The sequence below is a fragment of the Vulpes vulpes genome, chromosome 6 (assembly GCF_048418805.1).
Source record: "Vulpes vulpes isolate BD-2025 chromosome 6, VulVul3, whole genome shotgun sequence".
Taxonomy (NCBI): domain Eukaryota; kingdom Metazoa; phylum Chordata; class Mammalia; order Carnivora; family Canidae; genus Vulpes; species Vulpes vulpes.
In genome coordinates this window covers 98258952-98398388 of record NC_132785.1, presented here as the reverse complement: position 1 = coordinate 98398388, position 139437 = coordinate 98258952, and the positions used below count along the sequence as shown (strand labels likewise).

Sequence of the window (139437 nt, the reverse complement as noted above, 5' to 3'; positions counted from 1 at the left end):
GTCCTTTGTAGTCAATGATATCTAGCCTTTTAAGAGACATTGCATTTAAAATGAGGATGAAAGTCTTAGACAAAGTTAGAACCGTCTTTGGGCTGAGATGAGATGTTTGTAAGGTTAGAAGATAAAAGGCTCATTTAGCAAAGAGTGTCCCATTACATTGTAGAATGTCTGTTGACCCTTTCTCCTGAGGTCAGAGTTGGTTACTAATGAAGCTCCAGCTCTGATTTTGTCACCCCACCCCAGCTCAAAAACCTTTAATGACCCCCCCACCATGGCAAATTCCAAAGCTAACTTCCAAGGTCCTCAGCCGTATGAAGTTTGCCTGGTTTCCCAATGTCTACCCATGTCCTGAGCTCTGGTCTCACCAGACTGATTTTGAAAAGTTTTATTAAACATCCCTCATGAAATCTCACTTTTGGCCTTTTCCTCATATCCCTTCTCATTTCCATCTGTCATTATTAAATATATTCTTTGATATATGTGTCCAGGACCAACTCCTTCCCTAGAGCTTTTGTGACTCCCTGGTCAGCCCTGACTCTAGTTTACCTTTTGTCTTACTTTTCACCACCACACAACACTAGATTCTAAGTTCTTTAGGAGAGGAGTTTCATTCCTGTGCTTTTGTTAGCTCTTGTTGAAGTGTCATGTACAAGCAAGATGTTCAGTAGATATTTGTTAATTATATGGGCCTGTCCTCTATCTGGAGTCATACGTCTTTTAGCTGAATTGATGCCAACTTAAAAGTCCATGAGCACCATGAGAGGTGCTCAGAAAAATGGCCATCTATTCAGGGACTCAGAGAGCAACTTACTATCACTTAGATAAAATTATGGCCCCATGAATGGATTGAGTTATGGTGATGAAATCTCCAAATTAAATAAAACTACTTTACCTAATTTGCTGGGTTTTCCCTCACCCAGGGGCATAAGACCTAATAGCCAAATAATTCAACTGTTAAGGATACCATAGCTGTGACTTGACATCGAGCCTACTTGGGGTATTTTGGCATCGCCTCATATTCAGGGCGTGACCTGGCCATGCCTACCTCTACTCAAAGTTCATTTCTCAGCTCTTTGGAACTCTTTCTGGGCCCAAATTTCAAACCATGTTTCCTTCAATTCAGCTCACTTTCTCTTCTCTTTAAAGATTGATGAATGTCTTTAATTGGATCCTGGTCATCCCCGGGAGGTCAGGGACTATGTTCTTACCGGAGAAATTGAAGCACCAAGGCCATTAGGGAATAAGATTCTACTTAATATTAACCAGCTTTTATCTATGCCTTTACTGTACTATATATACAGGGAGGTTACTTATAGAAAATAAATAAAAGAATGAAATTTATTTTCCCAGTAATCTGAGAGTTTCTGAAGTATAAAGTCCTTATTTTTGGGAACTTAACTGGAGAGCATGTCTGAAATGAGGATGTCTTTGACAACAAAGTAGCTGGATTTACTTCAAAGGTGGAACCATTGCTGAAAATAGCCTTTACTCATGGCCTGGCTTTAGGGTTGCCAGATTTATTAAAAAAAAAAAAACAAAAAAACCCCAAAAACCTACCCCAATCCAAACCATGAGGTCAGTTGAATATGAATGAGAGATAAACAACAATTGTTTTTTTGGTGTAAGCCTGCCCCATGCAATATTTGGGACATATTTTACTCTAAAAAAATGTTGTTGTTTCTTATGATATTCAAATACTACTAAGTGTCTTCGATTTTATCTGGCAACTCTGCTTGAGATTCCAGATTACTAAGGGTAAGAGGACATGAAGCAAACTAAGGAGGGTCAAATGCTCCCTGAAAAGGAGGAGGAAGCAGTGAAATTAAATTGAGCTCTTCCACACAGTCCTTATCAAAGGCAAAGTCATTACTTTCATGATGTTCATGTGAGAACGTCATCCTGGGCCTCCATTAAACATACTTTATGTACCCAATCCAAGTGAAGGCCTTGTTTTTTGAAAGCTTGTAAGTCGCTACTTTATTTAGTACTTCCGTACTCTTACAACTGCTCTGATAAGAACTATAGATGACATTTACCAAACACTTACTTGGTGCTGGGCATCACACATTACATGTATCATCCTACGTTGTCTCTGCAACGATGCTGTGAGGTAGAGATTTTGTTTTACAGATGAGGAATCTGAGACTTCAAGAAGTTAAGTGGGCAAGTGGTACAACAGGGGCCCAAGGTTGAGGGTCTGACTCAGGATTTGCGATTTTTTTTTTAAGTCTTACGGTTTTTTTTTTTTTTTGTTTACACTTATCATGTCAAGAATTCAGAGGGAATGGGTTGCAGCAGTTCCAGCGCTTTTCCATTGGTTCTCACAAAGTGTGCTTCTCTGGGTGGAGCAGTCTGGCCCTTCAGTTGAAATCATCTTTCATCTTTGGCTTCTTCCTTTTTCTGATCATTTTCCTTCATATGCTTCAGGAAGCTATCTAGGCTCTTCCAGTGCTTAACATGCTCAGTATGTACGTTAATTCTCTTAGCAAGAATCTTGCCCTTAGTCTGCTTGTTTATAACAACATCAACAGCAATAGACTGGGTTAACACTATAGACTCTATCAGATTTGCCATGGTATCATTTGGGGGGGTACCTCCTTGATGAAAAGTGCCCATTCCTTTGATGTCCACAATATCACCCTTTCTTGTAGATTTGCCAGTATGTGACCAAGGGACAACTCTCTAAAACTCTATGTTTTCTAAAAGGCCTAGAGAATATATAGCAGGTGCCTCTCTTTTGTGTTGGTCATTTTGGCAAATTACTGGAAGATGGGGTTTCCATGACAGGGTTTGAGATTTTAACTACTACTTTGTGCTGATTTCCTGATCTCTATACTCTTTATAAAATTATCTTTGAATTCAAGATTTATAAAGGTGAAATCAGGAAGTGAATCCTTTGATTATTAGAAGAGTGCACAGGGCATTCTGGAACCTGCCTTGCTCTGTTTTTGGTCATTGATTCAACAAAAAGTTACTGAGAACCTCCCGGGTGACAGGTACTACTCTAGGTAGTAGAAGCACAGCATGAGTAAAATGGGCAAAAATCCCTGTCCTAATGGCGTTTACTTTCTAGAGTGGGAGAAACACAACACAAAGAAAATATATAATGCGTTGCATGATATTGACAAGTGCTATGGAGTAAAAAAAAGAAAGCAGGAAGAGGGCGGGGAAGTGGCAGGGTATGGAGGTGGTGTGTTGATTTTCAAGAAGATGGTCAGGATGGTCAGGAAAAGTTTCTGTGAGAGGGTGATGTTTGAACAAACTGTTGGACTGGTGAAGGAGTCATTCATAAGGGAGAAGAATGTTCTGAGCACTGGCATTAACAGGGTGAGCATATTTGATTTTACTCTGAGTGAGATGGGAAATCACTGGTGCTTTGAGCAGAGAAGAGAGAGGATCTGACTTAATTTGAAAGTCACTTGGGGCTGCCTTGTCATAAGTAGACCGTAGGGGGTGATGGTAGAAGAGAGGCCAGTTAGAAGACTTCCGCAAAGATCAGTATTATTCATTTGCTAAATAGTTATTGAGGACTTGCTATGTGCCATAGGCTCTTTCGGGAGCTCAGGATATGGCACAGAGAGCAGGTGGCTGCTTTCAGGAATTTGCTTTCTCCTGGGAGGAGAGAGATTCACAAGTAAACAAATGACTAATGAGTTAATTTCTGATAGTGATAAGTGGTACCAAGAACAAGAAACAAGGTATGTTCTAACAGGCTCCATGTTTTCTTCCTGGGGGGATAGAAGCCCATTCTGGAACCCCCCTATATCGAAGCCCATCATCGAGTCTGTACCTACAATGAGACCAGACAAGTGACGGTCAAGCTGCCCAATTGTGCCCCCGGAGTGGACCCCTTCTACACTTACCCTGTGGCTGTCCGCTGTGACTGCGGAGCCTGCTCCACTGCCACCACGGAGTGCGAGACCATCTGAAGCTGGTGTGGCCCACGGAACACAGCTGGCGGCCTTGAGCTTCACAGACCCACCTGCATGGGCAGCAGCTATACCCCTGGATTCGAGGACTGTCTAATTTTGACCACCCCTGTGGAAGAGGTTACCTGTCTCCCTTAGGTCCAATTCAAGCACAAGGCCCAGAGGCGGCATACTGATGCTAACCATCAAAATAATATCTGTGTTTTCACTGAAATAATTTCTCTGGGTCACAGATTTGCAAATTAATTTATCTTTACCTTGAATCTCAGCACATAATTTGAATATATCACAATCCTCCTCCAATTTGGATTTATAATATGCCAATGGTTTAAATGCAATAGGAGTAATTAGGAAATGAGTCTAAAAAGTCTTTAAATTCTCCTGTCTTACTTCACAATTGGTCTTCAACTAGATTTAAGATAGAAGGACCAGAAATTAATAAAACCAATGCTTTGTCCTCATGCCCCCAAAGAAAACTGCAAGCTTCCTAAGAGAAAATGCTTTCTTCTCATTTTAACTGAGCACTTACCTACACAAGAAATAGAGACTGCTCAAATTAAGAAGGGAAGGCAATTGTAGCTGAAATTGAGCAATGCCTGGTTCTGGGTGATTCTTTCCCCACGTAAAATTCTCGAGGTCCTTCTTAATAAAGAGGCTTGTCTGTGATTAAAAAAAAAAAAAGAACAAACTCAGAAAAAATATGTAACTAAAGCCATCATTTAGGTTTAAAGACGTGTGCAACTAAACTCTGGTTTTAGACTCATGTGATGCTCTCCCAAAGCTATGCCCAAAATGATTAATCCCAAATATTCTTTTCCATTTAGTGTATTTTAAATTTAAGTTGTAATTTTTTTAACTTGGAAATTTTACATGTTTGTCGGGGTAAAGCTGCCCTGATGGCTCAGGGGAAAGTCTGTGATGGTCTAGCTCTTGTGCTCTCTAAAATTTTACAGCAGCTGATTCTCTGTGACTTTTTTTTTTTTTTTAACTCTGGCATTATGCAAGTATCTTTAATTCCAACGTTTTGGGGTTGAAATGAACCTTGTTTCTTTTTTCATGATACGCCAAGAAAATCTGTACTAATAAAGCATGTCCTCTGTCTTTTGAATTCATGAGAACTTTCAAAAAAGTCTCTCTAGTCTTTAATGTACTTGGAATAACAATAGCAAGCACACTCAAAATTAACTTCAAAGTTACTTTTACTTACACATTAATTTAGGATGTCATGTTTAGGAAGAGATCCAGACAAATGACTGGAGATCTTGAGTCCCAGAGGTAGCTCAGTGTGGACTCAGATGCTTGGCATCTCCCAGCTCGGAGCCAAGAGCCCTCCTTGAATGAGGAATTGATATATCCTCATGAAAATAGTAGAGTGAATGTTGAGATTGATGGTCAATTACTGGGACGCTGAGGTGGACATCCGGGAACAAAGAACATGAGCAAAATCCATCCCAGTCTTTAGTGCAGATCCATTGGCAGGCAAGAAGCCACTCCAGCATAAAAGTAGTTGAGTGCCTGGGATCTGTCCCGGACAGTGGCTGGTGATAAGGGTTAACACTGAGTGGCACCTCTCAAGTGTTTTCAGCCCATCCCTAAGGACTTCCCTCAGAATTTTCTTCTAGAAAGGGCTGCTTCTTAAGGAAACTTAGGGAAGAAAAACAGAAGCAGTTAAGGTTTTGCTGCAATTTGAGAGAAGGTGACTACAGCATCAGTAAGGGGCCCAGTGGGAAACAAGTGAGACACTGCAGCAGGATATTGAGGACAGTTAAAGGAAGATGCTATTTATAAATGTGTGGGAAGAGTTAAGGAAACCAACCAGGGGTGTTAAAACATTCTGAATACTGGTTTAGAAGCAATGAATATCCCTAGGCTGAAGGAGAAGAAGAGGAATTGATTATCAGACCCCAGAGAGAGTGGAAGGAGGAATGCCTGATGGGAGCTGTGATCTTTCTTAGGATGACCCAGCTGTCCCAAATCAAGGCCTGGTGGTGAGGGAGGTGTGGGAGAAAGTACCCCGATCTCAGTCTGCTCCATGCCCTGACTTCTGCAGAATTAAATGGGAAGGCAGAGAGCAAGGGAGCCCATTGCTTCAGTCCATAAATGTTGGCCTCCTGGGAAGCAGGTTGAGTAAGAGTGGAGAGTGGATCTAAGGGGACAAATGGATGAAATCCAGGACAGCTATATTCTGGGATGTTTAGCTGAAATGCCATAGGCAGTGATGTTGGCGTGAAAGCCATAAGGCATCCGTAGCATCACAATTACTAAGAGTTCCCTGGGATGGGATACATATGGAGAGGTATGTACTGGCTAATCAATATCTCTAACATTGGAGAGATGCGGTAACAATGGTAATTGTCAGAACTGTGGGATTATTTGGTTGTTGAATACATCAGTCGAAGCACTCCGAGCGCAGTATGAAAGCCACAACTGAAGACGGCCTCTGCTCCTGGAGCTGGAGGGCACACTGTGCTGAACGCCAGGCCTCAGACCTAAGTGGAGAGCAGCTGAATTATGAAAAAGGCTGAATCCACTATCCCAGAAATCTCCATCCTTAAGTCAAGGTCCTCCTAGGAGGGAGTGGGACAGAGAGGCCTGGAATGGGGACACTTAGTGGGTGAGCTTGAGGTTCCCTTGTAGAAGGGGTCCTCTCCTTGCTAGAGATCAGCCTCCCCTTCCTGAGACCAGGCCGAGGCTCCATCCAAGGAGGATGCCTCACACGGTAATACTTGCCCTCTTCAAATACTGCCCACAACCTCTCATGGATAATTACGGTCAAGTTGAAGGATGACCCAACTGGGGAAGGACTTTCTGTGTGATGGGAGAGTAAGATTTTCCACTGAAGCTGCCCGAGGCCTTGATGAACGTGACCAGGGATGGGTTAGACCACGTGAGAATGGATCTGGAGGGTGTCAGGCTGTCATCTCAAGGGATGAAGGGGAGAGTGGGAGAATAGAAGACTGGATATGAGTTTTAAAATGGAGACGCTCTCCCCTGAGTCAGGATTTGACATCCTTACTAGGGCACCTGGATCGGGTCCCACTGAGATGTTGGGATGGCTCTTTAAAGCTGTGGGGAGGGATCCCTGGGTGGTGCAGCGGTTTGGCACCTGCCTTTGGCCCAGGGCGCGATCCTGGAGACCCGGGATCGAATCCCACATCAGGCTCCCGGTGCATGGAGCCTGCTTCTTCCTCCGCCTGTGTCTCTGCCTCTCTCTCTCTCTCTGTGACTATCATAAATAAATAAAAATTTAAAAAAATATTATAAAGCTGTGGGGAGAACAGTGGCTTATATTAATGGAGAGAAGATGCCAGAGTTTTCCTGGAAGGATATTTGAGGATAAATGGCTCAGGGAGATGCATCTCTGGAATGGATTTATTTTATACGACCTGAGAATTCACCAGCTGGCTCTGGTCACCTAGAGGGTCACCGGATACTCATTTCACAGAATGCCAAGGAATGCACTAGTGGGGGGACCCTAACTCACAGAGAAGCTCCCTAGTGCTTGTCTTTTGTAGACTGGGGTTGATGGCAAGAGAAACCACCATGGAACTGGGCTTCTTGGTGTCAGCAGAGATGAGAGGGTCTGCAGTAGCAGAGCACAGGTGATGACCTGTAGCTGTAAGCAGCAGGTGAATATGTTGGCCGTAATGGGTGGTAAAGCTGCAACAGCAATCAGAAGACTGATCTGCAAGCTCTACGGGGCTGGCTAATATTCCTTTTTTTTTTTTTAATATTTATTTATTTATGATAGACATAGAGAGAGAGAGAGGCAGAGACACAGGAGGAGGGAGAAGCAGGCTCCATGCTGGGAGCCCGACGCGGGACTCCATCCCGGGACTCCAGGATCGCGCCCTGGGCCAAAGGCAGGCGCCAAACCGCTGAGCCACCCAGGGATCCCCGCTGGCTAATATTCCATGATGCTCCCAGGCTATACTATGAAAGAAACTACAGTATATATATATTCAAAAAAAGTTATTAATTAAAAAGAGTGAAATACCTCTCTCCGTGCTAACCTTGAATCTTTTTCAAAGTTCTTTCTTCCCTCTTCCTTTTTCTCTTTCCCCTCCATCCCTCACTTCCACACATATTTATTAACCCTAATTTTGTGCAAGGTATTGTGTTTGGGAAATAAAGATATAAATATTGCTGCCATTTATGGATGTTTTTACTCTAAGCAGGATCCTTTCTATTATTTCTTCATTATTCTTGTGCCAACCACACTCCTAAGCACTGTAATTGCTATTTTACCATTACCATTATATGGATGATGAAAGTAAAGCTCGGAGAAATCAAGTAACTTGCCCAGCATCTGACAGCTGGTAGGCAGCGTGTGCCAGGTTTCTCTGACCCAGAACGAAACTCTTTCCATTGGAGCATGACGCCTTTTTGGAGTGTTCCTTCCCGGTCATTACTGCTTGGGGGAAGTCTTTGAAGTTCTTGAGGTTAGACCATCCTCACCTGCAGGAGGCTTGGTGCAAACTTGGGTTGTTTTATGGAGATCGCAATTTTTTTTTCTACTTTCCTGTATAACCTTTGGGAAGATAATGCTTTGCTGTACCTTGGATCAAAGCTTGCGGCAGGAGAGACTGAGGGAGAAAAGGAACAGAGCCTCAAAGGGAAATTCAAAGACACCTGCTGTGGAAATGAGGGTTGAGTGTTCTCAACAGATTGCCCAGCAGTGTGAGCACTGGGGCAGGGGAATGGTGGTCCAGTGCTTTGAGGCGAGCTCTAGATAAACTCGGAGCAACTCCTTAGTCCCAGAAATGTGTCTATTTTGCATTAACGAAAGGTATGGAGAAGGGGAGTTTCCTGAATTTTTTTTTCTGTGGGAGCATTTTTGAATGAAACATAAATTCTCACAGCTCATGCTACTTCTAGTTTTATTAGATCCATTGATTGAAATGGTAATTCATGCTTCCTTTCTTTCATTGATTAGGAAATGAAAGAGCCACCAGGAGAGTACCAAATTTTGCTGCAGTGACCCAATTCACTCTTCAAATTATTTGGGGTTTAAATGTAATAACATGCATTTCTGGGATAATAAGTGAGTTGTATATCTAATGGAAAATAATGCAGCATTGATTACAATTTTTATTTCATAAAGTTTCCCAGAGGACTGCTCCTCTTCTTCCTCCAGGAGATGTTTCTATAAAATAGTGTGTACCTTATCTCTTTTAGTTCTCTTCAAAACATTAAAGCAAATTATTAAGAAGTAACTTTGAAACCATTATTTAGCAAATTCTGCAAATTTTATTTTCTGTTGAATATTTCTACTAGTGAAAGTTTACTAGAGTAGAAGAGTTTTGGTCATTATTTGCTAGATAAATCTGGGATTTCTTTAAAATGAGTTCCCTTTGTTTTAATGAATGAGATTGTTTGGAGTTGTGTACAGAGAGATCCAGAAGGCTTAGTGGCTAGTTGTTGTGATCCTGGAGTATCTGAAGGGGTGCTGAAGACCTCTGAAGAGGTGATGTCTTGCAACAGGAAAAAGAAATAGGGAAAGGATGAGAAAAAAAGGAGCAGGTGCAAAGCACTGTCATTTGTGGTGTATGACAGACACTTGTCTCAGATGGTAAGGAATTTAGAGGGATTATTCTATCCTCTGTTCCAGGTCCTCATTATCAGGAGTAAAGTAAACATTTCCTAAGCTCTTTTGCTTTATAATTGACTCTAAGTTCCCCTGACTGTACAATTTCATTAGCATAGTGAATAGTTGAATTTTTTATTTTATTTTTAAAAAGATTTTATTTATTCATAAGAGACACAGAGGGAGGCAGAGGGAGAAGCAGGCTCCCTGTGGAGAGCCTGATGTGGAAGTTGATCCCAGGATTTCGGGATCACAATCTGAGTCAAAGGTAGATGCTCAAACCCTGAACCACCCTGGTGCCCGAATTTTTTTTAAAGGCTTCTTGATATGCAGAATCATATATGCTTTGACCTTGATTGTGGGCCACTGGGGCTTTGGGAAAATCACTCAAACCTCAAATACAACCCCTTTCTGACAAACAAATAAACAAGCAACATTCCCCAAAAGAGAAAGTATTTTGCTTTTACATAGAATATAAATATTACCAGGATGAGAATGGTAATATTCTTTTGGTGATGTTGAAGATACAATTACCAGCAAGAAATATAGATATCCTCAAGTCACAAATAATATACAGCTTAGAGTTATTTAAAAGAGCATTTATTCACTTAAACTATGCATACACAAAAAGGGCTATGATGAATTATTACTTGTCATTATTTCAAGGAAGGATACATGCAGAACTCTGCACTTAAAATAGAAATGTAATCCTCTTTCTTTGCAGGTTCTTTCTACAGGAAATGCATGAACAGATCGCACTTTCTAGGCCTCTCTGTGTTGCTTATGTGAGATTCCTAAGTGTCTACAGCAGGGTGAGGTACACTGTCTAAGGAAGGTGATCTAAGATTCTAGGCTGTTCTGAACCTCCATCTTCTGTCTCCCTCTTGAAATCTGCATACCAGGATGAAAAATTTTTTTGGAGGGGGTGGCCAATTTTACTGAGCAGATTTAAGACATCAGCATTTTAAAATAGGTTGTAAATTTTTTAAGAGGAAGATTTTGTTCAGCTTTTAGCTCTTGCTTGAGCCACCTTGGGAAGCTAATGCTGAAACATTTCCCTATTGAAACATAAACACCAGTTAATGAGAAATAAAGTCCAATTGAAATGGGATGCAAATTTCAACATTAACAAAATCTGAGCCAACTTCAGGACAAAGCCAAAAGGAACTAAAGTGCCATCAGTTCACTCATGCCAAGCTCTACACTATAAGCTGCAGACAAGTGGGCTCTGATCAGGGGGTTTCTCTTCTTCAGCACTTGATTATTCCAATGTGCTTAATTTAGTAGAAATGTTTTTTATTCAAAAAAGGGAGGTTTTCTGATATCTTGGACTGAGATTTTCTTTTACTGTTGCCATAAAGGGACTGGAAATTAAACATTTAAAAATTATGAGTAAATGGATTCTTGAAGAGAGATTGATTGTTGATGCCAATTTTCTCGCTCCATTAGTTACTTCTGGAGAGAGAAAATAGGCTTCATTCTGTGGCCTGGGGAAGGGAGGGAAGACTGGGTGTGCAGGGCTGTGGCAGTCCCTGGCGTAAGGAGCAGTTTTTGGCGGCTAGTACCAGTGGTTAAGAGCAAGAAATCAGGGACACATTTGCAATAATGAAAATAATCTTTGATACGATTCTGTTTTGGGATTTGACTAGACCCTTCCAAGAATGCTAGCTGCTTTGGGTAGCCACACTGCTCCCAGATGTAAAAGCTGTCCCAGTTTAAAAATATTTTCAGTTTAAAGGTATCTTGGGACACAAGTGTCCTGCAGCCTACAGCATGAAGGAGGACACCGGATTTTGAGTATCAAAGTCAAAACTCTGTCAACAGTGTAAAGGGAAGCCTTCTGCAGGAAGCAGAAGGTGGTTCTTCATAGAGGATGTGGTCCTTGAATGACTGTATCTGTGCAATGACATTGGATCCTTATTCTGGGTTGGAATAACTGATCTTTAGCCAGGTAACTAGTAGGCCACTTGGGTACAAAGGAAGTGGTATACCCTTGTGCTCTTTCTTTATTTGTTTGAGGGCAGTTATGATTTGGCTTCAGGACTTCTTCAGCAACAATGGGATTTGAATGAGATGGTACACTTCAGTGTGCATGTGTTTGCATGTGCATGTGAGGGAGAACTCTTGTATGTGAGGCTCGGTGTGGGTGTGTGGGGAAAACCAAGTATGGCTCCTGGTGATGTTTAGTAAAAATACATTGAATAAGTGAATACAACTCTGATCTGTGCTTGGGACAATCCAGGTACAAATCTGTGGAATGCCCCATTTAGAGGACATGTTTGTAGTCAATTCTTATTTTGGCATCTACAGCGCATCTTAAGCAATACAGACAGAAGCTTCATCAAAAGTTTCATGCCTCAGAAATTTGTTTTATCTTCATTTTATAAGTTTATAACTTCCCGTGATATGAATCTTTCTTGTTTCTGCATGGAAAATAGTTTTGGAGGGCATTTTTTCCCTCTTCCTTATATAAACACCAAAAAAACCCTTTAAGAACAGAAGTACTTCAGATTTAGCCGATCTTTCAAACCAGATGATGCTTTTTCTGCTTTAAATTCCAAAATATGCTTATTGCTTTACTGCAGCTGGGCAGCACATGACAGCCTTCTGAAAGCTTTTTCATTCATCCAATAAATGTGAACAAGTCAAATATTAGCCTAAGAAATACCCAAAGGGTAGCATCAGAGGAATAAACAAAGCTGATGGTTTCTTCATCAGGCAGCTACATGTTTGGATATAAAAACTGATGGTAAGCTTGGTCCTCTCGTCGATCAGTACCTCTCAAATTTCAATGTGTGGATCACCTGGGGGTCTTTTATTTATTTATTTATTTATTTATTTATTTATTTATTTATTTATTTATTTATTTATTTTTTACCTGGGGGTCTTATTAAATGCATATTTAAAATGGAGATTTGGATTCAGTGGGTCTGGACTGGCCCTGAGTTTCTGTAGTGCTAACTAGCTCCGCAGTAATGCTGGCTATTTGTCCCCAGAATACACTTGGAGTAGCAAAGGGCTGGACAATTTCCCATTCTAACAGAGGCCTGGGGAAGCCAGGGTTCTCAAGTGGCTGATGAAGACACCCTCAGATAACTCAGAAATGAGAGTAGGAAAAAAGACTATTCAACAACTTTAAAGTCAGAACGTGGCATAAAGCAAACTCCAAGGTTAAAGAGAACCTGAGCTAATATTCCACTAATTACAAAGTGTACATAGAATAGCCATTATGTAAGGAGCAGGTGGTAAGAAAGCCAAAGTACTTCCCTTGTCTATCATTTCCCCTGTAGCGATCACATGGGGGAGAACATGGACTGTTTCAGTTGGGATAAAATTCTGCTGAGATGTACTTATACAGTAATTACTGTTTATTCAGGTCAAAAAACAATTTAAGCCAGGTGATGAGAAGAATGTAGAATTCATTAACCTTCTCACCCATGGCTCCTCTAGGAGAACAAGATTCGATCGCTTTGAGAAAAATGGTTTTAAAAAATGGCAGGTGGGGATCCCTGGGTGGCGCAGCAGTTTGGCGCCTGCCTTTGGCCCAGGGCGCGATCCTGGAGACCCTGGATCGAATCCCACGTCGGGCTCCCGGTGCGTGGAGCCTGCTTCTCCCTCTGCCTGTGTCTCTGCCTCTCTCTCTCTCTCTCTCTCTCTCTCTCTCTCTCTGTGACTATCATAAATAAAAATTAAAAAAAAATTAAAAAAAAATAAAAAAAAATGGCAGGTGGTGGTAATTTTAGGTGTGGATTTACAAAGCTGCCCCAAACATACCTGTCTGCCATGAAAATATTACTATTTTTTCCTGCAAAGAATTAATATAAACTCAAAAAACTGGCATGTGCAGGGTTACGGAGAAGCTCAGTGAGCTAATATTATGGCTTGTAGGTGAGACTCAGTTCTGGACTTTGGGGACCCTCTCCTCATCTTGCCCCCAACATCATATCCCCTAAAACACTGATCAGACCCTGTTCGTCAATGATAACTGCATATACTGATAGGCTTAGAGGGCATGGCTAAAAATGCAACAAAATCACACTGGCTATAGCAGCGTGAAGCTTCTGAGTCGCTGCAGAACTCAGGGCACAGTGGAATCACCAGGGTGGAACATGTTTAAAGCACACATGCACAAAAGGACTCTGGATTTGGACATAATATTCCCTAAGGAGAAAAAAAAGATTGTGACCAAGACTAATCATGCAGCTTTTATTCTAATTTCCTGCCATGGAAGTTAAAAGCCAAGAACTGTTGTTGAACTTGCATCCCTGAATTCACAGAAGAGCCAAACCCTCCTTGACTCATTCCTTCCCTAATCCACAGAGATCTCCAATGAGCGCCGCCCAGCCTCTGATGTCCCAAGCGCCTCTGTGTAGAGCTTGGCGCTTTCATCTCCCTTCTGGGCTTTGTTGACCATGGAAGCACCACGAATTGTTGCTTTAGCTCATGTTTTTGCATTCTGGTATTGTTGTGCATGCTAAAGGCCACTGTTTAGTGATATTCCACTGAAGATGAATAAATATCTCTCATACAAGTAACTGTCTTTCCAGATATCACAAAGTCATCCTTTTCAGGTTTTAAGTCCTGCTAGTGCTTAAAAGACTTTCAAGATAATTGATGCACTCATATTCCTTGGTAAATTTCCCCTGACCATCTGCTCTGTATTAGCAGAGAAGGTGCGAGCATGATGACCCCCCCGCATTGCTACTGAACACCCAAAGAGCATTGTCTGGAATTTCATCATTTTTAAGGAATGGTGAGGTGGAGTTATCTAGAATTAGCATATGATTAACCCTCTTGGCTGACTCTGGAACGCTCCTCACATGAACAGTCCTCCCTTCTTCCCCAGAGCTTGGAGGCCAGGCAGTACTTAGCCACTGCGTGGGAGAATTGTCAGGTGTGTGTGCTTTGCCTTGTGTTTCGTTTTAGTTTTCTCTCCATTCTCTAAATGTTTTCTTTTTAAAGTACCCTAACTTCCTTTGTAAAAAACTTGAATTCCCCAGTCTTCTTTTTCCCTTTCTGTTCCTAATGGTTCCTGAAATGAAAATATTCTGTTGAGTTTCCTTATTTGTACTTGGGCAGCCTACTCAATGACTTGTAAGAGAGTAGCTGGTGACCTGTAGCTCTCACTTTTGAGAGAGAAAGCACATTTTGCATTCTGGCATTTAAACATAGGAACTGAAGACGTAAAGGGTTAGATAATCATCTCCAGCATGGTGCCAAACATTCCTTTAAAGCAAAACGTCAATTTCTAATCTTCCATCACTTTGGTCTCATGCTTGAATTTGCCTTTGTGAATGCAATGCTCCATCTTTAAAGGCTTACCTCAGGTCAAATATTTCTTTTTGAGGACTCTACTTTATGAGGTTATTAACTGGTAACAAGAACCTATACTCTACACAGTGTACATTTTTGTTGGCCTCAGGTTTGGGATTTAACTTTCTTTAATTTCTCCTAAAATTGTGAGTATAGTTGTGATTGCTCCTTTACTACCATTTAAATATTATTTCCTCATTGATGGTTCTATGAAGATTGTGTATGGATGGTTACACCTACTGCATCTGGCACTTCTTTTAAGGACCAGAAATCTTCAAAATAGTATTTTGCATATCATGATCAGACATTTTGTTATTGGAGTTTCAGGACCAAAACTTCCTGTCATATGTGTGTGACTTATTTTTTTCATTTCCCAGTTTACTGCTTCCTGGTTTAGGCTTGTTGTAGTTACTGCATTTAGTAATTATTATTATTATTTTTTTAAAGATTTACTTATTTATTCATGAAAGACAGAGAGAGAGAGAGAGAGAGAGAAAGAGAGAGAGACAGGCAGAGGGAGAGGCAGGCTCCATGCAAGGAGCCCGATGTGGGACTTGATCCCGGGACTCCAGGATCACGCTGTGGGGTGAAGGCAGGCGCCAAACTGCTGAGCCACCCAGGGATCCCCAGTAATTATTTTTTGAGTATAATTTTTCTTGGCAGAAATCAGCCCAGATTACTTACCCTGACATGGTTTTGACTCTTGTGGTAGTCTTTTGTGTTTCCAAAATAGCTAGGGAGTCCATTAATTCTACCATATAACCAACCATTTGATCGAAAAAAAAAATCTGTCAAACTAGCTACTTGATTAAGCCATTAGATTGATTACATTGCTGTATACTGTACAATTAGATTGGGATTAGAGTATATTGTGTATTGTCAGTTCAAAGCATACTACAGATCAAATTCTTGTCTTTAGGTTATTACTAGTGTGATGGATTATCTAATTTATAGTGGCCTAAGTATATATTTGAAATGGGGCTAAGAGCCGTAGGATAAACAAATACAACTCCAGTAATATACCTACAAAACTACAACTTAGTGTCTGTGATAACGAATAGATTACAGTGCAGAGTTAAGGGCAGTGGATGGGAAGCAGAATAGCCGAGGTCTATCCCAGCTCTGCCACAACACATTTCTTTGGACCCATCTGGACTTGAGTTTCCTCATTTGTAGAATGAGGGAGTTGGACTATATTTTCTGGGGCCTCTTCTAGGTCTGAAAAGCTTAGACTCTACCCTCCAATGGAGATTGACTGTCCCCTCTTCACTTTGGAAGATGGTCAAGGATCAAGGATCCTTCTTCAGATCCTTCTTTCAGATCTCTTCTTCTCTTTGACTTCCGAATATAGTTTGTTTAATCTTATGGCAGGAAACACTTTTTGGTGAATTGAACTGCCTCTTGTCATGAAACAGAGGATACATGGTTAACTTGGTGGAATGACACTAAGTAATTTAGGTCGTTTTGTTCTTATTTTATTTAATAATGAGCTCCTAAGACCTTTGGGAACCTCTCCATTTAGACACTAACAGTCTCTCTCCAGGTTCTCGTTCTAGGTGAGAGAGTGATCTTCTCACTGTGAACAAGTTAATCCCTGTGGTCCAGTAGGGAGGTGATGGCCTGGGGAACCATTTGCCTATTGGAGCACACATCTGGAAAATTCTCCTTGGTGGAGCAAACATAGAACACTGAATATTTTATCCACATCAATGAGAAGTGAGGAGTGGGCCTTTAGTAAGATGTAACTATGCAATAACGCAACAAAACTGGCTAACAGCACTTCATTTATTACAGGGCTAAATGCTCATTATTGTTTGTAAAGAATAAATTCATAACCTCTGCGGAGTTATAGTTTATGCACAGTTGATTTCCATTTACAGAGGAAGAAAGTCCTAGTTTTCTCTAAATGTCAAGCTTTGACTTACAAAACTCCCGTTTTCTTTTAGTGTGTGGGGTTTGTGTGTCTGTGTGTGTGTGTGTGCGTGAGCGTGTATGTGCATGTTTAAGAAAATGTTTAGCAACTAGATGGGAAAGCAGGGAAATAGGACTTGCAATGCAGAAGAAGGGAAAACACATTTCAGAAATTCGAAACAAACAAAACCCAAACAACTGAGGGGATGTCACGGAAGGTCTCACCAGAAAAGACCCACATCATATGTTTCTTTTTTATGTGCTTCCTCCAGGAGCAGAAGGGACTAGAAAGACTGGATTTTTCCAACAGAAGGAGTGTGAATCTGGAAATTCGTATGCTGAAATCAGTGTAATTTGATGCTGCAAAGAGGCACTTTGCTTCTGCAATTGAAATAAAAAGTAAAGTGCCTACCTGGGTGTTTCCAGGATAATTGTAAGCAAATAAGACTAATTAGGAGACTTTGTAGTCTCTAATTAAAAGCTGGGAAATAATTCACTCTGTGATACAAGAATCCCTGGATGTTTGGCAGAGGTATACAGAAAGGGCACATAATTCCTTACTGGGAGCTTTTACTTCCCAAGACCGAGGTTCCTGTTCTACAGAGCACATCATTTTGGAAGCAGGGGATGGACAGATTCAAGGCTTGGTACCCACAGATCCATCCCCTAAATACACATCTGGGACAATGAGTGTAGGAGATAGGGAGAGGCAATGTATTAGCACCAGCTGTACTTGGAAAATGTCATCTAAATAGATCTGGGGGTGTACATGGGGCAAGCTGCCAAGTGCTTCAGGTTGAAGTGGATAAATTGAAGCACTTTGCTTAACCTTTGGGGACTTTTAAAACATTTCCCTTTTCATGCCCCAGGTTATTATTGGGCAAGGGAGAAACTGAAATCAAGGGGGGAAAGAGCATGTGTTGGGGAAGGAAGGGAGCGGGAAAGTTCACTTTGCAGAATAAAGAATATTTTAAAAGCTAGGTGGGCCAGATTCTCCCCCAGGGAGTTCGATTAAAAAGCAGAAATGATACTTTCTTAAAAACAGTTCATTTGTAATTTCCCATGACAGTATAAATATGGAAAAAAATAAGGCTCCCCATCAGTGATAACGTTTCCGGGGTGAATCTTTGGCAAAACTGTGGCCCGGCAACGATTCAGGTGGTGTTCTTCTTTCAACCAGGTTCACAAATCCTGGCTGCATAAAATTTCCAAAAAGTTTAGCATTTTCTCGTTTTCTTCTTACAGTCAGGCATTCAGAGGTACGTGTTGGTTCTGTGGCTTTGGCAGAAACACGCTGAAAATGGAAACGAATATAAAATACTTTGTCTTTAGGCTAATTTGGTCGGGACTTGCAAGGCCTGAGTAAGTTGGTACATTAGTACATTTCTTAAAAATAATGCAAATAAATGCAAGACACGTAGGTAGAACCACAGATGCAGAGAAAAAGGTTAGGATAGTAATTCCTGCGTTTTTGTAGGAGACACCGGGTAAGGCCACCACTTCGGGAACCAAGTTCCCCTTCGGGGTGCTGGGTGATGATTTTCGATGAGCTTCACGTTCTTGGAGGGGAGACGAGCGCAGCTGGTCCCGCCGTGGCTGGGGGCTGCGGAGCGGGGGCCGCGGGCTGGAGGGGCGCAGCTGGCGGGCGGCGGGCGGGGCCGGCGGGCTCGCCCCGGGCAAGGGGCTTCCTCCCCGGGCCTGGCCTCCTGCGTGGCTTGAGCTGGGTCTCAGGGCGGCTGCCACCCCGCCCTCGCCGTCGGGTGGGGCGCAGGCCCGGCCCCGCAGCCTCAGATAATCGAACAGCAGCTGTGACACTCAGAACAGCGCTTCTTCTTTTTCTTGGGGTGGAAAATGGTGAGGATCGCTTCATCAAAAACCGCTTTGAGACCTTTCTGAGTTAGGGCCGAGCATTCCAAGTAGCACTGCGCTCCGATCTTCAACACAAAAAAAGGAGAGAGACAGTGGCATAAGTCAATCGGAGAAGGACAAGCATTGTATGTTCTCATTCATTTGGGGAATATAGAAAATAGTGACAGGGAATAAAAAGGGAAGGGAGAAAAAAATAAGTGGGAGATATCAGAAAGGGAGACAGAACATAAAGACTCCTAACTCTGGGAAAAGAACTAGGGGTGGTGGAAGGGGAGGAGGGGGAGGTGGGGGTGACTGGGTGATGGGCACTGAGGGGGGCACTTGACAGGATGAGCACTGGGTGTTATTCTATATGTTGGCAAATTGAACACCAATAAAAAATAAATTTATATATATATAAGGAGAGAGAAAGGCATGAGAGGTAAAGAAAAAAGAAAAGCAGAGCGGGGTTCAGTGTCCTGCCCAGCCAAGTGCTACTGCGGCCTGTGCCACAAACAGCCCGGGGTTGGTTTGGACTGTTGTTGTGGTTTCTTTTGCATTTTCATTTGCATCTGCTATCTTAACTTTTATGTTTTACTTCCTGATATTAGCAATAAATGCTTGTGGATTGCTTTTGCTTAAGCAGTAAATTCTGAAAGTGATCCGCAGCCACTCATTCTTAATGTTAAGAATATAACAAATGTAAAAACTGCGTGAGGATTCAAAAGCGGCGATATTGTTTAAATATAGTTTGCGAACAACAGGGCTACATGATGTTGTTTTTAGCAACCTTTCATATGCATGCGGAATGCGGAATGTATAAATCTGGCACAAGTGAAATGTATCTCCTTCTGTATGCGGGAAGGCAAAGTGTCAACCTGGTGGGAAAGCATATAGAAAGGGAGCGGGTGATAAGGTTTGATAGGTCATTCTTCACTACAGTGCACTTCTGATGAAGTATCTCTCAGCAAGGTAATATCCAGTTGACATTATTATTTGGTTTTAACATACTTTAAAAGGCATGTTTCTAAGGAGTTGAAAAACCCAAAACATGTAAAATAAAAATCATAAAATACATTTACTGAGGGGATACCCTCCTTGTTAAGTATACATTCTATGTGTACTTAAACGATAAAAATATTTTGTTCTTGCTTAGGATTTTCTTTCAAAGCTTTTGACAATTTCATGCTATGGTATATTTGATAATCACAAAAATCTTTTTGAGAAATATAGGAATTTAGTTCAGAACTATAGCTTCTCATTTAACAAATAGCAAGGCAGGCAGAGCAGACCATGTTTGGCAGTAAAAATCCCCATGTTTGGGGATTGTTCGTGTGAGGGAGACTCAGGGTTTTAATTGCTCATAAGCTTGGTATGAGCTAATGACATGATGTAGGCCTTTTAATGTGAAGGACATCTGGAGAAATGCTTTTTTTATATGCTTCACATTATACGAATAACTGAAGAATTAAAGAAGATTCAGAGGAGGGTAGTTGGATGGTGAGCCCTTGGAAGCCACAGCAGATATGTGAGTAAAGCAGGGAAGCAAAATCACATGCCTATTGCAGTAGCTTATGTTCATGAGGAAAGCAGAGTGGGTGCCAGACAGTAGGGACAGGTGGAAAATGTGGTGGCCTGAAACACACACCCCCTCTAGAGTTGGCAGTCTTACTCAGCTTTGGACAATTGTTGCCATGGTTCACTGTTGCCCATCCTTGTAGAGTTGGACTATTGGATTTTTAGGGACACCTTGGTGGCTCAGTGGTTGAGCATCTGCCTTCCACTCAGGTCGTGATCCCAGGGTCCTGGGATCAAGTCCCGCATCAGGCTTCCCGCAGAGAGCCTGCTTCTCTCTCTGCCTATGTCTCTCTCTGCCTACAAACTCTTTTAAAAAAATAATTACCAATTTAAAAAATATTCTGTGAGCCAACCAAGACACTAATGTGTGATTTCTGTGGCAATGACCAGCCAGTTTGCAATGAGTGGACTGTAGGAATTTGTAGTTTCACTTAGGATATAGTGGGAGCTGCACCAGAAGATGAAATGAGTTGTTTAAGGGCCCCCACCCAGAAAGTGGAAGAACTAGACCAGAATCTGGGTCTCACTTGGTGTGTGTTTTCTCTGTTCTATGGTGGTCGCCCTTACCACTCAACTCTGCAAGGAGCTGGTCAAAAATTAAGCATGAAATAAAGTTTTTCTGATTGGGTCCACATACTATGCACTTCCCCCCTAAAAGGAATAGATACTGTATGAGTTAAAGGAAAATACCCACAGAAAAGATGTTGGATATTAAAAGCCTATTTTATGGTTTTATTTTATTTTATTTTTTTAAGATTATTTATTTATTTATTTATTTATTTATTTATTTATTTATTTATTTATTCATGAGAGACACAGAGAAAGAGAGAGAGGCAGAGACACAGGCAGAGGGAGAAGCAGGCTCCATGGAGGGAGCCTGACACGGGACTCGATCCTGGGTCCTGAGCCAGGACACCCTAAACTGCTGAGCCACCTGGGCTGCCCTTATGGTTTCATTTTAATCATGGTTTGGCCTTTGGATTAAAATACAGCTTTTTCATATGCAACTGATGAATCGTTACATTCTACCTCTGAAATACTGCCCCCCCCACAAGAAAAAGGCTTTTTAAAATCATTAAAAACAGTTGGATGCAAAAGAGGGATAAAAAATAGAGAATATTTTCCTAATAATGTCATGAAATGTCATCTATTACATTTTGGGATTGTAGCCAATGCTTGCTATGCACATGTGAAATGCACACCACTCTAGTGAAGATGTCAGCTGAATGATCGCTTATCATGTGCTACCTCTTCTCTGTCATCCTGAAAACATACCCAGAGAGTGCGGTGGGGCCATTCTATCTGGAGTGTCTCCCCACTAAGATGGCAAGCCTCACTTGATTCGGAAATTACAGGAGAGCTGGGCTCAGTTCACATGTGGGGCTCTGGGCCAACTGATCCTGTATGGTGGGCAGAGGCGCTGTGTCGTCCTCACTCCGGAGTGCTGCTAACAGCATGGTAGGGTTTGCCTTTTGAAGGTGGAGAAGGAGCCCAAATGTGTCTGTCTCAATTCAGGTATTTCTGAAGATAATGAAACTGTGGATTGGGGGATTATTGTGTAACTGTATTAATGTAACATTGTTTTGGACTGATGGTTCTAGGAAAAGTAGCACACAGATTTTGGGTGCGATTTGGGAAATTTGTGTGAGAAACAGAATCCAAGTATGAGGCGAGTATTTTGTTAACCATGTATCAGGTGCTCTGGTCAGAGAGAAGGCTTCACCCTGGTTCAGGGAAAAGGCACAGCCATGTGATAGACATGACTGAAAATAAGCCACCTCATTTATGACCTCCACAGGGTGAGATGGAAAACAGTCTCAAGGAAACATGACTTTCCTTACAGCTTCCTCTGCCTCTTGGAGCAAAGTGACCTACATAGTCGAATATTTAGAACAATCTGTAAGAGCTCAGGATTTGTGGATCCTTGTTTAGATATACATGTTAGCAATCTGTGACATATTTTGTCAAGATGATTTCTTTTCCAGAAAAAAAAAAAAACCCAGAGATTGAGGAATACAAACTGAGAGAACATGTTTCTCATAGTTTTGTAAGAGCTGAAATTTATCATCCCAAAGCTGGGAAATTTATCAGGCATGTGCAGAACATACAAGAATCTGACAAGAAGAAATTAAACAAACAAAACCCACAGTGACCAACTGAGTGAAGGAAAACTACCCCTTCTTCCAGGTTGTCCTTGTGGAGGTAGGACAGGTTATAGAATAAAATAGAGTGTAACCGGAAGCAATAAAGGCAAAGAGGTCTCCCCAGCCATAGATGCATCTGAGAGGCACATGAATTTAGCAACAACTATAGTTTGCTGAGCTGGACCTCATGTTTCATTGGTTCACTTAATGGTAGTAAGAACTTTGCAAGGTGAGTCTGTCATTACCCTCATCTGCAGCTCAAAAAACTGATGCCAGAGAGAAGAAGTTACCTCCAGAAGGGCACACAGCTAAAACAATATCGGAGGTCTGAATTTGTCTGTCCCCTAAGCCAGAGTCTTAACCACTCTGTGAGGCTGCCTTCTACCAAATGAAAAAAAAAATGTGGCCGAAGGAAAAGAACTAATGAAATAATCGAGATGTTGTTTTGGATGTAGTGAGGGTGTTGAGAGAGGACGAAAAGAAAGAGTAAGGCATTTCCTATAAGTGGAGAGAAGAGAAAATATTAGTGGAATAAACAGAATAAGCTGGCATCTAAACAATCAGCTAATAACTGAGAAGAACTCTCTTTTAAGAATTAGGAAAGGTATAGGCAACTTGAAAGCCAAGAAAAGGAAAAAGAACCCAACAGCTTGTGAGATAAATTTCATCATAACACATTGCTCAAAGAGGAAAAATCTGTCTAGGCTGGATAGATTTGCAGTTGATTTTTGGTAAGGCTATAAAGCAGAGATTGCCAGCTCAGGGATGGGTAGATAATGTGAGTGCACTGCTTGAGCGTTGGTAGTATGGAGTGGTGGGGATTGTGACAAATTGAAGAGTATGTTCCTTGTTTAAAAGACTGTTTAAAGGGGATCTCTGGGTGGCTCAGCAGTTTAGCAACTGCCTTTGGCCCAGGGCGCAATCCTGGAGTCCCGGGATCGAGTCCCATGTTAGGCTACTGGCATGGAGCCTGCTTCTTCCTCTGCCTGTGTCCCTGCCTCTCTCTCTCTCTCTCTATCATAAATAAATAAAATCTTTAAAAAAATATATTAAAAAAAAAAGACTGTTTAAAGTTTGCAGTTGATGAGGAAGTCCTGGCCTAGTGTTGCCAGACCTTCAGATTTTTTATTTTTAGAAGCCAGAAGTGTGTATCTTCATGGAAAGTTTCCATTGTTCAATGTCGGCCACTAAATCACATTAAAAATACACATGTGGACTGATGAAAGCATTTGTGAGTGAAATCTGGCTCATCGCTTGCCGATGCACTCTCTATGCTTTAAAGGATGCCTTTATGTGCACTTGTCTCTCTATTTGGAATTTTTTCCTTTCCTAGTCTCCTACTTTGTCCACCTGACAAACTCGTCCTTATCCTTCAAACCTGGCTCAGATGTCACTGGCTCTGAGAAATTGTCTCTGAATCCTCCTTCCGTGAATGTGTCCATCACTACCCCTCTCTGCTACATCAGTACTAAGTATTCATGCAGGGGGCATGAGGGAAGGGGCCATGGACCTCTTGAAGGAAGGCGCTTCATTCTTGCAACCCAGACCCCAGCAGTGAAGTGACCAATCAATTTTCAGTGACCATGAGAGAAGGAAGAAATGGCCAGCACAGAAAACAAGGAGATTAACGGTGACTTTTGCAGTCAGTAGGTGGGTATTAAAGATTCCAGTTGATTAAGATGACTGAATATTGAGGAGTGCCTGGGTGGCTCAGTGAGTTAAGTGTCCGACTCTTGGTTTCGGTTCAGGTCATGATCTTGCCATTGTAGAATCAAACCCCGTGTCTGGCTCTGCACTCAGTGTGGAATCAGCTTCAGATTCTCTCTCCCTCTCCCTCCTGCTCTCTCTCTCTCTCTCAAATAAATATATAAAATCTTTAAAAAAAAGGTATCTGAACATAGATTATAGGATTTCTGCAGTAATTTTGCTGCTTTAAACCCACTAGTGCATGCATGTTACAAAGCCAGCCGGAAATAGGTACAAAGAGTTAGAAAACCAGTAAGAAAGACACAGGCTGAAGAAGATAGCAGAGCAAAAAGAGGCCAAAGGCGGCAAAAGGGAAAATGTTTTGTCAAGAAATACCTTAGGAAGTTGGAACTTAGAAAAAATCATGTTTAGGTTGCATCAAATGGTATTGGGAAAGAGAATGCACAAAGAATTATATTCTTAGAGCTAAACTGTAGCAAAGTGTCCTGCACATGCTAGGTGTTCAGTGAGTTACTGACAAGCACACCCAATAGCAGTAGCAATGTGCGCAAATGGGGAAAGCTGGCTGGAGATTAAAAGATGCAATAATGGCAGGAAGAGGGAGAATAAAACAAGTAGAGGGATAACGATGAATATTTATTATCAATTGATACAAAATATTTATGTAAATGTGGTTGACTTTTGACAAGTGTAAGGAATTGTAAATATGCATGATGTTAAAATATCCTTTAAAAATAAAATGCCCTTTGAGGCTAAAAAGAGATGATAGATGAAAAATGCTTTGGAAGTTGAAAAGTCTTGAGCAAAAGGAATTGGATATGAGAAATTTTAACGTGCAAAGCTTTTAAACTATGGGGAGAATGTGCACATTAAAATACGGGGCTTCAGTGTATAAAAAAGAAGTCCCAAACCTAAGGGTTTCTTTTCAGAATAGAGGAGGGAAGAAGAGCATAGTGGGAAAAGCAGTTTCATATCCCAGCTCTGCCACTTTCTAGCAGTGTGACCTTAGCCTCTCTGGGCCTCAGTTTCCTCTAGGAAAGTGGAAATAATAATACACACACCTCAGGGGGTTGCTGTGAGGATTAATTAAGACAAGGCATGTGAAGCGCTTGGCATAAAGCCTAGCGCACTGCAAACACTCCATAGATACTAGCTGTTATTATAAACTACTTGAAAGGAAAGTCAGGGAGCAGAGAAACTTAAAGCATCTCTATAATTACATGTATTGTGATGAAACAAGTTAAACTCTTGCTTGGATTTCTTCTAAATTGGATTTCGTAAGCTAAACATGATTCTCTCTGTATCTGAGAGCAGTTGCTAGGAGAAACTGGCAGGCAAAAGGCAATAAAGTGGTGAACTCAGCCATTGTTCCTAAAATTAGTATGAAACGAGATGGGAGGCTTTGGAGTGACTTCTTTTCAGAGGGAAAAACAACCCCCTAAATGAGAAGTTAGGCCAGGACACTGACAACATGATGGTGGCGCTAGGACAGAAGCGAGGCACACACATACCAAGCTCCTGCAAAATGCTGATTCTCCCGGGGGACCTCCTCGTTGTGAAAAATGCATAGCTGGGAATCACATATACTTGTTGGTGGAGTTATTTGTCTATGCGCCTTAGTGAGGGAAGTTTTTTTTTTTTTTTTTAAAGATTTTGTTTATTTATTCATGAGAGACACACAGAGAGAGGCAGAGACATAGGCAGAGGGAGAAGCAGGCCCCATGCAGGGACCCTGAGGCAGGACTGGATCCCAGGACCCTGGGATCACGACCTGAGCCAAAGGCAGATGCTCAACCACTGAGCCACCCAGGTGTCCCTTAGTGAGGAAAGTTAAGCTGAATGTGTGAGGAAGAGGTTGAGAAACCTATAGACATGTACCCATGTACCAGGAGGCAAAATAAATGGTTGGAGGAGACCATGGTCAGGTACATGAGGATGGCATCTCCAGATCTGGATTAGAGTTGCTTGGGGGATTAACTGCTGCACGAATCCAACATGTTCATCTCCCCAAGACTCTATTTCCTCACCTGCAAGATGAGACACACGCTATGTGCTTCAGAAGATTACCTGGAGGCTGAAATGAGGCTGAGCCTGCAGAGTGCTTAGTATCCTAAGAACTCAATGAATGGCTCATACTGGTAGTTACGACATGATATGCACAGAAGTAGGAAGTGTTGTCTCAAGTATTTGTGACACTTTCTCATGTATCACGACCATAAAAACATAATTCTATTTAATTCACTTTGGTTTGAGTGTATCACTTAGTCATGGTGCCTTATAAGAACATTTTAAGAAGAGAAATGCATACATCTTTGTTCATGAATTTGTAGGTAATATTCTTCTTGACTGGTTTAAAAGGGTGACTCCTTCTCTGCCCAGTGTATGCATTTTGCAGGGTTGGTTACTTTAGAAACTTTAGTTATTTTAAGATTTTATTTATTTATTTATTTGAGAGAGAGAGAGAGAGAGAGCGCAAGTGGCAGGGCTGGGGGGTGGGGCAGAGAGAGACTCTCAAGCAGACTCCGGGCTGAGCTTGGAGTGCAACTTGGGGCTCGATCTCATGACCATGAGATCATGACCTGAGCTGAAACCAAGATTCAGATACTTAATCGGCTGAGCCCCCCAGAAACCCCTAGAAGCTTTAGTTACTTTAGATAAAGAACAATTTCTAAAACCTCTGGCCTGGGTCTGTGGGTTTGTGACTAAATCAGTGAGGAGGTGGACTCAGATTATGGAAATATGATTTAAAAGTCTCTTCGTGTATAAAACAGCTCCTCCACTTGTCCCCATTTTATTGTCTGCTTTGGCACACACATCTTGGTGGTAATCCGGAGACAAAGATTTGGTCTACATAATTTCCCCATCAGAATCACCATTCACGTTAAGCTCTCAAGAATCAAGAAAGGTTGGTGAAAACAGTTCCAGCTGTGAGCTAGTTGATATTATTCTGTCAGCAGCCACTTGGATTCTCCAACTGGTTACCTTCTGCTCTAGATACTGTTCGTGACATAATCCAGTGTCCTAAGTGGCCATTCATTATATGGGGAACAGATATAACCCTGCCAGACGCTAATCCAAGTTTTTCCCAAGGAGATCACAAAATGCCTTTTATGGGGTCATTTCAATGAATTACATTGATAATAAGCAGTGAGATATACAAATATATACCTAATGACTCACTTTATTCATACTAAATACAGCAACTGGATGTTTTAAAGGTTGCTAAATCAAATGATAAGTGCTTCAGCAGTTTAAATTCACCAAGCTTGCTTTCTTTCTTTCTTTCTTTCTTTCTTTCTTTTCTTTTTCCTTCCTTCCTTCCTTCCTTCCTTCCTTCCTTCCTTCCTTCCTTCCTTTCTCCTTTCTCTTCTCCTTTCTCCTTTCTCTTTTCTCCTTTCTCCTTTCTCCTTTCTTCCTTCCTTCCTGCCTGCCTTCCTTTATTCCTTCTTAACAAGAAACTGACAACAGTGGCTGGGAAGAACACTAACCAAATGGTCGGTCCCTTCCAGCCTAACTAAAACAGGGGGGACAGCATGAAGCAGACAGAAGACCCTCAAACACGTACTTTAAAGCAAAAGCCTACGGAGCTCACCCATTCCAAATCATACACCAAATTCTTCTCTTAGCATATATTTAAAATTAAATTCAAATCTGACTCTACCGCTTTTGCAAGCTTCACACCATGCTCGTAGGTGAGGGGTTTCTCTTTCATATACAGCAAACGGGCCAAGGTTTTGGGGTCATCTCGGAGATCAATCTGGCAAAAAAAAAATACACATGTGACCAACTCACATATTTTTTCAGACCTAACCAGGTATTTTAAACTGTGATATGATAGAGATTCCCCTCTCCCTCTTAAGATCTATGAAGTTGCTTACTTTTCTTTAAGGAGGCACATACACATGTCCATGTTACATCTAAAAAAGTAAAGTGATTTCTTTGTAAGTGTAAACAGCAGGCTTTCCATGTGTTTTCTTTTTCAAAAGCAAGTCCCCTGAGAGCTGAGGACTTACTCCTGAGGTTGTCTGAGGTGTTTTTGAAATTTCCTATTTATTTTTAGATCCCGCTTATAGGAAATGCACGATGATCGATCGGTCTTATTACCTTACAGTGATGCCTCATTTGATCCGAAATTATATTACTCATTTCTTAATAGTCTATTTCCTGGCTCTGAATACATCTTTGTCTTCACCCTCACGGGGATAACGATTTGCCTTCTGTTGGAATATTCTAAGGACTGTCACTGCAGGCTCTGAAGGCACTTCCTCAAGAGGAACTCCCAAAGGGTCTGCTCAAGGAATAAGTATTAATCTTTTCAAAGGTAGAACTGCTTTGAAAATGGCATATACATTTGGATTAGTTTTGGTAATTTAATTAAATATTTTAGTTGCTTTAAAATCTCACTGTGTATGTGAACCTATGCATACATGAATGGGTGTAAATGTGAGCTTGAATTTTAAAGAAAAACCAATGTATTCATCTATTAGAGGTCCATTTATGAGCATATTGCTCAGCTTTTCTAATTTGTGGGTTTCTTCTTGTTTAGTCCTGATTGCTCAATGCAGTGCCCGCCGATGATAAAGCAGGCTCAAATGGCACAGAGATGCTTCTGTCCTGTCACATATTTTGGCAGCAGGGATGTAGGCCTTATCTATATGGTCGAACATTATCATCTGGAATTAAGGTAAAAGACTGCATTTAAAGAATTGTCTTTCAGAATCGAAGCATTAACTCTACTCTGAGTTTTGGATATGTTAATTATCTGTCCATATCTTTTCTAGGAAGTACTTTTCTTTTATCATTTTTGAACACTTCTCTTTGTCAATCAGAGTATAAAATGAGATATAGAAAATAGGAGCATATGAAACAGATAACAATAAAACCCATCAGTATTATTACATTTCTGTGTCTTTGGATAGTAATTTAAGTTTTAACATAGCAAAGAATAAAATCCTTTCAAAACTAGAAAAAAGTAGAAACAATCTTGAACACATTTGTGCAATTGGCTTACTGCTGGAAATTCAAATTATAGAACTTTATTAGCTTTCAAAACACTTCACAGCCTTTTACAATCACAGGTTTGTTTATCTGATACATCTGTTTTTAACTTCCCTCCTAAGATCTGTAAGACCAGGAAGTTTAGAGGGAACGGAGGAGTCAATTTCTGTCTTCCTTCTCCAGTGGTGTTAAGGAGCTCCTGTTATCAGGTGCTCATTCTGACTGCTGGAGTCATTTTGACATTCACACCCATTTTGTGACTTTCAAGCAATTGTAGATTTCAGATATGAAAAATATTAGGTAGTAAGTGTGATTGACATCCCCACCTCATTCCTCTGGCTCAGGGCTGGAGAAGGGTGTCTGCTTCAAAAAGTACTTTGTTATTTAAAATAAAAAGCAGAGAGAGAGGGGCACCTGGATGGCCCAGTGGTTTAGCGTCTGCCTTTGGCTCAGGGCGTGATCCCAGGGTCCTGGGATGTGGGATGGCACCCTGCATCAGGCTCACTGCAGGGAGCCTGCTTCTCCCTCTGCCTATGTCTATGCCTCCCTCTCAGTGTCTCTCATGAATAAATAAACAAAATCTTAAAAAAAAAGGAGAGAGATTAATTTTTAAAGACCACATCAAAACCTCCTGTTTCCTATTAAATAGCTCCTTTGTTTTTTTGACCATACGCTTGATAGTAAGGCAGACCTTAGGAATGGCTGTCTATCGAATTGATATATCCGAGACTCTCTTATCTCTTGTTGGTGAAAGAGGATGCTCAAGAGACACCTAAAGGGTCTTTCCTTTTGTGCTGCCCTCCTGCCCCCCCACCCCACCCACCATCTCTGCCATCGCCGCCTCTAACCTGAGTCCCTATGAGGACATAAGGCACATGAGGCATGCAGTCCTTCAACTCCGGGACCCATTCTTCTTGGACGTTGTGGTAAGAGGCAGGATTTACGACGGAGAAGCAGATCAAAAACACATCCGTGTTGGGGTAGGAGAGTGGCCTCAGCTGGTTGTAATCCTCCTGCAGGAAGAGCAAAGAGTTTGTGCAGCCTGGGAAAGGCCATTCCCCTACGATTGAGTGTCCTGGGCCAGGATTCCCCTGCAGGGCCCTAGGACTGGGTTCCCTCCCAGCCCTGGGATTTGGTGGTTGCATCCAGGTATTGCTAGAAATAGAGGAGCCATCAGTCAGGAAAACACCCTTCCTTGTGTAAAGAGATTATAAATTGCCCCCTTTTAAAGAACTTAAAAAGAACTTTATTTTTTTTTTTTTAGCAGCTTCGGTGAGATAATTTACATACTATAAAGTTCACCCATTTTTTTTTATGTTTTTTTTTTTCACCCATTTTTTTTTTAAAGTTCACTCATTTAATGTATGTAATTCAATAAGGATTATTGCAATATCCTGTTGCATTGGGACTATGCTGTGTCAAATATGATTTAAATTAGTGCAGCATTGGCCAAGGCACAGCAATTCTCTTCCTATATGCAATTTTAATTTAGAATAAGCTAGCTATAAATGTAAAGCAAACAGCTGTTGCCAGATCAGACCCCACAATTTTGTAGAAATGTATTTTGTGAGAGTTTAAAGTCCAGATTTTGAGATTTCCTCTTAAGTCTACTTAGAGGCTATTGTGTGGCCTAATAAATAAAATACCAGATTAATTATTTTTTCCCCCAAACACTATTCATACCAGAATATGCTCTAAGTGAAGAGTTCCTGGTTACATAAGTTGTTTGTGTATATACTGTTTTAGTGGAAAATGATAAAGACAAAGTAAAACATTGGATCATCTCAACTTTGGGAAAAAGTCAGCAGGTACCTTTTGTACATGAAGTGTTTCAGGAGGTTCCAGGATAAATTTGCTATTTCGATATAACATTTTATATCTTCATAGAATTTAGTAACACATAAGCCCAAAGTAATTTTATTTATGTTGTATACTTATACCATGTAAGTATATACTATGTATACATACGTGTTTGCACATACCACAATTGGCATGGTCGTCATCCACACCATGCATACTTTATATATGTATGCACGCTATGTACATGCACATACTATACCTATATAGGGCAACCAAACCTGCATATTCATACTTAATCACATACATAGACATGAACAACACAACAATTCATTTATTAGGGTTCTGATTACTCTCCCTAACATTTCAAGCAAACTATAAAACTCATATATGCTCATTACAAAAATTCAAACATTCCCTAGAGTCATCCAGAGAGTAGAAGTGAAAGTTTGTTTTCACCTTCTATGTGATCTCTAATAGTTTTTCATCTCTTCCCAGAGGAAGCCATGATTTAAGAGTATCCTCCTGAATATTATATATTTATAATATATATAACAGATAGAATAGACACGTATTTAGTTTTTTTAAAAAATTGATTGCATAGTTCATATTGCTGTGCCACTTGATCTTTAAAACTTAATATGTCATGGATATTTAAAAATATCAGTCTTGCCAACTTTCTATTGACTCTCATGATGTCTTTATAATAAGAGAATATGTCCATACATGGACACGTGTGACTGGAAGGAAGTCCCTCAGCGTGGTGAGTGTGGCATCTCTGGTCAATGGGCATGCGCTGATCTATTGTTAAGCTACTTCAAGTACCCAGTCCTCAGGGACTCTGGAACACATGACCGCAGCTATTACCACTGTTAATCCCACTAGAATCTCAGCAAAGGTTTTTAATTACCTAACCAAAATCAGTGCAAGATGGCAAGGATGCTGAAAAATCCTAAGTTCTCTTTATACAGGAACCCTGTAACCAAACCTTCTTGTCCACCATCTCTGCCCTGCTTTCCTTTTGCTCTGGGGCTTTTCCTTAGGATGCAGCCATGAGGCTAACAAGCCAAGACTCTTCTTCCAGGCCATAACTTACAGCTGTGCACAATACCACCTGCTCTCTGCCATTTCATCCTCCCATCTGGATTGTGATAAATGGAGCAGGGACCATGCTGTTTTTTTTTTTTTTCTTTTTCTCATGCCCCACTTATACTCTGTCCATAGCAAACAGTCCATAAATGCCGTTGACTGATTGGCTGACACCAGGTCTGCAGTGACCTGCAAACATGTGGCTATTCCGTGGGTCATTTATGGCAGAGTTTTTGTTAGAATCACCCAGGGAGATTTGAGAATATCTTGACACGCTGCTAGCCAATTACCTGCCTCTCTCCCCACACATCCAGGACCAATTAAATAACAATTTTTGGAAAGAGGGCCTGGGCATTCCAGTCTAATCAGTTTGGAATTGGCATGGAGTTGAGAATACCTGATTTGCATTGTTCTTATCTTCACAATCACTGAGGATGCATCAAGGGCTTAGCACGAAGGGCCAGGCATTGTTTCAGTCACTTACTTGCATTACCTTGTTGAATCTTCACAGTAGCACTGGAGAGATAGTAGCATCCACAACCATATTTCATAGAAGAGGAAGCTAAGTTTTAGAGAAGTTCAGTAATGAACTAATGTCTCAGAACTATTAAATACTGGGATGGATTGTTTAGCCCGAATCCAGCAGCAGTTCTTAATTGTGACCACATTATTTGCTTCAGCTCAAAACCTCAAGTGACAGGTTAAGCTTTTTTTTTTTTTTTTTTTTTTTTAAATTAAGTTATCTAGGAATCTTAATACAGACTCATTCTTTACCCAGGAATCTAAGAAATGTGGGACCTTGCATGTTTTAGGGATTCGTGGCCTGCAATTGCTAGAAATTACCAGCAGATGGAAGCAGATACTGTATATTTAAAACCTCAAAGTCCTAAAACCAGAAACTGTACAATTAGAAGTGTCACAACTAGATAAGGTAGGAACAAATAACTGGTGGTCTGAATGGATTGTGTTTATTTGATTCTATACCCAGAAGCAATCAAAGCAATTCTGCTTACATTCTGGAAGAGTTAGGAAGACCATGGATTGAGAATGTGAGAGGAGTCTGGGGTTTTGATCCTTTCTTTACTCCTGGCAGGGTAGCCAAGGCCCTCCAGCTGAGTGACCTTCCACTTTGTCCTTCGCTGGGGTTTATCTTGCTCTGTATTCTGGATATCTCTACTGTAGAAGCCTTAGTTCTGCTGTGTAACTCCAGTCAAAAACCTTGATTAATTTTCTCCTGTGCATGTAGCACTGTTAAAGAAGCTATATGAAGCTGATAAGGTCAATAAGAATTGATTCTTCCCTTGGGGGAAAGAAAAGGAAAATATAGAAGTCACTCAATTTATTTGCAAGTGAGACAGGCCAAGTTTCTCCTGCTCTTGGTTAGCTCTGTGATAATAATGTAGAATATTTATTTACCTGAATTGGAAGAGCACAAATCAGAGCGGGAAGAGGCCTTTGAGATCCTTTAGTGCAGTGGCTCCCCAGGTGTGGTCGCTGCCTAGCAGCCTTGGCCTGGGAGCTTGTAAGGAATGCACATCCTCAGGCCCTGCCCAGCCCTCTTGTGGCTGTGGCCCCGGGCAGGGGCTTTACCAGCTGTTTTGCGACTTTGTCAGGTGACTTTGTTGCAATTCAAATTTCAGAACTACAGGTTACTGTACTTCCCTGTCCCCTCTGCTGATTTCAAAGTCGAAGAAGCCAAACTCTAGACAGCTTGAGTGATTTCATCAGAACTGATCAGAATCAAAAACACCTTTAAAGAAGCCCTCACATCATGGGCTGGCAGGGCTCCTGTTGGCCCCCATTAGCCACAGGCTTCAGCGATGACACGTGGCAGGGGGTTCAGAATTAATAAAGGGAAGTGTCCTCTTGAGATTGAGTGCTGGGCCGGTGGTGGGAGGTTGGGGGATTTGAATTTGTACCAGCTGATAAGTTTTCCACAATAGGGCACATTTTAAGCCTAGGTTGGATGACCACATGTTGAGAGGATGTAAAGGAACTCTGAGAAATGGATAAGTGGCTTAGCTGGTATTTGAGGCCGCTTACAATGTTGAAACTGAGAATGGAAGGCTGGTGCTTGACTGTTTCTGGAGGAGACAGCGTCTCAATCTAAAATTGCCACTCGAGTAGGGCTTTGGAGGGCTAAAATGGACAAGGGGGCTGAGGTGGATGGGGAGGAGCTCAGGGGATAGGGAGGGATTTGGGACTTTAGGCTCTTGAGTACTTTTTACCAACTTCACCCTGAAGGCGGAGCACTGGTTTGCAGACAGATCTGGCGCTTTCGGATGACTATGGGCCACTCTTGGGAAAGAGCAGTTCAGGGGGAGCCTCACTGGATGGCCACATGCCTTCCGTATAGTGTGGAACAGCCAGAGCATGATAGTCCAGGTAGTGAGGAAGAGAAATGATTTGACCAGTCCTTCACAGACTTTAGGGCCCCTTGAGTCTTGTTAACGTGCAGCTTCTCATTCAGCAGCAGGTCTGGGATGAAGCCTGAGAATTTATTTCTAACAAGTTTCCAGGTGATACTGATGCTCTGGTCCAGGGATCACACTCTGAGTGACAAGGAGAGTTGTACTGAGTCTCTCCTCCCCAAGCCCATCCGTCCCTGATGCATATTCAGTTGGAAATAGAATTCTGCTTCCAAGTCCTCTTGGGTTTAGTGACATTTATCTTGGATTTTAGCATAAGTCTCATTTTCATAATTCTCCCATAAGTACACTCATATCTGTCAGTCTTGGTTTGGAAAATGTGAGCAACATCCAGAGGGTGGGAGTGTAGCATAGTGCTTAAGAGGCATGGGCTAGGGAGACATGTTCTCTGGGTTCAAATCCCAGCACTGCCTGTGACTACTGTGTGATAGTAGGTAAGTTCTCTCTGCCTCAGTTTCTTTATCTGTAAAATGAGATTGATAACAGTGCTTGCCCCATAGGGTTGTTTGAGGATGAAATGCGTTAGTATGTGCCGACCACTTAGAGCAATGTCTTGAATGTATTAAGTTCTTTAGTGGTCAAGAGTCCATCCTGTCAACAACAGCTGCAGTGTCCCTGCCCTCAGTGGATACCAGGGCTGAATCTGAAATTAACTTTTTTCTAAACTGAATTGTAACAGGACCCACGTGCTTACATACTCTAATAGCACTTCTGAATCAATGTCCCTACAACCCCATATTCTTTTATAATTTGAGAAGTAAGATTGTGTCCTAAGGTTACTTTTACTGATAACTTGTCATGTGAGCAAACTTCTTTCTAATCTCCAGATTGCACACTTCTAAAACCACATTAAGGCACATATGAGCAAGAAAAGTTGAGTGGCTCATTGAGGAAAAACATTTGTTTTTAGGCATTAGGCAAACTTTCCATGGAGATTTGATGCCAGATTCTGTGCTCCAGATGGCCCCATTGGGTCAGCCAATAGCAAAAGGGAAGGTTCATGTCCTTCCAAGTGGACCCTGGTTTGCCATTAATGAACCCCAATTCTACTTGCCTCGTGTGCCTCTTCAAACTCTTTGGGACAGAGGCACTTCAGAAACCAGAGCAGATGAAGACATGCAGTGTGTAGTCCTGGCTCAGGGAGGAGTGTGGCTGATGGCCTTTCTACTCCCACACTTCCATGGTCACTGGTGACCACCAAGATGCTCGGGGCTGTGGTTTCACAGTGACAGACACCCTTCCATGCTTGCCAACATACAGACAACCCCCTATCCTGAGGGGCTTGTATGCCAAGAATCCGGGGGGTTCACCCTGCTGAGAAACCCAGCTCCTGACTCCAGGAGATTCTCACTCTTCCCTGGTGGTGCTGCCAACTGCCACTTTTGCAAATATGGCCTTTGAGATATGTCTATCCTGGAGTTTGGCCTGAGGGGCCACAGTCTGAGTAGAGTTTTGCCCACATGGCTCTTGTAGTGGAGGGCCCACTGACAGAAGGAGGCAAGATGTCTTAGCTATGGCTGGCTCCATTCTCGGTGCCCAGCAGCAGGGTGAGAGGATGCCTGGCTCTGAGCCATGACCGGGGACTGACTGGTCCCCCAGCTTGGCATTCCTCAGTTGGCAGATGCCCAGGCTTTGCTGCAGCATCCCCACCCCAGCATCCTGTTCTCTACTTGGTCTCTAATGACGCACTTGAAACATACTGGCCTGCAAGTATGTCATGGAAAAGTCGGCTCTGGGAGTCTTTGTAGCTGAGCCAAAGATCTGAGCTCTAGAAATCCCTTTCAGAAAAATTTTCAGTAATGCACTACTAGAGGCATGTGCTGTACAGCATAACCTGGCACGACCTCAATAGATTTGGCTTACAGGCCCAGCCTTATTGCCTCTCTGGTGTGAGCTGAGGGGTAATATGCAGAGTCAGCTTGTGAAAAAATCCCTTCCCTCATTGCCTAACTTAATGTTTGGAATTCTATCTAACAGATGAACCAGAGTGCTGAAGACTTTGTTTTCAAAGGATTCTACTCAAAGTCCAAATATTTGTTTGTTTTAGGGATTTGGGGAGGGAGCACATGTTGCGTAGGACCTGCCATGTGATAGGAGTGTATACATGTGACCTCATTTAGAAAGTGCTTGGCAGGCTTCTGAATGGCCAGGAGCATGCCTCAGGTGGGCCTGGTGGGGACCGCAGTGGTGACCGAGGTAGACTAAGGATGACAATGTGGACGGAGCCAGGTTAAATCGTTTTGTCTAGGGCTAACTTTGAGGGTGGTAATGCCAAGTTCCTATCACTTTGCTTTGCAGAATATGTGCCCCTTGAGGTTGTTTTCACTAACTCTGACCCATGATTAGCTCAAGACAAAGATGAGGGACACTGCTTCCTGGTTTATTCATGTGAGACGATCTAATTATTCAATTACAGCAAGATAGAATTCTAGAGTTGGTTTCAGAGACCTTTTTTTTCTTTTTTCTGTGGTTCAGGGATTAATCAGGTGGATCACCTCTCTTTCTTCTTAGTAACTCTGACCATATGAGTATTTTTGAATTAGGTGAATGTTCCTTAACCATGTGACCTCAGTGACATTTGCTGGCATATAACTGGAGACAGTGGAGGATCTTGCCTGAGGCTGGAAGTGGAAATTTGGGGATCATGCTTCTAAGTTAAATGTGTCCCAAAGCCTTATTGGCAGAGGTATAGAACCAGGGGGATCAACTCAGGTAAGGAGTATTTTCTGCTGCATCCTCCTGTTAGAGCCATGCTTTGACCACCAAAGACTTTACTGCATATGGATCATGTAGGGGATCTTCTTAAAATGAATTTTCGGAGTCAATCGGCTAGAACTGGGGCCTCAGAATCTGCATTTCGAGCAAGCTCCCTGGTGATGTCGATGTTGCTGGTGGACCCCGCACTTTGAGTGGCAAGGTTCCAAAACAGTGATTCCCTTTTTTTTTCAGCCCCAGGCTTGAACTCATGACCCTAAGATCAAGACCTGAGCTGAGACCAAGAGCCAGATGCTTAACAGATTGAGCCACCCAGGCACCCCCAGAACAGTGTTTCCTAAAATATGGTGTATAGACTAGTGGCAGCAGCACTAAGAAGCCTGTTAGAAATGCAAATTCTTGGGCCTCATTCCAGACCTATAGAATCAGAAATTCTGGAAGTGGGCCCAGGGGCTGGGTGTTAGAAGGACCTGTACATGATTCTGATGTCTGCTCAAGTTTGAGAACCACTACTATTATACAAAATGAATTACATGTTACCCTTTAGTGTAACTCACTCCAATATTTAGTGATCCTTTGCTGCTGGAAGATCTTCCTTGGGTCTAGCCTCAAATCATTTTGTTTAATTACTCTAGGTCTTTTAGGCCTTCTTGAAGTAGTCTGTGAAAAGTCCTAATCATAGAATTTTAGGCCTAGAAGGAACTTTAAGATGTGTCCTGATTTCTTTTCCCCAAGCTGCATGCTCCCAGCGAATCCTGTCCACTTTTGAGCTTTCAAAGTAGCTGGTAGAAAGCATTAGAGGAAAGCATTAAGTTGAGGAAATATTTATAACCCACTTGTTGTGATATTTTATCAGTGCCCATTGCTTCTTCTGTGTCAGAGGTTTGGATCATTCTATTTTCTTCAATTTGGAGTTTGAGGATATTTTTATACTGCCTTAGAGCTTCAAGTCCTATACTAGTGTTATTTAAAATTTTTTCTAAAAAGGACAGCAGTGGGAAAGAATAATTAAACTCTACGGGAGCTTTTAAACAGTGTCATTGGATTGGAAATTAAACAGAGGCTTGGGAGGTTGTTCTGGGGACAATGAATGTGAAGAAGCTAACGCTTGTCATGGATTGCTACGGAAGAAGGGAGCACTGGGTGGGTGTGAGGGGGCACAGGATGCTTTTCAGAAGGCGAGAGAAACAGAGAGGACTCAGAGTCAGGCAATAATCTTTGCTGTACTGAACTTTTCGAACTAGGTTATATTCATAAACTCTAACTATGGGGATGAAGGGTATAAACTGTCCCTTTTGGGCTATGAGTTTCTGATGAATGGCAAACCCTAATAACTAGATGACTGAATGAAAGTAGGCAGATTCGGTCCAAAAAGCAGTGTGCTTTTTATCACCGGCAGGCTTTCTGGTGGAGGGACAGTCAAGCAGCAGGTACACTGAGGCCGTTGTACTTTAACCCAGAGGAGTCAAACCAGTTTTCCAATTTAGGCATTGGGAGCATCCTTTCCTGGTTGTGTGTCTTGATATTGATATGAGAAGTCTCCTGAACTCCCCAGTTCCTGAGAGTAGATGGCTAAAACAGCCATCTGCAAATGGTGGGTAACTGACTAACTCTTAGGAGTCTTGAGTCTGGTGTAAGATTTTCCAGTTTCCCCACTGTCCTGGCCTGCCTAACATCAGCCTCTGGTGTCCCACAGACATTTATACATGGTCCTTGCAGATGCACACAGAAATCCCCCAAAGAATGCCATTTATTATTATTTTTCTTAGTACAGAATTTTCAAGTAGAGCAAAAAGACATATATCTCCAGATAATTGTGAAAAAAAAAAAAAAAAAAAAAGGCCCAGACAAATGCATGACTACAAAGAACAATTACCAGGAAGCTCACAGTGGGAAAGAGCATGGTCAGTGTTCACTCCAAAGGACTTAAGATGTATGAGTTTGGACAGACTGAACAACCCGCTGATTTTGACCTAAATAAATGACCCAATGGTAACAAAAGCTCTATCAAAGAAACTGGGCCACAGCCATCAATTGCTTAACCCATGAATTTTGTAACACTAGAAACTTTTCATAGTGGAGTGTGGGGTGCAAAGAAAGAAAGATGAGGTGGCATTTTCATCCAAGTAAGGCATGTGCTAACTGAATAAATATTGAGGGTTCATTCTAATCTACAGCCTTCCATTATTGGTTGGCCACATTCTCCAACTTGAAGACACATCTCTGACAGAATGAGAATATTTCAAGAATCTTAGAGAATTTAGAGTCAACTTCCAGTTATTCAGGGGTCGACCCTCACTTTTGGAAACCATTCCAAAACCAAAAGACCCTGGCTTTTCTTCTTCCCAACACTTCATCCATCTCCCTGCCCTACCCCTGCTCATTCTCCGTCTCTTTTTGGACTTTTCCATGGCTCATTAGCCAATTCAAATAAAGGCTGGGCAAAGAATATAATGTGAAAAAAATGGGTGAAACTAAAATTCATAAAATTGACTCATTAATCCCAATCTGGAATTGGTGTGGTTAGGAAGAACTTGAGACTCTTGGCCAAATTCATTATTTTAGTTATTGGTGGTCATCCATCAATGAATGAATGAGTATTTGCCTACCAACATCTTGAGTAACATAATGATTTAGTTTTTTGTAATTATCCGTGTTATTAAGATATTAAGAATATGCCTTTTGTTCTCATTTAGATAGACAATAAATTTGCCCTGAGTGATCAGAAGAGGTAATAATATCTGTACTCTCAGTCTCCATGTGTCTAGCCAAATGGATCATTCTCCCCACTCCCCAAACCCTCAATGAAGCAAAATAGCAAAAGGGTACCTGTCCTGCAGTGTCATACAGTCCAAGCAGGTGTTGCTTGCCTCCCACTGTCACAGTAACTAGAAGAGAAGACAAGAGGAGAGTTTATAAATGCCAGCTTCAGTCAGGAGGCTTCACATTTCTCCATGCCAACATCTTCCTGGGCAGTGAGGACGAGCATATGCCTCACCCATGTAACATTCTAAACCAAGCTGACAGTGCGATTTCCAAATGCAAGGCAACCTTAGCCTGAAGTGAGAGCAGATGGGCTCAGCCAAGTCCAAATTTCTCAACTGAGATGAATATTATCAGTGCCACGAGGGTACTCTGTAGGCTACTCATTGATCCCGTGTAGGCCCTAGGATATCAAGCTATTGAAAGGAAAAGGATGCTGGAAGCTTTCTTGGTTTGGTTATTTTTTTCTTTTGTTTTGTTGGGGCCATCTTTCAGGATACAGAATGGTATGAGCAACTTCTCTGTTCGAAATCTCTTGGCTTTGGTCTGTCTCTGAAATGTTAATAAAATCATGAAACAAAGAATAGTAACCCACCTACATATTTTATAGTCTATAAGGCAGGACTAAGAATGACACAAGAAGGGCTTAACATTTATTTTATAAAAGTTTTTCTTTTTTAATGAAATAGTCTAGTGTTTTAGCCTAATTGATTTATTACAATACTGAACGTCAGTTGCAGGAGGAGATGTGGGATGGGTTTGCTTGCACAGACCTAAAGGGTGTACGTAGAGGGAAAAGTAGACAGTCTGATTTACCCAGCTGGCTTCCTGCCTTGCAAGTAATTGTGTCCATAAGGGAGAAGTAATAGAGGGATACCAGCCACTCTGTACATGTCTGGGGATGAAATAAAGTCTCAACTTGAAACTAAACTGAGATTGAACACCAGGAATGCAAAAGTAATACAATCTCACGGTGGATGGAGAGAGCGAATTTAAATCCCCTCCCCACCAAGCTCCATTTAATCTCTTTTTAGAAAAAGGAAGTAAAATGTGAGGGAGAATGTGATTTTTTCCCCCCTAGTTGATCAAAAAATGTGCAAGTGCAGCGTAAAGATAATTTTGTTTTTTTTTTTTTGCGTAAAGATAATTTTGGTTCTTCCAACTGTTGGCTGTGCAGGAAAGAAAGATCCACTGCACAGTTACCTTTATCACGGCCTCTCTCACACATGGCCGCTGCCCGCCCCATTCTTCAGCCTGTTGCTGAGCCTCGCTGATTTGGTACTGATTTGACTTTTGTTTCCAGGACCCTGGGCTACATGTATGCTAAGTACATCTCAATGGCTCATTCTCTGAAAAACACTTGTTTAGAAGTGCTGTCTCCCTAGACACCAGGAACGATTTTTCTAATCTACCCAGATCAACATGTGTTCAGCCTGATAACAGGGCTGCGGCCACTCAGAGGAGCTTCCAAATGTGTGTTTTTAAGTGGTGAACCCAGCTCCGTGCAATGCTGGTGACAATGCTGACAGAAGAGGGGCATCCAAACATTTTTGTTTCCTTTCACATGTCAGGCAAGCAATGGAAATGAAGGTGAGACTGTGTGGCCCAGAGCTTTGTCTTGTTTTATTTTCCTCTCCTTACATGCTCAGAACCCAGTCAGATGTTCCTGAAATCTGCCTAAATGGTTTCTTTAATGACCAATTCACTACCTAGTCATGGATCAGGAATGAGGGGAAAAAATACAACCATTACAACATGGAATTTCCGGCCTCTGGTGAGCCCAGTACACACAGGTCAGGGGCAGCTGTTCTGGAGACCCTCCTGGAGCCTCCCACGACCTACAGGCCCAGGGCCATCTGTGGAGCCAGCTGCAGATGCCGAGTCATCCTCACGGCCCTTTGGGCACTGTGGATATTCCTGAGCAACGGCTCTGACCTTTGTCATAGGAGCTCTGGGGCCTTTCCCTCTGGCCTGCTCTCCCTTCAGCTTCACTCTTCTCTCCCTTGGCAGCTTTGACAGCCGGAACTTACACCAGGCCCGAGGGAGTGCAGGCCCAGTGAGGCTGGGCTGTGGGAGGAGGCTCTGGGCAGTCTTCTCTTCAGTCTAACTCAAGGCTTTATTGAGTTCCTGGAGCACACTCAGTGTTAGGAGTAGAAACACCAGATGTGATTCCTCCTGTCATGGAGTGCGGGGACGAGCGGTTCATGGGCAGAGCCTGGGCACCGTGACATGTAGCAAACACTATGCGGGGGCAGCGTGGAGGGGTGTGGGGGCACACAGTAGGGACATCACTGTATTACTGTGCGTGTGTGCGCGTGCGTGTGTGCCGGTGGGGGTGGGAACATGCAGGGGCACTGCTGCTTGTGTGTGCATGTGCCACACACACACACAAATACATTCTCTGTTGGAGCTTCATGGCTGTGAGTCACTCAGGGTTTACTGGGGTATGTGGGCAGGAATAGGTGAGCATGCAGGGTCTGGCTGCCCTGACTCACTAATTTTGATTTTTTTCTGAAGGCTTTGTTAAGCTGTGAAAGTCCCCAATTCTTTTCCTGAAGAAAGTAAAAGAGAAGGGCACCTGGGTGGCTCAGTGGTTGAGCATCTGCCTTCAGCTGATGGCATGACCCCCAGGACCTGGTATGAATCCTTCATGGGGCTCCCTGCTCAGTGGGGAGCCTGCTTCTCCCTCTGCCTGTGTCTCTGCCTCTCTCTCAGTGTCTCTCATGAATAAATAAATAAACTCTTAAAAAAAAAAAAGAAAGTAAAAGAGAAGGAATTGAAATAATTTCCTGTACCAAGGCAAAATGGTGGGAGGAGGGAGGATGGCATTTTTCAGGTGGAAATCTTGCTGGCTTTCAGCTTTGCTGGGTAGTGGCTGTCTGTTCTGTGTATTTGGACAGCCCTGGTGGAAGGATCCTAAAGGAGCTTGTACCTCTGTCCCTGGAAATCACTGTTCTTCTCTCTTCTCTGCCCTGTTAGTCTCCCATTTTACTGGAAGGCAGATAAGCAGATCGCACAGATGACGCTAGGGAATACCAAGGGATAGATCCAAGCATTAATCATACACTGTCGAGAGTGCAGATGGCTTTGTGAATCCATATCTTAAAGTAGCAGGGCATGCCTTATTGCCAACCTGTATCCTACAAAGTTCCTCAATTTGGAAACAAACCAGTCATGACAGCACAGAAGGAAGGTGTGCCCTAAAATGCTAACAGCAAATGTAGTGAGGTTGAAAGAGCAGGATCTTTTAAGTCAGATGGTTCTGTGTTCAATACCTATCTTCGCTATTCACCATCTGAGTGATCTTGGGAAAGTCACCTAACATCGCTGAGCCCCTCTGTTCTTATTTGTTAAAAATGGAGATAACATCACCTATCAAAGAGAGCACTTGTGAAAAGCAAATTAAATGAGAAAATGACTGACACACAGCCTGGTCCACAGTAAGTGCTGAGCAATTATTACCTTCCCTCCTTCACCAAATGCTTCCTGAACCTGTAGTAATGACAGGCTCTCCACCGAATAGCCAGGGCACATAGCTGCTACAAAAATTCATAATGTTTGTGAATTACTGGTCACTCTCTACACTACATGATAGTTACTTAGATCCGAGTCTTATATCTCCCACTGGATAGGAAGACCCTTGAGGACAAATCTGCATATTTCCTATCCTGCGCAGGCCACAGCCGGATCCCTGGTATATGTGGTTGATGCTGAACACATGGTACACAAGTGGAACACCAGGGGCAGTTCAGAGGGAAGAAAGTCCTTCAAAATGTGTCAAGCTGCAGCTTGAAGCTCCCTGCAAGGCACTAACTGCTAGGAAGCACCTGCAGCCAGCAGATCTGTCGGCAGGCCGTGGTCAGGCTAAAATCCCAGATCACCAACTATTCTTGGAGCTATTAGAGTTGTTTACCGAGCTTAGAGGGGTTTTAAAGAGAGCAGGCCAAATGACCTGCTAATGGCTCAGTTGGTTCTCTCAATAAAGTGTGAGGAGTTGTCAGTGACCTGTTAAGATGTAAAACGAGGGCCTTCTTTAGATCCATTAAACTCTTTGCTTCCTTGTGTTCCTTTGGGCAGATGGGAGTGGTTAATTTTGTGAGCTGGATGGGGTGCTAATGAAGTCTAAGTCAGGGGTTTGCTCTCTTAAAGGATCAGTAAGTTTCACCCAGAAAGAAAATGTCCCAGGCGGGCTCTGAGCCTACTCCCCTCGGCATTTCAGTCACCTCGCATCTGCCCCTGTGTGTGTCATTTGCAAACCTGGATGAGGAAGTGTGGATCATTCCTGGGAAGCCAGCTCAGCCCAGCAGCCCAGCCCATCAGAAGCACCAGGAAACTGATCCAGAGTCCCTCGCTTGCTAGCTGATGGGCTGGCCATCTCGTGTGCCAAGAGCAGTCTTTTGAGGTCGACATGATGAATCCAAAAAACTGAAATAGTGGGAATGCCAGGTCAGTTGGGAGGAAGCCACCCTTCCATCCCCAGCACCTAGCCAGCTGTCTGCATGGCTTATGTGGAGTGTACTCTATTTGGGAGGTTGGATGAGGCACATTCGACGAGGTGCATGCATGATGCCGTACAAGTGCTATTTTGGAGGAAGAAACACTAGATTATATACATAGCAAGAAATAGAGTTTTAAGCAAGTTGAAAACGTGTTCTCAGGTGAGCATAGGGTGAAGATAGGTCAAAGATTTATTAACTCATTGGTGAGAGAAGCGGTAAGATGACAGATCTTGTACAAGGAGCATTTTGGAGAATTGACGTGGGTACTTAAAAAGTTAGTACAGGTACTGACTAGATTCGGTGGGAAACTAGTTGTTGTCCTATGGGAAAGATAACCTTCAGTGTTCTCTTTTCTACTAAACAGGAATTCTTTGCGTGTGTATCTGACAAGATTTACAAGTTAACATGCACCTTCAGAAAGTCTAAGCTTCTTTCTAGTTAACAGCAGGATCAAGCAAAGGTACATTCCCCTAGATTATTAATCCCTGGGGGGAGGGCACCCCAACATGGCAGCAAAAGGACAGTTTCATGCTCTTGGCCTTATATCTAAGCTTCAGGTAATTTTTGTTCATGTCTGAATCCAAGTCCCTGCTTTGTGACTCATTTGGTGAGAGGTTGGGCAAGCCGGTAGGTCTCTCTCACCTGGAAAGTAAACAAATCATGTTTACCCTAAGGGGGCATAAAGACTCTTTCTAAGCCGTTCAAAATCTGGGGGTAATCATTGCAACAGTTTGTCCGCGTCTAGGGGGCTGTAAGAAATGGAGAGTTTAAATGAAAATTTTCGATTCTGACTCTCATCATGCTTAGCTGACTGGCCGTCTTCAGGGTCACCCACTGATCTTTTCTTCTCTGAACTGACCTGTTTTTCCTCATTTCTGGAAGAGCCCATCTGGGACAGTGACTTACCTAGCTTCACCGGCCACTCTTAGGAGCTGCTTGTGTGTGTTTGTGACCTGGTTGAAGCCTCACAATGTGCATGTTCATTTTATAAGGAACCAGCTCAGAAGCATCTGAGATTTTCTCCAAATTAAGGTAGGTTAGAAAACTATGAAGCTAGAAATACACAATACATTTGCCTAAATATCAATGGTGATGAATTCCTTCCTGATGGGTTTCAAACTTCCAACAGATATGATCCTCTTCATGCAGCTTGAAATCTTTTGTACCCATCTACACCAGCCCACCCCAGCCAGCTCTTTCCCCTTTTTTGCAAGGAATGCTTCTTACTCACTGAGCAGCAGACTCTCCCTCTCCTTCCACCCTCTCCCCACCCCACCCCTCGCTCCGCCCCCAAATAAAGTTGCCTGGGGAGGTCTTTTATTTGATGTGCGTGGTATGAGGTCTTGTTTCTGCAGAACACAGACAGGAGAAAACCAAACAGGCGACCTGAGAATCTGTTAGGAAGGACTCCAAGGGCAGCCTGGGTGACCCAGCAGTTTAGCGCCGCCTGCGGCCCAGGGCCTGATCCTGGAGACTCGGGATCGAGTCGCCTGTCGAGCTCCCTACATGGAGCCTGCTCCTCCCTCGGCCTGTGTCTCTGCCTCTCTCTCTCTCTCTCTCATGAATAAATAAATAAAATATTCTTTTTTAAAAAAGAAGGACTCCAAATTGAGGACTTTTTTTTTTTTTGTTAGGTCTGTATATGTGTCCTACAATAAGGAGAACCCCATGTGAACAGGGTACCACATATTTGCCCTGCATTTTCCATCCCTGGTCACATTTCTTTCTCTTGACAGGGGATTTGGTTTGTAGTTATTTCAAGTTGTAACTGCCCTGGATTTTAAGGCAGAAGAACTGGATGGAACTGTGGACTCACTGTAAATGAACTCTGGGAGCTTGAGCAAGCCATAGCTTTTCTAAGTCTTGATTTTCTCATTGGAAATTTGAGGAGCAAAAGAGAGCAGGAGTATGACGATTTTGTACAGAGCAGCTTACACAAATATAAGGTGGCATCACTGAACAAACGGCTTCTTAAAGAACAATACTTTGGAGGGACACATGGGTGGCTCAGTGGTTGAGCATCTGCCTTCAGCTCGGGGCGTGATTCTGGAGTCCCTGGATTGACTCTCTCATCTGGTTCCCTGTGGGGAGCCTGCTTCTCCCTCTGCCCGTGTCTTGCCTCCCTCTCTGTGTCTCTCATGAATAAATAAATAAAATCTTAAAAAAAAAAAGAACAATACTTTGAGAACAGAGCTTGTGGGAATGGAGTTGCCTTGGCTCTGGGTGTGGGGTGGGTGTTCTGGAAAAGTCTGCCCTTGTCAGTACTTGTTTGATGATGGAAGAGACGGAGGGGGAGGAGAAGAGGGAAGAGCTTGTTTAATTCTAGGACTCTTGGAGCTGATTGGGGATGAATACACTAATAGTGTGTTCCTGTCAAGAGTTTTCAAGGAATTTAAAAAAAGTCATGATTCCATGACGTCCACACCCTGGAATTCCAGAGTTCTGCTTGGCCTCATTTTTCCTTCCACAACATTCATTTGGTCTGCACATCTTGACAATTCTACCTGCTGGATAGCTCAGGAACCTGGGTCCTCTTTACCATTCTTGTAGCTGTCCCCTGGTGACCCCTAACTCCCAGCCTTGTCAATTGCCAAAGCCTCCTAATCCACCTCCGGTTCTCCAGGCTCATCTGCTGTGCTTTCCTTACTGCCACTGGAGTTCATGCAGCTGTGGCTCCCAAAGATCTCCAAGATAAACTTCAAATACCTTCCAAGAGTATACGAAGTCCTTGTAATCTGGCCCTGGTTTACCCTCTCTTTTATTTTTTTACCCTCCGATGATCCAAACTTTTTGTAATCTATTATACTCATGATGCCTTCGCTTAAGCTGTTCCCTCTGGAATACTGGAAAAAGAAATTCTGCTGGAATGCTTTCTCCACACTTGTGTGTCTGGAAAACATTCACGACCATAAAACTCACTTCCATAACTTTTTCTTGATTCCCCCCAAATACATTAAGCCTCACTGGGCCTTGCTCACCGGGCCATACTGTGCCCGGGCCATACTGTGCTGTGTGTTATTTACTCTCACGTCATGGAGTTTAGCATGGGCCTGCCATGTAACTCCATAAATAATGGTTGAGTGACTACAAAGTGCATCAAGCTCTACCCAAACTGAAGGTTTTCTCTGAGACACCTATTTTCTGTAGATGAATCTTTGGCATTTCTCAAAGGATCGCCATGAGCTCTTCTGGACGCTAAGTGGCAGGATGGGGTCCCCAGCAATGCTGGCCTCCACTGGAGCTGGCCACCTGCTGTGAGAGGATGTCATGGCAATGGGGCTCTGCTGGGTGGTCTCTGTGCTTGGAGCACCCTGCCACTTTTCCAGGCAACTCTCACCAGCCACAGGGCTGCCAGATTCTAGGTCAGTAGGGCAGAACCACTGCCAAAGTGTCCTGAGGTTCACTGGGGCTGTGGAAGCCATGGTCTCCAGGCAGCTTGGCATTAGCCACAGGGTTCAGGGGAGCTGTCTTTTAATTAAGACTTTGGGAAGACGTGACTGAATTGTAGGTGAAGCCTGCACACAGGGGCTTGTTGTGGCAAACCAGAGCAGGCTTTTTGCAGGATCCCCTCTATAAAGAGCTTCGTTAAAAAATGCCATAAATTGCTTCATAAATTGAAGCATATAAATTGCTTCATAAATTGCTTTTAAAAACCTCACAATTATTAAGCTTGCATTGAGGTATTGTGGAATAAATGCCTAGGGTGGAGGCAGAGATGTAAAATTTTAGCCTTTGTACTCCGTGATGGAAATGCTTCATGGCGGCCACCAGGGGGAGCTGGTTAAAACCACAGATTCCCTGGTTTCACACCAGGCCCCTAAGATTTTGAAGAACTAGGTGGTGGGTGGGACCCAGGTGTCTGCATTTTAATCACGCTCTTCAGGAGGCTGATTCAGAGCTGAGCCTCTGTTTCCTTACCTTTAAGATGAGACTAATGATACCTCGATTACTCTAGAGTGTCCCATCCACTTTAGACAGGTGTGGTGGATGTTAGATGAAGTAATATGTGGGAAAAACTAAGTTTACAGAATGCTACAGATATAATCTCTTTGGCCATGTCTGACCTACAACACGGAAATGCGGCACTTTGGATATGATGGCACTCCCCCTTTTGTTAGAAATAGTCACTGTGGAAATACAAGCACTGGGGTGATGATAAAAGTGGAATAGCATGTTCCGGTGAAGAATTTTCAGAGAATTATTAGGCCCATAAAAATTGTATCAGGTACCCAGCTATAAACGAGTTAGAAAATATGATGGAAGGTACCCTTTTCACAATGACAACACAAACTATAAAGTGTCTGGTAATGTGCAAGACCTTTCTGACCACCCTGTTCAGCCACATAAAAGAAGGACATGGAGAAGAAACACTCATGGATTTAGGTGGGAAGCTCTGTATTATAAAGATGCTCTGTTTAATAATTTTAAAGTAGGGTGGCCCGGGTGGCTCAGCGGTTTAGCACCTGCCTTGGGCCCAGGGCGTGATCCTGGAGACCTGGGATCGAGTCCTGCGTCAGGCTCCCTGCGTGGAGCCTGCTTCTCCCTCTGCCGCTGTCTCTGCCCCCCTCTCTCTCTGTGTCTCTCATGAATGAGTGGATAAAGTTAAAAAAATTTAAAGTAATTCCAATAAGATTTTTGAACTGAGAATGCAACAGAGTGATTGCAGTAGTTTTACGGAAAATGAAATTGATAAGAATAGCTAATCATTAAAAAAATTACAGGATAGCCATGTTAATATACATTAACATGTATTATAAAGTTATACTAATCAAAGAAGCATAGCAGCAGCACAAGAATCAATGAAACAGAATAGGATCTCAGCCCCAGAGCTGATGCTACATGTGTAAGGATTTAGTATATAAAAGGCAGTGGAAAAAGATGAAGTATTCAATATATTGTATTTACACAGTTGGTTACTATTTGGAAATAAAACAGCAAATGAAGAATACCATAAAGAAAATGATCAATATATTCGATTTTTAAAAACGAAAGAAAGGTTTAAGTGTATTGGGAAAAATGATCATGATATATGGAGGTTGAAGAAGGTTGTCTTTGATACATAAGGTGCATTCTAATCAATGAGAATAATTTTTTAAAAAAGATTTTATGTATTTATTCATGAGAGACACAGAAAGAAAGAGAGGCAGAGACACAGGCAGAGGGAGAAGCAGGCTCCATGCAGGGAGCCTGACCCCAGACTCGATCCCGGGACTCCAGGATCATGCCCTGAGCTGATGGTGGCGCTAAACTGCTGAGCCACCCGGGCTGCCCAATAAGAATAATTGTTCAAAAGAAGAGAAATAAAGAATATGTACAGTTTACAAATAAATTAAGGGGCAATGAATATTGGAGCAAAAATGTTCAAGTTAAACAGGATATAATCTCTGGCCTATCAAACTGACATAGATGAAGAGAATGGCACCATACTGGTGAGTACATGAAGACATGAGCACTCATACCTGATGGAGGAAATGTAAATTGGTTCAAGTTTTCTAGCGAGTCATTTGTCAGTATAGATCAAATGCCTAAACATGGGTCTGTCTCTGATCAGCAATTTTATTTCTACTGTGTATCCCCAGGAATAACAATATATCCATATAAGACAATTAATCACCAAAGTATTTATAATTGCTAACAGTTGGAAACCACCTAAAAGTTCAGTAATTGGGGATTGATCCTTTTCAGATATGGAATAACCTTACAATGCAACTTTTTATTTTATTTTTTTTAAAGACTTATTAATTTATCCTAGAAAGAGATAGAGCTAGGGGGAATGGGCAGAGGGAGAGGGAGAGAGAATCTTAAGCAGTCTCCACAGTGACCCCAGAACCTGATGCAGGACTCGATCTCACGACCCTGAGATCAGATCTGAGCTGAAACCAAGAGTCCAGAAGCTCAACCGACTGCACCACCCAGGCACTCCAAAATGTAACCCTTTAAAGAATATTGAGAAATGAGGTAAAATATTGAGGATATAATGTCTGATAGTAGGAGATAAATTTCTACATTTCACATGTAAAAATATTTATTGAGAATACTTTTTTTAAAGATTTTATTTATTTATTCGTGACACACACACAGAGAGAGAGAGAGAGAGGCAGAGGGAGAAGCAGGCTCCATGCAGGGAGCCTGACATGGGACTCGACCCTGGGTCTCCAGGATCACGCCCCGGGCTGAAGGCGGCACTAAACCGCTGAGCCACGGAGGCTGCCCAAAGAATACTTTTTACCCCCCATACTTTGTTACCATGAACACCTAAGTCAGAAAATGAATGGATATTTGGGTGCTCATCAGTTGTTATCATGTTGTGATTATCCGTGTTTCTACACAGATTACGTTAAATGTCATCTGGATTGTCTCCTGTCACATTCTCCCATTGCTTCTAGGTTCACTCTCTGGTTTTGTCTTAGGCCTCTCCAGATTTATTTGAGGGTGTAGGGCTGAGCTTAGATTTTTATGAGGACGCACATTTGGTGCTTGCTGCAGTGGAGGATTATAAAGTAGTGCGGCATAGCTCGTCTTCTTCACAGAATTATGAGGAGCCAGTAATGCTTTACCTATACTTGCTTTTCAAAGGTACCGAGAAAATATTGTGCATTTGAGGATGCTGAAATCTGCCTAAATGTATTAGTTGTAAACCAAAACAAGTGTATGAGCTGTAAAGACAACAGCAGTGAATTGGTTCCAAATATGGCCCTTTATTGACAAAGTCTAGGCATAGTGAAATAAACCAGCCTAACAGAGTATGTGTTTCTGCTCTCAATAACTCCTCTACCAAAGTATTATAAGATTGTTTGGAGAATATTAAACAATTTTTCTCTGTTTTATATTTTTGCACATGGTTGTTGTCCTAGATTATGTTTAGTTATCTGCCTCTTTGTTTTTTGGAAGCCTAGAATTTTAGGTACTGGTGTTGTTTTCCCCTTTATTTATTTCATTTATTGTAGTCTAGTATCCCCAACAAAATAGGGAATAGTTTTATAGTTTTATTTTTTACTTGTTTTTAAAAAAGATTATTTATTTATATGAGACAGAGAGAGCATGAGACGGGGTGGGTGCAGAGAGAGGGAGAAGCAGACTCTCCACTGAGCAGGGAGCAGGAGGTGGAGTTCCATCCCAAGACCTTGGGATCACGACCTGAGCTGAAGGCAGACACTTAACCAACTGAGCCACCCAGGTACTCCTATGTTCTAGTTCTTTACAACTGTCCAGAAATATTAAGATTTTCTGGTTAATTATGATCAAAAGAGGATGTATGTATGATAATCTGAGATAAAGCAGTTCTTGGAGCCTTTCTGCAACAAATAGCTGTGAGACCATCTTGTAAGTTTATTGTTAAGTATTTTCTCCATTTGTCTAAGGTAACATCTACCACTTTTATGTCCTTGTTCACATGTTTTTCCCCAACTATTTGTCCTCAAACCATCTAAAAATAAAAATAGGGTTTTGGGAATGCTTATCAGCAATGTACAGTGCATGGCTAGCCAGTTTTGCTAAGGACAGGTTCACGGGTAGTAGAGGGATGCACTGAATGTGATACGCACTGTCACTCAAAGCTAAAAGGAAGCTTTGTACAAGGCTTGGTGCCTCAGGTCAACTGGGTCAGTGGATTAGCAATCTGAGGCTTTGAATTCTTTTGATTTTTTTTTTTAAGGATTTTATTTACTATTTGGCAGAGAGAGAAAGAGAGAGATCATGAGCAGGGGCAGAGGGAGAAGCTGACTCCCCATTGAGCAGGGAGCCCAAGGTGGGGCTCTATCCCAGGACCCGGGATCATGACTCGAGCTGAAGGCAGTTGCTTAACTGACTGAGCCACCCAGGCACCCCGAGGCTTTGAGTTCTTACTCTTGGTTTTGCAGATGCTTTTCTCGTAAACCATTCTGACCAGAAGTGAAAGATAAAGATACCAAAGGGGGATTCAAATCATAAACCATAGCACTGCTTCTTAAGTTCATTTCAGTATTTTTCAGGGCCTACCAAGAGCCTTGAAGCTTTGTCCCTATTCTCTATTGGTCACCAGCACACCTTCTGTAAATAGTTTTCTTTTTGCCAACACAAGAAAGCCCAGGGCTTGTGTGGCACTCTCCTTTGGGCTTTGGAGAGGAGGTCAAAACTGAGCAGTCAAGGGTATTTTCTCTCTTCCATAGCATGGGGGTGGGGGTGGGTGGGAGGGCTGGGGTGGTAGAAGCAGGAAGAGGGGGAAGGGGAAGGTAATAAACATTATAATTTAATATCCTTTCTTGTATCCTTGCCACATTTATAATGCAGTAGTTTGTTTTTCAGTTCTGGGGCGGGGGCTCACTTGTTCAACTCTTGTGTGATACTAACACCATCATGTCTGTCTTGGAACCTATTGATCCTTAGGAGTTTAAACTACCACATAGTCAAGGACACCAAGGGTAGTTGGCATGACAGTTTCTACCAGACCAAAAGGTTAAAGGCCCAAGTGCTAAAAGAGGAGTTAAAGATAAAAGAATGGTCCTCTGGAGTTGTCACTCATTGGTCAGAAGGAAAATGAGGTTGTGCAGTGGAAGTCATGTGGACACAAGATCAGGTGGTCGACAGATGTATGAATGGGGAGGTGGGAGGTGTACGCTACAAAAGAAATGCAGGAATGAGGCTCACTCTCACTGCCCCCCTGGGGGGGGGGGGCTGGGGGCAAAAGCACATTTTTGGTTCTGCTGGTGAAGCCCCAGGACATGGCTGCTGGTGGCCTTGGTGGGAATTTGAGGCCTGGAAGGAACTTGTGCCAAAAACGACGACTATAAAGAGAGGAAATTATAAACAAATAATCTTGAGGCTTGGAAAATGTTGTCTCATTCCCCTGGGTCATCACTGCGGGGAAATTGACCTCAAAATGTGAGAACATGAGTAAAGGGAGGGAGGCAAGTGATTTGGGCAAATGAGACCATGGAAAGGGCTGATTTGCTCGGTAATTTATTTCAGTATTTCTACTGTACCCGGCAGTTTGGAACAAAATAAAAACCAGTGTGTTTTCTCATATTTGGGGATTTCTGAAGGTCTTTTTGAAGTTCTGTGAGCTATTTTAAAAAGTGTTCTTCTAGACCTGGGGAAGGGTGTACTACGGCTGTCCGTCTGTCTGTTTAGTATAAGGGCCTGGGCAGTCTTGGCTTTCGGAGTAGTCAGACACATTTCATTTCTCTGGGTGAGATCCCCTCACCTCGCTTTCCCCTCTCTGGCTCAGTATGGTGTCCTTCTTTCCCCTTCTCTGCTCCCTTAGCAAAATCTATAGTTCTCTGTTTTCCCCACACATTGAGGTGAGGTTTTACAAGTGATTAATAACTAATAACTGACTGGACCTTGAATTCCTTACATGCAAAGACAAAGGATCCAGCAGTGTCTTGGAAGTAATGGGTGTTCAGTAAGTGGGTATTTGTTGAATGAATGGATAGCCTAAAATCCTCCTCCACCACCCCAAGGAGGGTATACATTTTAAAGATGATCATGTCAAACTGATAACTCTTAATAGGGATTTCAGGAGCATCTGATAGGTTGGAGGAGAGTCTTTGCAGACTTGCAGCTTTCCTCACATCAGGAAATCACAGCAGAAGGTCCTGGTGATACTTTCTGGCATAGATGCAAGGAGACACAGTTGTTGAATTGAAACTGATCAATTCTAGAAAAGGAAAGCTATTGAGTTCAGGCTTGGGCATACTCCAAGATAGACAGTGATGGCATGTTTGGCTGGTTCCCATCACTGACAGTTGACACAACCCTGGTCTGGTCACATGTGACATAAGGCAGCTCTTGAGATTGTAAATTTCAGGGCCTGGGGGGAGCAACCCAAGCCCATGACCCCAACCTCTACCAGGGACTGGCCCCATCATCACTCCTGCTGCTTCCAAATCTCACTCCCCAGCCAAGAAGGAGAGAAATAACAAAACATTGCTGCTAATTATGGTTCCAGATAGTTTTTTGAAAATATAGAATTAGTTAAGGATAAATGAGCAATAGCTCTATCTCTTGAGACAAATTTGCACTTTCTTTTCTTTTTTCTTTTTTTAAATTATCACATTGGCTGATCCTTTAACAGTCAACAAAAAGTTTTCTCTTTTAGACTTCGGTCTAAAGTCTAAAAATCAGGTCTTCTGGCTCTCTGTGAGGTATGGCATTTGTGACTGGTTGCCGTTGTGTGATCCCAGGAAAAGTGAGAAGAGATCAGCCTTACAAACCAGTAAGTGGTGACCCACCTAAGAATAGAAATGGCTGGAGGAAAGCAGAGATAGGCAAGAAGGGGGCAGTGGCCTAAACCAGTGAAAGAAAATAGTAGAGAAATGACTTATGATATTATCTAAAGCCACATGCTTTTGAAGTATTCAGGTGAGTGTTATTTTTAGTGGATGAGAGAATTAGGAGTTGCCATTTGCAGACAAATGACAGCCGGATGCTCATGATTCGTACAAACAAGTATCTATTGAATGTCCCTTTGCTTGTCACCACCCTGAATTCTGAAGAGTTTTCACCTTGAGAATTAGAGGCCTTGACCTTTTGTTCAAGAGCAAGGAAAGGCAAGAGAATAAACAATATACATAAAAAAAATCTAGAGCTAGCAGACGGGCTAGAAAAATTATCTAAAAATCCAGCTGAATTCTTCTTAAAGAGTTGTGGGAATTTCTGAGTTTCTCTGCCAAAGATTGCATCTTCACCTTCCTGTTCTTAGGAAATGCTTCTTGCCCCAACTTCATGTCCCTGTTTTGATGCTGCTGCCTTTCTGGGAAGGGGACTGGAGGAGTGACCAGAGGGCAGGAAATCCTAGGAGTGGGGGTGGAAGGGGTGGGAGGGTCTGGAGAACAACAGAGACTGGTGAGTTCCAGGTGGGGGATGGGGGTGGGGGTGGGGGGGGGCAGGGTGGAGTCAGTGTGTGGGAGGGTGGGGGAGATAATAAAATAGTTCTTTCCTCACAGCAGCATGTTGGAGGGCTATTGATTAGGAGGAAGGGCTGTTTTTGTTAGGGTTAAAATCAGCTTTAGAGATATTCCTGGACTACTTTTCCAGTGCCAAAAATTATTATTTTTTATATCATGTCTTTGGATTTAACTGTCGTAATTGTAAGGAATTGATTTGAGGGGATGGTTCCAGATACTGTAGACAGTTCTTTGATATTGTTTTAATCATATCCCACATTCGTTCCTTGGCATATCCACAGATGCCTAATTATTTAGTGTAACAATGGAAGGAGAATAATGGTCCCCCAAAGATATTCACCTCCTAATTCCTCAAACCTGTCAATATGTTACCTTATGTGGCAAAAGAGACCTTGTAAATGTGATTAAATTAAGGATCTTGAGTTGGGGAGATTTTCCTGGATTACCTGGTAGGCTTGATGTGGTCACAGTTGTCCTTATAAGGGCAAGAGAGAGGCAGGGAGTCAGCGACAAACATGTCAGAATGGGAGCAGAGGTTGGAGTGACATGAAGAGGTCCACAGAAGCCAGAAAAGGCAGAGAATGGACTTTCCCCTAGAGCCAGTAGGAATACAGCTCTGCTGACACCTTAATTGTAGCCCAGTGAGATACATTTTGGATCTTCAGAAATGTAAGATGATAAGCTTGTAATTTGTTACAGCAGCAATAGAAAATCAATACAGTAAACTTTATATTATAAAATATCCACTAGTTAAATGATGTTTGCAAGTCAATGATATTTGGGGAGACGGGATGTTTTTTCTCCTGACTTAAAGTTTCCATGTGAAGGGTATCAATTAGTGTTAAGACTCTTGGCATGACCTCCCCCAGAAGAGTGGAGAGAATTAGGGTGATCTGATTGGTAAGTGTGGGAGCAATACCTGGATGTGCCTTGCTCAGCCCTCCCCACTTACCCTTTGGGATCTGTCTGCTCAGGAAAGTAAAAATTCTGCTCTCTCTTTGGATACAGAGGTCTTTGTTTATCAATGCTTTTTGTGATGGTTTAAGAAGCCCACTGTTACCCATGTGATTAAACCCATTCTGGTCTTTTTCTGTTGGATTCTTCTTTCTCTTTCTCCAGCAGGGACAAGAGGTCTTATTTATTGCATCCCCTGAAACACAACTCATCCCATAGATATACTTTCTCTTTTCCTTAAATAACTTATTGGTCATTATTTAATTTATTTATTATGTCTTGCTTAGTTCCAGAGAGCATTTAAGATGGCTTATAAATAGATTATAATTAAAAAAGAGGAGCAGAGGGAAAATGACAGAAGGATTGATTAGATGAAACTGGAATGAGGTTAATGCAAAGTATGTATGTGAGAATCTCCTCTAGTGCTGGCAGGTGTTGAGATTGGAGAGGCTCACAAATCTGACCCTGAACTTCTTATCAATCAATGCAAAGAGGGAAGCCTAATTGGTTATTGACTTATAGAATCATTATAGAATCAAAACTGAATGATTTATGGAATATGATAGCAAAACACCAACTGGTCATTCAAGAAAAACATAACCATACTGTGGAAAACTTCTTGGTCTTCATAAAGGGAATGTTTATAGAATGTCATGAACAGGATTCTAAATGCTATGTTGAATAAACATGGCTATACATTTCATGATCTATTTCTTACGGTATCTCTCAGTGTAAGTAAATGCTGCAATAAAACACACTTCTTTTATTTACATTGAATATTTATTGAGCATCTACTATGGGTCAGAGAAAGTGGTGCTGGGTGACCAAAACAGAATTGTCCTTGTCTTCAGGGAGCTTATAGTCTAGAGGGGGAGCCAGATACCATATAAATAACCCCACACTAGAAAAATATAAAATCAGGCACTCAGAGAGTGTAAAACATGGGACTTATTTTAGATTAGGGTTCAGGGACACCCTCTTTGAGGAAGTGACTTTAAGCTGAGATCTTAGCAATAAGTAAAGTGAGCAGGGAAGAGATCAGAGGGGTGTGTGTGTGCGTGTGTGTGTGTGTGTGTGTGTGTGTGTGTGTTTAAGGGAGAGAGAACAACATACACAGAAGCCCTGAGATGGGAAAGATGTGGAGGAAATGAAAGGTCAAGTTGGCCAGTGTGTAGTAAATGAGGGAGTGAGCAGACAATAGCCTGGAGAGCTAGTGTGTTTTGTAGCATGAGCAGTGGGAAGCCTTTGAAGGTTTTTGAGGAAGGAAGTGACATGTTCTTATTTATTTTTTAAGAAGCTCACTCTGGTTGCTTTGTGACAGCAGGCAAGAGAGAATTGTCTGTTGTAGTAGCCCAGGAAGATGGTGGTGGCCTAGGCCAAGTGATGGCAGCAGAGATGTGATGTGTCTATGGTGGTGGGGGCAACAATATGCACAAATAGGTGGTTTGGTGTTGATCTAAACATTTCTCTCTTTTTCTCAACTTGATTTAATCCTAAATCAATGTTAACTGTTTCTTAACTGATTGACTATAGCACTTAAGTTAGTCATATGTGCAAATTCGACATGTTTCTTAGGAGACACTTCATCTCTAACAAGGCTGTACTTAGAGCAGTGGTCCTCAACCTTGGCCAATGCTAACAAAATGTCTGGGGCTGAGACTAGGCATAGATATAGATATATAAGGTTGTAAACAAGGTGGAGAATGAATAGTTTTACTAATGTGAGGTATGAATGGAACCAACTATTTGCAGTTTTCTCTACCAGCTCTATATGGGGAAAATTAAATCATGATCACCCGAGGAAACTAACATCCTTGCAAACACTTTAACTTTCAGTAGCTCTTGTCAAATTCATCTGAAGCCTTGAACTTACAAATAAAGGTGAATTCTTAGGCACCGCATGAATCAAAGTGTAGGCTAATTGGACATGAAAGGTTTTACTTCTAAATCACTGCCAGAGGCCAGCAATTTTGAGCATATGGTGGCTGCTCAGTGGTGGTTTTTAACAGAAAAGTCAGTCTGAATTCTGTTGCTAGGGGAAAATTTCCAGGGCTTCACACTTGTTAGCCTTCATGTATCAGAAATGATTCATGCATGCACTGAGTTGTGAGTTCCCATCATCCTGCCAATTCTTCAGAAGCTATTAGCTCTGTAGGGATAGGGAGTGTACTGGATGCATTTTGTTTCTTCCAGCACCAATTTAATACTTCCTCTGTTTCCTAAAAGTGTCTTGAGCTTCCCAACATTGTGCAGAGGACTCTGATGGGTTGCAAGAGTGATCTGTGATTACCACAAGCCTATCACATATTCTATATCCGTTATTTTGTTGACTGGTTGGGAATTAACACATGACCCAAGTCAGTCCAATTGGGACCAGTAAGACTTGATTCCAGGTCCTTACTTGAGCTACATGGGAATGTAGCTGGCTAGAAGTGGGTGAGTAAGAAAATAGTTCCAGGAGCTACTGGTAGCCATTTGGAACTAGGAAAAGAAATCTGACAGTGGAACCAGTGTTGAGAAGGCAGGTCTGAAAGATGCTGTTTGAGTCATGCATCAAGCTTCATCTAAAGCTAGGAGTACCACTGTAACTTGCAATGATGCAGTTCACTGTGTCCCTTGTTCACCGTGGCTCCAGCACGACAATAAATGCTGAATGAATTAACGGTAAGCAGAGGAAGGAGAGCAAGGTTAGGAGATAGAAATCAGTATGGAATTTATGTAATTACAGAAGAAAAGCTCATTTTCTAAGACACCAAATCTCATCATTTTTCTGACACTGAAATCTCCTTGAATTAGCAAAATGTGGAATTTCCTTCTGATTACCTTACAATGACAAAGGAGCTAAAATGGAAAAGAGCAGTAATAAATAATAATCTGGCCAAGAGGTGGTTGGGAGGGAGCAAATTTTTTTTTCTATCATGCTAGTGTTGAGGGGAATCTGACTCAGATTTAAGGCATGTAAGTCAATAAGTTCCCAAACTGAAGTATTTTATTATTCCCTTAGCTTTATAAATGGTTCATTTCATTTAATTGCATCACCTTGACATAAATTATCAAAATCCATATATGAATTTCTAGTCACTATATCATGAAAGAAAATGTATTCACCTGTTTCAGTACACTAATCAAAAGATAAACATACCTAGTCAGTGATCTGCATCATAATTTGTTACCTTATTGGGAGCTATGAGGATACTTTATCTAAGCAATCTATCTCATTCACCTATAACATGTAGGTGAGAAGAAGGCAAAACGAAAAAGATTTCTACGATGATTGGTGATCAGACAGTGACCTCTGTCACTGACAACCTCTATGATGATTTTTACCCAAGGATGTATTCAAGTATGAGAAAGAGACAATTCACTTTTATAAATGAGAAAAAAGATAGTTTTACATTTGCCAGTAGATGCTTATTTAGTGTCTTCTAAGACACTATGCAATGAAAATATTCATCATTTCCTCCCTTCTTGATTCTTTCCCTCTATTTTTAACCTCTATTCACTAGAGAAAACTAAATTCTGGGCCTACAGAAAAGGCAGATGAAGAGGAAATGATAAACAGAGGGTAGGGTCTGCAAAGGTTTTAATTTCATATTTCATGCTTTGGAAATCCACATACATTTGGTGAGCAGGTACCTGCTGTAACCGCTGCTGGGGATGCTGCTGTAGAACTATGTACCTGCTACAGGACAGACCCTTCCAAGTCTCCTGCTTAGGAGACCTGTTGAGGTTCTAAGGAGCCATTATAAGTCTGAGTGACTACACTGAGAAAACCTCAGTGTATATTTCATCACAATCCACACAACTTAACTCTCTGATCTCTGTACTCCATTCTTCACTTCATCTAACAATAAGGGCCAAGACCTATTTACTTCTTGGGAACCTCCCTGATTGGCTCTACTTCTTTCTGATCCCAGCCTTGTTCTGCATGCCCTGCCAATTCTGTCTCCAGACCTGTGATGTGGAGCTGGGTAGGAACACAGGGAATACTTAAAAGGAATCAATGAGCCTATTTCCACTAAGGGCTGACTCTAAGATCTCTTCTAAGCCGGTAAACATATTGTGATCTGAAGTTTGTCAAGCTGAATTTGCAACTTGGAATATAGTCTCCCCACCCCCTCAATGTTTAGGTTTCTAGGCTAGCCCACAATAGCACATGCTACAGCTGAATTCTTATACATGTATATAAAAACAGTAGTAGAAAGTATTCTCACTCCACGCACTGTTAAGCAGAAAAGAATTGTTAAAACTATATCTTGAATCTTAGTGGTCAATGGAAATCTAGGTGTAAGAAACAGGGGGAGAGAGCTGACAGGATTAATAATAGGTGATATCACGGCATACTTGCCATGTGGGCATTGTGCTAAGTGCTTTATGTGAATCATCTCATTTAATTTCTCACTTTAACAGTCAGCGGGAAAAAAGTCTCAGGTTATATGATTTCCCCAAGAACACACTAGTAGTAAGAGTCAGAACTGGGTATAGAACGTAGGCTTGTCTAATTTCAAAGCCCAGGCTTTCACCCACTGTGCGGTTTTGGTAGAGATTCTGAAGAGACCTTCTGAAAACTTACCAGGAGCTCAATGTCAGTGGCTTATTATTAAGGCCAATTTTCTTAAACTCTCAAAACTCTTGACTTTTTTTTTTATTGCATGTCATCCTTTTAGCTTACACAGGAAATGAGAGGAGAGCCTGAGAGGGAAATATTTTGAAGCCCATGGTAAAAGGCGGAGGTTGAGTGGAGGGAAGTAAGGACATTAGAAGAAGGAAGGAATGAGTGCTTGAGAAGGTGATGGGAAACAGACATGGGGTTGAGCCCAGTTGCCTTGGTTGTTGCCAGCGAGAGCTGTAATGGGTGGGGGGAGCATGAGACACTCCTAAACTGGGTCTTTGAAACATAGGGAGTCCTTGCCCTCCCTATGTCCCTGTGGAACCTCCTCTGGGGTTAGAGAGGGTCATCAACCATCTGATAGTAACACTAACTGATGGGTGTAATAGGTATCAAAACAAGAATCAGAATCCAAGTCTTTCTGAATTCAAAGCCTGGGCTTTACCCACTCCTTTTTGATGTCTCAGATGGTCTGAACTACTGTGTGTGGCTGTGGACATCTTCTATGATGTCCCTGGCATCGGTGGTTATGGATTTTATAAGTTTGCCAGACGCTTCAGTTTGTAAGCATTTGGCCACAAAGAGATCACACTGGTCTATGCTCAGGTTAGATTTGGAAAGCTTGAGAAACCTACATTTTTCTAAACATATCCTGTGTATAATGGAGTCCATGGAATCTTCTGCCTTTCTTTTCAATGACGCAAAAACAATCTCGTACTTATTCCCATTTTTGAGCTTACACCATGATGATTCAAAGGTAAGACAAAGGAATGCTGAGGACCACCACCAAAAGAGCTGCTTTACTATCTTAATGCATCCGGAGTTCTTTGGAACTCCATGGAAACAACGTGGGTTTTATATTTTCATAGATGTAATTGAAGACATTATTTGTTTTTTAGTATTTAGTAACTTGATATTACTGGATCAATTATTTATCAATAACTGATAAATTATTCAATTTTGTTCTTTATGAGTTCAATATTATGCTTTTCCAGAAACTGTTTAAAGGGAGTCGCTAAAACAAATATGATATTTTTGTTAAGTGAGGAAATCAGGGTGAAAAAAATTAATGCAGGAAAAATTAAGTGAAGACAAAGAAGATGTTATTATACAACATGATAGTTCAAGCTGTACATGGACTTGTGAGAAGTAGAACACAAATTTGGTCCTGCTATTTCTGTAGCCAGTGTGAGGCGGATCAGGTGATGACTCACAATGTCCATGTGAGTCCATTTTATAGTTAAGGACACTCATATGCAGAGAGGGTCACCCAGCCAGAAAACCCTGGACACTGTGTTTAAACTCATGTCTGTCCGACTCCAAGTTCATGCTGTTTTCAGTAAGCCGTGCTGCTTTTGTGTACACAAATACCCATGCATGAGTGGACTCAATCAGAGATGAGTATAATGACATCAAACCGAAAGCTTTGCTTACTCCCTTATTTGTTGAAAATTAATTTTATGTAGTTTCATGACCTTGGGAAAATTAATTAATGTATTTGGGTATCAGTTTCCTTGCTTTTGAAACTGAGATCTTAACACTTCTGTGAAATTGTTGCAATGTGTAGACATCCCACTAATATAATGTTTGAGATCTGAAGGGTGTTCAAAATGGTGGCCATTATTAATTTCCAGAGCTGTTCATTTTTAACCATGTATTTCCTTCATTTGATAACATCCCTAATAGTGTCACAAACTAGAAAGTTTCCTGCCTCTTGCAATGTGTGAACTGCCAAGCACTTTTTCTGAGCATGTTATATCATATATCTTTCCCTAAGAGTATGTGAAGTCAGATCCCTATCGTCCCTATCTTAGAAATGACAAGACTGAAGATGAGACGTTAATAGAACCATCTGTTTCAGAAATGAATGTGGTACATGTTGTGGGTAAGAATAGGTGCTGTCGATCAATCTGTATTAGTCAGTTGTAGGAGATCATTTGTTAAATATGCTAGTCACGATGCTACCCTTTTAGCAGCGTATCAGAGACAGTGCCTATTGCACAACTGTGTCAATGACGGCTATTTGTCTTGGAAGCATCTGTGACTGACAGCTTAATTCAAAAGGAGACCACCAATCCAGAGTAGTCACTGTTACTGTTGTGTTTCCCATATCACATCTGAAGGAGTCAAGAATTAAGCCTTCCTTAATTGCTAAGGAGTCATTTCATGGCAATATTTTTCAGGCTATTCTGGCCATTTAGGCTAAATATGGTTAGTGGGTCACTGTGTGGGTCATTGGGTCAAATCCTTTGCTGGTGCATTAGAAATACCAGGTTTTTTGCATGTTACCAAAGAGCAGGAGAACAAAAGGAGCTAGTTTTGGTGCCATGGGTGGATCACTCTAATTGAGAGGCCAGTTAAGGATGCCATCTGGGCTACCTAGAGACATAAAGGCGGGAAATACTTTTCCCTTTTAGAAGGGCTTGTTCAAATTGGAAATGAGGAGAGTCTGAAGGTATATTAATGACTTTTCCCCTGGGGAAAATTTTTTCTTCAATTAATTTTTAGTTTAAATTAAAACAATAATGCAAAGGTGCAAGTACCATAGTTCTTCTTAGGGCCCCTCTATCATTTTGAATACCTCTGTGCCGACAATATGTATTCTGATGCCCCCTGGAATCTGGTGAGTTCCTTGTATTTGATGACATGGATGACACCGCACATTGCCCTCTATTGATTTGAACTGCAAAACTCAAAGGGAGATGAGTGAAATTCAAATGAATTTGAGTTATTTGCCAGAGATGTTTTTACTTACATAAAAATTTTGCATGTAGCAAATAATTGTGGCTATTTAATTTTAAATCTCTGAGTTACCTCTCTTGTATGACTATAAAACATAACTGCTTGTATAGGTCTGTAGACAGTTGTATTTGGTTGAGATAAGAGCTTATGGATTTTTCTCTCAAAATGGCAGTGGGGAATGGCTTGTTTAAGGAGAGTTATGGCAAAGAAACTTATGGTGATTGCTAATGTGTGCCTTGCGTTTTCATCAGGACCCAGCTTCTTAAGGTGGGTTTAAGTGACAATGCAGAGGGAGAAAAAGGGTGCTTCTTCCTGCAACATCAACTCCCAATAAAACAGCCAAATGACAACACTTCGTTTTCACAGTAAAACAAAGAAAGATATATGATGGGATAGAATGCCAAATTCATAAAGACATGAAAGACAAAACATGGAACTCTAAAGAAATTTTCCACTTGTCACTGCTAGGTGGGCTTCCCCTACATCACTCCCTGCCTCCTGCTCCCATTATTTCACCTTCCTTTGGGCTTCCCACCAAAGGATTTACCTACCAAAAGACTACATTTGGTAGAGAACTCTGAGAGGCACTGGTGATTCCACCAGGACCCTTTAATTCACTTATGGTCTTCAAAATGGAATCCTTATACCATTTATTCATTTATCTTCATACCATGGAATCTCCTGACCTGAATATAAATTAACTTGACATTCAGCACTGGAAGGGGCTCTGCTTTGGCAGACACCCCGCAGGCCTCAGGCAGACTTTCCACTGGGCCCTGGGTGCCAGCCTGCACTTACTTCCCTTAAGTTCTTAACAATGTAACTAACTGCTCTGCAAAGTTAACTGGATATTGATGTCCTTGTCATCAGCAAAGCTGCAGAAAACACATAAAGGTAGTTAATGTGAATGTCTTTTGCTTGTACTTGCTTTTCTTTATATCAATAAATCCTAAACTTTCCCTTGAAGTCACCAAAAACTACTGGCAAGCCATTCTTCTGAATGTGTGCCCAGAGACAAGGGGATAAGTATTTGTTTAAAATATAAAAATAAATCCAGCAAGTTGTTGATGGGGCTAGAAATCTCTTCTTCTCTTCTTTCTCTTTAGTGATCAAAGACTTGGGAGGATACAAACAGTTTTTGGGTCTTACTTTCCCAGAAAGCTTAGAGGATGGATGATCAATATTATTAGGATGGTGCTGCATTTTTTACCTGCTGTTTAAAATTAAGATTTAAAAAAAAAATGCAGATCTCCAATGACCATGGAATGAATGCACGTATGGTGTGGCCTCCCAATGTGAAAGAGCTGACCCTGAGTAGCATTTGTGAGCCACTCTAGGGAACTGATAATATCCTCAAAGGAACTTTCCCGCACAGTCTTTGATATTTGGAATTTATATTAATCATTACTTCTCATGAGTGCTCTGGGAAGAAAGCAAGTGAAATATTGACAGAAGATTTGCCATGAGTTGAATTTGAAATCAAGAGCTTAAGATTCAACTTAGTCTATAGTTGAACATATCCTTTACAAAGCAGAGTTTCCATCTCATGGAACCTTTATCATAAAAGGGGGAACAAATACATTGGAATCCTGTTATAAATGTCTTCAATGATCTGGGTTTTGTTGTTGTTGTTGTTTTTGTTTTTGTCTTGTTTGTTTGAAGTAAACTCTGCCTCCAACTTGGAGCTTGAACTCAAGGCTGGGAATCAAGAGTCACATGTCCTACCAATGGAGTCAGCCAGGCGCCTCTTAAATATCTTACTTACATTAAATAAGTTGAATAATTTTCTTTTGAAAATCTAATTTCATGAAAATCCTGCTATAACTTGATTTCATTATGTTCTTACTTGTTCTGTAAAGCCAGTAGGTATTTATGCAGTATCCATTGTGAGACTTAATAACAAGATTATAAGGTGGTCCTATAGTTTGTGGGCTTGGTTGTTTTTCTTGACATTTTGATTAGGGCATTTATCATCTCCCCCCTCCCATATTGCTTTTGCCATGTATTCAGTGTAAATATTCCAGTATCTTTCTATTTACTCATTATGTCTTTTCTGCAGCCCAGAGCCCTCCTCCACATTTTTTGCCATATAATTTTTTTCCTCTGAGATCAATCAACCAGCAAATATTTTATATTGTTGCTATAACAGGCTTTGCAGGAATTAAGCTATAATTCCTAAAGGAATGGAGAAGATTTTTGCTCTACACAACAACTAACAGAGTAATATTTCATGCCAAAAAATACTTAATGGTTTTTTTTTAAATTTTTATTTATTTATGATAGTCAAAGAGAGAGAGAGAGAGAGGCAGAGACACAGGCAGAGGGAGAAGCAGGCTCCATGCACCGGGAGCCCGATGTGGGATTCAATCCCGGGTCTCCAGGATCGTGCCCTGGGCCAAAGGCAGACGCCAAACCGCTGCGCCACCCAGGGACCCAGGGATCCCCTACTTAATGGTTTTGATGACAATAATAAATAAATACATTTAAAAAGAATGGGATATTTATTTTCTTTCTTTTAAACACAAGAAAACTTAGACTATTCTAGAAAGAAGGTATATTCAGATACTCTTATTATTAAGAGTATTATTATGTTTTTGTTTGACCATGAGACACCTCCCAACTTTTGCTTCTTCTTATTAACCAAATTCAGCTCCTTTAAGATTTTCTCATGGGTCCTATTTTCAGTATTATAAATTATTCAATTTATCATTCCACCATAGTCACAGAGTATTTGCCATACAGAATAAAATATAAGATGCCATGACACTTCATAAAGGTAATGCAGGTCAGGGCCATTGCCTCTGAGGATTGGAAGTAGTGGGAATTTGGAGAGCCACAGAAATTTCTATTTTAGTTTCAGAATTTTGTCTCTGGTCTTTTAGCCTGGAGCTGATTTGCATGATGACTGTTTCCGCTGCCTAAAAGTCCAAAAAATATCACACATGGATTGGTAAAGAACCTCTAGTTCCCTTTCTCTACTCATCTTGAGGGAAGTTGGCCTTCCTGTATTTCTGTCCCACATGTAGACAGCCATGACCATCACAAAATTACAGCCGAGGCATCCTGACCTGACTCTCTTAACCCCTGACATGCGGAAGCTCTTGACAGGTGCAGTAGGCCAGTCATGTCAGGTTCTGACAACTAAATTAGTGGTTCTGATCAAAGCAACTTTCAGAAACAACTTACGGCCACTCTAATTTCCCATAGGTATTAGTAAAAGTGTTTGGACCACTGACTTCTAATGTTCTGGAATAACATAGGACTACAAAGAGTCTATGAGTCTCCCCTGAATTCTCCCTGATAATATGGGTCAAATGTGTTGGATGAACTTTCTTTTTTTTTTTTTTTATTTATGATAGTCACAGAGAGAGAGAGAGAGAGAGGCAGAGACATAGGCAGAGGGAGAAGCAGGCTCCATGCACCGGGAGCCCGATGTGGGATCCGATCCCGGGTCTCCAGGATCGTGCCCTGGGCCAAAGGCAGGCGCCGAACCGCTGCGCCACCCAGGGATCCCTGGATGAACTTTCATTTCAATTTCCACTGTAAGATGATTTGTTGTTCATTCAAAGAAGCTGTGTTTAGCAGTGTGTAATGACCTAGAAAGACCACAGGCTGAGTTTGGGCCCTCATTCACTCAGCACCCACCCCAGGGTATGTATAAGGCAGTGTGGTTTTATGGTTATGAGCATGGGTGTGGGATGTCAACTTTGCTCACTGGCTCATATATGATACAACTGTGGGCATGTTTCTTAATTGTGTTGCACTGTTCTCATCTCTAGAAATGGAGAAATCAGAGACACCTCCTAGGACCACCATGAAATGTACTGATACATATGAAAGTCCTCCTCACAGTTCCTGAAGCATGAACGGCACTCCATAAACTACATGCTGACTGTGCTGTCCTAACTATGACTAAAGGTACACAGCTCGAGACTTTCTCCAACCCTCATTTTTGGAAAGTGAAATTTCATACTATGCTGATGATAACTGTTGCTTTAACAATTTCTACAACTTCCTTAATGTGGCCTAGTCTGAAGTCTCTTGTTCCCAAAGGCCGGGTGAAACAAAGACACAAACAAAAAAGCAAGCAAAATATTGGAGTTAGCTTCAATACTTCTAAGATGAATCTGACTTCAGCTTTGTAAATATACATGAACTCTACATTTCACCCCCTTCATCTCTCACTTAGGAGTTACCAAGAAAAAACTTTTCCATGAAAGATTTGCTATGTTAGGCCATAATCTGCTGATGGAAACCAAGGCCAAGAGGTGAATCTATGATAAGAACTCTAAAGTGTGTTGAATATGGTCTGAATCTCACCAATGCTTGGCAGCAGGACAAAACAGGGTGAGAGAACAGCCAGGCTTAAGTGCCAAGGAAAATGCCTTTGACACCTAAGTTGTACTTGCTAAAGAATGAGAAGCATGTGAGAAATCCCTTGATCTCACTGTGCTGAGCTAAGAAGACCAGGTGTGGGGAGATGGTCTGATGATACACATCAATTAATTCAGCTTAACCTTCAAATCCAGTCAAACTTCATGATAAAATCTGACTTACAAAATGAATACCTAAATTTTCATCAGCATTTCTCAATTATAGCTCTTGTTTTTTCTATATTTAGATACTATTTGGAAAACTGCACAAGAAATTACCCTTTGGAGCCATAATTAAACTGAAACATAACAAGAGTGTAATTGGAGTTTTTGACTGATAGCTAACAGAATGCCGTGTCACATACCACTCTCATGCTATTGGCCTAAGGGAGACCAGGAGGATTTCAGACTCTCAAGAGCAGATATGTTTTAATATTTAAAATTAATTTTTTCCTGGTGCTGATATTGATCTGACTGGTATTGAATACCAGGGAGTGGCATTGAAACATTCATACTATTTCAAGCGCTGTGTAGAGCACTTGGAAATGAAAGACAATTATCTTTTTGCCTGAAAGTTTTTTTCTTGTGAGATAAACTGAGCTGGTTAATGTTTTGTCAAATCATGCTTTCTAGGCTATGTCATCTTGTTTCCTGCTAGTGTCAAGCTCTTTTTTAATAGAAAAAGTCTCATTTTTCTTTCTTGCTATTTTCTCCTTTATCTATAGGCAAACTATATCTCATGAAATATCCTCTTTTGTCAACTCAAGCCCCATTGACATAAAGCTTCCCATAGTGTGTGTGTGTGTGTGTGTGTGTGTGTGTGTGTGTGTATGTTTTAGACTTCTTTCTACAAAGAGAGAATTCTGGAGCCTTCACTGCTTTTTGGCCCTGAGACAACATTCCATGTCACATACAGACATTGGAAAGAATATCCTTAAAGGCATTCAGCTGGGTCATCTACCATCTACATAGCAGGTTTTGTTAACAAGGCTTTGTTCAAAGCAAAGGGACATATCAAGTGATTCATGACAGTTTCAGCCTCTCTTATAACCTGCAAGCCTCTAAAAAAAAGAAAAGAACTTGCAGCCTCTCTTGAAACTGGCTGGCCATTTAAGAGACTTTCTGTAGTCACACTAAGGAGAACAGTTGGAGAAGGGGAGATATGATATATGTAGAAAAATGCAGAAACAACTTAAAGTCTTTGTGAGAACTGCATTTAGCTTTCAGGACATTGAAATAATGAACTGTGTTTATGAAGGAGAATTTCTTCATGTGTCCCACATGCACTTTTTTCCCTGGGGAAATATTTATCCAAGCAAAAAAAATTATTAAAAAAATAATGAATTTGCATTTTAATATTTCCTTTCTGGGAGAAAATAATTCTAACTCCAGGTCTTTTGGAAGATTCTAGAGTAGGGTTAGCTAATTTAATATTCTGATTTCGACACAGTTCCGGAGTTCATCAGAAACAAGCACTGTCGGGCAGCCTGGTGGCTCAGCGGTTTAGCACCTGTCTCAGCCCAGGGTGAGAGCCTAGGGATCCAAGATCGAGTCCCGCATTGGGCTCCCTACATGGAGCCTGCTTCTCCCTCTGCCTGTGTCTCTGCCTCTCTCTCTGTGTGTGTCTCTCATGAATAAATAAATAATCTTAAAAAAAAAAGAAACAAGCACTGTCATCTCTGTATCAATTCCAACAACAGACTTATTTAGGTCTAACACCAGGTTACCATCTTAGTTTGAAAAAATGTATGTGGCAGCAGAGGGCACAACTATGATTTTCTTAAAAAAGACTTTCTTCAATGTGGATTTTGTCCTGATTTTTTCTTTTGAAAATTTGGAAACATACTGAAAAGTTGAAAGAATGATAAGAACACATTCTACCTCCCAACCTAGACTCAATAATGTGAACTGGATATGCTTTATATCTTTATGTCTATGATGCATATAGTTTTTCTCCCTGAACTCCCTGAACTACAGACATATGGGTGACATTTTACCCATAAGCACGTTAGCAAAAATAAGGACATTCTCCCCCAAACTGCAATACTATTATATGCAAGAAAATTAACCTTAATTTCATATTTTTAAAAATTATTTTATTATTTATTTATTCATGAAAGACACACAGAGAGAGGCAGAGGGAAGAGCAGGCTCCCCACAAGAGAACCTGTTGCCAGACTCGATCCCAGGACCATGGTATCATGACCTGAGCCAAAAGCAGATTTCAACCACTGAACCACTCAGGCACTCCATAATTTCATAATTAATCTAAATTATTGCATGTGAAAATGTCCTTCATTGCTCACAACAGTCTTCAGTAGCTTTTTTTTTTTAAAGTCATGATCCAATCTCTATTTTTTTCCTTCCCTATATTGGTTTTATTTAATTTTTTTTGGATTCCAGACTAGTTTTCTTGTGGAATGTATCATATTTTGAAAGTACTAATAGTTTTGATATGCCTTCTGATCATTTAGAATCACAAAAGAAGCAGCCTAAGAACTTAGTTTAATGTATTGGTAAAAGAAGAGTTACCAAAGTGGTAAATGCTTTTATATTAATGTAGAACCCTCAAGAGACTTAGATTAGATGGAGTAAATTTGGCAGCAAACAAAATAGTATTTTGGGATTACAATGTTTTCAAGTTGACTAGTTTCTAAATATTCTTAAGTCAAAAGAGAGGGAAGTGATTTCTTTAGTGGGCCATCACTCTTTAGTGAATATGTTTAGCAAATGGCTTGGAATGGCAGTTTTCAGCTCATAGGAGAAATTGTGGTTAAAGAAAACAGAGTTGTTTGTGTCACAGTGGGGATTGGGAACTGTGGGACAGGAAATGTCACCTTTCTTCCCAGGTGTACAAGTTTACATTAAAAAAAAAAGATTTTATTTATCTATTCATGAGAGACACACAGAGAGAGAGAGAGAGAGAGAGAGAGAAAAGCTGAGACATAGGTAGAGGGAGAAGCAGGCTCCATGCAGGGAGCCCAATGTGGGACTCGATTCCGGGACTCCAGGATCACGCCCAGAGCTGAAGCCAGGCACTTTAACTGCTGAGCCACCCAGGCGTCCCAGTTTACATATATATATATATATATATATATATATATATATATATATATATATTTTTTTTTTTTTAAAGATACATATGAAAAGTGAGATGTGAGAAAAACGATCTTATGTTTATGGCTTATTTCATATGTTCCATATGAAAGTATATATAATATATGTGTGCATATGCATTGCATATCTATATTGTTTAGATCTGAACAAGCAGAAAACAGCATTACTATTACTAATGTCAATAAAACATACCTCTTTTGTATCAGGTATTTTATACCGAAGTGAAAGGGGGGTTTGAAAGTAATGTTGGCAATGTTCAAATAATCTCTGTAGTTCCCTTTCTTCATTTATCGATGGAATTATTAAGCACTCACAGTGTACCAGGTAGTATACTTGAGGCAGGGATGCAGAGATGAACAAAAGAATGTGATTCCTCTCCTTGAGGGATCACAGTCTCCGGGGGTGGGGGGTGGGGCGGGAGGAAGAAATGTACAAAGTTACAGCCATATGAGAATTGGTGTAATAAAGGGACATACAAGGTGCTATGTGCTTGACCCACAGCAGACACCCAAAAATATTTTTTGAATAAGTGGTTGGAATGAAGGAATCATAGAGTAGAGATCATCTAGTGACTCCTAGAATTAGAAATAAAAGATTACAAGAAGGTGGTAAAGTTTAAGCTGTGTCTTAACGTATGTACAAGAGCTTTCCAAAGTGGACCATGTGATTGGATGTACCAGAGGGCCTGTACAAACAGGGAAGCAAGATATGGGGAACATGCTGGTTCAGTTTGGCCCCAAAGTCAGGGTTCATGTGGAGTGGTGGTGGTGGCGGATATGGTTGAAAAGAGGAGTCAGAGCACAGACAATGAAGAACAGATAACTCTATTCTGGAAATGGTTGGAGGCCAGTGAAAGATATCAAGTAGAAAATTGATGTGCTTGGATTTTTTTTATACCTTCCTGGTGGTGGTAGAGAATGAACTACAGGAGAGAAGACAGGCTGATCAAGAAGCTCTTATAATAATTCAGGGATGAGACAATGAATAAATCAGTGATAGGAGGAATAGAGATGAGGACTAAAGAGTATTTTGGCCTAGTAGTCAGTTGTTACTCTCTTGGTTAGATAGAATTCTGCATATGCATTTAGGAGCTGAGAACTTTGATACATTTTTATAAGGGCTAGAAATGAAAATGTCTCTTATGTTATTTCAGTCTTTAGTTCCTGCCCAGTTTCAGTTTAACTTTTATAAGCAAAGAGATCACATTACAATCTTCACCTTTTTTTCCGGTACCGATTATTTTTACAGCTTTTAAAATTGAGGTATAATTTCGTATTCCACATAATTCATCCAAAGTGTACGATTCTGTGGTTTAAAAAAAATTTAATCACAGAGTTGTGCAACCATCACCGCAATCAATTTTAGATTATTTTCATCACTCCCAAAAGAAACCTTGTCTCCCTTAGCAGTAACTCCTCATTCACTCCTTTCTCTGGTCCCTGGAAAACACGAATTTATTCTGTTCCTATGGATTTGTCTATGCTGGGTGCTCCATGAAACAAAATCCTACAATATGTTATCTTTTTTTTAAAAAATATTTTATTTATTTATTCATGAGAGACACACAGAGAGAGGCAGAGACATAGGCAGGGGGAGAAGCAGGCTCCCTGCAGGGAGCCTAATGCGGGATTAGGTCCCAGGATCTCGGGATCATGACCTGAGCCAAACACAGATGCTCAACCACTGAGCCACCTAGGTGCTCCATACAATATATTATATTTTGTAATTGGCTCCTATCTTCACCTTTGTTAATCATAAGAGCTGGGAAATCGGGAGTGGATTAAAAAATGGAGAAATCCTTTGAGAATCTGCCCCTCCTTTCCAAAGACTATAGAGTCCAGAGGTTACAATTTAATTGCTTAGAGCTCTGTAAGAGGCCAGATGGAGATTTACAAAAATACTTTTCAGTAATGATGCTACTTCTAAAGTATTGTAAAATATATAATAATTTTTCTATGCATTAAACACTTGTTAGATGCTTTATGTACAGTAGCTGATTTATTCCTTACAACATATCCATGAGGTAGATATTTCACTTTATTACAGGTGAGGAAACTAAGGATTGGGCAAGAAGTTGCCTCTTTCATAACTCACTTTGTGTGAGCTCAGAAGCCATGCTTTTGATTACTGTTTAAGAACACGAAGCACCCTATTTTCTTAATGTCCAGGTAACTTTTCCCTTTCTTTTTTATATGCCACTTGTCATAATCTTCACGTTTTCCTCAACTTGAACTGGCTTGCCTATATTATCCTTTGGCTACTGTCCTCACCTTTTGAAGCATTAAGAAAACTCATGATAGATGAATGGATAAAGAGGATGTGGTATATATACACAATGGAATATTACTCAGTCACAACAAAGAATATCCTGCCATTTGCAATAACATGGATGGATGGACCTAGAGGGTATTACGCTAAATGCAATAAGTTAGACAGAGAAAGACAAATGCAGTATGATTTCACTTATATGTGAAATCTAATGAGACAAATGAACAAATAAAAAGTGAGAGATAGAGGCTTCCAGTTATGGAATGAGGAAGTCACAAAGATAAAAGGCATAGCATAAGGGATATAGTTGGTGGTATTTTAATAGTCTTGTATGGTGGCAGATGGTAGCTACACTTATGGTGAACATAGCATAACAGCTTTGTCGAATCACTGTGGTGTATACATTTCAGGTATACCTAAGATCTATGTAAAGCTGTGTGTCAACTATAGTTCAATTAAAAAAGAAAATGATAGCAACCAAAGATAGTATCTAAGTTTTTAAAATAAACACAATGGGCATAGCGCATTGTAGAAGCATAAAACCTCAATAGAGGACTATGGAATAAATATTGCAACAAACAATACAAAAGAAAACACATAAAAATATGTCTTTGTTAGGAGATGGTAGGACTAAGAATCTGTTTCGCATCCTTAGATGGGGTTGGGGAAAACTCCATTGTGAAAGTGGGTCAGGGTGATTCCTGTCTAATCACCAGCCAAATGGATAAGATTTACTATTTGAAAAACATAGGCATGTATATCATTATTATGATTACAGAAGTCACATTTAATTTACTATTTCTTCTCAATATCTTATGAGAAACATGATAATCTGATTCAATGTTAAATCAACTATCGTTTATTATTTAGACACGGACTGTGACCTGAAGAGCTGTCCGCGGGGGTCAGCTATGCATCAGCTGTCAGCTCTATTTTCTGGCAAACTTCTTTGAGTGAAGTGGCTCTAAGAAATAGCCTGTGTTTATTTTCCTTCTTTGCCACTCCCCAGGTACCCTAATTTACCTTTCTCCCTTGTGCCGTTGTCTAAATCTTCCTTGAGATTATTGAATCAGCAAAGCGTAGTTTTGGGAAAGCGAGACAGCTTTTCCTATTTTGAATTTAAATTTAATAAGCACTTGTGAAAATTAATCTTTCCAAGTATCAGAAGGGAAGAAAGTATGCGTGAATGCGCAAGAATGTAAGAATTTACTTGAGGTTGTCAGTTATGATTCTCTAGTTGAAGATGATTTGATGAAACCCACAGTGTGGAGGAGGCTTTACCAAGAAAAATAAAGTGCGGGTTTTGAAGGGACCCCAGGAAGCTGTTTCATGTGATCCACTGTCTCAGGCATGTCAGTGTCCTAAGCACTTAAGTACCATGAGTCTGTTCTCTTTATGAAGAGATCTTCATTTATAAAACTTCACAACTCCCATCCTCATTTCAGTGTCTTATGAACCAAACCAACTAACATCAATCTATATTGAGTTAGTCTATGAACATTTGGTGTTGTTCACTCTTTCCTGAATGTTGGAAACTGACCATAGTCGGAGAAAATACAGTTTATGAGGTCAGAAGGACAAAGAAGTTGGGTCAAGGGTCTCTCCCACATCAACAAATACAATAATGGCATTTATTCATCACTGATAAATATACTGACACTTTGGCTCAATTAATCTTTATGTGTTCTAGATGAAGTAAGTCTCATTATATCTTCATTTTTACATGTAAAGAAAGTACAGATTAGAGAGTTAAATGACTTGGCCCAAATCAAAATTACCATGGAATGACAGAACTGTGTATCTAATTTAGTATCTTTGATCAAAAGCATATCTTCTTTTATTTTTATAAAATTTATTTTTGAGTAACTTCTACACCCAACATGGGGCACAAACCCACAATCCCAAGATCAAGAGTAGCATACTCCACTGACTGAGCCAGCCAGGTGCCCTGAAAGCACATCTTCTTGACTATTTTACATGTATATGTATCTATTCCTAACATGGCTATGCAACATAATTATACGATAACATTTTGCAAAAGCATGGCTAGTTCTTTGCCCACATAACCAGGAAAAATGATAGTTTGAGCATGACATGTTACAAAGAAAGTAATTAAAAAATATTTTATTTATTTTATTTTTTTAAAAAGATTTTATTTATTCATGAGAGACCCAGAGAGAGAGAGAGAGAGAGAGAGAGAGAGAGAGAGAGAGGCAGAGACGCAGGCAGAGGGAGAAGCAGGCTCCATGCAGGGAGCCCGACGCAGGACTTGATTCTGGGACTCCAGGATTGCGCCTTTGACCAAAGGCAGGCGCTAAACCGATGAGCCACCCAGGGATCCCCCGATTTTATTTATTTTAGAAAAAGAGAGAGCACGTGAATGGGGGCCAGGGCAGAGGGAGAGAGAGAATCTCAAGCAGACTTTGCTCTGATCATGGAGCCTGACACAGGGCTCGATTCCACTACCCTAAGATCATGATGTGAGATGAGATCAAGAGTCAATACTCAACCAACTGAGCCACCCAAGTGCCCCTAAAGAAAGTAATTTTGATTTATTTGACTAGCTGTTAATGTCACCCATCAAAATGGTTGGGTTCCCTGAATTATGGAACTGGTCAACTTCTCTGTGCTTCATCATAAGTATGCTCTAATATCCACTATAAGGGACTCATAAAAGCAGAGGGGAAAGGTAGACATGGATACAAATAAGTGTTGGAATTAAGGAAGAATCAACATTTAAAAATAATTAAAAAGCATTGCACCCTTGTAAATATTGACTCATTCAGAAGATATTTATTGAATGCCACACATTCTTCTAAATGCTAGAGGCATGGCTCCTCATCTTGCCAGACAAATGATAAAAGGATGTGGTATATGAGTGCATACATATGTGCCTACAATATTTTAGGTGGTTATAAATTCTGTAGAAAAATAATGCAAGATAAGTGAAAAATAGTTCATTATTATATAGTGTGATTGAAGAAGATCTTGCTGATAAAGTGCCATTTGAGTGGACCCTTGAAGGAAGTAAGCAAGCCAGTCACATGGCTATTGGGGCATAAGTGTCATGCAGGGGGAACAGCAAAAGCAAAATCTCTACAGGGGAAATTTGCACTCAAAAAATGGCAAAGAGACCAGAGTGATTGGAGGCGAGAGAATAACCCTTTAAAAAAATTACTCTAATATGTTTCTCTTATCCAAGTGCTTTATCTTATAGTTCCCATAAAATGTTAAATAATAATGGTAATATGGGAATGTTTGCCTTATTCCTGATTTATTGGAAATACTTTTTAGCCTTTCCCTATTAAGTATGATGCTGGTTTTTAGACTGACATAGATATGTAAACAAAATTCCCATGTGTTTAAGTTGCCTATTACTGCATAAGAAGCCACAACAAAATTTAGAGACTTAAAATAAGAATCGCTTTATTATTTCAAGTTTTCTGGGTCAACTGGACTTCCCTCATCAGTTTCTCTGCTTTATCATACTTCAGCTTGGGCTGCAGTTGCCTGGGGGCTTGACTAGGTTGGAGCTACCAAGATGACTCACTCATATGTGTGGTAGTTGGTGCTACATTTTATGGGGGCTGAGCTGAAGCTGTTTACCAGAGTGCCTTAGTTTTTATTTTGTTTGGTCTTCCTATAGGGCTTGGGCTTTATCACATTGACAATGGGTTCCAAGAGGAAGGAAATCCTGGCCTCCAATGTACTAGAAAATAAATTTCTCTTCATTCTCTTGGGCAAAATAAGTCACAGGACCAGTTGAGATCTGAAGGTTGAAAATAAGCTCAAAAAAAAAAAAAAAAAGAAAAAAAGAAAAGAAAATAAGCTCCACCTCATGATGATGGAGCGACATATTTATAGTAGGAGGGGAGGAAGTGACAATGGTTATCCTTGGAGGCTATCATACCATCAATTCCCTATTTTGCTTTGTTATTATTAAATCAAATTTTATTATTAATTTTTATGATGCCTTGTCAATCTCTGTAAAGATGACCATACTATTTTTCTCTTTAGACTTATTAATATGAATTTTGTGAATAGATTTTCTAATGAACTATCCTTAAATACTTGGAATAAATCTCTTTTGAATATGGCTTTATCTGTATGATTCTTCATGAGATCCTTAGCTTCTGTGATCTGAACCAGGTCTGTGGAGGCTTGTAAAATCCTCAGATTATTCTGTTTTGCCCTCCTTTATATTCATGGGATGTAGTTTTTTCTCTTCTAGATGCACCCCTCACCTTAAAAAGTATATTTTTTGTTTGCAATTTTGAGATCTGTTACCACTGGGCTCTGTCTCTTCAGCCTCTTTCTACTTTCTTCCTTTTTTTTTTTTCTTCAGTGGATTGTGCTGTTCTGGGCAGAATCCTTCAAAACATATTTTGGAATTTATGTCCTGGTTTTACTGGAAACATGGTTTATATTTTTGTTTTCAATTTTTTTTGGATGATTTTCAGGAAGAGAAGAAAACTGGAATCATGGTCATATCAGAAGCCTCAATATGTAAATATAAAATTTTTGCAGAAGGGAATATACAAATATTAAATTGATTTTCACAAACTCTCAATAGGCATTTTAGAGTTGAAATTGAGAAGCGAAAGATTGCATTATTTATGAAAATAGAGATGAGATTATTACAAGTTACTCTTTTATCATCTTTTCTTTGGTAGTAAATATAGCCCTCCTGTGGAAACCTAGAGGCAATTTATATCGCTCCCAGGGAAAATTTTTTTTCCTCCATCTACTTCCAACTCTACCTTAAAAATGTATATATTATAGGTGCTTAGTGATAAGGATTGTTTAAGTAGTAGTTGGATGTAATTGGGGAAAATACTTTTCTTTGAAGATTGACCTCAATCACTTTTCAAATTGTGATGGATCTAGGGTCTGAAGAACAAGTCTGGGAGTTAGCAAGGGTGGGGGTATGGTAAAAGGGTGAGCATTAACTTTCGAAGTCAGAGAATGCTAGGGAAATTGAGAAGGAAACAAACACAATCTTCCAAACAACCAGCTTTTGGATCCATTCTAGTAGGAACTAATTGCACTTATTAACTACTCTGTGAATTTGGTATGAAGTAGGCCTGGGTTTTTCACTAGGCAATAGATTGTTTGAGGTATATTGTCAACAGTAAACAGCACAATTACAATTATGTCTTTAGAATAGAGTGTTTTAATATCCAAATGTTCTTATTGTGAGTCTTTTCAAGGTTGTAAAAATGGATTTACATTCCTGATTAGAAACAATTCTTCTGGTACTGCAGCTGGGTGATCTGGGTGGTGGATCCCTCTTGCAGCCCCGCTTCACACCTGCTGCTGAGATAATGCCCACAACTCTGAGGCATCTCCACCTCTAAAAGGAGCAAGCAGGCTGTATGTCCGAGTTATGGTACAGGAAGCAGCACCTCCGGCTTTGAGCTGTATTTAGGGCACTCGCACATCCACATTGCTTATGAATGTGTGAAGGGACAAATCAGGATTAAGACTGCACTCTTAGAGATGCAGTCCTGGGGAAAGAGGATGTATATGCTTTTATGCTTTTGCTGTAGTTTGTGGCTAATTATATCTCGTGTCATTCTACACTCATGGCACAGCTACTAAATAAGGTGATTTATTACGAGTCGGAAACAATAACATTTGATAGTGTTTTCTGATACACAAAATGCTTTCATGTACATTATACAATTTGTGATTTCTTGAGGATGTTTGGCTAATATAGATTAGTTGCCTGGGAACCCGTATAACACTGTGTTATCAAGAAGACAGGTTACTTCAGAGATACCTGGTTTCAATGCAAAATTACATGTTAGAGTTATGGCAGTAGTAAATTTACTCAACAGGATATTTTTAGAGGCTCTCATGGTGGAGTGAAATTGGATGATGAAATGAGACTATAGATATTTTAAAGAGCTTTTAAGGATAATACCATCTTTTCTTAAAAGCAGCCATGTCAAAGTTATCTTGTAGGATGAGATTGAACTCTAATCTGGAAAAGTGCAGCTGTGTAATGGGTACCTGAGGAATATGTTAATATGTATCTTTCCTTCTTTTTTCTACCAAGAGACTTAGGGTTTCTCTGTCTTTGTTTCTGTTTGTCTCTGTAAAACACACACACACACACACACACACACACACACACACACACAGATTCAGTATCAACAATGAGTTGGACTGCACTTATATTTCAATCTTCCAGAGATGTCCATGAAATTCAAGGTTGGAATGCTCATATTGAAAACATTGCTTCCAGCCTTGAGCTGATAAAATTGGTATGAAAGTTAGTCTGACTACTTTACAATTTTCTCATGAAACTGCAGATCGTAACCTCCCCGTGAGGAAAACACTGACCCATGGGTGACAGAATGAGGCCTTTGGGGAAGAATCAACTCAATAGATGTGCTCCATCCTTCTGTACACCTCTGTGGGTCACCTAGGATGATGACAGAGTAGAGCAGTTGATAAAAATGTTATGCATAAATGCAGAACTTGGATGGAAACGAGAGAAAAGAAATCTGTAACTCGAAGGAAGAGCATCTGTCAATGCTGAGAGTTTTGCTGCAGAGACATGCAGTGAGGACCTAAAGATGGACAGAACCACAGGATCTCTTTCTTAGACTAATGGGTCCTACTCTAGCAATAGCTACCCTGGTGGATGATAATTTCCTACTTTTCAGTTATACACATCAGTGTGGATGACACTTGGAGGAAGTGTCTCCAACATCTTCAAGAGTCGTTTTCAGCTTTGAGTTCCAGAAGAAGCAAATTTAAGGTCCATTTATCGCCCACAAGTCCCAAATTCTGCTCTTACTCACTCATTCTTGGCACTTGTCATCAACATTGATAGTTGAGCTTACAGCATGAGGGGCTACCCCATATCCTTCCTCCTCTCCTCCCTAGTTCCTTTTTGTTCTCCAGATAGATACACAGAGGTGAAGAGAGCAAGAAATAAAACACGTTTTGAAGATTCACTGCCCTGCCTTTGTTCTCTTGGCATTCAGACCCACAAAACATGAAGCTGCTTCCATTATTATTTTTTTAAAGATTTTATTTATTTATTCATGAGACACACACACACACACACACACACACACACACACAGAGGCAGAGACACAGGCAGAGGGAGAAGCAGGCTCCATGCAGGGAGCCCGATGTGGGACTCGATCCCAGGACCCCAGGATCATGCCCTGGGCCGAAGGCAGGCAGGCGTTAAACCGTTGAGCCATCCAGGGATCTCCCTGGGGGCTTCCATTATAAAGTGGGTCCATTCACACTGAAATAATCTCAGATTCTTTGAAGGAGGAGATGCTAAAACCACTTTGGAAATTATACAGAAATGGCATATTTAAACCTGCCTAGTCTAAATCCCTCATTTTATGGTTTAAGACAATCATCTCTGGCGTCTATGAAGATGTATGTTGTACTTTTCATCACTCGGGCATCCATTGTGTTTCTTCCTGACCCCGGAAAAGGTGCTACATCCTCTCTTTGGTGTTAGAAATATAATCAGAATTTATAATCCAGTGCCTTCTCTAAGCCCACATGTGATGGTGGGGGAGTCTTATTAGGAGGAACAGACTGGCAGAGGGGAGAAAAGCAATTATTTTAAGGGGGGTATTCACACCACTGAGAGACGGCAGAGAAAGAGGAGGAAAGCTTGGGGGATTTTATTCTCTCAAGAGACTGAGCACAACAATATAGATATTTAGAGATAAGCAGAATGCCAGATTCTTTACTAAAAATTCCAGTCCTGCCTTTTGAATTTCTCCGTCTTTGGTCATTGAGAAACAGTGTGCATGAAGGAGCAAGGAGTTTGGCAGTCTTTTGTAATTCAGGCAACACTTGGATGTTTTCTGAGAGCTGCAGCTCTCCTGTGCCACGTCTGCTCTGACTTAATGGAGCAGAACTCCAGGCAGCCCCTGCTTTCAAGGAGCACCTTCCCTGGGGAGGGAGATAGAGTTACCCAGTCAGGGATTCCAGGGATCAGACATTCCTGTGCTTGTCTTCATCCCTAGAATGCAAGACACTTTATGTTTCTGAGACTTGCTGTTAAAATGAGGAAAGAGCAGATGGGGTGCTTGGGTGTCTCAGTCTGTTGGGTGTCTAACGTTTGACTGACATCTTAATCTCAGGGTCGTGAAATCGAGCCCTGCACTGGGCTCTGCACTGGGTGTGGAGCCTCCCTAAGATTCTCCTCCTTTTCTCCTCTCCCTCACCCCCTCTAAAGAAATGAGAACAGAGCAGAAATTTGGGGGAGTAACAGAGGAGGATCATCTTCTGCACTAAGGGAAGGATCCTAATGGGTCTCAGTGGAAAAACTACCAAAAGTTTGGGGCTGAAAGAACCCTGTCCTTGAAGAATTATGGAGAATAATTTTACTTAATTTTCTCCCTCCATAGATTAGACAGACATTGCTCAGGGGTAGACTTGCATTATTCCTTCTGAATCACTGATTAATTCACCATAGCAGAGATATGAGTCGTTTCTGACTTCTTTTACATCACAGTAGAATTTCCATAACTGAATTTCTGTGATTCTCACATATACCATTAAAATATTTCTGAAGTTTTTTTTTTCCCTACTAAAAGACAAAATTTAAATAGTATTAGCATGAAATTTGGCTGATTAGGAGCTGCTTGTCAAGTTAATACACCATGAGCCTTTCCCTTAAAGGATGTACGTTCCCTTTCATACAGAATTCACTGGGTGAAGGTTCTGCAGGGGGGAAGGAAACCCTTAATGCACACACCAAAGAAAGTTTGGGATCCTTTAAAAAAGAAGTAGGGGAACATGGAAAGGCTGAATAAGAACAAAAACAATTTTTATGAGGTTCTTTCTGAGTATGTCATATATCTTTCAATGGCAGATTATTGATTTTAAGAACCATGAAAAGAAAAAAATGTGCATTAAATCCTCTGAAGTCTCCATTTTCAGATACTTTGTTTAAAGGTTGTTGGTGCCCATTTACAAAGAAAAAGAAAACTGGCAACAACTTTTAATGGATAAATAGATCATCCTGCGGGCTGATCTTTCTCACCCTCAAAATGCTTTACTTGGTGTTTTTTCTCTGGGCTCTGAGTTAATTGCAGGGTTTGTGGGAATAAGCAGACATTGGCTGTAAAATCAGAGCCAAGTGTCTGTCAGTAGAATAGAAATTCTCTTCCTCATTTCACAGGGAACAGGCTCCTAAACTGTTCATGAGGTGGTGAAACATGGGAAGGCTGAGGCAGTGATGCAATCAGAAAGGAAATCTATGAAGGGTTTACTAGCTCCTTGTGACCCTGAAGGCAAATAAAACGTGTTTTCCCAAATGTTGTGTGGATGCTTTGAAAGTTCTGTTCCTGTTCATCTATATTCCTGACCCTCTTTCATTCTTTCCCCATCACTGTAAACTCTAACTTGAAAATTTGGAAATCATTTGAGGATCCAAGTATCGAACTGGGTGTGATGTGAAGGAATTTACTATGTAAATTACTATACTTAAGGTTAGTTGATGTTGTAGTAGGATCCAAAATAACTAATGGTCTCTTGTAGGAACTCTTAAAGCTTGGAGCCTGATTCTCCTTGTATCCAGAAAAACCTGCTGAGTTCTATACTACCCTGGAATAGGATGTCTTTTGGGAAACTGAAATTCAATCTGTGGTAATTGGTGAGGTTGCCAAATAAGATGTCTCGCTAAATAAACCTTTTATGTGTTAATGGGCAGAAAGTAAATGAAGCATAAAAGTCATTCAGGATGATTTGTAGTCTACTACATACTAACTCCTAGTAAGACTAGCATATCTGTTACGGTGACTGGGTATTCAGTACTATAAAACACAGTGATCTATGGGAACCACGGGGACCAGGTATCCTAGAATACCACAAAATGTGTCGACTTTTGGAGCCAAGATTTATTCTGGGATTCGAAGAAATTCTGTATTTGAAAAGCCTTAACATGATATTATAATGTAGATAAACCTGGGAATGACTTAATAGCGATGTATTAAAATGCTGAGGGGAGAGAAATGTAGTACTCTTATATTGGCGACTTCAGTTCTTTATATTAGTCGGATTGACCTAACTTAATTTAAATAACAAGTGGGGAAAAAAAACCCCCAAAAGACAGAAGTGCTTGAAAAGATGATTTAGTTTAGATTTTTACATCCTGTTAATGACTATGTCTAAGTTTTGACAAGATGCCCATTCCTATCAAACCATTACAAAGGCTTCGGTGTGCCAGCTATGGATTTAAAATGCAAGTTGTTCATGATTGACTTAAATTGAATTTGTGAGTAGCTACTTATTACAAATGGGGGAAATACAAGGTCAGGTATTTATGAAGGGAGTTGGAAAGATCTGGGTGTATTGTCTGAAGACAAGGAGGAAAGTTTCCTCAGTGTTCAAATACATTAAGAGTCATCATTCTCAGGGTGATAATAAGGATTTCTCCATTTTTGCTGAGCTTGAGTGAGAGGAAATAGCTTTGATCTGCTGCCTGATGGATTCAGTTTATCTAAAAGGAAGGACTTGGTATGGAGAATTATTAAATAATTAAATAATTAATCATTAATTATTATTAAATGAACAGAATAAATAGAATAAAATCTCTACTAGCAAAGTTAGTACCTAATATAGATACTCAAGATTTAACTTTCACTCTCTCTTTTGAAAAGCTTGGTTAAAAACATGTTTACTATTGAAAATTCTTACGGCTCTTATTTACCAGCTTGAACTATGGCAAATGTCGTGTGCAATTCACTTTAGTTGAGGAAAGAAACATTTGGGGCTCATAGTGCAAGCTTATCCAACATGAGCAGAAAGGAGGAGAGAGAGAGAGGGTGGGGGAAGGGAAGCCAGTTTTCTTCTCATATCTCTTACTTTGACAAGTATAAAATGCCTCATTATTAGTAAATATGAACGTGTTCATTGCATTTCTTGCAAGCATACAAGCTGAAAATTAGTACACTTTCTAGCTAATGAATGCTTGCATTTTATAAATATCATCCGTAATTCTTAGGAGTTTTACACCTGTTATACATTAAGAAGATTATTGACTTCTTGTTTTTCTTCATAATTAATCTCATTATCTGGAAAAAAGTTATATGGCACATATTTTAAGGACTTAAGGTTTTCTTTTTGCCTCTAGCATATGACAGCCAAAAAACAGAGATAAAACAGAACTCCTTTATATAATTAGGAAAACAGGGCAGCCCTGGTACCTCAGTAGTTTAGCGCCGCCTTCAGCCCAGGGTGTGATCCTGGAGACCCGGGATCGAGACCCACGTCGGGCTCCCTGCATGGAGCCTGCTTCTCCCTCTGCCTGTGTCTCTGCCTCTCTCTCTCTCTCTCTCTCTCTCTGTCTCATGAATAAATAAATAAAATCTTAAAAGAAAATTAGGAAAACAACTTTTTGCCTGGTTAAATCACTCAGAACTTACAAGTTTGAAATTTGACTGGAACAAAATGTTTTAGAATTTTTTCCTAGAAAAATAAAATTGTTTTGCAAGTTCTAAATCAAGCCAATGCAATATTTCTGAATATGTGTTTATGATGCTTAGAATATATCCTTTTAAGATGTGGGAGGATCAAATTTCAGCATGGAAAACTATCCTGACTATTTACATAGGATGCTACCTTCAGTGTAAGTGCAGTGGTTAAGACTGTGAGACTCTCAAAAAAAAAAAAAAAAAAAGACTGTAAGACTCTCGATGTCATTCATTCATTCATTCAGCTGACATTTCTGAGTGTCTGTTGTGTCATAGGCTCATTCCCAGGCATAGGGATATAATAGAAAACAACACAGAAAGAAGCTTGCCTTTGTAAAGTGTACATTCTAAAGGGAGGCAAAAAATGGACAATTAAATAAACGAATAAGATACTAATTACAGAGGAAATTAATAGGTGTTGAAAGGAAGCCCAATTTAATTGGAGTGTTCTGGCCTCACTGAGGAGATAAGATGTGAGCTGATAGATTTGAATCCTTTCTGCCACTTGCTGGCCTTGTGATGTTGGACGGGTGACTTCTCTGAATTTCAGTTTTCTCATCCATGAATTGAAGATACTTACTACCTAGAGAAATTGTGGGGCTCATAGAAGTAAGCAAGAGTAACAGGTTTTGACACATATTAAATACTTAGCTAAATAGTATTAGTGAATTACTCTTTTTTTTTTTTTAAAGTAGGTTCCATGCAAAATGTGGAGCCCAACTCCAGGCTTGAAATTGTGACCCTGAGATCAAGACCTGAGTTGGGATCAAGAGTTAGATGATTAACTGACTGAGCCACTCAGGCACCCTGCAAATTACTATTTTTATTAGTCAAGTGTAGATAGTCCTGCAAAAGGATCAGGAGGCAATTTTGTTCACTGTGTTTCATCCCACCCAGGCCATCTCTCCCCTGTTGGCAAGCAGAATCACATCCTGAGGCTCGATTTGCTAATTTGTGTTAAACAGCTGGAGAAACTCCAAAGGGAGGCTTCGTCCCCACTAGCAGGACTGTTTGTCAAGCTGGTTGATTACTAAGGGTGCGAGTCCCAGTTCTGAGATTTCTGCCTCCCACAGAATTGACATGCTGTCTCTTTCAGGAACCCGATTCTAGTCCGAGGAGAAGACTTTCTGGACTCTCAGGAACTGCATTTTAAGTTTTCCATTTTTGTTTTTCCCAAATGTAGGTCAAAGCACGAAGCGCAGGAGGAGTAGCCGAGGGGAAACAGATGTTTATGTTCATTTCATAATCGCAGGGCCGGGTGGCTGTGGAAGAACAGTACGTAGCATCCAAGACGTCCAGAGCTGCACCAAAACCACCCCCAGGGTCCTCGGCTCCTTCCTGTTTTTGAAGACTTCTTTGCTTCTTCCCCTGAGAGGAGGTGTTCTCGAATTTCCCTCAATGAGCCCGCTGAAGATCTCCCAGTCAGGCCAATGATTGGCCTTGTGACTCCTTTAGAAGTCCAATGGAGTGTGACTGGAAATGAGGTCTGTCACTTCCAGGTTTGGCCCATAAAACTTTCCATTCGAGTTTATCCCTGTTGTTTCTCATCCGACTGGCTAGGTACAGATAATTTGAGGTCCCAAGGGATGGCAGGGTCACAAGATGGAAGGAGCCCGGGTGTCTAAATGACTAAAATGGAGGAAAGTAGCCCCACTGACTTGAACACTTGCCCAGGACCATAACATTAACAAGGAACACTTTGCCACGGTGTTAATCCCTTACATGTTTGTGTTAGGTTAGCATATGCCAACTAACAGTGGCTTTTTGATTAATGTTAATAGCTCTAAAACTCTACACTGATTATGATGTTTGTGTACTGCTTCATGGCCTCCACTTACTTCTCTACAGGTTATTTAACCTTGGGCAAACTGGTTAATATCTTCACGCCTTGATTTCCTCATCAGTAAAATTGAGAAAATAAGACACCTCATAAGATCATGGTGAGGAAGCAGTGAATCGATGTATGAAAATATCTCAAATATGCCTAAATCATAGCAAAGACTTTGGAAGCTACTGTTATTGTTGTTAATACACATACTAGTGACACTTGAGTTTCATAATTAATATTACTACATTGCTTGTTGGATCACACATGGCCATAATGGGACTCAATACTAACACGGGAATGAAGAGCACCAGAAATAAAAGCTGTATTTCACAACAAAGACAAGACCAAGTAGATACACATAAATCAGGTCCTTTTGTTTCATGAAAATTGAACACATTCAAGAAGCTGGTGGACTTCAGAGCTTTCAGGAACAATGCCAGGCCGCTCTGTGACTCACAGTTGGTCTCTCTTGAATTCATGATGGAATTTATCCTGCCTGTGTTACACCCAGAAAATTAACTGTTTGGATTCTACTGACTAACCCAACGGGTGGCATGGATTTTTGTATGCGGGAAAGTAAATTTTCAGCATCATATCAGAAACTGCAACCTTTCACAGAGGGTAGAGCTTCCATCATAGGCCCTTGCAATCTTGTGCTCAGGATTAATGACGGACAGCATTTTTTAAAATTTTTATAAATTTATTTTTTTATTGGTGTTCAGTTTGCCAACATATAGAATAACACCCAGTGCTCATCCCATCAAGTGCCCACTTCAGTGCCCGTCACCCAGTCACCCCCACCCCCCGCCCACCTCCCCTTCCACCACCCCTAGCTCGTTTGAGGAACAGCATTAAGTTGAGTTTCCTCACCTGTCCTTTCCCAAGAGGCCTTCTGTTTATTGCCCATCTTCATGCTGCCTTTGTCAAACAGGTCAACTATATCCAAAACATAAACGTCCAATGTGCTGGGCCATCCCTGAGCCAAATTTGCTATTTGTCTCACACTAAGAGGGAGAAATGGCAGATTTTGAAAAAGCTATTCCAGAAATAAAATACTGTTTCCCTGAAGCCCAACCTCCGTGGGCAGGTAGGTAGTAAAATTTATGAAGGATTTCCTAGCCTGGAAGTGAAGGGAATCAGGCCATGTGGAACTAAGTGTCTCGGTCGCAGGGAGACTGAATTGGTCCTAGTCTTTGGTTTGTTGCCAGCTAAAACTGGAATGTAGGAGGGCTGGGAACTGCAGATGCAGTTTCCAATCCTGGGAGCATGGTTTTTTTGGGGGGGAGGGGGTCACAGATATTTAATTTTCTTTATCCTTCTTCTATTCTTCTTTCTTACTCCTAAGAGCTGCAGCTCATAACTCACCAGCCTACCCGTTTGCTTTGGCTTTCAGAGTGTAAGCTGTACCCTTGAAGCCTCTGACCTGTGCTTGCTTTCAGCAGCATCTCAGGGTAGACTGTGAAAGGAACTGTCTCTGTAAATCTCGCCACTACACCTTTGGTATGGCCTCCAAGGGTCCAGAAAAAGCATCGGCCACATATTACACTCTCTCTAAAGGAGATATTGGAGGGCGTTGGATACCTATAAGACTGTGTTTTTGAGCGTCATTGCATTTAGAAGGAACAGAGTGAGTGAGTCTACTGGTCCGTGCTTGTCTCCTCTTACGCAAACTTCTTTTATATTTTTGTCTGAGGTTAAAATCCTGGTGATTTATTTCATAGTCCCATGAGAGTTGTTTCAAGTTTCCTTTTGGCTTATAGAAAATGAACCTCATCCATTCTCTAGAGACTCTCAAGGGTCTTCCGAAAGAGCAAAAGAGACACTCCCGAGTAAATATTCCCAAATGGGTAGAACTACAAACCTTTATAAGCCCAGGGCTTTGTTTTTATTTACTTTCTATCATTTTGTTTTACTCTCCACCCCTCCCCTTGCCAGTGGATTGGACAGTTTCCCTTCCTGCTCTGGCCATTAAGGTTATGATTCAGTCTACCTTGGACTGATCACCATTTAATTAGGTAGAAAAGTTAGACTTGACTTTCAGCTCTCTGTGAAACAGAAACAACTTCCTTTTACATCTCAGCTGATAGAGCAACCAGATTTTCTCCCTTTCCATTAATCATGTTAATTTCCTGAATAGGCAGCTGGATTTGTAAACAGTGACTTCAAAAATGAGTTTTGCTTTGTTTTTAAGCTTTATTTATTTTTGTGTGTGAGAGAGGGAGAGAGAGGGCATGAATGTGCATGAATTGGGGGAGGGACTGAGGGAGAAGCAGACTCTTACTAAGCAGAGAGCCTGATATGGGGTTTGATCCTAGGACCCTGAGATCATGATCTGAGCCAAAGGCAGACACTTAGGTGACTGAGCCACCCAGATGCCCCCAAAATGAGTTTTGAAACACAGATGGCTTTTGACAAACTCTAAGAGAGGTGAGTGATAGAAGAAAGAGCCACAGACAAAATCAATACTAAGCCAGAGGCTGATAGAAATGGTGAATGAGGTACACTGTGCCCACAATCCAACCTGACCAGGCTTATTTGACACAGTGGTGTACATGAACATACCATGGACATGATCTAACTTGACATATAATCTAACTAAACACAAAATGGAAGTGTCGCTCCTATGTCATATGTTATGTGAAACATCACTTGATAATATTTTATCCGTGAGGGTGTTGTCACAAAACTCAAAGTTCAAGAAAAGATAAAGAAATGTGATTGTTCCATGGTAAGCTGTGAAAGCTCTAAAGGTTCTTAGGACATCTTGAGTCCTCCTAGAAGGGAGTAGAAAGCAGGACCCAGAGATGTTTCTCAGGCTCGCTTGTCGAAAGCGTGAGTGGCCCTATCTCTTTTCATCCCACTGCCCCTAATTTGTGGTCCTAGTCCTTAGCTGAATTTGGTATTACTCTGAAGCATGCTCTGTATATAAGAACTATGAGTTTGAGTGGGCCACTCAAAATTTAGGTAGGCTTCTGAGTATAATGCATAAGGAGCAATTTGCAGCTCATCTGTTTCCAAATGAAATTTACACATTGCAGGATTACATTATTCAACTGATGTGACATTGGCTATTGGTCAAGAAAACTCATCCTATGTTACAATTCCAGTAGACATAAAATGATACTTGTCAACAAAATAGTTCAAAAATAGAACAAGTTTACTAAATTTCTAAACATGTTCATTCCTAAAGATTGGACCAGCAGTTTGTTCATTTATTCAGCAATTTCAATGGACCAGAAATTACCTAAGTTCTAGAGGGACAAAGGTGATTAAGACATACCACTTCATTTATTCAATAACTATCTACTGAGAATCAACTCTATGTTGGGGTCTTTTTTTAAAGGCTGGAGATAGAGCAGTGAACAAGACAAAGTCCTTGTCCTCATCGAGTTCACATTCAAGTGTGGAATAAAAATGGTAAGCAAATAAATAGAAGTATAATGCCAGTAATGTGAAATGTCATGAATAAAGATGTAGCGGGTAAGAGGTTAAAGAGTAACTCGGTGTGTGTGTGTGTCTGTGCTTTTGTGTGTGGATGTGTTAAATAATGTGGTCAATTAAAGCTAGAGAGGATCCAGGGGAATAGTGTCAGGCTGGGGGAAGAGCAAGTGTGAAGTCTTCAAGGAAAATGGGATATCGGAGTATTTTAGGCATACCAAGTTGGCTGGTATGGCTAGAGAGAAATACTGAGGAGAGTTAGGAGGTGAAGATGGAGAGACGACAGGGCCAAGTCATGGAGCACATTGTAGAACATGATGAATGATGGGGTCTGAGTGTGAAGGGACTGGGAGATTTGAGCTGTGGATCACCCCCTTGCCAGCTGTGTGGAGAACTGACTAGAGGGGGGCAAGATTGGAAGCAGGGAATTGAGAGGTGATTACAGTAGTTTAGATGAGAAACGATGGTGACTTAGATGAGAGCGACACAATGGAGGTGCTAGACGTAAAGAGGTATTTTGACTGTTGTGCTGATCAGTAGTAGGGGTATTGTCATAGGAAGAAAGGAGCCAAGGATAGTACTGAAGTTTTTGTTCTCAGCAACTGGGTTCAAGATTGTGGTCATGTACTTGCATGGGGAAGTCTAAGGGAGGAGTAGATTGGGGGAGTTAAAGAATTTTGTTTTAACAGATTAAGTTGGAGATGCCTATTAGATATTCAGATGGACATTTGGATATATGAGTCGGGATCTCAGGGGAATATTGGGACCAGAGATAAAAATGTGGTAGCCATTGGTATATAAATAATAATCGAAGCCATGAGATTAGGTACAACCAACTTGGGCATGAACGTAAATTGAGAAGGGAACCGAGAAGGGACTGAACATTGAGGTTTGCCAACATACAGTGGTTGGGAAGAGATGGAGCAGGAGATGGAGAGAAATTTGCCAGTGAAGGGAATAAAAGCCAGGAGACATTGTTATCCCAGTAACCAAGCAAAGAAACAGTCTTGAAGCCATCCAATCCAGTAAGATAAGAATTGACCAGGGGATTTGGCAAGACACGACCTTCTCCCTCAGGAGCTCAGAGCAGAGTGGGAGTAAGAAAAACAAAGAAACAGGTAGATTGCTCTACGTGGTATAAGTTGCCTTCTAGAAATGTAAGCAAATTTCTGGAGCTGGGTTGAAAGTGGAGCAAGGAATTCTCCTTATGGAGCCAAGGAAAGAGGAGATGTACATTCGGGCAGAAGAAAAATACCTAAGATTCATAAACCTTAAATATTTTTTTTGGTTGGTCGTTAATTGTTTTTATAATCACTCATGCAAAACTGCTATTTCCCCTCCCAATTTAATACTCCACTTCTATTACTTTGTGCATATTTATCAATTATCAATACACATGATTACTATATTATAAAGACAATACATACATTTCATCCTATTCCTACTCCATTTGGAGGATCCTCTTAGAATTGCCATTTTCCTTTGTTGTAGTCTCTATCTTTTTATTTTAGAGGTGGAGAAGGGGAGAGGGAGAGAGAGAATCTCAAGCAGGCTCCATGCCCAGCACAGAGCTGATGCAGGGCTCCATCTCAGGACCCTGAGATCATGACCTGAGCTGAAACCAAGAGTTGGATGCTTAACTGACTGGGCCACCCAAGTGCCCTGTAGTCTTTATTTTTTTAAAAGATATTTTTCCCTTTTTAAAAGATTTTATTTATTCCTAAGACACACACACACACACACACACACACACACACACACAGAGAGAGAGAGAGAGAGAGAGAGAGAGAGATGGGCAGAGACACAGGTAGAGTGAGAAGTGGGCTCCCTGCAGGGAGCCCGACCTGGGACTCCATCCCGGATCTCCAGGATCAGGCCCTGGGCTGAAGGTGGCGCTAAACCTCTAAGCCACCCGGCCTGCCCCTTTATCTTTTAATTACATTCTAATTTCCTTCCATAACTGTGTGAGTGTAGAGAACTTATTCTTAACAATAATAGCTGCTATGTACCTAACACTTATCATGTGAGGCACTGGTCTAAGAACTTCACATATATTAATTTATTTTGTTCTCACAAACACTCCTAATACCAATGTTGTCTTGTGTGTGTGTGTGTGTGTGTGTGTGTGTGTGAGTGTGTGTGTGTAATAACTGAGGGACAGAAAGGTTAAGTGACTTGCTCAGGCCACACAGCAATGGCAGTGCTAGTATTAGGAGTGAGATCTCTGACTTCGAAGCCCACCACCTTGAGCAGTTTTTCTTATTGTTATATCCCTACTTTCCCAGGGTGGGCAGCTGTTAGGGGAAAAATTTTCCAGGGGTAGTTTCTCTTAGACATAAGCTGCAATTTTCTAAAGACTGGGCAATTCAGTTGCTGCTTGTGATTTCAGAATGGGCGAGTAGGACCCAGGGCCTGGGTACCTGATACTTGTTCACATAAGGAAGAGAGCATTAGTTCTTTTACAATTGACTGCAGGATTTCAGGTAACCACGTAGGGCTTTACAGTCAATCAGCTCATATATGGGGAGGCTGGTGGGGTACAAGGAGCTTGTCTTTGTGATGGAGATCTCCTTAGGAATGGAAATGTTCACTTCATTATGGATCCTAGATATGTGAGGCTCATGGCTTCATTTCCTTTACAAACTAACTGAAAGCACCTGGGATGATTGTGTACTTAAAAAGGTACAAAGTGTAAATCAAAGCAACAGTGTTTGGAAATGCCTACTATGCGCAATGTATGGCTTTGGGTAAAGTGGCTGCAGTTTCTTGAGAGGTAAAATCATAGAGCAGCCAAAATCTTTAAGATGCTTTGACGCACGAATAACAGTAAGTATATAGACAATTGAAATATAAAATAATTTCATCTTTGTGGAATCCAGGGGTAGTCCAGCCTTTGCTCGATCTCGAAAATTTTTTTTATAGGCTGCCTTTATCTCTAAAGATGGTTTTATCCTCTTTCTTTCTGAGAGACTTTCTTTATATAGACTGATAATTGGTTGAACCAATAGATGGGGACCGGGATACATCATTTTCAAAAGGACTTGAGGTCTCTTCCTTTAGTAGACTTTGCCCCCCCACCCCGCCCCGATCTAAAAGTTTTTGAAATTAGGTACCAGCCAGTTTTCCTTTCCTAGCAGAAAAGAGGATGTGGAATAAATAATTTGGTAAGATGTTTCCATGTCAAGTATTTTGGTAACTTACTTAGTTACTTATTTACTTTTAATCTTATTAGGCTTTTTTCTTTTCTTTTCTTTTTTTTTTTTTTTGGTTTGTTTTTCTTTTTATTCTGTTTTCATTAAAATATTCTTCTCTGGGTGCAGTCATTATATTTTCAGAAAAGCTTAAGGGAGCCAGCCTTAAAATTTGCTCTTAATTTTTACAAATATAAAACAAACTTCTGGGAAGTAGATACTATTTTCACTGTGGTACTCTCCCAATCTGCTATGTAATATTGTCATAAATCTTGTAACGGTAGGAGAAGGAGGAGATTTAGGTGATTGTTTAGCTCTGGAAAAGAAGCTACTTCCTAACAGAGAGGATTTCAAATGGCCACATAGCAAAGCCAACATTCACACAGGTTTCCTGTGGGCCACTTCCCCTTTGCTGAACCTGACCCAAAGCCAAGGTGAAGGAAGGAAGAATTTCCTTTTATGAAGTCTCAAATCTCTGATAACTCACCGAAGCTGATCATTTTGTTGAAAAAAAAAAAAAAACCCTATAAAGTTAGGCTACTGTAAACTTGAAGAATTTCATGAAGTTGCTTTTGAAGAACAATATTTGCTTTGGAAATGAAGAGAAAAAGTAAGAATCAACATGGAAAAATTGAGATAAGCTATCCCATTGATAAGAACACCTACAAACTTTAGAACACTCAGAAAACAAAAGTAACTGAAAAGATTAAGTTGTGGTGGCTACCTTATTTTAACTGTCACGCCTTAAAATATTTTATGTCCAATTTCATCCTTTCTGGACATAGTTTAAAATGATTCAAATAAAAAAAATAAAATGATTCAAATGTTATTTTCATCTTTTACCTTAAAAACGTACTAATTAAACATGTTCCTTTTAATTCAAGATACATACTATACTGCCTAATGGACACTTGAAACCTTTTCGTATTCCTCCCTCCAATATTTCGTATTCCTCCCTCCAACCGCCCCCCCCCCCAATCTACAGCCCCAGGAAAATAAAAAAGTACAATAGTACAGCCACCGATCGTTACAGAAAAATGAGTGTTCTAATGTTTGTTCATCTTACCATTTCATTTATGAATGGCATGGGGTACATACATGAAAAGTGGCAAACTTCTTTCCCTAGTTGTGTGGTTAGTGGTGATTTTTTTTTTTTTTTTACAAAAAAAAAAAAAAAAAGTGTATTGCAATCACACTACATTTTAGAACGTTTGCGTAAAAAGTTAGCAATCTCCAGGCGCACATGGAGTGAAATCCCTGGCCCCAGTGCCTGGAGAGCAGGTCCAGGGTATTTCCCCAGTGTTAGTCATCTGATTTAAGGGTTTAAGGGGGGCGGGGGGAGGAGTGTTAGGATGCCCATCGATGTAGGAATTGTCCTAATAGTTCCAGCAAAGATCTTGGCTGTGTGCTCCGCTCCGGGACCTGGCCACTGCCGGCCCGCACCCCACACTGCCTGCTCTTAGAAATAAAGCAGGCCCCTGTGAGTTGGGGTGTGGCCGCCCGCACGGTGCCCCCCGCCCCCCGCCGCAGGGGCAGGCTCTCCACCGTCCTTACCTGCATAGTGGTCAAACACAGTGGGCACGTACTCCTCTGGGAAGGCGTCGTTGGCGTAGCTCATCAGCAGGCAGGTCTTCCCCACGGCGCCGTCCCCCACCACCACACACTTCAGCATCTTCTTGTCCTCGGTGCCGCTGCAGCCGCAGCTGCGGTCGCCTCCCTCCGGGCAGTGCATCCCGGCGGCTCCAGCTGCGGGGACGGTGCAGCCGCCGTGGGTCCTCCGGCTGCTCCCGAAGCCCATGGAGCGCGGCGGGCGGGCGGCGGGCGGGCTCCCGGTCACTCGGCCTCGCTTCGCGAGCCTGGGGTGGCGCGGACCTGGCCCGGGCAGCTGGCACGTGCCCTCGCGCTTACCATACTGGTCCGGAAAGGCAGCGCACGTTTGGGAGAATGCTCAAAAGCCCCTGTCCCTGTTCCCCTCTAGTTTGAGCTAAGAACCCCTCATCCTCTCGGATTTCTAGGGGCTGGCGGGCCGTCCCGAAACGTCAACCGCCTGCGGTTCCCTGGCGCTCCCCCCGCCCGGCCGGCCCAGGACACGTTGGGGTCCTGCTCAGCCTTGCCCCCTTACCCCTTCGCATCTAACATGGAGGGAAGCTGGGCTTTTTAATGGAGTTTCCCCCTTGCTTCCTCCAGCTTGCGAGTATCAGGAAATCATGGGTTTCCTGCTGCATTCCATATTAGGATCAGTGGGCTGGGGAAGGCTGCAACAATGGGAGCTCTGTGTGCGTGTGTTTGTACTTGTGGGGAACGCTGCCAGGGCAGGGAGTGGGAAAACACTAGGGGTCCCACTGCAGACTCAAGCTGTCAGACTTCCTGTTTCATCTGCTGCTGGGGAGGCTGTTTGCCTGGGGCTGGCTGGGAAGAAGCTGACGACAGGGGAGTGCTGTCCGCCCCAGACACAGAGGGAATGGTTTAGGGGAGCAGAGGGAACCACAGCAGCCCGGTGCAGGATAACATATGACATCATCCCTCACTGAGTCACCAGCGAAAAGCTCTGCAAAGTAGAAATGGACAGTTCTGCCCATATTTCAACGAGGGACCTCAGGAAATCCATCCAGGCGAGAGAGAAGAAAACCTTCCAGAAATACACTGTGTCGAAGGGAGACATTCTTACAGATCATAGGTGTAATATGCGTGATCAAGTTTATGAGCTGCCGCATTTGAGCACAACACTCAGACGTGTACCCAGACATAAACATCTGTGTGGTTGTAGCACATAAGAAATCAGCCAGACACGGGACATTTGCAGCTTCTTATTAGCGAATAAACACTACATGTGCTTGGCTTAAGCTCTTGGAAATGAGAGTACGCAGGATGGCTTCCTTGGTTTCCTTCAGGTCCCCAAATGCTGCTTTTGCGTGAACAGTTTCCTTCGTGATTTACTCCTGTCTCCTTGGGTCAGCCTGGTCCTCTTCCATTACAAAAGAGCCATTGGCAGCTAATTTATTTGTCCATTGGGTTGCTCAAAATGAAGCCCCCTTGAAGCCCTGTGTTTGATTAATGTACTTGGTCTTAGAGGAGGTGTGGAACTCTGCAAATGATTTTGGCAAATGGATCAAGTACTTTTTTGATGGGGGGAATCTCCGTTAATTTGAGATTCATGAGCATTTATTTTCGAGCATTTAGATTATCCGATTGATTTGAGAAGGGTTTTTTTCTTTTCTTTTTTTTTTTTTGTAGAGGAGATGGGAGAGAAGTCTGTTTTAATAGGCAGCTAACAATAATATATGCAATATAATAATATACAGTAATATAGAATATGTAGTATTATAATGTGTATATATATAAAAGGATACATACTCATATATGCTACAGTGTAACAGATATAGCCCCAAATTTCTTCTCTTTTAGATTATAGTAACATTCGCCATAGTGCTTCATATCCCATATATTTTTTTCCCCAGGCTCTGTTGCCATAACAAACAACTCCCAAAGCTCAATTATTTAAAGTTATATGTATTTCTTGTTCATATTGTTTTCCATTTTGCATATTTTTGTCACCCTCATTCAGGGATCTAGCATGGTGGAGCAGCCACACTGAGAGCATGGATGATCACTGTGGCTGAAGAAGAAACTAATGTGGTCAAATGGCATTGGCTCCTAAAGCTTCCTTCTCACAGTGACATTTCTGCTTGCATTAACTGGCCAAAGCGAGTCATATACCCATGCTAGGTTCAGCAGGGTCAAAAGTATAATCCTACTATGTGCCAGGAAGGAGGGAACCAGATATTGGTGAACAGCCTGAATGGTTTACAGATAGTTCAGACAACAGGGATAATGTAGTTAGTCGAGATTATGTTAGCAGTACTAAAGTTAAATTCTTTATGTTTAATGTCATTCAGGAGCATTTGAAATCACCTATGACTGCATGTGATTTATACAGTTTTATTTTCATTTAATCTACCCGAAACATCTGGAATATGTCATAATAAAATTGCAACTTGAAAACTTATGTTTTTCTTCTAGAAAAAACCCTCAAGTGTGAAGGTGGCAGCCAAGCAAATCTGTTCAGAGTGGTTGACAATGCCAGGAACCCCAAACTGAAGGTGATGAACAAGACTGCTTTGAGCACAATGTGATGATATGTGCTTGCTAGAACCTTGAAGGGGTTCTGATTTTGACTTTGTCCCTGAGATCACGCAGTAAATATGGCATGGAGTAAATCCCTTCAAATATGGAGTTCTCAAACAATGGCTGGCCCCACACTTACAAGTATGCCTGGGCTCACTGAACACTTGGCCTAAGAAAAACTGAGAAATTGGATTGGATGAAATTTAGCTACATCTGTGTTTAACCCTAAGTTTTGTGTTATCACGCACAGATATTTGAGTCCATGCCAATTGATACTTGATTACAAATTGGGACACCTAAGAGTACTGAAAGCAGCCAGTTACGGTCTTTACCTCCTATTCAGAGGATTGGCAAATCTACCAGATTGGCTTGTATGCAAAGATGGGTCATGGTTATTGAGATTGTTGAGTATTTCCCAAAATAAACATGTCCCATCACTCTTTACTGCCCCCAGACTGAATATTTATAAGAAAAAAAAATGTTTGAGATGTTTATGGAAAGCGGCCAAAAAAAAAAAAAAGTTAAAGTTTTAATAGCCTGCTGATTCTATGGATCACATTGCTCATGTGAGAATAAATCTTGTTAAATATGAAAAGATTGACTTGAGCCAGAGTAACAAGATTTAAAGAAAAAAAAAGTAAAGATAATTCAGCCTTGTTTTTATAGATACATGAGTCCATAGAACTGTGACTGCTTTCTTGTCTAGGTAGAATGGTCAAGAATATACTTTAATTCCAAAGATTTATGGTTATGAATTTAGAAGTGGTAGGAACACCATTTACTGAGATAGTTTCAACCGGATGCCTGTATTTTAAGGATCTTGGCCATTTGAATGACCGAGTGGTGGTTTCGTAGCCATTAATTATTGGTTTACCTCGAGCACCAAGTTTACACAAACTTACCAGTACGCGGTGAAATCTTGTTGGGTGATATTTCCTGCTTTTTTCTGAGTTCTCTGTTCCTTGGCTCCCTCTTGTCCTCTGAGCTTTGGCTTCACATGAATTTTCCCAAATGCCAGCAGAGCATTTTTGCATGGAATTCTGACTTCTCTGTTTGCTTTAGTTTTAGTATGACTTTAATAAAAGAGCCCAGATTTTTCTCCCCTATTTTTTTTCTTTTGTGCTTGAAACTAGAAGTTGTACAGGGAAATAAGGCAATTGGATCAGAAACTCTGATTCTGGATTAGCCACTACGTAGGAGAATGTTTTGACTCCAGTCTCAGGAATGTGGGATGTGCTGTGGTTAAGGTGATTCTGAGATGTCCAGCCCAGTCACAAGTCATCCCCTGTTCCACAGGAAGCCCTCCGCGGGGCTAATGTGAAAGTCAGACTGCTGGTGGTGGTGGCCAGGTGGGAGAAAGGAAGGGACAGCATGGTTCTAGCAGTTCTGACCCAAATTCAGTTGGGGCACTGCTAAAACTTCACAGGATGTCCTAGGACTGGCCTGGTCTGGAACAGCTGCTCCCCCAGAGGGATGAGTCATTATTATAAGGAACACTCATACATTTGTGTTTTTTAATCTTTCAGACCACCTGTACTCAGCCTCTGGCTATTGCCCATGTTATAATCATGTCATGTGATATGATATAATATCATAATCATCAGCCATATTTTCTTGGATATGATCTTTTTATAGGTTTAGAAATGGCTTTCTTTCTTTTTTTTTTCTTTGAGGATTTTTCTTTCTTTGCTGAATCTCTTAATTATGATAGAAGTAGTTACATGTGAATCTCAGGCAGATGGGGACTTCTTTTTGTCCTAGGAAAGAAGAGGCTGATTTGGTGAGTAATGATAAAGGTGTGTGTGCGTGTGTGTATGTGTGTACGTGTGTATGTGTGTGTGTGTGTGTGTGTTCTATATTTCACTATTGCATATCTTAACTCTGAACACAAAGTTTTGTCCCAGACTTGTGGATCATCTATTAAAAAATGTTTTTTTGGTCTTCCTCCATAGAAAACTAGTAGTTAGGGATTTTTCAGGTTCCCACTAGCTGGAAAATCTGGAGATAGCTAACAGTTTGGAAAGAAATTTCCCATTGATTCCTGATTTTCCAGACTGATAGAGATATGTTTTGGAAGGCAGACAAATTTGAGGTTGAGGTGGTGCTGAGTTGTTTCTCTGTCAAGATCATGGAGCAGGAATAGTTTTTGGAAATAGCCATCTTGGAGTCAAGCAAAGATCTTTGAGGATTATTTCAGCCTGTTAGTGATATGGGCCCAAGATGCCGAAAGTCATCGGATTGGTCATTATCTGAGTGGAAGAGCATGAGTGTCACTGCCACAAGCTGAACTTCTGTGGGCTCAGGGCCCTGCCACAATCTTATTGCCCTTTTTACTTGTGGGATCTACTGGGGAAAGTGAGAAAGATTTGTGTAAATCTTCACCTCTGCTAGAAAAACAGCTTCAAATTTGTCCTCTACTTATGATGTACTGTTGTTACCTGAAAAATTAAGACAAAGATTGAAGAGTTGAAGGACAGAGGACATGGGATTCTGTTGTATACAGTAGGTGTTTTGGTAGTTGTAACCAGATTAAACCCACAAAGGAATCCTCCTGAGAGCCTGCAGTTTACTGACCAACTCCTTGTTGGTGGGACACTAAATGCAGAGGGAAATGCAATTCTACTCCGTGGACTTAATGTGTCTGATCACACTTTCTGAACAGCCCATTTGCTAATTAATTTAAATCACCCGCATCAGAAAAAATAGAGACATAAAGACTATCAGTGCTTAAATGAGACCTCAGTTCAGATCTCAGTTTTGGTGTTTGTGTACGACACAGACTGAGAGGAATGATCTGGAAACTAAGTCCCAGGGGGTAAGTAGAAGAGAGAGGAGAAAGAAAACAGCTTCAAACAATCTATTAAAACCCCCAGGACAAAGGGAGGAAGACAAAGTCTTTTGTGATTGTAACCCCAGCAACCAGGGGCAGAAGGTAGGCTGAGTCATTATGTGAAAGGATACATGGTTTTCAGGTTGAGTGCCATAGAAGAGACTCCCTTCTTAATTGTCAAGGTGAAGAATTCTCACAAAGTGTTTATTTTCCATTCAATTTATGAAATTTTCTTTTTTTGTGAATTTTTAAAAAAGATTTTATTTATTTTGAGAGAGAGGGCATGAGTGAGGTGGGGGTAGGGGACAGAAGAGAGGGAGAAGTAGGCCCCACGCGAAGCAGAGAGCCCAATTCAGGGCTCCATCCCAGGACCCTGAGATCATGACCTGAGCTGAAGACAGATGCTTAACAGACTGAGACACCCAGGGAGCCCAACTTTAAAAAAAAAATTTCTATCCACTCTTTATTGTGCTGACTTATTAAAAGTACTGTGGATATTTCAACAATATTAGTGCTTTTTAATTTGCCTCTATTGTTTTGGATGATATTACATTTGGAAGTTATTTTGTACTTTACCTTACTTTTTAGAGAATTGAAAAAATTGTAATTAATTTTGTGAGATATATATCTCTTGTCTATCCTGAAAGGTAACATGTTTGTACTATAATTTTGTATGATAAAATAATATAGTTTTTACTTTATAATGAGAAGATTGGTAATAGGCTTAAAATGCTTTTGTTTTTATAAATTTCACATATGCAATTTTTTATCTAAACTTTGTTTTGTTCTTTCATATTGAAAGGAAAGTGATCCTCCAAAACTACGCACATCTCTGAAGCATTCATGGCTAATTCCAATTATACCAAATGCTTAGTACCATCATTTGTTTATCTCAGACATGGAGACTTCATGATAATTGCTATCCATTCTGTAAATGCCCAAAGATTTATTTCTGTTGTATTTTTTTTATTATTATTATGTCTCAACATTTTTCAGAATCTCAATCTCATTGAGTCTGGGAGGGACTTTTTATAATTATCAAATTCAACTTTTTAAATAATAAAGGACTTTTTCTTACAAGGAGGCTCAAAGACTGTGCCTTTGCATGAATACTATTCTTCACTATGTAAAGCAGCAACTACTATTATTTACTATTTGGATAATCACGGCCTAGCTGGCTTTGTAGTGGACATTTTTTGCTTTTGACTAAGTTCGCTTTCCTCTTTTGGTAATGGCACTCTAATTTTTCCTTCTACCTTCTACCTTCAGCCCAAATTGGTCAGCTTGGGCTAACCCCACTCTCTAGTGTAGAAGAGGGTACACGATCCAGGTTTGGCAAATAAGAATGATCTCTGGGGCTTTTTGCTGATGCTCTCCAGAAATAGGTGCTCTGCTCTCACCAAGAATTTCTTTCATGAAGGATCACATAAGGATCACTTGGTGGAAAGATCCTGCCTGATGCTGATAAAAATGATGATGATAAAGCAGTTTATTTGTTTTCTTAATTAGGCTCCACACCCAGCATGGAGCCCAACATGGGGCTTGAACTCACAAACCTAAGATCAAGACCTGACCTGAGATCAAGAGTTGGATACTTAACTAAGCCACCCAGGTGCCCCCAGTAATTTATATTTTTAATTCATTTAATCCTCCCCCAAAACCTATGGAGTGAATATTATCTCCTCCATTCTTATTAAAAACTGAGGCTAATTGTAGTCAGGTAATTTGTTTAGTGTCAAACAGCTAGGAAGTGGTGGATCTGGGATTCTAAATCTGGCAGCCCATTTCTAGAGCTCATGCTTTTGCCATTATACTAAAGAAAAACGTGGCTGAAAGAGAGAAAAACAGATTCCTGATCACATAATTTGAGCTCTTGGATTAAACTATTCCTAACATAGCTCTAGATTTCCCATTTGAATTAGTCACAGCATTATCTTTTTGGTCGGGAAGGATTCGGGAAGGATTTCTACTACTTGCACTTGAAAGAGCCCCAACTGGTGCCTGAAAGAGCAATGGGAAGTCTTGGATAAACTGCCACATGATATTTGAGACAATGCATGTAGAGATGACTTTCTTAACAGAGCTATGAAATGCTAGAGTATCTTCAGGTACATGTGATTATAATTTGCGTTGTGTTGCTCTTCAAATTTGGGCTTTTGTGTTTACATATTTACATTGGTTTGAACTGAATGTTTGTGTCCCCATCCAAAATTCACATGTAGAAACTCAATGTGGTGATATTAGGAAGTGGGGCCTTTGGGAGGCGATTAGGGCATGAGGGCAAAGCCCTCATGAATGAAATTAGTGCCCTTATAAAGGAGACCTCAGAGAGCTCCCTTGCCCTTTCTGCCATATGAAGACACGGAGAGAAGACAGCAATCCATGAACTAGGAGGCAGGTTTCCACCAGATAATCAAATTTGCCAGCACCCTGATCATAGACTTCCCAGCCTCCAGGAGTGTGAGCAACACATTTCTGTTGTTTATAACACTTATGGTATTCTGTTATAGCAGCCCAAATGGACTAGGGTAGTGGTTAAGAACTAGATGCAAGTCACTTAAGCCCCCATTTGTGTAGATTCTGAGACAATCCTCATCAAATAATAATCCTTTGTCTTTTAAATAAAAATATATTAATAACACCTCTATCAATGTAGTCATGCATATATAAAAGATCTAAGAAACAAAATTAGATCCAAATTAGCTTAAGCCAAAGGAGATTTATAATCATGTAATCGAACATTCCAGGGAAGCTGGGTTTGGCTGACCTAGGACTTAATGTTGCCAGTAGGATTCATTCTTGGCCTTCTACTTCTGGGCAGGCTCCATCCTCAGCATATCCAGGAAACTCCACAGCCACAAGGGAGGTGAGTTTCACTTCTTTGGCTACCTCACCCAGGAGGGAGGAGAGTATGTGTCTCAGGATTTCCTGCATGAGGCAGCCAGGTTTCTCTGACTTAGGTTAAGTGAGATATACTGATGGGTTTAGGCTGAGTGGGTTCCACTCCTGGTGCCCACGGGATACAAAATGGAAGATCGAGTTGAGAGAGGAAACTCCAGATATTGATGTTAGGAAGGAGAATGTTAAATATAATAACAATAATAGTACTACTTGAAGTTACAATGATAATAATAATAACAGCTAATAATACAGTGCATATTATATGTTGACATTTATTAGCATATTTAATCCTTACCACAACTGTATGAGATGAGTACCATTAAATTCTCATCTTACAGAAAAAAGATAAGGAAAGATTTAAAAATACATATTCCTTAATTTTTAACCTTGATTACCTTTTATTAAACATTGTGATTGGGGATCCCTGGGTGGCTCAGTGGTTTAGCGCCTGCCTTTGGTCCAGGGCGTGGTCCTGGAGTCCCAGGATCGAGTCCCCCATCAGGCTCCCTGCATGGAGCCTGCTTCTCCCTCTGCCTATGTCTCTGCCTCTCTCTCTCTGTGTCTCTCATGAGTAAATAAATAAAATCTTAAAAAACAAACAAACAACATTGTGGTCAATCGCAGTATTTGGTAGTATATTTGTGTGACAGTACTTGATAGTATATTTGTATGACTTCCTGAGTGGTGAATGGGGAATAGATAGATATTAGTATATTACCCAGGAGCCAAACTTAAGGATTCTCTAGAGTTAAATGAAGATATATATTCATATTCCCAAATATCTAAATATTACAAATTATCTCTTTTTTTGTTTAAGCCATGAAATATATTTTACTTGGAACTTACCAGTTGTCTTGCAATAATATAATATATTGTGATAGTGAAAAATATTTTTTCATCTTACAGGTGAGGTGACCAAGACCCAGAGAGAGGAAGCTCACACAGCTAGGAAGAGGCAGAGCCAGGATTCATGCAGGCACTCTGGCTATAGAACCCGCCCTGTTTACCTGGCTGTGTTAAGAATGGATGGTGAGTCACAAACAAGGAGTGTCCTATGCTCAATTTCCCTCCAGTTATAATCCTTAGCCTTTTATTTAAGACCTTGTAAAGCCATAGCAATGTTCAGTGTTGTGCCATACAATCCAAGTCTCCTTTACACTGTTTGTGGTGATCCTGTAAGTCATGTAGGGTAGCCAATCAGTTTCTGAACTCTTGTCCTTTCGGTCAATGTCAATACTCCTTTATTCTTACTGAAGGTGTTGATAAAGAACCATACATCTTTATGAATCATCTCTGCAGCTGATTCCAATTTTTCCAGAGTCAAGGATGACAGTCAAATACCCTTCTCCCTTGTTTGTCTTTATGGCTATCATTTGCATAAACACCATATGATCAGGACGGTGGGTAAGGGTGAAACTGTTGCTTGGTATTGTGATATCTTTAGCTTCATGTTTCTTGATTTGATATAGAATAAGAGCCATCTAACCATTTATTTGGTTTAATTTTTGTTTTCTTTTTTCCAGGAGATAAATTTGGCACATAATAGGAAACATTTATTTCCTTCTACTCTTATGTACAGAAGCTTATTGTCAGATAAGTTGCTGCCTTTGATACCAACTTAAAAAAAAAAAAAAGGAGTAAATACCATTTTGCCCACTCTCTTCTTTCCTCCAAAATATATCTTGGATATAACCCATGTTTTAAAAAACTAGCTATCACATTCTCTATGCCATGAAAACATAAGATACTGTTACTAGGCCAAGTCTACTTGATGAATAACATAGCATCTTAGGAGAATAATTATATTCATTTCTAACACTCTTTTCTTCAGTTAACATCTATCTCCTGCACTTTTCTTAATATTTCTTATACCATTGGAATCAATAAAATGCTTAATCTGAAATTATTCTGGATTGAAGAACTTTTAAAAAAATGTTGCAATTTTCTTTATGTCATTGGGAAAAGTTCCCTTAGGGTAAATGTGGGCCTTCAAAATCTGGTTCAGGAGATGGGATTTGTGAAACCTGATTAGCTAACCTTCTATGGTTTTAGACTCTGCGTAAACTGAAATATACTGAAAGAAGCAGACTCCATAAGATGGAATGACAGCTTAATTGCCTTGATAAGCATTTTGTAGAAATATAGATTTTCTGGTGTCTTCTTTAAGCCTTTCCTTATCCTCAGAAATAATTCTACAATTGATGCTGGGTATAACATAGCTCCTCTCATGGTTATGTTAGAAAAATCACACGAGCATTTTGAGAAAAAAAGGGTTCTTCTGTGAGGCACTAGGGTAAACCATTAAAACCAGGATGGCAGTTTCTGCTTAGATACCATCATCCCTCCACCCTTCCCAATTCCAAGCTAGATGTCATCATGTGCAAGCTCTAGCTGAATCTGAACATGGCCATCAAATTCTTCTCAACCCAGTGCTCCAGGCATCTTCCACAGACTGAATAGTATGTAAAGTAAAATCCTTTTCCAGCCCTGCTCAACCTTCACCAGAATGAGCAAGTAACACTTCCTGTGATCAAGGAGGAAGGAGAAAAAGGAGATGGGCCTTCTGACATTTAGTGAACAATTATTACATGTTAGGCACTGTACTGAGAATTTTTGCACACTTATCACATTTAATCCTTTCAAAAATCAGAGACGAGTGATGCGATTTTCGTTGTTCTTAAATGGAAATGAAATCTCAGGCTCATAGTCACAGAGCTGGTAGGTTAAGTGATGCACTGGGGATTCAAGTCCAAGTCTGAATCTGAAGGCCATATCACAAGATTTGAAGGCTCTTCAAATCTTTTTAGAATCACTGTTAATAATCAATTGTTTGTGTGGTTTTTAAGTGTGTAGTTTTAGTTTGGGGAAATAGCTGGAAGTACAGTTCACCATGGACTTATTAATTTCTGCAACAGACATTCATTGAGCACGACTAGGTGCTGGTAATATTGTGGTGAACTGATCATATAAAAACCATCATTGCCCTTGTGGAGCTTACATATCAGTGGGAGGAGGTAAATAATAAATAATGAACATAGCAAATATGTAAATTACCTTAATAGGTGGTAAGTGCTATTGGAAAATAAGACTATGATAAGATAGGGATAATTGGCCAGGAGAGGGGTGGAGTAGAAAGTATTTCTCAAAGGTTGAATGTTTAATAGGGGATAGGGTATGTGAGGAAAGAATATTCTAGACAGAGGACAAGCCTGTGCAAAGGCCCTAATTTGAAGATATCCTTGGGAAGTTTGAGCCCCAGTGTGCCTGAAACAGAATGAGTAGTAGTTTGATTCATGAGAATGAAACAGAATAAAGCAATGGAAGGAGCAAAGTGCCAACTCTGAGATCTTTAGATCCTGGTATGGACTTTGGTCAGTGTGATAAAGAGCCTCTGAAAGGTTGGAACAGAGGAATGTTGTGATTAGTTTTTTAATTTTTTTTTAAAGATTTTATTTCTTTATTTGACAGAGAGCAAGAGAGCACAGAGGGAGCAGCAGAGGGGGAGGGAGAAGCAGGCTCCCCACTGAGCAGGGAACCTGATGCGGGGCTCAATTCCAGGATACCAGGATTATGACGTGAGCCAAAGGCAGGCACTTAACCGACTGAGCCATCCAGGCACCAGTGATTGGGTATATTTTAAAATGGTTACTCTGGCTTCTGTGAAAAATATGGACTGGAAGTGGGGGTAGAATAAAAGCAAGGAGAGCAGTTGTAATAATTCAAGTGAAGTATGGGTGGCTTGGACCAGAGTGGAAGTGGAGAAACAGGTCACATTCTGGGTATACCAGTGATCTGAGGGAATGGATATAGGTTATCAGAGAATAAGAGGAATCAGGGATGAACCCTAAAGGTTTTGTTCTGGGCAACTGGAAAGATGGAACTTCCATTAACTGAGACTGTAAGTGGAAAATCAAGGGTAGGGAAGATCAAAATTTCAGTTTTGGGGATGATGTGTCTGTTAGACAAAGAGGACATACAAAGTATTGGATTTCAGAGGAGAGCTAGGGCTGGAGATGTGGATTTGCTTCCCTGGAAAAAAGGAGAAAGGTTAGAGGTTAGAGAAGCAAAAGGATTGAGGAGAAGCAAAGACAGTGCCTCAAGAAGGAATCTGTGAGAGTGTGGTGTCCAGAGGAGCAGGTAAGAAGGTATTTCCTAGAGGAGGCAGTAATCAACAGTGCAAAATGCAGTAAGAGGAGGGCTGATAACTGACTGTGGAATTTTGCAATGTGAAGGTCACTGGTGATCTTGATAAGGCTGGTTTTGGTGAAGTTAATGGGAACAAAAACTTGATTGGAGAGATTTTAGAGAGGGATCAGAGAAATCAGAGATTTCTTTCCTTGAAAAGGAGTAACAGCATAGTTTTTATGCTAATGGGAGTGACATAATGAAAAGGAAAAAATTGATATAGGAGATGGAGGGAGAATTGCTGGTGAGAGGAAAGGTGTTCACAAGCATTTGCAATGAGGGAAGAGCTAAAAATATTTCTTCGTGAGGATCTGATAGTGACAGCTTTATGTCATTGACATATATTTTCAAGTGGTTTGCTCAAGTGGTGTATATTACTGATATCAGCATCTCAAACAGCCTGATCCATTATTTTGGCATATTGAGATTTTTAATACTGAGAGTAAAATGACAGAGTTTGTTCTAAGAATGACCTACAGTGAAAAGAGCTCCATTGCTGAGAAGTTCATTTTTCCCAGCACATGATGATGTTTTTCTCTGATCCCAGGAAAAACCGATTATGTATTACAGGGGTATATTTGAAAGCCAAATCTGAATGCTACAGTTGACCCTGAAGAAATGTGGTTAGAATTGGATGCTCTCAGAGTGGATTGAGAATTGGATCAAATTGCTAACCTTTCTGCTTTTGTGTGTCTTGGGTTCCTTGACTCAGCATCTGATAGAGCTTTGAAAGTAGTCTTTAGACAAAAATCATCCTATAATTTTTGGATCATCTGCTTAATTCAGTTATGAGCTGTCTGGAGATCCATCCTAGATTGCCATTCCTGATGTCCACAACTATAATTTAGGATTTTAAAATTTATTAGAAATAAAATATAGGAAAATAAGCCACCTAAAGGTGGATGAAAACTGATCTATGAACTGGATGTCTTGGTGAAAAACTGCAAACAATATACTGTCTCTCACTTATATAGGACCATGTTCATTTTTATTTTTAAATTATATTTTTATTATTTTAAATTGGATTGAGACTTTGGTTCTTTATTTAACCTAAAGTTTGTAGCACTGTGTCAAATGACTGCCCATCATGTGGTCTTCAGCTGTCAAGGGTTGGAGGAAAATTAGGCTAGGTCATACAGAAACATATAGGCTTTGAAAAAATGTTTGAATTGTATTCAAGGGCAGTAGGAAGCCACTGGGACACATTAAAACAATAGGAAGCCACTGTGACACATCTCACTGGGCAGTGAGATGTTTACAAGTTTTTAAATAAAGATCACTTAGTTCTTGTATTTGTTAGAGAGGTACAAATGTGGAATTAAGGAAGTTAACAACAGGCTGGTCTATTTGAGGGGTGATGGTTATTTGGACTGGCGTCGTGGCAAAGGAGAGAGTAATATTTAACATTTATTGAGTACTTCCTATAAGAATCCTATGAAGGAGATACTATCATTGGTCCCAATGTTACATATAAGGAAACTGAAGCACAATGAGGCAACGTGACTTGTCCAAGGTTACACAGCTGTGAGATTGAAGCTTGGCTTTTAATCTAAGTAACATTTTGCCATAATTAATGATCTTTTTAAAAGATTTTATTTATTTATTCATGAGAGACAAAGAAAGAGAGGCAGAGACACATAGGCAGAGGCTGAAGCAGGCTCCTCGCAGGGAGCCTGATGTGACACTTGATCCCCGACCCCGGGATCATGTCCTGAGCTGAAGGTAGATGCTCAACTGCTGAGCCACCCAGGCGTCCCCATAATTTATGATCTTAATTACTAAACTAACTTGCCTCTATTCGAGGGAAATGAGAGAAGTCAATAAAGCTATATTTAGAGGTGAGATTGGGAGGATTTGATACCTGACTGGTTGTGGAGAGAAGGTAGAAGGTAAGATGGAACATGCAGAGATGACTCCCGTGTTTCTCTCTGAATCAACTAGAAGGATTCAACATTTGTTAAAACAGAGAAAGAGTGGAGGACACCTAGATTTAGAGGAGAATATCAAGTGTGCCGTTTGGCAGGTACAGGTTAAGCTGCTTGCGAGACATCCAAGTGAAGATGGTCCATGTGGAATTGCAGCTCCGAAGAGGTCTGGGTTGGAGAGATCCACTTGGGGACTGTGGTTCATTGGAAAATGTGGTTGGGCTCTGAGTTGACCTATGAGCAACACAGCACCTGGTATATAACATAGGCCAGTAATACTGAAGGAATGAGTTTGTAGAGTAGCCATGATCTTTGGATTTGGAATGTACCATACATAGTATCAACTCAAGTATTCCAAGTTTTGCTTTCTGGCTGTAATATGGTTAACAATGTTCACTGAAGACATTCTCAGGTATTTTCCATGGAATGACTGTGAAAGAAGAGCACTCTGAAAAATATCTATTTAAAACACGTACATGAATACTTAAAACTGCTGTTTAATGAATAGCTCTAATGATTTACATTCTTAGTTTGCTAAGAGATAAGCTTTTTTGTTGTTGTTCTAGAACTCATCAATATTATTAAACAAGATGGTGGGTATTGAAAACAACGATTACTTTTCTTGTCTTTCAAATCTTAATAACTTCATATTTTATTTATTTTTTAAAATAACTTCATATTTTAAAGGAGTTAAACTTAAACATTTTAAAATTTAAAATAACTCTAAATTTCAAAAAAGTTGCAAGAATAGTACAAAGATCTCCCATAAATTCTTAATCCAGAATCACCAATTATTAATATTTCACCATATTTGCTTATTCATGCCTTTTCCCTCCATAGATAGAGTCTTTCCTGAACCTTTGAGAATATGTTGCAGGTATCATATTCCTTTACTTCTAAATATTTAAACATGTATTTCCCATGAATGAGCTTATTCTCCTCTATATTCACAGAATGATTTTCAGACTCCAGAATTACAACATCTTTGTAATATCACTTTATAATTTGTAGTCCGTATTCAAATTTCTTTATGGCCATTTTCCCTCCAATAGAGGATCCAACCAAAGGTTATGCATTTCATTTAATCATCATATCTCTGTAAGTCTCCCTTAGTTTGGACAGTTACTCGGCCTTTATATTTTAAGATTTATTTTTGAAGAATATATAAACCAATATTTTGTAAAATGCTCTTCACTTTGGGTTACACTGATGTTTCCTCAGGATCAGATTCAGGTTATGCATTTTTGGTAGAAGTATGATAAAAGTTAGGGTTGTGTTCTCAGTACCATGTCAGGAGGCAAATGACGCTGGTTTGCCTGATTATTGGCGGTCTTAACTTTGGTCTCTCAGTTACAGTGGTATTTGTCACGTTTCCTCAAAATAAAATTATGATATTATGATTTGTCCCTTTATAGTATTAAGTAATCTGAAATAATTAAATTTTAAGATAACAGCTACTACGTGTACAACTCAAAACCTGTATTTTTCATTGCTGGATCCCTAGGAGGAAGATGCATTAGGAATATAGAGGCCAGCTAACAGAATCTGCCATGAGGACTCAAGTTAATTTACTCAGTTTCTAATATGCAGCTTCTAATATTGTTTAAATCTCTTAGTCATACCATCGGGCTAAGTTGGAAAGGGGGTGGCATGTGATCATATTCATGATGTGGTTCCAGCCCATTCTGGTAGATAGAAGAAAACATCTGGTCTTTGTACCATACCTACTTTCCCTCCCAATCCAGTAGTAAAAAAAGGTTTCCTGACGATTGATTATTCAATATATATCCAAACTATTTTACATGAATTACCATTGGCTTATCTCCCCCCCCTTCTTCACAAGGGTTCTAATATTCCTCATATCCTGGAATTGGGTATTGGCTTTTTACCTTGTCTCATTCCCCATAGTTATCAGTCTTAGGATGCCAAAATGAACCTTAGAGCACCATGAATCTACTCATATAAATATGAAGAAATGTATAACTGAGTTCTTTTCATTTTATTCTTGAATCAGATGGTAATTCTCTCAGCCCTGTAATCATTAATTTTAACACAAATTCTGTAATAACCATAAAAACATGAAAAAAACAGCATACTTGTATAAGGCCTTATGCATATTTTATCCATTTTTATTTTATAAACTTCTAATGAGTCATCCAGTATGAATTTTGGCAGACTAGTGTAGCATAGTACAGTTGTGTGATTTTTCAGACCCTGGTAGCATTGGGTCACATTTTGCCTTTGTTCCACATCTGCCCAAAGCTTGTAACAAATTTATCAAAATTCCTGCTGTATACGGACTGTTCTAAATGAAAGAGATTTCAGAGAATAATTCCTTTCAAGCATGAATATTTAAATAATACATTTGTCCTTAATATCTTCCCATGAAAATTGGCTTCTTAGCCTTGTTTCCAGTTATTTAACCCTCAAATGAATTCCACTGGGTTAAAAACAACAAGAAAAATTTATTCTATTCAATCATGTTGTCTCCATGATTGACCCCTAAGGTAATAGAAAGGAAAGCATGTCTTATGCTGTTAAATAGTGTGTTGAATCTAGTAAAAATTGCCTCATTTACTAGTAATAATTTTAAAACTATTTAATATCCAAGTTTAAACAGGAATCTCACCTCATTTGGTCAAGTATTGAGTTTGGAAATATACATTGCTAAGATAAGCAAATAATCTTTGCCCAAAAATAGGCTGAATACTTTGAATGCTCTTAGAATACTAACTAAAGTCAAAATTGCCAGAAATTTTTTTGTAGCCTTTAATACATTGTACTTTATAATAAGTTTTTTTTTTAAAAAAAGATTTTATTTATTCATTCATGAGAGACACAGGGAGAGAGACAGAGACATAGGCAGTGGGAGAAGCAGGCTCCCTGTGGGGAGCCTGATGCGTCACTCTATCCTAGAACCCTGGGTTCACACCCTGAGCCAAAGGCAGACACTCAACCACTGAGCCACCCAAGCATCCCTATAATAAGTTATGAGACATTTTCTTGAACAGAATTTTTCAGACTGTTTTACAGTGTTCAATTGCAGCAAAACACTTTTCCTGTAAAGGAGTATCAAAAGACCCTAATAATTTTATTATGATATTCCTATCATCTTTTCTTCATGAAAAGAATACCAAACAATTTCAAATTGACCTCAAGCATTATTTAAAGCTAGAGCACAGAGGGTATATTAGGATTAAAGCTAAGATGCTATAACAAAGAAAGTGAACAACACTGTAGCTTAAACAGCACAGAATCTTATTTCTCTTGTGCTGTAATTAATGAATCTAGGCTGGGGGGCAATGGGCTTCATGGAGCCAGTCATTTAGGGGATCACATTCCTTTCATCTTGTTTCCCCACTGATGTTGTCTTTGTCTAGAAGTTGAAACTAGATTGTGGGCTAGGTTATGAAGGTAAACATACCTTTAAAAAAAGCTAGATTGGGCAGCCCGGGTGGCTCAGCAGTTTAGCGCCGGCTTTGGCCCAGGGCCTGATCCTGGAGTCCCGGGATGGAGTCTCACGTCGGGCTCCCTGCATGGAGCCTGCTTCTCCCTCTGCCTGTGTCTCTGCCTCTCTCTCTCTCTCTCTCTCTTTCTCTCTGTGTCTCATGAATAAATAAATAAAATCTTAAAAAAAAATAAAAAAAGCTAGATTGTCTTTGGTTGAAGTTAGGTTGTGGGCACATGCATGTACTGGTTCTTCAGAAAGGGAAGGGAGCATGAAGTGCATTTCCAATGTCTTAAGGTCCAGATCAAGAAATGATACGCACTTACCTAGTTCCTGTTCCTTAGTCACATGGTTACAAAATGTAAGGGTGGCTAGGAAATATGGTATAGTGGAGCCAGTTAATACTGCGTGGCTATGGAAGAAGAGGTAGCTATTTGGCTCCAGAGAGTTTAGACAGCTTGCCTAAGGCCACATAGCTAGTAAGTGAAGGGTAAGTAGGTTTATACCCGAGTAATCTTGTCCTAGAAATATTGATCTTAAATATTGTTTAAGTTTTAGTTGCTGTATAAGAGCCAACACCACATGGAGTTATTTTTCATGCTTCTGTGGGTTGGATGGTTGTTCTTCTGTTGCCTAGATTAATTTATGTGGATACATTGAGCTGGCAGAATGGTTTAAGACTCAGTTCAACTGGAGCTGCAAGTGGGGCACGTTGATTCTTCTTCTAGTGGCTTCTCCACATAATTGGCCTGGGCTTGCTTACGGTACTACATTCTCAAGGCAGCATTCCAAGAGGGAGTGTTCTAGGAGCATAAAAATAGAAGCTACAAGGCCCCTGAAAGCCTAGCATTGGAAGCTACACATCTTTATATCTAGTGCATTCTTTTGGTAAAATTAAGTCAGAAGTCTAGTGCAGATTTAAGGAGAGCCTCCATAGCTTTATAAAAATCATAGAAAACTCTAAAACTCTAATTGCAAAGGGTATATGGGATAGAAACTGTCGTGTCCACCTTTCTAAACAATTTACCACAAATCACAAACACCAGGCAATTCTACTTCTAAAAATCAAAGATTGGAGAGCACCTCAGGAAATCTGAGAGATCCTCTGATTGAGGTCTGAAATCCATAGATATATGGAGTCTGTGGTCTTCGCATTTTCATTCTGTCTTAAGGGATGATCAGGACAGGAAGTATACCAGGATGGAACTAAGAGACTATGAAAGAATGTCTGGTTCTGAATGGGTGATACACACTGTTGGCTTCCTATGGCATAGTGTATTACATTTTGGGGGTGTGTTCAAGGAATTAGATAGGTTTGATGTGTGGACTCATGTTAGTTGTGCTCACTAGAGGGCACCTGAGGTTGGGAATGACTTCATTTGAAGTATAATCAGGAGGAGATGTTCTCTGAATAAAAAGACCTGGATCTTGGGCCTCGAATGCTTCTGAATTAAGAGGGACAATCCGTGAGAAGCAGGGAATCTAAACTCTGTAGGGCAACGTTAAGGGCCAGTGTTACTTCAAGTAGGAGACAGGGATTTTTAAGGCAATTGACAGTGGGAAATAAAGTTCACTGGATTGATGCGTGAGGGGATCAAATGGGATTGGAAGCATGGAAGAGGAGGAGAATGAGAACTAAAACTTCAGATGGAAACCTGAGATAATCAGTCCTGAAATCTTCAAGGGTAGTAAGCGCATCTTGTTTACTCTCATATCCCTAGTGGAAGTTGGTGTTAAACGTGTGCTAGATACTCATAAATGTTACAGTTAAATAAAATAACTTTGTACTGAAGCAGAAGTGCGAAAATCCCTAACTAATAAAGGAAGTAGTAGTGGGTGGTAACAAAAAGACCAGGAGGACAGTTGGTAGCAGATGGTCAGATTTTTGGATTTGAAAATCAAATGGGATTTGTTTCTGCCCATTTTGTGGAGGTGCTTTAAAAGAGCCATAGTCTTTTTTGCTATGGTCTCTGATTTGATGGGAAACGCAATCTCTATATGCTTACAATTGTAAGACATAATTTGACTTCCAATAAAAACCAAATTCATGAAATAGTGGAGCATTTTAAAGACGTTTCCCTAAATTGTAGACTTAAATTCCCAAATCTTGAAGATGGATGATCCCAGCTGTGCTGAATTATTGATTTTCAGCTAGTTCAACATTTTTAAGTCTCTTTTAATATGGCAATATTAAAAAGCCCTTCCTTAACATTAATTCTGTAGTTTTTTCTGTCCTTAGTTTCAAGCATGCAATCAAATCTAACTTTTAAATCTCTCTCTTTTTTTGGTCACTAGGGGTTATCATTCTTGGTAAAGTAAACATTTCCATGGGTTTTAATGAGTAGCACTGCCCGCAGCTGTTAGCTGTCTCTTAACTATACTATCTAGTGTTTAAGGTTTGTTGATTATATCCAAAGTTTCTGTATGTTCTGTATCCAAAGGCAGGCGCTAAACCGCTGTGCCACCCAGGGATCCCAGCTGAATTTGGATACATTCCCAAGAACAATGATGCAGCTCCTGAGCTTTATATAAAATATTTTTGGAGTTTCTATATGCTATCTTGCAAGGATATATGTCAAAACTTTCTACTTTTGGTTATGATATAGAAGAATGGGAAAAGTATTTACTCTCCTGGTAACAACAACTAAAATCTCAGTAAAATTAAAATTATTCTTTTATATGGGGCTAGGGAAGAAAGGTGAACACAGGAAGTGTTGCAGAACCAAATTCTAGGTAAAAAGAAAAGAGAGAGAGAAGAACAAAAGCAAGCAAACAAGCAAGCAAGCAGCCTTTTATGGATAGCAGAGAAGTGTGGCAGCTTTCATACATGGGGTAGGTCACTACTCCAGGTTGGAGCAGATGGAGTTGCAAACCTGCCGTAGATGTAGAAATCCTGTAGGATGAAGTGAAATCAGCCGAGCCTTAGATGACTGTGTGGGTTGCTGGGATGAGTGCTAGAGACAAAATCTGGAAGAGCACTAGAGACAAAAGCAAATTGCATGATCCAAAAATCCTCCCTTTCCCACTATCTTTGAGGATTGTTGAGAAAGTGACAGTGGATGAGGAGCTGGAACACAGAGAAATCATTTTGTTTCACATATTCTTATAGGAATGGATTCCATGGTTCTACCAGAGTTAAGTAGAAAGATGAATTTTAAAAAATATCTGTCTCCAAATCCTTCCTAGCTTAAATGCTGGTTGTCAAAGACTCTGAGAGTCTGAGATTTTACTGTACTAGCAAGCTAATAGGTTAGACTGCCATAGTTTCATGGATGCTGGTAGAAGACACAAAACTCCCGGGTTCTAGATGAAATCAAAACAATGTATGGACATGAACTAGATTGGGCCCTGCAGAAGAAAAGGTCAGTGCACTTAAAATTGTATCAATAAACATTACCTAAATGAAGTAAAAAGCTTAAAAATAAGCTTTCTAGGAATTGAAATGCTCCATATCTTGATTGGGGTTAAATGGGCTTATATCATTGTCAATATTCATCAAACTCTGTGCTTAATATCTGTACATTTCACTGTATATAAATGGTAATTCAACCTAAAAAACCAGAATCAGAAACTGCCTTGTAGCCCATGTTCTATAATGCAATGGATAGAATTTCTTCAAAATTAACCTGGACTGGTAATTTTTTTTAAAAAAAGATTTTATTTATTTATTCACGAGAGACAGAGAGAGAAAGGCAGAGACACAGACAGAGGGAGAAGCAGGCTCCGTGCAGGGAGCCTGACTCAGGACTCAATCCCAGGACTCCAGGATCACGCCCTGGGCCGAAGGCAGGCGCTAAACTGCTGAGCCACCCAGGGATCCCTGACTGGTAATTATTTTAACAAAGCTGTATTGAGTACCTCCTGTGTATAAGGCATGTTCTAGGAATTGGTGAACAGAGCAAAAATGAGCCTGGCATGCATACACTTTATGTTTTAGCCAAGGTAGAAGGATGTGTTTGTATGTAGTGAGGAGAAGCAAACTATAAATAAATGCCTTAATTGATAATTTTTTAAAATTTTATTTATTTATTTATTCATGATAGACACAGAGAGAGAGAAAGAAGCAGAGACACAGGCAGAGGGAGAAGCAGGCTCCACGCTGGGAGCCCGATGCGGGACTCGATCCCGGGACTCCAGGACCACACCCTGGGCCAAAGGCAGGTGCTAAACTGCTGAACCACCCAGGGATTTCCCCTTAATTGATAAAATTATTTGAGATATGTGCCATGAAGAAAATTGGCTGGAGAAGGGGTAAGAGAAGAAATATATTAGATCAGATGATGAAGGAAGGCTTTGGAGTGGGTAACATTTGAGCTGAATCTTGAATAATAAGAAGGAGCTAGTGCCGGAAAGAGCTGTGGAAAAAACATTTCAGGCAGATGGAACAGCCAGTGTATAAAGCTCTGCAGTGACAGTAAGTGTGGTTTGTTGAAAGGACCACAGTAACCCTGTGTGTCAAGAGCACAGTAGGCAAGAGGGAGAAGAGTAGATGGTAAGGGTCATCTTGTACCTATTACTTATGCTATGTGGATTCTCAGTGATTGTTTTGAATATAAATATTCCTGGCTAGTGTCCAAATCATTTTATGGATGTAGAGTTTGTGTGAGAATACGCTTTGTGAACTGAAAATAACTGAATGCATTCTGGTTATTATTGCTGTTATTTTGAAATTTTTAAACGTTTGTATGTTTTCAGCAGTAAACTCTACTTTTAATAACTCTGCTTTTTTATTGCTTAGTAATCTAAGTCATAGTGGAACAATTAGAAAACTACATATAAAGCCAAAAGAGTAAAAAACCCCAAAAAACCCTGTGGTCATGTTAAGTATGTAATTCTGGACATAATCATGTACTTTAACTAGCCATGTTGTATTGTTCTGAAAATTGATATCACTATTTCCATGTCATTTAATATGTATTATAATATTTCAAAGTCTACAAGGTGAACTGTCATGATCCTGTCGTCCTGTGGTCTTGAATATTTAGGTTGTTTTCCATTCATCATGATAAACAATTGGGCATCTTTGTACTTACCCCTAATTATTGTTAGAGTAGATTTTTGGAACTGTTCCTTTTGATATATACGAAGTGGCATTCCCAGTGTCTGTACCAATATAATGAACTGTTTCAGTGTAACTTTTTCCTTTACAAAAATTACCTGGAAAAAATGATAGTCTTTCTATTGTTTTGCAGGCACATTCTGAACCAGGAAATGTGCTGTTTTGGTTTTTAGAAAATCAAATCCAAGACAAAAGCTTTTTTTTGAAAAAAAAAGAAGAAAGGTTATGGTCCAGTGGAAAAGTCATGGCTCACAGGTTGACCCATTACGCTTCCTTCTTCCTGTTTGGCTGATATGTTACTGGAATCATTAAGTGGTTGTGTTATGAGGGGAAAGAATGAGAGGGAGATGATGGGTAATAGGATGAAGGGAATAGATGCAGACAGAACAGAATCAAGGAACCAGGCAGGGGAGATAGACTGAGGCTGATATGGGAGGCAGGATAGTGGCCCCCAAAGACGTCCATGTCCTAATCCCCTGAATTTGTGAATATGTTGCTACACACAGCAAAGGAGACTTTGCAGATGTGATTAAGTTATGAATCTGGAGGTAGAGATTTTCCTGGATATCCAGTGGGTTTCACATAATCATGAGGATCTTTATAAGTGAAAGAAGAAGGCAGGAGAATCAGAGTCACAGAAGATAAGATAACAGAATTAGAGATCAGAGTGGTGCGGTTGCTGGCGTGAAGGGGGCAGCCTCTGGAAACAAATCTCCCTCAGGAGCCTCCAAAAGGAATGTAGCTCTGCCAACACATTCGTTTTAGCCAGGGGATCCATTTTGAACTTCTTACCTCCTTAACTTTAAGATAATAAATTGTTTTAAGTCACTAAGATGGTGGTAATTAGTTATGGCACAGTGGGACAGTAAGATAGGTGCTGAAGGTAATGGGGGAGTTAGGAAAATGAGTTTGATGTTTGGGTGGAGAAACAATGATGGAGAAAGGTAAGGTATGTGGGAACTGTAGGGAGGGGTGGAGCAGAAGAAGGGTGACTCCAAGATGAGATCACCACCCCCTGCTGGGTTTGCTCAGCACTACATACTTTTCCTTCCCAGCTCTGCTTCGTATGTATGTGTAATTATTTGTTTGATCTCTATCATTCCTTCTAGAATGCAGACTCTGAGGGCAGAGACTGTTTTGATCATCAGAATCTTCCGAGCAGGGCTGTAATAACTGATAAGGAACAAATGAATATCATAAAGAACAAGTGAATGAGTGAATTGGGAGAAAAAGCTGATGGGTAAATAGAAAACAAAAGAACATCCAATAAGGAGGGAAGCCTAACACATAGCCAGTTTCTTATAGATGTAAACTTTACATCGCCTATAGTGATTTTTCAGTCAGTAGGGCAGATTGATTGATGCAGTTTGACAGGCACAGTGATTGATTAAGAGCAGCTGGGAAACTAGATTTCCTTGGTTCAAATCCATGTAGCTATGCATACTGCCATATTTAACTATGTCCCTACCATACTTAAATGTGATACTTTTCAGATATGTTGGTCTAAATACAGCAAAAGGCTCCATGCATCCATGTAGCCTCGCATCCATCCATCTAGTCCAGGCCACTGGTTAGGACCATAATTGGTAGGGGTGCCTGGGTGGCTCAGTGGGGAAAGTGCCTGCCTTCTGCTCAGGTCATGATCCCAGGGTCCTGGGATGGAGCCACTCAGTGGGGAGTCTGCTTGTTTCCCTCTCTCTCTCTCTGCTGTTTCCCCCCGCCTCGCCCCGTTCCTGCTTGCTCTCTTTCTTGCATTTTCTGTCTCTCTCTCAAATAAACAGATAAAAAAATCTTAAAAAAAAAAAAAGGAACACATGTGGTAGAGCCAAGGTTCAGTCTTAGCTCTGTCAGTTACTACAGAATGCTGCACACGTTACTTACAACTCAGTTTTTTGATCTATAAAATCAGGGACTATTAGGGCTTTTGTGAGAACTTGTTGTAAAGCTATTAGAGTAACTGCTGGCAGCCAGTCATTGATAAATATTATCTCTTATTATTAGTAGTTGAATAAGGTAAATTTTGGTTAAATAGAAGCAGAGACCACGTCTGCCGCTATATAGCTGTGTGACTGTGGACAGACTCTGTATCTCTGGTTAGGGAGAGGACTTGTTCTAAACCAGTGATGGTCAGTCTTTACTATGAACTACTCAAGGGTGATTTGAAAATGCAAACTCGGAGTCAGTAGGTCTCGGTGGAGGGTGGGGTTCTGCATTCTAACAGGCTCTCAGGAAATGTGACACAGCTGGTCCATTGAGCATACTCTGAGTTAGCTCCTTCTGGTTTCAATACTTCTGCTCTTTGTGTCACCAGCCTTCTAGTTTTGCAGCCTGTAGAAACCTTGCACTTGCCTTCCACTTTTTCTTCCCTCTCATTGCCTGTTCCAATCCTTTTGTTGCTAATTCTGTTCATCTTTCAAAATGTCTCTTCAGTGTCCACGGATCCTAAATTATGAGAGAATGATTTAGAAAACTGATATAATGATATAACTACTTGGTTATCTAGCCACTACAGTTGTGAAGAATATGAACGTGGCAGAATTTATATAATTTGGTATCACAAATATGAAAACAGACATTACGTGTGATTAAATCTGGGACACCCCTGACCCCCAGCATTCTATCTATAGAGAAATACCACCATTGGATGGTGCAAACATGATTCATTCCAGGTGTGTATTATTTTTTTCTTTTTCCATAGCTCCTTTAATGAGTATGTACTATTTGGAAAATGAAAACATTGTTTTCAAAGAATGACCGGACCAGAGTCTGTCCAATGCAAACGTTTTTCTGGAACCTTCAGGAACTGTACTCCTTTCTCTCTAAGTATCTTTATAGGCTTTCTTTTCTCCTCATTCTTTATCTTCAGGCTTCACTGACAGAAAGGCCTCACTCTCCAAAAAGATTTTTCATTTTATCTCCTCTGTGTTTGGAAACTCATCCCTTCCTCCCCCCAGGTTCTGCCTGAGAGAAGAGATTAGCCTCTGAGGTTTTCCTCAGTGGTAACACGGTACAGAACACCAGTCCCCACACAGCTGGGTCTTCCTTCCAAGGGCTGCTGGGGGCCCAGGGCCAGAGTGCTGACACCATCCAGAATTTTGCCCTGACCCCTCTGGGGTCTGCTCCACATGAAAGGACAGGGAGGGGACATGGAAGGATGAAGCCACATGTTGCCCAGCTGCAGCTGATGCCAGCAACGACTTGGGATGCGGCCCCACAGCTGCGAAGTAAGCCAAGCAGCCAGCCACGTCCACAGCCGCGGAGTCTCCAAGGGGAAAAGAGCCATCAAGCCAGATGTTATTTCTAGAAAAAAATTGCTGTGGAACTTGGCCTCTGAATGGAGCATCTGTCCAACTTATCTCCGCTTGGTCATAGATGATGAAAACTCTGAGAGGAAGCCTGGAAAAAACAAGGAAGAAGCATTACTTGACTTTGAAAAGAAAGTCATGAAATAGATGTTTTTGCCAAAGCATTTATTTTGGAGTTTCTCAAATTTCTTAGCTTGAATTCATATTGAAATGTCCTTTCTGGAAGTGAAAAAGATCTGTTAATCATGTGCTGATACATATTCTGCTTGATTCTACCTTTTATGTCCTATGGGGTATGAGGAGGACGTTTGGTTATCCCTTAGAGAAGAGAAGAAAAACTCTTGCCTTGCTCTTGATTCTAGACCTTTCTGGAACAAGCCTCCTACATTAAGTCACTGTACTTTCCAGGACTGCTAGGTATGGTTGGATAGGTTATTCACTGCTCAAGGCTGCCTGATTGAGGAAGAAGAAGGAGGCTAGAATGTAGCCTGTGCTACACTGCACAGGTCTGTGTCCAACTGGGAGGGGAATATTCTTACAGATAACACAAAGATGCTATCCATTTGCCAAGTGCTGTGCCCACACTTTTACCTTGCATGGACAGGATATAGTTTTCCAGTTAGCATAGAGTGTTATATGGGTATATCGCCCAACCTGACCCCATCTCAGACCTTCTAACTGAGACAACCACCCTCTAAGCCAACCTGCTGCTAAGCCAGCAGCAGCCACGTCTCTGTCTCTCTGCAAACCAGAGAGCTTGTAGGACTGTCCAGAGGCCAGAGTATCTGGCCCTGAATTTGTTTCTCCATTCTGATCAGCAAGATTTTGTCTTGAGATCAAGGCTCTCCACTTATACTTAGGAGAGAGATTCTTGTCTTATTTTCTGAGCCAAATTGATATCTCAGAGACATGCGTGTGTTTTGATTCCTTTGGAACTAGGGACCTGTCTTGGTCTGGCCATTCACAGGCCAGGGATTTGAACAGAGCACTGCTCCCTAGCTTGCTTGCTGAGCCTCCCTTCCCTTGTCGTCCTTTCTGCTTAGATCTTGGGCCTGCCTCAGAGTGAATCCCTTTATTGTTCTACTTGCCTATATGGATGCTCCTACTGATTAGTGTTATGTTCCTGAGGTTGATGCCTTGCCGGGACCACTTTCTTTCTCTTTTGCCTTGGATCCTCTGGACATGGTATTCTGAACTTGTCTTGAGGCCTCGCTTTCTCTCTTGGGTGGGTCTGGTTCAATGTCTGTTCTTTCCTAAGCTGCCTCATCCTGCTTCAGGGAAAACGTCACATACTTGGCCATCCTCTGAGATATGGCACTTAGCTCTGGGAAGGGCCAACTTTATATGACCCAATGATCAGTTAATGTTATAATTAATACTCCTTACCAGATGTGTGCTGTCTGAAATTCCATCAAAGGCACTTTTCTCTCCAAGAGGGACAAGATGAGGGACAGTGATGAGTGAGTTACAAATACTATGGCCATTGCATAGTAATATTATTATCTTTCTTGACTATAGGAATCCAGGGTAGCAGGCAGACATAGGAGGTCCAAGGACAGCAGAAGAGAGGCATATACAGAGAACAAGTTTGAGAGGCACTGAGGACTCTTCTCCTGTTTCTGCCTTTATCTTGTCCCAGTCCTGGGCCAACAGCTTAAATTGCTTTAGACTTTGATGGAGTTTGGATGCTGAGAGGATATTGGGCAAAAATAGTGTCCTTTAGGTCCAACGGGGAAACAGAAACAGGATTTGGCTATTATTTGGAAGTGGGTAGAGAAGTTGAGGAATGAGCCATAACTGTACCATGCAATAGATTATAATGTAAAGTAAGGACCACAAAATGATTAGTGCCAGAAATGAGTTCAGAATAGAGGCCAGAGGGCAGCCCGGGTGGCTCAGCGGTTTAGCGCCACCTTCCATCCAGGGCGGGATCCTGGAGACCCGGGTTCGAGTCCCATGTTGGGCTCCCTGCATGGAGCCTGCTTCTCCCTCTGCCTGTGTCTCTGCCTCTCACTCTCTCTGTATCTCTAATAAATAAATAAAATCTTAAAAAAAACAATTAAAAAAAAAGAATAAAGGCCAGAAAAAAAAAAAAAAAGGAATAAAGGCCCGGGAGGGAAAAGATGCAGGATCACAGGCAAGACAGCTAGTAGTTAGACCTGTTTCACTAAGAGGAAACTTTGAATGTGATGCACACACTCAGATGCTCACATAAACATTTACCTCTCTGGGTCAGCTGGAGCACCCTACTTCCTCCATGTTAATAATGATAGTATAGGCTGATAGAAGGAGTTTCATATGTGATCGATAAGTCACTAAGTGGCAATTGAAGAAATTCTTGTGATTTTTCTGAAGCATTAGGGTTGCTTCATGGAAATTAACCCATCCATGGGAGGTATGATCTAGAGTGACTGGAACATGGCTTTGGTGTCAGCCAGGACATGACTCTCTGTAGTTGGAGCTCAATCAGTTGCTCATTGTTTATGCCTGAGCACTTAGCATAGGCCTCACTTTCTTCATCTATGAACTGGGTATGATAATAGTACCTGTGTCAGTGGGCATTGTGAGGATCTCATGGGATCCTGTGTTCTTACACAGCATGATATTCTGAAGCTCCAAAAGGAATGTCCAGCAGAGGGTGAGTGTTTATGAGTGGTGCCTTTGTTTTGGAGGAATTCCCAATTTTCCCACAAAACAACCTGCTATTCCTATTAGCAGAGTTCTCAGATATCTGAAGATACCAGAGCCTTTCATTTTAGAATCTTCTGGTGTATGAAGAAGTGAAATATAAAAGTAGATCTATAGTTTACATAACTGCATTTAGCAAATCAATGCTGTTAACACACAAACACACACACAGTGTTGTGCAACATGATTGTGTTATTTATATGATCCTGGAGGGCCTGGAACAGCCCCAACTTTAAAGTTGTGTGGGAAATGTCTTTCAGTTCTGTTCGGGCCTTTCTATACCTGAATGCTTAACCTTACTGGGGGAAAGATGAAGAGTCTAAATTTGAGGCTTAATGGTCCTCCTAGCCCCATATGCGATAAGCCTCAATGAAAGAGAAATCTGACCTATCTAGACCACTCTTCCATTGGTTTCTGCTGGCAGAAATTGGGAAGTGTCTGCTGTTCTCCTATCAATGTAGCAAACACACACAGCTTAGGTTACACTTGTCTTTATTTCCGGAAAATCATAATGTGGGACAGCACAGGACTAGGTATGAGGAGTGCTGTTTTATGGTTTGAATGCATTCACCAGCATCAGGAGATGTGGAGGAAGATGCTTCTCTTCTCAGGGCTCTGGTGCCCTGTCATTTAAATGATGGGGCGAGGATTTTATCTTCCAAACATCTAGGCTCTAAGGGTCTGTGATCCTGTGTGTGCATGGAGTTGGCACATGTGCATGAGGCACACTTTCTTAAAGGCTGAAAGGATCAAGCAGAGTAAAAGATCTGACCTCACACTTTTCAGCGCTAGTGAATTAGTGAATTCTAAAAGGTAAAGTTAGCAGTTAATTAATCTCTAAGTTAACCATAGTGATTACTTCTTGAAATATAGTTAATGGTTATCTTTAGATCTTTGGGTAGCTTTGCAAGATTTAAACCTCAGGGAAAAGAGTGAATGTGAAGATGAAAGGAGGAAGGCATCAAATCTGAAAGGGACCATCCTAGGCTAAAAACCACCACCAAGTGCAGATACAACACCAGCATGCCTGCAGATATTTTTCCATTCAGTCCTTACTTCCTTCATTTTCTCACTGAGTTTCTCATTAGCTTTATGGTCTCCCTCTCTAAGTATCTTTGTCTGTCTACACTGTTCCACTTTTATCTTTCCATTTTAAAAATAAGTTTAGGTGGGGATCCCTGGGTGGCTCAGCGGTTTGGCACCTGCCTTTTGCCCAGGGCGCGATCCTGGAGTTCCCGGATCGAGTCCCACATCGGGCTCCTGGAATGGAGCCTGCTTCTCCCTCCTCCTGTGTCTCTGCCTCTCTCTCTCTTTCTCTGTCTATCATAAATAAATAAATAAATAAATAAATAAATAAATAAATAAATAAATATCTTAAAAAAATAAAAAAAATAAGTTTAGGTTTATGGCATAATGACTCGATTTATATGTATCATGAAGTGATCAGCACAATAAGTTTAGTTAGCATCCATTGCCTCATTCAGATACAAAAAAAAAGTTTTTATACTTGTGGTAAGAACTCACAGGATCTACTCTTTTACATTTAAAAAATGGATAGGTTTAAAATGACAGATTCTGGAATATTCTTGAGCAAAAGGGAAAATCATATCTGTGAAATAACTGTGACTTTTTATTTTTTCTCTCTGCCAACAATGATAGGTTGGAAAGTAGGAAAATATTCTCCAGTAAATAACTCACATATTTGGAGATGCTTAATTGTTTAGATGAGGGATGAGAAAACAAATGTATAAATTTGCTTGACGAGAAAATTAAAAGTCTGTATTTGAGGTCTTTTGTGAAAGTGATGAAAACATTAAAAATAGGAGAGCTGTGTATTCAGAAGAAAACATTACAAAGAAAAAAATTATGCTCTGATATAACAAAGTTTAAGAGATAAAGAATATAGCAAAAGGCATTCAATAGAGTTAATTTATGTACTTGAATAAACATGTCTTTTGACTAGAGAAACAGATTTCTTTATAAAATACTACTCACATAAGTTATTCAAGGATAACGGCAAATTTGCTGTAATTCCAGATCAAGACAGATTTTAGGGTGGATTATGGGCGTGACCGTTGTGGTTCTCAAATTTCCCTCTTTAGAGTTTTATTCCTTTGGATTCTGAAGATCTTCTATCATTCCAAGGGCCCCCAGGAAAAAGAGAAATATTTCTGGAGGGTAAAGTAGTTGTCCTTTATATTTTTTTAAAGGCAAGGGTGGTATCTGAGTGTGGCACTGGACTGGAGGAAGAGACCAAAAAGCATAATCCCTTGTTTCACAGATAACAAGAACTGTGTTACCCAGAGCTGTGTGGAAGGCTAAAGGCTGAGAATCAGAACAATGACTCGTTAAGTCAAATTCTGAGAATTATCTTGATCAGAAGGGCAGGGAACTCATTCTTGGAAAGTGAATGCATAGATTCCAGGGGAAAGAGTAATGACCTCTAAGTGCATGGAATGTTTGGCATCGCCATCCATAGAGATTTCTTTTGTTCATAATTGAATCCAACCTACTGTCTAGAGGAGTCACTAAAGGAATCTTAGAAACTAAAAATTCGGTTGATGCCTTTGCCTAGGGGGGCCACTGGGTATCTTTCTCCACCTAGTGGCCAGTGCTTCCCAACCACAAAACTAAAAGACAATTGGTTATTATGGCAATGAAATGAGGGAGGTTTCTTGTTTTGCAATACCAGGCTATCAAATCCTAGAGTGAAGAAGATATTTAAGCACATGTTTGGAAAAGCCAGTGGGCGTATTAATAATTAGGTTGGCTTGCAAAGCTTCCATTGTTCAGATGACATGCTTTGCATTCTAGTGGAAAAAGAGCAGTCGGGAGTGCTTGCTGATCAAATCATGCACACAAGTAGAGTTAAAGCTCGAGGCCAATTTTATCATATGAAGTGGGTTATAAAACCCACTTTCCAAGGACAGGAAAAGATGAGAAGAAGAGATTTAAAGAATCTTTATTACTTTTCGGTGACTTTTGGATAATCTATCCCAGTTATACTCTGGACGTACTATAGGTACTCAATACAAGCCTTCTGCATTTAATTGAATTTTACAGATCCCTCTATGCCTAATTCTTAAGTTGTTCTTGTTGTTTCTACTTCCCCCACCTAAAATCCTATTCCATTAAAAACAAACACATCTTTTGAAATATGCATGTAAGGAGCATTTTCATTGTTTTCATGTTAGTCTCGGCAGAATTTGACACTGTTGAGTACTCCCTCCTCCTGGAAATATTTGTCTTCTCTGCTCTGGTTTCCATGACACCATCCCCTCCTGCTGGCCTCTTACTTTTCTTGGCAGTGTTATTTTTTGGTTTGTTATCCAATGTCATCCTCCTTTCGTGGTCTCTAAATAATTTTGTGGCCGAGGCTCTCTTCTTAGCGTTCTTTTCTCCATCCTGCTTGTCTGCCTCCATGGTCACTCATCACCATTTGAACTCTGATGTAGACACTGGTGGTTTCTGGTCTTCTATTTTCTCCTGAGCTCCAGACCGAAATCCTTGTCTGTCCATTAGGTATTTCTACCACAATGTTTGGCAGCCACCTAGAACCCTGGGAAGTCTTAACTGAGCTCACTATTTTGTGCCTTTCTGCTACCTGCACTCTTGCCTCCAGATTCTATCTGGGTATGTGACATTGTTATTCACTATTCAGGACCCAGAGGATGAGTGGTGGTGGCTTCCTACAGCAGAGACTTGATTCTGAGAAAATTAATATTAATAATAAGAGCTATGATATAACAAGCAGTTAGGATTTTCCATATCTTGTACATACATTGTCTGGATAAATTCTGAACCTATGACATAGCTTATATCAGCTTGATTTTTGTGCAGCTTTGGTGAAAAGTTCTGTGCTGGTTGCCATCACCCCACCTCAAGGACATGCTCCAGCTTTCCTGTCTTAAGGCTTCCTCTGAAGCTGGGGAGGCTGCTTGGTCAGTGAACAAGACAGTCGGGATCTGAGGGGAAGGTAAAGCTCCTTAGCAAATGAAGAGTGGGAGTTAGTAGATAAATGTCCCAGCTTCCTATCCTTCAGAAGCACAGTATCAAGGGCCATTCGATAAGGTTCCTCCGAAGGCCCCTTGCAGAACTAAGGCCCAGGTGTTCAGAATGGTAACCAGTCCAACAATGTATTCTTAGTTGGCTTGGCATTCCTCCTTTTCTTGCCTCCCCACCACCTACTCCCCCTGGGGAGCACCTCCTAAACATGCTCTCTGAACCCGGGTCCTATCTCAGACTCCACTTTTGGGAAAGCCCAAATTGAGACATACACATTTAATCCGCACAATAGGTCTTCCTGTGAGATAATGCTATACTTAGCCCCATTATATAGATGAGGACACTCATCTAACACAGAGGAGGTTAGTAGAATTATGCAAGATAAACCAGCCTACTAGTTGAAGAGCTGGGATTTGAACGCAAACATTCTGACTCCGAAACCTTTTGCTTGCACAACAGTAATCTGATGGGCAAGGGAGAGAACAGCCAAGCAGTTGTATTTGATTGGCTCTGATACCAGTATGTCATTGTCCCTTCAATGTCAAGAGATTTTTTTTTTTTCCTCAGCCTTTTCCAGTTTTGTGATGAGAATTCTCAGGAGACTTTTGGTTTGCTGTTGAGTAGAATGGAAGGATATACAATGAAAGAACTGTACATCTAAAAAAGAAAATAAAGCAGATTTGTATTTTTGGACAAATCTAAAGGATATTTAATGTTTTAAAAGGGGAAATATGTATGATTTCTGAAACTTTCTGGCACTTTGTACACTTGAGATTAATGTTTGGATGACTGTGAATCTCTTTGCTTTTTGTTTCCACTACATGCGTATGTACCTTCATTGGTAAAAGGCATTTTTAAATGTAGATAAAAATGTGACAATTTATACTAATATGTGGTAAGAATTTTAGAAACATTAGTGGTTCCTCATATAATCATATAGATTCAGACAAAAGGAAAAATAAAATGTGAGAATTCACCTTAATTTAGAATGGTAGATAGATTTTGAAACTTTTTTGAAATTGGAAATAGGATGAGGAAAAGGAACCATGTGTTTCCCTACATGCTGCAGATACATGATCTCCTTTCACTTTCCATCAACCCTGCAAATATTCTTGTCATTTTTCTTGTTTTACAGATGAGGAATTAAGCTTTAAGCATCTGACAAACTCCTTTCAAATCACACAGTTAGGAAGTGACAAAGCTGGGATTTAAACCTGGTTTGAGTAGCTCTCCAAACCACACTCTCACTACTCTGCCCAGGAAATAGAATGGTGCAGGGATTTTGTAGTTTGCACATTTATAAGATGTATGTCTTTCCAGGTTACATGACAGGTTACATGACATGCCACCTGTAGGCAGATGGTGTGAATATGCACAAGTTTCAAGTTGGTAGACCTTGAATCCATGCAGACTGTGACCTCCCTTGGAATAACGACCTCCACATTTCCTTAATGTTCCCAGGAGGAATCAAGAGTTTTACATATAATATAAAATCCAAAGTACTCTAGTTTATAAAACTACCAATTCTGGCTAAATCACTACACCAAAAAGAATGAACTTGCACTACTCTTTTACCAGAAAAATGTCCATTGTCGGATGTTGTCTTTTATACCAGGGGTTGGCACATTGGCCAAATCCAGCCTGCCACCTGTTTTTGTTCAGCCTGTGAACTAAGGGGTATTTGCCTTATTAAATGCCTTTTTAAAAACGCAACAAATGAAAAAGAATATTTCATAACATGGAAATCATATGAAATTGAAGTTGTAGTGTGCCCAAATAAAGTTTTATTGGAACATAGCCCCACTTATTTATTCACATATTGTTTATAGTTGTTTTTGCACAATACCTTAGTTGAATAATTGCGACAGAGACCATATGGCTTTCAAAGCCTAAAATATTTACTATCTGGTGCTTCACAGAACAAGTTTTGCTGACCCTTGTTCTATACTACTATTTGGTGGGTGGAAGTGCAACTTTGAGCATTGGCTTTGTTTTCTAAAAATCATTAAAATACAATGCAAATACAATGTACGCTCAAATACTAATGTGCAAGTATGCTTTGTTTATACATACTAGATTTTCTTCTCTACTTTCAAGATAACACTATCTTGAAACTTTTATCTTCCAGTGTTGGTTCCAATAATAAAGAGACATAGGGATGGGAGAAGTGAATTCATACTGGGACTGAGTCATTCTTTGGAAAACGATTTTCCTAGTAGGAATCATATTAGTAGTAATAATGGTAACCTACGAGTACAGTTTAGAAATCACTTTTGTATGCCAAGTCACATTTAATCTTGATTTAATTAATCTTTCTTTTGTTTACACATAAGGAGACTGAGGGTCCATGAGATTAGTTGACTTGTCCAAGATGCCCAATCAGTAAGGATCAGAAGCCAGACTCAAACACAGTGGTTACTTCCTTTCCTTTTTCTTTTTCTTTTCTTTTCTTTTTTTTTTTGGTGAGGGGAGGAGAAGCTTCATTGTTAAAAGGAAACATTTATGTTTTTACATCTATGAGCTATATGAATGTTTTGGTATCAGAAAAGTGATGGGAATTTACTTAAAATAATAGTTTTTAGGATTTTGATTTTATTTTTGGACATTTTTACTATTTACAGTGTTCTTTGAAGCAATATCTTTTATAACCATAATTGCCAATATTTCTTTTATGCATGTTTAAATTGTCAGCACTGAAATAGACTTTGCAAGTAGTGACATATGGGAGTGTGTACTAAAATTATTTTTACTTATATGAGGAAATATGTTCATTTGATTATAGAAAAACGCCCATTTCATTATTTTTCTGAATGAAAACCGATATTTTAAATGAATAAAATATATTTAAAAGAAAAAAAATGTTCCAAGACAGATGATTGAATTTAACAGGGTCCTTTAATGAAATTGTTTATTTGGATTTGTAGTTTACTTAAATCCTATACAATTCTTTTATTTGTTTTCACATATTCAAAAATATTAATACAGAATAGTTGCAAGCACTATGTATTGGTGAGAGGGGTTATCCTGTACTTTTAGTAAGTTCATGGTCTATGGAAAGATTAGCCTAGGAACCAACAGTTACAATATAATCAGTTGATATGTGCCATTGTGGAAATGGCATAAAATGGCATAAAAAATAAATATAAAAGTGCTATGAGTACTAATTAAGTCTGAGTAGAAAATGAAAATATTGTCAGAGGGTAGGTGGGAGGATTGGGTGAATGGATGGCTCCATATAAATAAAGAATATATAAATAAAGAATATAGGAGACAATATAGAAAGGAAGTTTGAGTGATGGAATGTAAAAGACTGGCTGAGAGGGTTGGGGTGTGGAGAAGTTTGTGAGTTTGGTTTGGATGTACTGATCCACTAACAGCCTGATGAGAGATAATACAAGAAAACATGGTTGTGATATTTTGTGAAAAGGGCTGTGATCAATAGCATGGGGTACCAAAGGATAACAGAATATGGCCACTAACCTTGATCAAGTGAGGAAGTCCAGAAGAAATTCCTTAAAGAAGCCATCTCTACAGAGATACTTAAAGAAAGAGCAAGAATTATCTGGATAAGATTGGAAGACCAGGGCCAGTATATGTGACTGTGTAGATATTATACTACTCCAGGAGATACTGGTCACATAGATATGAATGGAGTTCCCCTGGGGTTCTTTAGCACATAAATCTGTACCACCATATATGCTGGCCCCATGTGGGAATGGGTATTGGGTGTTCTAGGTAGACAGGAATGAAAGAGAGTATTCCTGGATGAGTAGGCCACAAGAGAAGAGAAGAGCTCTGAGGTAGAAGAAAGCATGACATGGTCAAGCAGTGAAAAATGGATTTTATTTCTGTTGTAGAGTGAAGGAATGAGGTGGTAAGATAGGGGAGAAATGATCAGAAATAGAGCTACAGTGGTAAATACAGACTAATTATCCAGATATTTGAGATCAGATAGGGTATTGGCACTAGAGATGGAGAGAAATGAATAAATGAACAGATTTAGGAAATAAGCTTGAGCTGCTTATAGGAAATTCTAGAATGTGATCCTAATTAAAAAAACTAAGAATTACAAACAAATTGTCTTTACTATTCTAAAACTTTACATATATTACATATAAAAACATTAACATATATTAAAGCATTTAATCAGAACAATAATCTTATGAAGTAGATACTGTTATTTACCACCTCTACCCCTAATTTTACAGATAAAACTGTAGCACAGAAAGAGCTTAGATGACTTCCTGAAAACCACACCTCTCAGGCATTCTGGCTCAAGTGCATGCTCTAAATCCTCTGCCTTCCAAAAAGAAGTCAAAATAATGGGATTGACTGGAAATCAGGCATGAGGGGGCAGTAGATATAAATTTGGAAATCATCAATGGAGACAAAGAGAGCGAGGTGCCCTGCAAGTGAAGGGAAAAGTTTCATAACAAGAACCAGTAGAAAACGTCAGGGGCAGCAAAATATTCAATTTGAAGAAGTTACCAGTCTTCACAGGCTTTAGTAATAGAGGGTCATGAATGACCTTGGTGGAAGCAATTTTAGAAGGATGATGGGAGTAGAAGCTAGCACATACCAGGTTGAAAACTACATAGAAATAATGGAGGGTACTAGAAATAATGGAGGGAACCAAGGTAGGTGTTGATGGAAGTAGAAGAGGGGGCGTTAACTAATGGGGGAGGGGGAATCTATCCATCTCTTTCTCCCTCTCTCTACCTATCTATCCTCCTAACTACCTACCTATCCCTCTATCACCCATGTTTCTATCTATCTATCATCTATCTATCTATCTATCTATCTATCTATCTATCTATCATCTATCATCTATATCTATCTATCTATCACCTATCTACTCCAAGGTGATATACCTCCACAGGCTGTGCATCAACAGGTGGGGTACTTTTGGTATCTGCTACATATTAGTTTCAGTATTATCGTGCCATTTTCTGATGTGCCAAGCAGAAATGAGAGGCCCTTCTGTTTTAACTACTTCCAGTATGCCCACCTCGAACATTGAAGGAGGGTGGTGTCTAGAGCAATGTGGGAAGCCCCAGAGTTTGCTCAGAGTCTCTCCTTCCTTTTACTCCTAGAGTCTACCTCACATCAGTTCCCACCTCCATTCCCTCTTCACTTTGCTCCCTTTTCTCATTTTGTTCCATTCAGAAAGTTACTCTGGAACTGGCTTGGTAACTCTGTAGGGTACACTGTTTCTGCTGTGTCCTCTTGGCACTATCTGTCCTACAAAAGGTCCTCATGGTACTACTGGTGAGGGTCATAGTCCTCACAAAGAAAGAGATGAGTAGCTGGAATAATTTCTAGGCATGTTTAGAGATTGGGGGGGAAAACCCAGCAGGATAGAGGTGTTTTGTCTACTTGATTCATATCCAGGGCCTCCTCAAATCTTTGTTTTTTTTCTCTTACTTACAAAAATATTGTTGATGACTCTTCTTTCAATCAATGGAAAAATAAAACATGAATGAAAAAGTTATGTCTTTTCTTAAATACTCTATCCTGCTTGTCTATGTTTCTACCTATGTATCTATATAACTATGTATCTATCTACCCTATTTATGTATGATCATCATCTACCAGTCTATCAACCAACTTTCTATCTCATATTAAGTTATTGGAAAGTAGGTGCATTTTTTTCCATGAGTAGTCATTGATTTTACATTTTTAGGAAAATGTTTTTGTTCCACAAATTTTAACTGTTGATGTAAGAAGAAAAGAGATTTATAAAACTAGAGACTGATTCTGTTAGTCTAGAGAGATCTATGTTAAAGTTTAAAAAATTATCTCAACAGTCTTTTACAGGGACAATCAAAAACAAAGAGATACCTTCTGTGGCTGTGAAAGTGTTCAGCAGTGAAGTATCAACATTGGATACTTGTGAAATGTATCTATGAAGAAAAATTGAATTGGCCAAACTCCCTGAAGTTTTATTTATTTTCTTATATATATTTTTGAGGTGCCTAGGTGTTTCAGTCAATTGGCTAGGCCTCATGTCGTGATCTTAGGGCTCAGGTCATGATCTCAGGGTCCTGGGATTGAAACCTGGATTGGGCTCTACACTCAACAGGGAGACTGCTTCAGGATTTTTTCCCTGCCCCCTCTCTCAAATAAATACATATATATATGTACAAAATATATATATATATATATATATTTTAATGTAGTCCTTTTCCACCTACCTTGCATTTTTTTTTTTTTTTGATATTCTTGCTTCTGTCCTCTACATCCTTACTGTGCTTTTTCTGGTGCTTCTTCTTCCTTATGTTCTGTGTAATTTAGTCTTCATTTCTGAAATGGCTTTGTCTTTTTCATACATTTTTTTTTTGTCCTGTGTGCTGTCAGTTCCTGTTGTGTATCCTCCTGTTATCTACTATCACTTCCTCTTGTCTGGCCATCTGTTCTCTAAGTTTGGGTATTTCTCCTCTATAGCTTCAATTGCTGCATAAAAGTTTAAGACTTTCAGTCCGAATGTTAGATTACACTTTTTATCTGCTTTGTGTCAGTATTTTTCTGGTGTTTTCACTGTCTGTTAAAAAGCTACTTTACGTTTTCATCTTTTCAATTTTTCAGACCTTTGTGTGAATGTAGAGCATATTGCTTTGTTGTTACACATATTTTAATGAAATATATTTTTGTGATATCTACAGGAGGTTCCTGTGGAGGCATAAGGCCAGGGTAGATCTCTAGGATTTGCAGCTCAAGGGTATTCTCCTCTATTGCCCTCATCAAAAACCTAAAATATGGCCTTTCTGTGTGGTTCCATCTTTTAAATTATTGTTATTTTTTAATTGGTATAATTAACATACAGCTTTATGCTAGTTTTAGGTACACAGGATAATGATTCAACATTTCTGTACATCACTCAGTGCTTATTGTGATAAGTGCATTCTTAAATCCCCTCACATATTTCACTCATTCCTGCCCCCCTTCCCCTCTGATAACCACCAGTATGTTCTCTATAGGCAAGAGTCTGGTTTTTTGTCTTTTTTCTTTGCTCATTCGTTCTGTTTCTTAATTTCTTCATATAAGTGAAATAATATGGTAGTTGTCTTTCTCTGACTCTTCATTCTTCCCTTCCAGTACTACTGTGTCATTGGGTAGCAATTATATGAAGTTTTCTTTTCTTTTCTTTTTTTTTTAATTTTAGTTTTTTATAAATTTTATTTTCTGATTTTCTGTTTCCTGGTTTCACTGAGAATAAAGTTTATGTGTTTGTTCTCCTTGCTGTTCTTTTTTAAAAAAATTAAATTCAATTAGCCAACATATAGTATATCATTAGTTTCAGATATTCTTTATGATGGGAAGATTCAGTTCTAAGCTACTGCTGTGTTCCTACCAGAATCAAATCCGTATAATGGAGTGCTTGTTAGTCCTCAAATTTATTTGGGCCTCAAATCTGATTCTCCATTTCCTGGATCTCCAAGCTTATTCATAAGCCACAATGGAGGTGATGAATAACTTATTTTGAAGAAATACAAGGACAAAGATTGAAACTAAAACAGATTATTTTTTATTTTGTTTTTGTGTCTCTTTTATGAGAAAAATATTACTTCCTAATGATATTTCTTATTTACTGTATTTTAAAAGTAAGAGTTGCAATATTTCTACTACAAATAATATACCTGAATGTAGCTTGTGATTTCCTGGCGGTTCTTTTGTCTCTTGTATACATTCCCAGAGGAAAATACATTTGAAATATAATATCTTAACAGTCACTTGAAATGATTCTTCTCCATGTAGTCATACTATAAATTTGATACACTATTAAATACATCTGTTTTAGATTGTTATTTTTATAGAGTATTCTTTTTTAAATCTATTTTTTAAAGTTATATAAAAAACATTTATATGGTTCCAAAATCAGAAAAATAAACAAAGTACATAGCTTTCATCTTTGTGGCTTATATCCTAACCTCTTTCTCCCTAGTTTATTCATTTTTGGTTTATTCATCACTTGCTGCTTTTTAGTGAATAAACATATTTAATCTCCCTACCTCCATTCTTAGATAAAAGATATCATATAGTAAATATTGTTTTGTGTTTTGATTTTCCATTTGATACTACATCCTGGAGATCATATTCTCACACCAGAGCAGTGTATAAAGTTATCCCTCCTTCTCTTCTATTCTCCCTCCCTCTCTTCTGCTCTCTGTCCTTTCCTCCCTCTACTTTCTCTTTCTTCTTTCTTTTTTAAAATGGAGGTATAATAACCTATATACACCAAAGTGCACAGATCCTAAATGTTCAATTCAGTGAATTTTTTACTGTGTGATCACTACCAGATTAAGATATAGAAATATATCCCCATCCAAAAAGCCTCCCTTTTGTCACCTCTCAGTCAATATTTCTCAAAGGAAATAACTTTTTGATATCTATTTTCATGGGATGGATTAGTTTGATATCAGCTACTCCATTATGACTGACATTTGCCTAGGCATTTGAGTAAAAAGTCTTTTATGCTGGGCTTCTAACATGGCTGTGAAATGTATTCATTCTCTTCCAGTGTTGGGCATATTCCATTGTATGGATACATCACGGCTTATTTATCCAGTTTACTAATCATAGACATTTGGTTATTTCTAGTTTTCTGAGAATACTTTAGTTTGAAATGCATGTTTTTTTAAGACTACGTTGTTATGCATTGAATTGTATAAACATCTTTGTGAAATATATATCCATGAGCCTATTTCTGGAATCTTTACTCTGTTAAATTGGTCTGTGTCGACCCTTTCACCAGTGCCTTACTTCTTGAATACTAAGGCTTCAGATTATCTTGAAATCAGGTAAAGGAATCCCCCAGCTTTGCTTCTTTAAATAGAAATTGTTTTGACTGCTTTAGTTCTTTTGCCTTTCCTATAAATGTTAGAAATTGCTTGTTTACACACACACACAAATGCTAGGATTTTTACTGAGACTGTGTAGAATCTACAGATCATTTTGGGGAAAATTGGCAGTAATATTGAGTCTTCTAATCCATGAACAGTATCTTTCTATTTATTTAGGTCTTTGACCTAATTTTTATTTCTTTGATCGGTGCACATATTTTGCTATAGTTTTACCTGAGGTGCTATTATATGTAGTACAGTTTTTAAATTTTCATTTTCCAGTTTTTAATTTTGTGTTCAAATACAATTGACTTTTGAATATTGACCTTGTATATTTTGATCTTGCTAAGAACTTATTAGTTCTAAGGTCTTTTTTTTTTGTTTTTTTCCAGAATCAGTGCGATTTTCCTCTATGACAGTCACATCCTCTGAGAATAGGTCACAATCTGCTTGGCTTTATTTCTTTCTTGCTTTATCAAATTGGTTAGGAATGATTTCTTTTATGCTCACATTTTTCATATAAAGTTTAGGTGTTGGATCAATGACTTGAGGAGAATTTATATGTAGATCATAGGGCTTTCTTTCTTAGAGCTCCCTTCTCTTTGTGATTTTAATCTTAAAAGTTTAGTCCCTGTGGTGGCCCAAACCCCAAACTCTTTCTCCATAGTCCATTAAGACCAGTGTATTTCTGGCTGGGGTGTAAGCCTCTGCTTACAGAAAACCTGAAAGCAATGTCAGGGAAAGAACCAGATGAAAATGATAAAGCTCACTACCTGTACCTTCTTTCCCGCTTGTATCACGGCACCTCAAATCCTGCCTGTGCTCATTTCCCGTCAGTTCTTGAAGTTATTTTAACATATTTTGTCCAAGTTTTAGAATTTTTTTCAGTGGGATGGATCAGTTTGATATCAGCTACTCCATTATGACTGACATTAGATTGATACCAGAAGCTTTTAAATGTATGTTTCTGTGAAAGAAACAAGGAAAATAGGAAAGCTGATATTAAAGATTTATTTATACAAATGATTTGTAACTTTTTCCTTTTCTATATCATTCAGGCTGTCACATAACTATTTGAAAGTTTGTGGGAACACTGACCAGGTTGAGGTGTGGCTGCTTTGGCATCTGCAGCATTGATATGGTTGTTACTGTTGCATAATGGTTACAATTTCCAAAGCAGAAACCCAAATTATGAATATGCACACAAGATGCACCAAATATTCTAGTTTTTTTTCTGGAATTTCCTGATAACATGAGTGCTTAATGTCACCAAACTTTGCTCTTTCAGAGTCCAGTACAGGCACTTTGGGTATCCCTGCCAACACCTCACTCTTTTATTGTCCTAGGCAATGACTCAAGAAAGCACTAATCAGAATGATTCTTATAGGGCAGCCCCAGTGGCTCAGCGGTTTAGCACTGCCTGCAGCTCGGGGTGTGATCTTGGAGACCTGGAATCAAGTCCCATGTTGGGCTCCCTGTGTGGAGCCTGCTTCTCCCTCTGCCTGTGTCTTTGCCTCTCTCTCCCTCTGTGTCTCTCATGAATAAATAAATAAAATTTATTAAAAAAAAAAGAATGATTCTTACAAAATGTTGCTGATTGCTCTCTATCTGAAATTCCTATTGCCATTTAAAGTTTTTATCTCTAACCTTGAGGCTCTTGCCATTTCTACTGTGCCAGCAAGTGTTTCCCTTTGTTGCACTTTCACCCTAACTATGCTGGGTTTGGATCCAGACACTTCCTGATTTGTTTCATACCTTCTTTTTTTTTTTTTTTTTTAAAGATTTTATTTATTTATTCATGATAGTCACACACACAGAGAGAGAGGCAGAGACACAGGCAGAGGGAGAAGCAGGCTCCATGCACCGGGAGCCCGACGTGGGATTCGACCCCCGTCTCCAGGATCGCGCCCCGGGCCAAAGGCAGGCGCCAAACCGCTGCGCCACCCAGGGATCCCGTTTCATACCTTCTTTTGATAGACTCAGCATTTACATCCTCAATTTAATTTCAGACTAGTTTATATATTTCCTTACTAAATTGCAGCGTTGGGACGCCTGGGTGGCTCAGCAGTTGAGCATCTGCCTTCGGCTCAGGTGTGATCCCGTGGTCCCAGGATTGAGTCCCATGTCGGGCTCCCTGCATGGAGCCTGCTTCTCCCCCTCCCTGTGTCTCTGCCCCTCTGTCTCTGTGCCTCTCATGAATAAATAAATACAATCTTTAGAAAAATAAATTGCAGTGTTACCTCCCATGATCTGAGCCCCAGGTAGAGTATAAATTTCTTTAAGAAAAGGACTTTGTCATCTATATATTTTGTGCCTACCTCAGATCTTGACAGAATCTGTTGGTTCACAGCTGTTCCATAAATTTGCTTACCAGCTAAATTGCAGTTTTTACATAACATTATCTTTAGTTGCTATAAGTATAGTTTTTCAAGGTTATTTTTTTCAGATGTTACTGGTGTTCAGTCTAAAATTAAACAGTAAACAATTTGAAGCATAAGAGCTGCTCCTAGGAAACCACAAATATTGTTGATATCCATTGCCATGTAGTGCTATAGAACAGACATTACCAACATTTTTCCATGGCTCTTGACTTCAAGAATTTACAATTGCAAAAGTGAAATAGAATGTACATGAAATTTCACCAACTCCCAGTGTTCAGCTGTTTCAGAAACAGAGTTAGTGGTGCAGTATGAATGCTGCAATTTCTTATAGAATTGCTGGGCTCTTGGGTCACATTGTGCCATGACTGAATGCTGGTTGTCATTCTGCTGTGGCCAGCAGCCCTCATTTTGTGATCCATTAATCTTCTGCCATTGGCCTTCTTGTGAGCAGGTTAACTGTGGTGCAAAAGTATGGAATTTTATAATGAGATTCAATTTGTTCTGAAAATAAAGACCATAAATGAATGTTTTTCTTCTTGTATTTCCTGATAGGACTTCAAATCGAGT

At 40.3% G+C, this 139437-nt stretch overlaps 2 protein-coding genes across 2 annotated transcripts in view; one reads left to right on the top strand and one right to left on the bottom strand.

The window, feature by feature from the left end:
• GPHB5 (glycoprotein hormone subunit beta 5) overlaps window positions 1-3929 on the top strand; it is a 4697-nt gene extending 768 nt beyond the window's left edge. Inside the window, exon 2 of the mRNA XM_026000534.2 lies at window positions 3741-3929. Coding sequence (XP_025856319.1) covers window positions 3741-3929 — 189 coding nt within the window. The remainder of the gene's footprint in view (window positions 1-3740) is intronic.
• Window positions 3930-18022: 14093 nt separating this feature from the next.
• On the bottom strand, window positions 18023-95312 carry RHOJ (ras homolog family member J). Its single transcript, XM_026000546.2, has 5 exons — window positions 94733-95312; window positions 39875-39933; window positions 29864-30028; window positions 27679-27774; window positions 18023-18674 (listed from the first exon to the last, which is right to left on the bottom strand). Exons 1-5 carry the CDS (start codon window positions 94974-94976, stop codon window positions 18528-18530), a joined length of 711 nt encoding a protein of 236 aa, XP_025856331.1. The 5' UTR covers window positions 94977-95312; the 3' UTR covers window positions 18023-18527.
• Between the last annotated feature and the right edge of the window lie 44125 nt (window positions 95313-139437).

Excerpts from the sequence above, each read along its gene's own strand:
- RHOJ (XM_026000546.2), bottom strand. The coding sequence starts at position 94,976 with ATGGGCTTCGGGAGCAGCCGGAGGACCCACGGCGGCTGCACCGTCCCC. Across the intron at positions 27,775-29,863 it reads ATGTCCTCATAGGGACTCAG|ATTGATCTCCGAGATGACCC; the intron begins GTTAGAGGCGGC and ends TTTTTTTGCCAG. Across the intron at positions 18,675-27,678 it reads GTGTGAAGCTTGCAAAAGCG|ATCGGAGCGCAGTGCTACTT; the intron begins GTAGAGTCAGAT and ends TTTGTGTTGAAG.